General features: G+C 40.0%; 1 protein-coding gene across 2 annotated transcripts; it reads right to left on the reverse strand.

The window, feature by feature from the left end:
- Positions 1-9,847: 9,847 nt before the first annotated feature.
- LOC136679017 (reticulon-4 receptor-like) lies at positions 9,848-109,079 on the reverse strand. Of its 2 annotated transcripts, none has more exons than XM_066657268.1 (2): positions 108,652-109,079; positions 9,848-11,998 (listed from the first exon to the last, which is right to left on the reverse strand). In XM_066657268.1, the coding sequence occupies exons 1-2, from the start codon at positions 108,671-108,673 to the stop codon at positions 10,608-10,610; spliced, it is 1,413 nt and encodes a 470-aa protein (XP_066513365.1). In that variant the 5' UTR covers positions 108,674-109,079; the 3' UTR covers positions 9,848-10,607. The 2 variants fall into 2 exon arrangements, with proteins under 2 accessions (XP_066513365.1, XP_066513364.1); XM_066657267.1 differs by lacking the exon at positions 108,652-109,079 and adding an exon at positions 25,148-25,222.
- Positions 109,080-144,179: the final 35,100 nt, after the last annotated feature.

Here is a 144,179-nt window from a genome sequence, read left to right on the forward strand (position 1 = left end):
ATTGTGGATGAACCTATAGGACCATCTTTGATTGGTCAGAACACTATTATTTGACACTAAAACATGAACAGATTGGTTTATGTTCATCCAAGCAGTACATTGTGCAGCCTTGCTTCAAACAGAGGGTGAAAATCAACTAAAAATTGATTTGTGTAGAAGAATGCACTCATCAGTCGACACTTACTAAGATAAGCTCGGCTTATGTTCATTGCAATAAATATATAAAGATTCATCAATGGGAACAAGCTCAGGAATTTACACTGTTTTCCTTTTTTGGCATGTGTTGATGGTTGATGGCTGATACTGTCACATATGCAGAGTGGGTGGCATCAGCAAACTCATTTTCATAATTTTCTCAAGGCAGCAACAGAGGCCTGGGGCGGTGCTGCAAATCCGGCAGTGACTCAGTTTGTATGAGCCCACAGCACTCCACCAGGACCAAGAGAAGATCAAATCATTACCACTGCACTGTAAACCCCCCACTCTCTTCATCTCACAAAAGCCCAGAACCACGGGACACCATTTATAGCAGTTTAATAGAACGAGATCGTTGCTTCCAGTTAGAATAAAAAAAATAATAATAATAATAATTAGGATGTTACACCTACAAGAGCCCTTTGGCTAGACACCTAATGCTATATAATAGAACTAAAGTGTAAAATGATATCTGCCAAAATGCTATATGAAGTAACCTACTGAGCCAAGGGTTTAGTATGATTTTTAGTACTACAGTTTGACAATGAATGATACATATTTGTAAACAATATTAATAAACACATATCTATTAATTTCTGAAGAATTTTCAATAACTACCATACACCATACATACAGTGCGTGACCATAGGTTTCAAAACTGTAGGTGACTTAGACCTAAGGAATTAATTCACCTTTTAATACTTGGAATTATCATTTCTGATCATATACAATTAATTTGCTGTGAGGTTTAGTAAGTTTTGAGCATATTAATACTGACCGTAAACCGAGTAAGACGTTTAAAGAAAGTTATTAAAGTTGCTAAAGTTAGGGCACATAAAGTTGCTAAAGTTAGGGCACACTTGGGCCAAAAAATATTTTTTTTAGTCCATTTGTTAAGGATTAAAGATCAAACACATTTGGGGTTTTTGGAGAATGGTTGAGTGTAGACCGCTGGAATTTGGAGTGAATGTACTTGGATTAGTTCTGAAAATGGGAGTTGGTTTTGTGGACTGTGTGATAAGAACATGACGTTTTTTAATAATTGTTTTTGATTTTGTGTCACTTCTGTCCCAAGAGATATATCGACAAATGCTTCTAACTGACACTGACGATTATGTCGACTAATTGTTTCAGCTCACAGGTGCATTCATTTGAAGGCCTAGTCTACCAGCATTGAAAATGAAAACAAGACCACCTTTTCAGATTATTGTTCTCTACATAAGTCATTAAACATGGGATAAATGATTAATCCTTATTTTGCTCAGTTTCTGAAGTCAAGCTTTTCACCAACGCTGCACCGCAGAAGTGTTCTAGTTCTGTCTTATTTCAGAACAAACTTCTATACAGCATGTCTGAGCTCTGTTCACAGAGGCTCATGAGAGTGTGGATACCATTCTACAAGCTTCACCTTTCAGTATTTCAGTTAATTTTTAAGACGTATTTTGGATGATTGTTTTGTTGTTGCTATTGAATGCAGTCTCTCTGTTTCACATTTTTTTGGCTGGCTGTGTTGCATGTGCTTCCAGAACTTGGTGATATTTAGTGGAATTCATCCTTCCATCTGCCCCCCAAACAATAATAGAGCCGCCCCCATAATTAACAGATGGCAAGGTGTTCTTTTCATCAAATGCTGCTCTTTTATTTCTTCCAGATATAACTCTGACCAAATGATTCCATAACTCTGAATGCTAGCACAAGGTTTAAGGAGTCAGAAAATGTCTATCATGATTTGGCAGAATTTATTGCTTATCCAATTCAGGGTCACAGTGGGTCCAGAGCCTACCTGGAATTATTGGGTGCAAGGCAGGAATACACCCTGGAGGGGGCGCCAGTCTTCACAGGGCAACACACACACACACACACACTCACGGACACTTTTGAGTCGCCAATCCACCTAACAACGTGTGTTTTTGGACTGTGGGAGGAAACCGGAGCACCTGGAGGAAACCCTCCGCGGACACGGGGAGAACACACCAACTCCTCACAGACAGTCACCCGGAGCGGGAATCGTACCCACAACCTCCAGGTCCCTGGAGCTGTGTGACACTACCTGCTGCACCACCGTGCCGCCCTCATTGAATTCAGAGTCTTTATAAATGAATGAGTGTCCAGACCTTGACATATTCCACAATTGCTATATTTTTTAGTATTTGATTCTATTTATTTCATCTTTTTAAGATAACCCTATTTGTAACGTAGGAGTACCACAGTAGAAAAAGGTCAAACTTAAATGTAAAATTTAAACAGATTATTTCATAAACCATCAATGCCTGAAAACTGGCTGAGGTGCATAAACCATTGCATGCAGAAGACTGGTGAAAGGAGAAAGTGGATGACCTTGTGTTTCACTGGACGCCATGGGGTATGAAAAGCACGGAATGTCAGTGGAGTCGGCCTGGACAGATGACACTGGAGCCAGTGACCTTTACTCTTAAAAAGAGGACTGGAATAAAAACAAACATCAAAAGTGACCATGCAATTCCCCAGATAGTTCTCTCTGTCTCTCTCTCTCTCTCTCTCTCTCTCTCTCTCTCTCTCTCTCTCTCTGTACATGCATCAATACATTTTAAACCATCTCCCACTATACATCACTGACTGGGTTTGACTTTGTCCCTCTGCCATTGTAGTGTGATGCTACGTTTGATGCTGAATTTTGGGCCTGAATCAAAACTGAATTTCAGTACACCAAAACATACACAGAAACAACAACAAACAAGCAAAGCATTCAATATCACATAAAACATACATTCTGTACCTGTTCCTTAAATGTGATGTTCACAATTTTAATCCAATACACTCTTTATAAAATTCAGACTATGCTTCCTCACAATTTGCTCTCTAAGTGTTTTGTCTGGTGTTTGTAAACAGCCCTGGTTTGGTAAATGGGAAGCAAATAAAATCGAGGTCTGGAATGTCTATGACTTTATCTCATTAGATCACTGGCTCAACCTTAGCAAAAAATTTAATAAATATAAAAAAATAAAATAAAATAAAATAAAAAGTCTAGAGTTTTTGGACAATAGAGGGCCCTCCAAACTTAAAAAAAAAACAGGAAATGAGAGGAGGACATCTATTCCTGCTCCATACATGAGTAATATTGACAGATTTTTGCTGTTTCAGATCAAATACAGGAGAGAGCTAACTGCATGAATGTAAAAATATGTCAAAGGTGCTACAAACATTGGATGAAAACCTACAGATTTTAAACTTCAGTCAAGCACAGGGTACAGTTGGTTTCCTATTCACACTACGTTGCCTACGTTGCCTTTAAGAGTTTCAATCTCACACAAGCATGACTAAAACTAAAAAACATGATTTAAAAAAGCAGTGTGTAACCAATTTTAGCAACTTATTTATTTTCTGGTTCGGCATGGTGGAGCAGCAGGTAGTATCGCAGTCACACAGCTCCAGGGACCTGGAGGTTGTGGGTTCAAGTCTGGCTCCGGGTGACTGTCTGTGAGGAGTTGATGTGTTCTCACCGTGTCTGCATGGGTCCCCTCTGGGTGCTCTGGTTTCCTCCCACGGTCCAAAAACACACATTGGTAGGTGGATTGGCAACTCAAAATTGTCCATAGGTGTGAGTGTGTTTGCTGCCTGTGAAGGACTGGCGCTGTTACAGACAATGAATGAATTTACTTTTTGTCCATCTTTATTAGTTATATTTACACTTTGGCTGTCATTTGTAATTCCTTGCCACTGAAAAGATACTGGGTGTGTTCTGCTACTGTTGTGTTTTTATTCATCATACCACGTGATATGTGTTGTTTAAGATAATATCAAATCTGTAGTAGAGATGTGTGTCTCTTGATAATCCACTTAAACATTGATGATAATGTACCTTACAATAACAATAATGTTGTCACAGGTATTAGATATCAGACGATAGCATTTCCAGATCATTTACTCATTCGATTTTAAGGTTTATTTTTACTTATGGGAACATATCTCACATGAGTGTCACTGAAAATTGCATCATCAGTTGTAATAATGAACAGTTAACTCCATTACCAAATCTATGTAATGCAAACTCCTGGTCATAAATTGTAACCTAATATCAATTTTTGATTAGAAGAAGGCCGTTAATTAACTGACAGATACGATTGGTCACATGGAATGATACATAATACTCACGCCATAGCTGCATTCCCTCATGCTTCGTTCCAAGAGGTGGATTTTCGGCATGCTAAACACATCCATTTTACATAGCAATGCTTGGAATTCATAATTCATGAATATGCACGATGCACAGCATACAAATGGAACAGTCGGTGCATAGTGCACACATTCCATTTGAGCATCATTTATGACTGTTTGCATAACAAGGTCCTAACAAAATGTTAACTGTGCATTATATCACACAGTAGACGTTGAGGATGCATTAAAACAGGTCCTAATTAATGACAGCTTAGCACACAGAAAAGAAGCATTTACCCATGGCTTGGTCTAAATGAAGAATAAATAAGGCCTTTAGTGTTCCTTAAAACAGTCACAGCAATTACACAGTACTGAAATGTAATATGTTTCTATTTTCACTATTTTTATATAAAAAAGTTTTAGCTCTAATATCTTTTAATAAATTATAGTACTTGGTTTAAGTTGAAAATTACTTTTTAATTGTTAACATAGTGGTTAATTTCATTGACATCTCAGATAAAAGGGTAATTTTGTCTCACAGAAAATTTGCCCCAACCACCCTTAAAGATCATAGTTGCTCTCCACTGAGAAACGTGTATCTCCAAAAATAGTAACTTTACAGGAGAAGAAAAAAACTTTTAACTTTCAATGGAAGACAATATAAAAAGATTTCACTTAGAAGGACTTCTATTGGTCCATTCTTCATGAAATTTGCTGCTGTGGTCAGATGATGTAGTAAAGTAAATAGGCAAAAAATGGAGATAAACATTTTTCATTGGACAGTGAAGATATGATAGACAAATGGTCTTGCTAACTCGATGTCCTATGTGTATCGTGTCATTTTAAACCTTCCTCAGTCATTAGAATTAGTGGAAATGTATTAATAATGCTATTATTTTCTGTCATTAATGTTGTAGATATGGTGAGGTGAAGAAGTCCTATGGTGATGAAGTCCTGCTGATTGCTGTGTTATGTGCATATTGTCTGTAAGTTTTCCTTCTTGAGTTCTGAAGGCTAGACAACAAATTGCCTGGAGATATAGAACTTAGTATCGCCAGCATGTTTATGTGCATTTGGGAAATGTAATGTTTGCAGAGTACATTTGCATGTTGTGTGTTTCACACATTTCTAAATTAGGATTTATGCATTCCAAGCATTGTTGCCTAAAATGGATGCTTGGAGATCCCTCTCTAGGATGGAAGCATATGGGACTGGAGCTGTTTAAGTGAGCATAATGTAGCATCCCATTTGACAGTTAATTAACAACCTACTGAACATTATGCTAAATAACTGTGGGCAGTATTTTGTATGGAGTATGCAGAATGTTTGACACATGCTAAAATGTAAGGATCGCAGTTGATGTCCTGTATAATCTGCTACTCCTGTGATGGAAAACACAAACTGGCAAAAGTGCATTTTAAAGAACAACAATAATGAGAACTTCTCACTAGAAGAACTGGATGTTCTGTAGGAGGAGGTGAGAATAACTGAAAAAAACTATTCCTTTTTTTATAAACAAGCAGGAAAAAAAATATGCAGTAAGAAGTGCTGTAAGAACTGTTGGTAAAAACCTAAAACCCTTTATTTTCTCCTTGTCTTCTCACAAACGATGCGGTGACTATTGCACCCTTTTTGGTTGTATTAAAATATTTGCTCAGAGTTTAGTAATTCATAAGATTAGTAAATCAATTCAGGCTGAATATGTGTAAGGTCACAGTAAATATTGTTTCCCAGGCTCGGTACTAAGGCCTATCCACTTTTGTTGGATGTAAATATTATTTCACTTTCCTTAACTGTAGCTCTTCTGTTTTTTTTAGTATGCCTTGCCAAAGTGCGTCAAAGTAATCTTACGCTATGTGTCCAGATGTTCATTGCCAGCCCTTGTAAATACAGAATTCAGCTACTTTAAGGGGCACTCTGTGGGAACAGATGCTCAGTTCTGAACACACATCTTGTAAAATCTCCAGAGAAAGCATTATATGAAATGCAGTGTTCTGGACCAGCGAAATATGAGCCTGATATCATCATGCTCCATGCCAAGTTTAGGCAAGAGCTGCGTACAAACACCAGCAATGAGCTGTACATCAGTGGAACCATACTGTTTATCTGAAGTGATGGAGCTCTGTGGGGTAAGCTGGAGTGGTAATAGTGGCTCCAAACTTATCATATAACATCATTACCTGACATCCATTAATTTTCTGAGAAATGTTCCATACTGCAGGAAATTATGCAAAAACTACCTATTAATATGCTTTATGGTTTGAAGTAAGGTTGGATGAGCAGGTGTCTACAAACCCTTGACCCTGAACGTTTAAAGGACATATAGCACTGTATAATTTCTCTTTAATATTTTTGCAGGATTCCACACCTGAAACAGCTCAGTAATGACCTTGTATTCACATGCAAAAAAAGGCTTCTGCACACACGTTAATAGATCAGCTGAGGGGGCACATGCATGATGCATTAGCGCCACACAAATGCATGGCTGGATGTGCCGGAATTACATAAATATATGCAATTCCAAACCTAACGTCTTCTGCCATTTTGAATATTTATTGCATTCTGCTGTTGAGTGAAATGGCGTCCGAGACCCGCCGTTCTTTTCTCTGAGATGAGCTGATGGTGGTGTGTTTAGTAGGCAGCAGGGTTACTGGCCAGGCCTCCACAGGCTCTACTAACCACAGAGAGTGGTTCCGTGTCTGGAGCCAGAGTCCCACAGAGCAGGCCGGGCAGGAATAGCTAAATGTGGAGGACAGGGACTTGAGCAGTGGCCAGATTTGACAAAGCAATGGGTCATCATCCGCAAACAATGAGCCTATCACAGCAAGACATGCCATCTGTTTCTGGAAGAGGAGAGGAGCCTGGCCTATCGCTGTGTGTTTTCAGTATGTACAACGGCTTAGGAGCTTGTTCATGTTGGAGACTACATTTCAGTCCAAATTGGACAAATAGTTTGCAGAGAAGAAAAAAAAAAACACCTAATCTGTTGTGAACACTACCAAATGGCTTCTAATTAAAGCTTGAGTAGGTGATTTTTCTTTTTTCCCATTATAAAACACAATAATATTTTGAGGGGTTTTCTTACATGTAAATGAGATATGAGGTAGGTGAATAGTTTTTAAAAGTGAGGCATTGCTCAGCTCTCTCTGTTTGCTATCAGGCCATGTTTGCATTTGTGTTTTAGGGGAGTGGCTTTGGAACAAACATTGAAAGTAAGGGTTGGGACTTTTAGTTGGATTATTGATTTTTCCAAAAACTTGCTGACAGTTAGTGTTTCCTACAAATTCACCTATTCTAGCTTTGAGAGTCCAAACTTTATTTAACTATTTAGCACCTGACCATCACAGCTATGTGGTGTTGCATTTGTTAGATAGTCCATTCCAAATCCCTGGCCATTTTTAATAGAATTGGTTTCCCTTGGAGGCCAAAAGAGCCTCCACTCCTCTAGGCAGGATTTTACAAGATATATGTGGGAAGAGGTGTCTGTTAAGCCATATGAGCATTCCTGAGGTCAGAAATCCATGTTGAATGAGAAGGCCTGGTTCATAATCAGCATCACAATTCATTCCCATGGTGTTCAGTGAGGTTGAGGTCAGGACTCTGTGCAGACTACTGGAGGTAATCTACTCTAGATTCATAAAATAATGGGCAGCCATGGTCTAAAGGGTAGAGAAGCAGGTCTGAGACCAGAAGGTCACTGATTTAATCCCCTTGACCAGCAGGAAAATGAGCAAGCACCTGAGCAAAGCATCTAAACCACTGGTTCCCAGATGCTGGGATATCTGTCGACACTCAAGTAATCGTGCGTGTGTGTGTGTGTGTGTGTGTGTGTGTGTGTGTGTGCGTGCGTTTTCCCATTTTCTGATGTATAATAAAGTAACCAGAATAAAAATGTTTAGTCATTTTGATTGACCACTGTCAGTGTAGAATGTCTGCCCTTTTTTATTCCAAAAAAAATATAAATCATTTTAAATTCAGTCAAGTTAAAGGTCTGTTGATTTCAATTAATTCCCCTGGCTACCCACTGTAATATTCCATTTGCAATGACAATTTCTGTACAATCATGCTGGGATAATGGCTCAAACATGAAATGCCCTGGAAGAGATGTATGCTGGCAATTATGCTTCTGTTTGTTTGTTTGATTTAAATACAGTGCATTTGCAGAGGCAGTGCACATTGTAAATGCACTTACACAAATGTTGTATGATTATTTAAGGTCTACATTGCCATGAGCCACAATAAATATAGGATGGAAGGAAGACTCTGCTTCTGGCCTGATGGTAGAATCTTCAACAGTGGGGTCTTTGACCATTCTAGTTACTAAGTGTGAGGTAGAATTGTGCTTTTGGGGGTATGATGATGGTACAGATATATAAAACTGAAATAAACTACACTAAAATACCCTACACATTCTCTGTATACCAGGATAGCGTGCTAAGTGTTGTATATATTTTGGTTGAAATGAAGGTAGATAAATAGTAAATTGATTAAGAAACTGAGAAGACTTTCTTGTACAAGGTAATTATTTGAGGGATAAAAGAGGTGGTAAAAACACACAGTCTTGTTTATGAACCTTCCTTACCTTGAACTCCGAACTGAATCTAGACGGGAAACAATGGCAATGTTTAAAAATGTCATTTTTACAATTGTATTTCCTTATTTATTTATTCATTTTTCTTTGAAGTTTAATTATGTTCCAACAAAATTTTCAGGTTTTATAAATATTTTGGGTTTATACCTATCTTTTTTTCTAGAACCTTTCAGATTGTCTAGTCTTTTTGTCTCCCAAGTTTCATAATTCTTCATAATCCACTCACTGAGAACCAGTGTCAAAATATTTCAATGAAGAGAGGAACCAGACATATGAAGCTTCATCATGTTTATCCCCAAAATAATCATATAGGTCTAATTGTTGTTATTTTATGATTACTAAGTTAGCATTTGTCCATTGGTGGTGCCATTTCCAAGTCCTGAATCTCTGAGATCATTAAATATCCTGCTGCATTTCCTGTGACAGATTAAGTGTTACCCGGCATTTGTTCCCCTCCCCTGACACAGGGAGAACATGGCAAAGTCCTCACAGTGACCTGAGGCAAGGATTGAACCTATGACCTCAGAACCCTAAAGCTGTGTTGTCGAGACACTACCTGCAATACCACTGTGCTGCCAGCATTCCTTTATCCCATTTCAAATTTCACTCATTAGCAGATATTTTGAGGTCTGTTAATGGACCGCAGTCTTCCCCTGTTTCCTTGATTGCAAAATGAACCTCTGTTTCGCCCTTGCTTTGATGATTACATGATATGGTGTCCCATTAACTAATTGCATCTTGTCCTCCAAGAGCTGATTCTGAAATGAATCCGTAAGCCCAATTCATTCCTCCACAGTTACCTTTGCTCTAGTTTGCCCGACTTTTGCTAATCTTTCCAGCTAACCATTGAACTGTCTATGACATTGTGCATAATAATAAACCCGCTATACAAAACGAGATATTTTATTTGTAATATATTTATGCTTGTACACCAGTAAAATAAAATGCATATCTATAATTCCATCGCAATCTCAGTGAACAGTTAGACAGCATTCCTTTGACAGACGCCACATGGAAAAAGCGTTGTGACGCCCACAGGACTCTGCAAGTTTTCTGGGGATAATTAAACATTTGTCTTTACTGAAATACTTATAAACATAAAAAAATCATAACAGTTTGAACAAATGTTTCACTCTGAAGAAAAAGCAAAAAATAACAAAAAAGAAAACATAAACATTGGGAGCAGAAATCATGTCTTTGTCTCATACCTGCAACATTCCCGTGTGCTTTCGGCTCTCTGGTTGCTTTATTTCTTTATTTTTTTTTCTTATTTCCTTATTTTTTTTTTTCATATTTGTATTTTTTTGTTATTGTTTTTTTCTTTATTTTTTTTAGTGGGTTTGTCTACAGGAGTCACTTTCTGGTCAGTGTAAGCTTTTGCAGGTAAAGGGGAGGAGGACTCTCTCTGCAGTGTTGCTTAAACACAGCACATTTAAAAGTACATAGAACAAACATTTGGGCACTGAGTTTGTTTTTTTATATACATTAGATCGTATGGGTTCTGTAAAGGCATCCATTTCTTAATGTGTCTTTAGCTTCATAAATTATTGTGTCTTCTTGACCGTGTGGGTCCAAGCTCACAATCCCCCTTCTTACAGTCTCTGCCTGCATGTGTAAGTTACTGTAGGTATTTCTGTGTGTCATTGTCATGAGCAAAATATGATCCAAGAATTTGCTCCAATTCCAACTAAGACATGGTTAAGGACAACCAGAACATGGGGAAAAAGAGAAGGCCAAGTGCTCTAAGCGTAGATCCATGACCCTTCAGACATGACTGGTCTGATTTTGGCTTTTTGGAACACTTTTTTTTCTTTTTTGATGGTGCTGTCGAGGGCTCCAGATCGTCCAACAGTTCAGGGTTGAGTTTGTCCAGAGACTGGTCGAGACTGTTGGAAAGGGTTCCCAGTGGCCCGTCATTGAGACTTACTCCTTGCTTGCCGCGAGTGTCATTCTTTATCCGTTCCACTTCTCGCACCTTCGTCTTGGATATGTTCTCTTTTTCTTTCTGTGGGTTGTTGGTGATCTGCCGGCTGTTGTAAGATGAAGGGTCAGGGATGGACTTGCTGGAGATGATGGACGATTTGTCACTATCTGAAAGACAACACCTTGGAATGCTCTCTCCCAAAGGGTCGTCAAGGGAGTGGAACTTTCCCGAACGTGTCTTGGTCTCCACACATCCTTCCAGGTCACTGCCTTTAAGGCGTTTCAGGTCCTTCCCCACAAGAGTGATTGGGAGGTGACATTCCAGCTCAGAGCTGGAGCCTTTGAAGCGTTTGAACCAGTCCCAGAGCGGCCTGGCCCGGCAATCGCAAATCCATTGGTTCCCATTGAGCCGTAGGTATTGGAGTGACACCAGAGGGTCCATCGACTCCCCACTCAGCATGGTGAGGTTGTTGTAAAAGAGAAACAAGGTGGTTAGCTTGCCAAGGTCGCCAAAGGCCCGCTGCTGCACATGGATGATACGGTTTTGATGCAGGAGCAGGCGGTCCAGGTTGGTCAATCCTCGCAGCATGTGATCCGTCACCACCTTAATCTTGTTGTTGTGCAGAAACAGGTAAGTGAGGTTGGCCAGATCCAAGAAAGTGTCGTCGTGCAGGGCTAGAAGGTTATTGTCCTGTAAGTACAGGTACTGCAGCGAGGACAGTCCGCGGAACACCCCTACGGGGAGCTCAGACAGTCCGCACCTGTGCAGGTGCAAGGTGTGCAGCTTTGTCAGTCCTCGGAATGCTGAAGGACTGATGATGCGAAGGTTGCTGTTGTCGCCAATATCCAGCTCCTCCAGTCTCTCTAGGCCATAGAAAGCCCCGGCCTCGATGTGGCTGATGTTGTTGGAGTACATCCAGAGGACGGTGAGATTATGCACAGAGCTAAAGCTGGTGGAACGGACCACCGTCAGTTTGTTGCTCTGGAGGAATATCCGCTGGCTGCGGACTGGGATTTCAGTGGGAATAGAGAACAGACCCTGCTGCTGACAGGCCACAGTCGGCCTCGGCTCGCTGTAGCACACACATTTGGCCGGGCAGCCATTCAATGCTGGCACCAGGTTCAGCCATAGCACCAGGCAGAAGAGTCGGCCGCCTGGGGAGAGAAGACAGAGAACCATGGGGGTCAGTTTTCAGACTGAGACCATAACTGCTTATCATCTTGTGCTACTGCAGCACATAAAAGAGCTAATTATAGCTTCATTACTGAAGCACAGTTATAAGGAGTGTAGTCATAATTGAATTAGTCGCCTGAATATCTGTCAAACAATTATGCCAGGGTGGGAGGATGATAAGGGTGCTTGATTTCAAGAGCATACCAGTTATTATGAAATGGAGAAGTCAAAAGGAGAAAATGGTCATGAAAATGGAAAGTTTAATGCATTATTCTTGCAAATGTTTCAAGTCACTTGGGTCATTTGTCTCAGAAAAGATAACAACCAATCCTTACGCAACCTCTGAATGTTTCATGTAGAGAAGAGAAAGGCGCAGCTCTTGGATTCACCAACCGCCTTCAAGTATGTTTCAATTATCCGCTTTGCAACCCAGCTCCTCTAAGATGGCCGGCTGCAGTCTGCCTGTGAAGGAAGCACTACTGGCTGATATCTTCGCCTTGGGACCCATTCCCATCTATCAGCCAATGCAAGCATGAGGAGCCAGGCGTTTGGGAGTGCTGATAAATTAAACATAAGAATGTGCCTTGCGCAAAATTAGCTGGCACTAATAGGGAAGGTGGAACTAATCATGCTTCGGCATGGCAAAGGCTTTGACATTTTAGTCTGTCCTAAGGAAGATAAGTGCAGTGGTGGGTCCCTTCGTGCCTTTGTGACTGGAAGTGTGCCCTGTGGGATTTATTTTTTATCAGGGCCTTGGAGAAGGATGTTGGAGCACTGTAGGTGTGGGCATTCTTGAACTGTTTTAGCAAAGCTCTGATACAAGATCCAAGACTGTAATAAGCAATTCCGAGTTATGTAATGGTAACCCAATTAAAGCTAGTTAAGATCCAGGCAAGCACGACTTGCCCACTTTCCTGCTGTGATTTCTTTTTCATTATCAGGTTTTATATTTTTATGTGGAGATGAGAATGTTTGTTGCTAGAAGCAATTTGCAGTGATTTAAATAACATCAGATTACAGAAAGTTGAAAGGGTTGCATATTTAACCCCTTAGACTGCTGTCTTGTCATGCAGTCAATCATTTAAAGTAATTCTGGATCCACTTTGAAGGATTTGCTAATATTCCTGAAGCTCATATGTCCTTTTTACTATTATTACTGCTGTTATTATTATGACTGAATAATCAGTCAATCAAACTGAAAACAATGCATAATCTTATCGTTATTCTCATTGTTTTGCAGCGTGTTTTTTTTTATATATATATATATATATATACATTGCCCTTCCTCTACTTGCCAAGTTCCCTTTTTTTCCTTGGCATACTGTGCAAAAATGAACATACAACATTTGAATGTATTTTCATAAGTTTGTACCCTCCCTTTTTGCACATAAAGCCAGAATAATCTCTATTGTGTTAATATATCTTATTATAGTTTTCATATATAACTATACAATATTCTTAGAAATAATTATAAATAAAATAATCGCCTGCTGTCAGAAATGTAACTCTACACCTACACCTTCACCTTCATTCAGTACAAGCAGGTCCTTGAATATGCAAATGGTCCCTGCCCCTGGAGCTCTGCCTCTACATCATTAATCACACTCATCACTTCTCTTTTATAAACTTTGCAAACAAAATCTCAGCCTTCCTGTCCTGCAGCTTTAAACAGCCTGCTTTAGGCTTGACAGCCACCCTGTGATGCTCTCCTCCCTTGGACACTCCAGCTCCACCATGCCTAGACACTTCTCTTTTAGCACCTTTGCAACTGAAAATGCAACACATATCAACCTTCTGTATAAAATTGCTAAAGTTAGCATGCAATGTCCTCTTTTTTCCTCTGTAGCAGTATGCTAAGTATATGGAAATTGCACTCTCAATAAAAATGGGTCATAGGTTTATGACATAAAAAACCCTAGCTGAATCTGAGCCTGAAGAAGCAGTCAACACAATGGCATAACATTTCTGCTTTGAAGGTTTTCATTAGTTGTCAGTTATAATCATCAAAATAACAGAAATAAACGCTTGAAAATATATCAGTCTGTGTGTAATGAATGAGTATAATATACAAGTTTCACTTTTTGAATGGAATTACTGAAATAAATCAACTTTTTCATGATATTCTTATTTTATGACCAGCACCTGTACATATATATGGTATGCTATTGTGTTGACTACAAGGTGGACATGCTAAAATGGCTAACTACATGTTCTTGGCCTTTACACAACATCATAATATTAAAGGCAATCAAATCAACTAAGGTTCGGTAGAAGGGGCTCATGTGTATATGTTTTCTTACTCAGTACCTGTTACACAATGGTAAATGTCTGTTAAACAATGGTCAGTATATTAGTGTGTGCAGAGAGATGTCAGAGGCTGTTTACTACTGTCTTCCAGTTTCAAAGCTTGGCCATCCTCGGCACATCTTGAAGAGCCCCACCCTGTCCTGCAGCTTGTTAAACTGAGCTTGCTTGAGGCTTGACAGCACCCCTGTGCTGCTCTCTTCCCTTAGATACCACCGCCCCCACCCCCACCCCCACCACCAAAGTCATCCTCCTGTACCAGAAAGCTGTCAGACTCTCCCTCTTTCTGCTTCATAGCACTCCTCTCTCACCCTCTCTCCACCGATAAAAATATTCTATTGCCAGGCTGTTCCGCGTTAGGCTTCATGAATCCATCAGGCCTCCTCTTTTTTATCTTCTAGTCATTAGCAGACTACCCACACACCCACAAAAAGAGTGGCTGAGATCCGCATTCAAAGACGCCTTTTCTCTGCCTTCCCCCGGTCGCGCTAACCTGCTCCTGTGCCTTCCCCCTTGCTTTTCATCTATTTAGCGTCGAATAAAGTTGCTCGAAATGTCATCCACTGTCCTCCAATTATTTCAGAGCACTATCTGCTCCCTGGGATGGTCACATACCCATGGCCTTTATCGTAAGTCACCCTTCAGCATAAAAGGCCATTTGGTTAGCATTGACCATATGCCTCTTTCATATTTTTCTTGTTTCCCCCTTTTTTCTGCTCCCTTTTCATTTTTCCATCAGTTACCCTCCCCTTTTGAGTAATTTTTAGACTCTTCAAGCCATCAAAATATAGGCTGTGTTTGTCCAAATAGTTGAAGAGACTCCTTTATAATTAGCGACTTTAACTATTTGTAAGCACAACTAGAGTTAGACCATCATGAGATACTAGAGAATCAGCCTGCACCTGTCCAGAGAATACAGTCACTTCCAGAAATTTGGTGAGAAACAGCACATGTGGCAGGGTGTTAAGATCATCACCAACTGCAGGACAATATTAATCAGCTGCAACAGTGATGCCTCCTGCCCATATTTTTCCTGATCAACAAATATACATGCTTTAAACCACAGAGCAACATGGTGGTGAGGAAGACTACTCCTAGAAATGACAAGGTGCTTTGTCTGTCTGTGGTTGATGTGAGTAACACTCTGGAAGGCTACCAGACCAGACAGCATCTCTGGCAGTGTGCTCAGGGAATGTGTAGACCAGCTGGCAGATGTCCTCATGGGCATCTTCAACCCTTCCTTCAAATCCATACTTTGCCATTATTGCAATGCCAAATAATTTTTCAGTGTCCTGCCTTAACAGCTACCACCCCACTGCACTCATGCCCATCAACATGAAATACTTCAGCATTTATCACCATCACTTTTCTGCATCTGACTGATTGTCAGGCTAAACCTACTGGGCCTGCACATAGCCCTTTGCAACTGGATCCTAATATTCCTTTCTGGGAGACCTCTGACAATCTGGATCAGGAGTAACACCTCTACCATCACCACACTGAGCACTGTGGTGCCCCAGGGCTATGTGCTTAAAACACTGCTGTTCACTCTCTTGACTCATCTGTGCGACATTGCACAGATTTTGTTTGCAGATGTCACAACTGTGGTGGGCCTCATCAACAAGAGATGCAATGAATAATAGACTGGTACCAAGTCAGCAACATGTTTCTGAACTATGGAGGGGTTCAGTCTGCTCACTCTAATATAACACCAACAGATTTTCTATGGAGATTGCCACAAGTACTTACCAAAGGACCTCACCTGGATACTCAGCACTAGTTCCACAATTAAGATAGCCCAACAGCATCTTTCTGTGGAAGCCCATCCCGTTCCCCCACAACCACCACCATAGAGAGCATTTTGTGCTACTGCCTTTTCACCTGATTTTGGAATTGCACTGATTGCCGTTCACAAAACCCTGCAATGCATAGTGAGGAGAAGATCATCAGGGTCTCTCTCCTCTCCATCACAGATATTTACACCACCATCTGCACCTGCAAAGTCTCCCGCATTGTTGATGACCCCTACACATGCCTTACACACACTCTTCTCCTGCCATCTGGAAAAAAAATAGTGTAGCATTCAGTCCTCCATAGACAGAGAGACTGTGTAACTTTTTCTTCCCTCAAGCCACCAGACTCTTGAATTCAAGAGTAGGAACAAACTGATACTCCACACAGTCATGCACAAAAGCAACCAAATTCCTATATTTTTGCACAATTTAAATGACAAAAAAAGTAAATATTTGTCATTCCTGCACATTACTACATATATTGCATGTATATGTATTCATATTAAATATAGCAAAATATGTTCCATGCAAAATAACAAAATAACTAAATATTGTATTGATTCACGAGTCTCTCACCACAGTCCTGCAGGAGCATTTTGTTTCACTGTGTATAAGTATACAGTTCCAATTAATATGAAAAAAAAAAACACTTGACATTGTACAAGGGGTACCAGTTGTGGAGACAGACATTCAGTTGGGTGCACCCAGCTTGGACACACAAAAAAAGGAATGCTACGTAATATTTTTACCTTAACACTACAGCTTTGTGATGGTTTCCTGAGCTGTAATATGGAGAAAAGAGCCTCAGTTGCTGTTATTCCAGGCTCAGCACTGTAGAAATTGCACTATGTAACTTTTGGAGCAGGGTAGGAAACCCTTGGAATAGGAACCCTTATATTAGAGGGAGCCCCAGGAGCAAAAACCCAAAATCTTATCTAGTGTTCTCTGGAATGTTGGAGCCCAATCCAGTACCTTTTGAGAAGAACAGTCATTCAGTTTAACACTTTTATGTTTGAACCATCGAAAATCTTGAATAAACCCTTCCTAGAAGAGAAGTGGGTCTTAACAGGGGATATAGAGACAACTGTGTAAGGCCTGTTAGATACCCAAAGATGACAGCTTTTAGATAGAGGAAGAGTGACTACATTATTGCTGAAAAAAGAAAGTGGCTGGTATTTTGAGAACAGTGGACTGTCTGCACAAAAGCCCAGACATCAACATCACTGTATGTGTGGGACAACATGGATCATGCAGCCAACCTCCATGACTTCCAAGAGTAACTTTGGAGGTGTGGACAGAGAGCCCTGCTTTGAAGAACTGAAAGCATATGCGCTTGACATTGGAGTCAGGTCAGTTACGTGAGGCAGTGTAACATTGCATCAAGACAGAATAGCACTGGTCTAATTTTTTTCTCTGTATATTCTATATAATGTGTGTGCGAAACTAAATTGGATGACTTGCTTTGCCTTGCCTCCCAGTTATTTCCGTAATTACAGAGTGCATGGCACATAACACTGCTGTCCTCTCTTTATGTTATTTTATTTTATTTTTTTTAAATCCACAGCTTGCTAACGCTGCAAAAGAGGGAAAACTGGATTCTCAAGTGACAAGACTATTAGGAGTGCAATCCTAAGCGCCTCTTAGCATGGAGAGGACTTCTCTGAGTCATTACAGAGAAGCTGAACTCCAAGCACTCAGCTTTGCATGAAATGCACTGATTGCTGCTCTCTCTCTCTCTCTTTTCTCTCTCTCTCTCTCTCTCTCTCTCTCTCTCTCTCTCTCTCTCTCTCTGACAAAGCACTCGTCTTGATAAAAAAGACGACAGCGGGACAGGCAACAAGCACCTGATAAAAAAAATCAAGGCGGCTTCTTCAGCATCTAATTAAATTACTGTTTTCGTGGACAACAAAACAAGAAACAATGCAAAGCAGGCACTTAAGATAAGCGTGAGTGCAGAGAATGAGCGAGAGAGGGAGGGAGCTTGTTGACTCGAAGCAGCCAAGTGTGGCAATCCCTGCCTCCGAGCTCATTTGCATACGTCCCTGCCGAGCACGGGGCGAATTCTGCAATGTTTCCAACTTCATCTTCCTCCTCATGGAGCATGTAGCACTTTCGTCTCACTTTTTACAGCCGCGGTTGTATTGCCTCTGCATGGAAAATGTTTGGGTGAGGGACAATGAAACGTCCAGTGTGATCCCCCCCTGCTATTGATTATGTTGCAAAGGATCTCAGAAGTACACAGATGATTATCGTGGACATGTGCTCAGAATTCAGAGGACTGAGACATGGCTGAGCTCATTAAACTCTACCTTTATACATTACTTCAGCTGGACAAGCCAAGCAATAAACGTTATACTAGCACCTACACACATGGGGAAAAAAAAAATCTCACTATGGTCCACTGCAACTATATACACCAATTACCTATAACATTAAATACATTGTCCATACATCACCTCCACTGGATGTATGGGTGCAATTTGTAGTTCTACAATTATAGACTGTAGATTATCTGTTGTTCTGCATAAACAGTCCATAGTTGTGAGTGTGTGATGCCCAGTGAGAGACGGGCACTCAATCCAGTGTGTGTACCTTAGATGAGTTCAATTATTCTATGTAAGCTCTGGATTCACCGAGACCCTTAATGGGATAAAGCAGTTACAGACAATAAGCAGTTAAATATTACCATCCCACAGCAGTGTTAGCTAGCTGGCTACATTTAATTTTTAGATCCAAAATAAAGGCTGCGAGCTAATATCATTGGAACCCATCATTATTCAACATGATCTTTTTTGTGTAACCCTCTATCTGTGATTAAGTCATTGGAAGTAAAATGGCTCCCTCATTACAGCAGCAAGTCATTTATCACTGCGCCCTGTGCTCTATTAGCTCGCTTTGTCTTTGTTAATTGTTACAGCAAACAAGTGGAACTGTTGATTTTGCTAATCCCCAAAGTAGTGCCACCTTAACTGTGTTGTGTCCCATTAATATTTGTGGATTAGTTACTAAGATACATGACTGTTCTTGGTTGGCCCACTTGAGAGTGCAGCAATAGTCTAGTCATTGTACAGATGACACAATGGTGTGGGAACAATGTTGGCAAAACGTTCATAACATCTGTTTTACTTGGTGTTTAATGAATGCCATTGTTCGATTCTTGCAACTGGCAAAGGAACCTGGGACCTTTCTGAGAAGCCCTTGATCCTGAGACTGTATTCAGAGCTTGTACCATGCTCAATGCCAAACAGCAGCTAGAGGGGTATCAAGACCTGAAGCCTTTGGCAGTGGAGCGGTGGATCTGCATTCTCTGAAGTGGAGATTTGAAGTTGAATGGGTTTAACTTCAGTACCTGATCTCATGATCAGGTAATTTATACAACCTCTTCCCAAAAGTTACATAATGCAGTTTCTGAAGTGCTGTGCCCAGGGTAGAAATGACAGAGACTCTATTCTCCTTACAGCACAATGCTTTAAAGCTGTATATTGTGTGGAATTAGGGTTAGGGTTTAGGGTTATGTTTGGGTTTAGGACAGGTTTAAGGCTGATATTTCATTCTGGGTAGGTGTCAGAACTTCTTGCGTACATCAGTGAAAGGAAAACTATATTTTTACACAAAGATTATACGCTGAATGCTAATGTTTGACTCTTGCAGCTGCTCTAGAGAGTGGTTAATAGTCATTCTTTTCCATCCCATTTTCGCTTTGAAGTTCAGTGAAACACAGAGTCAAGAACAGCCTGCTCAATTTCCTAGTTCTCAGCCAAAACAAGCTAAAACCTTAACAGTGTTGAGAAGTTGTTCAAATTGTAATCTCACATTTTCATCGTAGATACACATAATCATAATTTGCTATAACAATTGAAAACAGCTCCCTGATGAAACTCCTGCTGCAAATTTTTATCATCCATTATCCTCAAGCTACCCCTGATTCCAATTATGTAAATAGAAAAATCTTTATGCGAAGAAATGGATAACGTGGTGCCTCTGTAAAATAGGAGAAATGTTCCCAAGTCCAATGTGAAGACTCATTTCTCCGAGGCACAGAAATGAGTTGGAATTCACTGGCACATTTCACAGGCCTGTACATGTAAATTTAATTTACCAAACTGATTTAATTACCTACAGCCTCATCTGTCTGATGATGAAAAATGGATGCCTGAAAAAAAAAAAATCTGCCTTTGAACAGATGCAGATGTAGACGTAAAGCCTGGACCCAAAAATAAAAAAAGACGCTAAAGGACACAGTGGGAGGATGAAATGCACTGAGGAAACCTGGACAGGTTACAGAGAGGAAATTACATAGTCTAGATGTGGGAACATGGCTGTCAGGATTTGATGGCATTCAGCCAAGAGGACATTTAGTAGGGTCAGATCCTAGGGGTTGAGCTCATGTGCAGCTGCTCTAGAGTGTCCTGTTTCATTTCATGCTTTCCTGTGGAAGTTATATAAGCCGTGTGTGTGTGTGTGTGTGTGTGTGTGTGTGTGTGTGTGTGTGTGTGTGTGTGTGTCTTCAATGTGGGGTTACTGAGAGTTGAGGCTTTATCTGTCGGTGGTCAGGAGTTAGGCTCAGATCAGTCAAGTTGTCTTACACTACCATGGTGCAGTGTGACTCTAACCAGTTAGCTGACATAACTCGACTAGCAGTAGGGTTCTCCTTCAGTCTTGAGCTAGGTAGGATAGCACACATAACCACTGTGTATAAATAACACTGACAAAATTGCAGGGGAGAAATTAATGAATTACAATGTATAGTCCTTACTGATTATCACATTTTAATACACTTACCATACATGCATATGCATAGATGTAACTGAGGAAATCGGTGTGTAAATTAGGTTTCCCTTTTGGAGGCCCAGTTCAGCGTCACGTGACAAACCACAAAAATATCAATATTACAGTATTTGACATATGATGTCCTTCATAGTGTAATCATATCACGGCTCTATTTCATGAAAATATATCGTGTTGCCACCTGTGTCCCCGCCTGTGTCATACAGGACGAGAGATGAAGGAACTGAAATGACCAGTACAGTGAGCACACACAGTGGTGAGCACACAGCGTTTCTGCTAACACCAGAACAGGAACGAGCAGATCAGGGCACGTATGTCCCTCATGATACCAGCCGTCCAGATGGCTCATGAATAACAGAGACACATGGGTCATAAGGGATCAAAAAAAAAAAAGCTAGGAGAAGGAAACACATATGCACATACTGCTGAAATCCTAGTCAGTTAAAAAGGGGAAAAAATAAAAAAAATAATAGATATGTATGATCAAGCTATACATTAAGTTATTCGGCAACTACCGTGTCTGGCTCTGTAACCCATTTTAAAACAAAACCTGGTCATAGTTTATCATAGAATTCACAATGTACTTTTATATAATTATAGGACACTGGTTCAGTGTCAGTGTATCTACAATAAAAGCAGAATAGCACAAATCTCTTAAAGGTTTTTGGTTTGAATGACCAGCTATGTTGGCTTATGCCAGGCATTATATTTTATTCAGTATACCCTATAACACCATAAAAATACATGTATAGACCATTATAAATACAGGATGAATAATATTGCCCTATTTTTAAGGGAATTATAAAACTTGCAATATTTGTGAACCTGAAATTGCAAAAATCAAGCCACATGAATCTAAATGACCCTGACCATACACATGGTCATAGCCTACTGGTTCAGTGTCCGTGTATCTACAATAAAAGCAGAATAGCACAAATCTCTTAAAGGTTCTTGGTTTGAATGACCAGCTATAGAAAATTCCTAAACTTCTTTTAACAGCACCCCACCTCAGTAATCATTCTGGTTGTTTTTCATGGTAGCAATATTAATAGCTTAAGGTCAGTGTTGAGCTGCTAGTGAGCAATGAATGATACAGTGTCCAAAATGGCCCCCTATTCACTATTCCCTATATTATTCACTATATAGTTCACTATAACAGGGAACTGAATTCAGGAGGATAGTAAACAATTTCGAACACAACCTCATGTGGGTTTTTTACCAAACAATGCAGCGGATTATGGGTAATCTGATATCTGCTAGTGTACATGGGTTGTACACTACTCTTTGCAGTGCATTGTGGGATTGTTTAAGTGCACTGAAAATTCTCAACTATGTTCTCAGACACTACTACAAAATGGTGGAAACCCAAAACAATGCACTGAAATTTGTCTTGCATCTCACAATGGCTCTGTTACAAGTACAATATCATACACACCACATTAAACAGTTTAATTACATTTATCACAATAAAAAACACACCATCCCATCATATACCTCATATACACTCACACCCCAATTAAACACCCTCACCATGTGTCCTATCCATCGATTTACACACTTGCTTAAGCAGCATAACTGACTGTGGACAAATTAGTTCCTGAACCTGTTTAACCTTATCCTTGGTACTCTAAATCGTCTCTTTGAAGGTAAAAGCTCAAAATAACCTGTTAGGGACTGTTATGTGGCATATTACTGCTGCAATGGCATGTAAATGAGGTAACAGCCTTGATTACCGTTTACATTGTACTAGTAAACACTGGAACACAGGTTATGCTTTTATTACAACAAGATAGATCCAACAATAGCTTTTCCTTCCAGAGAAATTGCTTTTTATTTTTGTAGCTCTATTCTTCTGTTAAGCATATTTGTATTATTTCTTTTTTTAATAACTTTTAAGTTTTAAAACAGCTTGAACATATTATTTGTAGCCCATACCCACCCCGCCCTATCTCTAACGAATCACCCAAACTAAACATCAGACAGACAAATGGGGAATATTTCCTACATTCATAAGCACTATCAGAAACAGCCTTAGCCAGGAGCTACCAGAGCTTTCACAGAAGACCCTCGCGGATTCAAGCAAAGGCCCTAGTTCAACCAAACAAATGTTTCATTTGAAACTCTAGCTCTGTTGCTGCGGCAATGAGCACAGTCTTAGACAGAGAACAATGTTTCAAAACTTATTTTCATCTACAACTGCTGGCGAATCTATAGAAGCCATGGACCACACACTGTGAGTAAAGCAGATGATAAAGAGATTTCATAGAGTCCTATACACACACACACGCGTGCGCACACACACACACACAAGGTTCAATAACAATAATTAGAGCATTTAGTTATGAACAAATACAGAATCTCTTGGCCAGAACTGAAACTGATAACTGATTAAAGCTGTATAGTACATCACTGTCCATTCTATTAGCTCCACTGACCATATTTGCCCCCTTTCACCCTGTTCTTCAAACGGTCAGGAACCACAGAGGACCACCTCAGAGCAGTTATGATTTGGGTGGTGGATCATTCTCAGTGCTGCAGTGACAGTGTCATGGTGGTGTTGTTTTAGTGTGTGTTGTGCTGTTACAAGTGGATCAAACACAGTGTCACTGCTGTTCTGAGAATAGTCCATCAACCAAAAATATCCGACAGTGTCCTGCGGTCACTGATGAAGAGCTAGAGGATGACCAACACAGTGTGTAGCAACAAATGAGCTACTGTCTCTGACTTTACATCTACAAGGTGGACCAACACAGTAAGTGTGTCTAATAGAGTAGACAGACAATGGACACAGTGAGTTTGAAAACTCCACTACCACTGCTGTGTGCAGCTCTGATCCATTCTTACTGGTATAACACAAACTAACACACCACCACCACATCTGGAGTCAGGGAAAATGTATAAGTATGCGTGTGTATGTGTGTGTTCACTGCCACACATGGGTTACATGTGAGTCAACAGTAAATTGTAGTTCAGTGCAACGATGATTAAACCTGGTTTCAGGGGCTTTTCCTGCTATTGTACAGAAAAGAAAAGGAGGCCTACATCAGCCCCCGTCACCTATACATAATTCATATTATTCCATTACATCCATCATCACTTCGTCTCATTATGCTAGCTGTCATGCTGCGGTGCTAATTGGCTATGTTTCAAAACAAAGCTATCATTCTTATCAGTCTCTACCATATTTAACTTGTGTCTGTCTTACTGAGAATTAGTTCATAGCTTTTAGGTTTAAACCTAATGCTTCAAGTTTGTTGTGAGCAAGTTTAAGATGACCCCATTTTTTTAACCCCTTCTTCTTCCCCATGGAACCCAAAACTCAAACTTAGCTGTCTCAGCTAAGGTCTTCGTGCCACAGCGGATATGTACGAGGACCAGAGTGCAGGGTTGTGTGGCCCTGTTTGGTTGATAAACTGGGTTAAATATTTAAAAAGAGAGGAAACATGCTGAAAGTATCCAATAAACATAAAAAAGTATGCTGGAATTCACTACCTCAGATTGTAATTGGGAAAGTTGTGGGAAATTACAAACAAAATGCCAAACAAAGGATGTTTTTCTAACAGGTAAAAGAACAAAAATTAAGCCGTTCTCTTTTTTTCTTAAGCTCTAAAGTATTTTCTTTTTCTCATCTTTTGCTCTATTTTTTATTTTTATTTTCTGTCCTTTTTGCACTGGTATCTGTTTTCTCTGTTTTTTTTCTCTGTTTTGTTCTCTTTCCTATGCTTTCATTTTCTGACATTTCCTTTTTTTCTGTTCTCTTTTGTCCCAGTTACCAGCTGATCCTCTACAAATGTGCAACATTTTCTCAGGGGGTCTCTGGGTCCAAATAGCCATCCCTACAGCTGAGCATACTTTGGGCAATCACCCCAGAGCATTATGGGATTTGGAGTTTTTCTCCAGAGGAGCGCGGCTGCTGCTCCTTGCTGGTAGCATGCTGCACCGAGCCACCCTTTACACTTCAGGGTAGTTATACATCTGAGGCTGTCTGTTCAGTTATAAATTTACTGGATGCTGAGGCTCCAACAGGAAACTCGAGTTCATCAACTTCCAGTACCTCTTGCTGCAGTAATCTCTGAAAGTGTTTTTCTTGGTTATATAATCCTGTAGATAGCTTGTTTTAATTGGGACTGTGCAGTGGCTTTGGCAGAAACATGCCATCCATTTCCAGTGTTTGCTTGAGTGGTCATATGGAGTAATTCTCTTCAATGCTTCAGTGGGAAGTGTTTGTTTAAGTCCTGTACTTACCTCTGACTGTGTGTGTAAAGCAGAGTCTGAGCACGATGAACTCGGTTGTGATGCCATGCATCGTTAGCCTCTCTGCATGCTCTTCTGGGTACCTTTGTTTAAGGCGGCTAAAGAGATTGTTATTGTTGCCACCTGTGGAATGGACTGTACCTCTGCAAAGCTTGCAGATTCCAGCAGCTTGGATTGAACAGTGTTTGGAAAATCCAAAGCATTTCTATGTCTTCAAAGTGGAATCTTGTTTTTTTTTTAAACAATTTTTCACTGAGCTACCACCACAATTATTATACACTCCTACGGAAATGTCTGTATGGCATTTGAAGCACCACAAAACATATCTTTCATATATTTCAATGTGATTTAAAGTTACAAAAACAAGTTTGGAATTTTTTTGGAATATTTTTTAACTTGTCCAACCATGTATGTCCAATCATCCAGTCATGAAATTTGGACTGACAATGACAATCACAATGTCAGAATGAAAATGAAATGACAATATTGTCTACTATTTCTCACAACATTTTACAGCAGTTTCAGTTTGAATGCCTGTGCTGCTCCTTGTACTAATCTATCCTAAAGTTTGCAGATTTGGTTGCTTTGTATTTTCTGTTGTAATTCCGAGTTTGATCTTAACTAAGCTGATCAACGTTAGTTTGTAAAGTGTCGTAATACTCCTGAAAGCTCCAAGTAAGTTGGTAAGAAACTTAACATAAGCTTTGGGACAAAAGCACAACAACTTCACAACTGTCTCGGTACAAACACGCGTAAGCTGAATGCATGATGGATGAGCAACAAAAGTGCTGTACTGACAGAACAGTGTGCTACAGAGGTGTCAGATTGAGGAGAGAAGTTTCAGGAAAGTGAACAAAAACCCCTCTAACTCTAATGATCTGACTGAGGAAATAAAAACACTGCAAACTTTTAGCGTTATTCCATTTCGCAGTGCTCTGGTAGGAAGGAAATTGAGTAATGAGGCAATAAACAATAATCATTGATTTTTTTCCAAGCTTTGGGTCTTATGGTACAAATTGTTATGGAATATAAATTGTGATTTTATTGCTGCTGGAAATAAAGGAAAACAAACAAACGAAAAATGGAAAACCTGTTTAGCCATTCTGAAGAGGCTTTGTAAAGGAAGCACAAAGGCGAAGAAATGCAAAAGCCCTGTTGTAATATAACAAGCTGTTTGGTCCAGGAAAGAAGCACCAAAAATAAAACAAATTGAAGCAGCCTTTTTAGTGTGCCATTCATTTTCCAAACTACTGACTTTGTAATGAGTGAACTATTTGATGCTTATGCAGAAAATTGTTCTAATCGTCTAGTCTAGACACTTCCACTTGTGTTTCGATTTGACTTGATCTTTCTGCATTATTTAGTTTTTTTATGGCTGTCCAAAAGGTTTCATCAGAGAGAATTGGCTTTTTTTTTGTCCAGAGATGACTGGGGTGTGTGAAAGCCATACAAATCCTGGTAGAAAATAAGCTGGAGGGACTGAGGTGAGGGCCTGAATCTAGGGCAGATTTTTCACCATTTAGCAGGCCACTGAACCAAGACTGAATGCAAAATGGCTACTGTATAAAAACTATCCACCTCTGTGTGTCCTTTGCTCTATATTTTGCTCACCTGATCATTTATTACAGACGCACAGACATTAAAATGACAGCCATATCTAACTAAAAAGAAAGAAGAAGGAAAAAAAACAAGTATCAATCCTCATTCCCTTTCCTGCCGCTAAGAAGGCTTTACACTAGATACTGGAACACTGATATGCAGATTTGACTGTATCAAGGAATATAGACATTACAATCGTCAGACACTGATGTTAGCATTTGAAGACTTCTCCTACCCTTCCCAGGTATTAGGTAGAACTCCACAGCCCAACTTTAGATGCGTTATACCCCTCTAGCCCATTTGGCACTGGTCATGGTAAAACAGGTTCTTCAAAACTTAGTACATAAAATACCTAAAGTAGCAGTCCAGATATCCCTAATATATCTACCTTGTGATTGGTAGTTTACATTTAGCTATCAAGCTCCCATCCACTGGTGGTGCTGTTTCAATAAATCCACACTGTCTGTTATGTAGCTTACCCAAAGAATAATTACAAATACAGTGCTGTAAATTGTGGAGAAAGTTATGCAAGAGAAAATCCTGCCATTTCTAAGCTTATGGATTTTTGAGTTAGATTAAGCTGAGGCTTAGGGTAGTGTTTTGAATTATGGCTAGGGTTATACACAAGACAAGTTTATGCCTATTGTTTATTGTTTGTATGTTTAAGATTATGGTTTTGGTTGTGGTATGGTTTAGGATTAAGTTCAAGGCTGATTTTCATGTGCATCCATTATATATTTTGTCCACATTGGATAGGACTGATCTTTAATATCATATGTATAAATGCACTTTAAGACCTGGCTGCATGGTGTCCTAAAACTCATGTGCAGCTGCTTCAAAGATCCCCAATCTGTTGGCACTGTGCCCAGGCAAACGCTTGTGTCCACAACAGGTGGACCTTAAATAGACATCAGTCAGTAGAAGAGTTGTTGGACGTATGGTACAAGAATGAACATATGGCTTGTTTACCTTGCCAAATTAATAATAAAAAAAAGCCCTTAACTGAACAGGAGCAGAATACTCAGAACCGCAAGCAGCTGTTTTCAAAATATCTACTTCTGCGGACAAACCGAACCCATCAGAACTGTAATGCCTCACTGTGTTTTCTCTTTCCATAAATTAGGCTTCAGCTATGTGCCAAGTGCATCGCTTTCATCCCAGTATAAACAATTCATTTTGTGTTTGAGTTGGGCTAGATGCTGGAAGCTCCCCAACTTCTGTGGAGTGACATCCTGTAGGTGTGTACGGTAATGAGGTTTTGGACGGGCAAGTCAACATGCTAATTCAGTTCAGCGTGGTCGAGTAATTACGCATGCAGTGTGCAGTAGCAGCAGCTGTGATTTTCAGGAGTTACTATATATTTATGAATTATGTCTTCTTCCATATCTTTGGCACACAGCTTTCCAGCCAAAAATGTTTTGAAAATGAACATTTCTTTCATTCAAAATATGATTTTACTAATATAAATAGTGTATTTGTCTAACTAGCTTAGAAAATCAGCCTTGAAACTTCCCTTAAACTTAACTCTAAACCTAACCTTAGAATTACACATAAAGGCAGTTTTTGTTACATACCCATATCCTTCACAGGGCAACACATACACATTCACTCACACCTACGGACACTTTTGAGTCGCCAATTCACTTACCAACGTGTGTTTTTGGACTGTGGGAGGACACACTAACTCCTCACAAACAGTCACCCGGAGTGGGAATCGAATCCGCAACCTCCAGACCCCTGGAGCTGTGTGACTGCGACACTAACCTGTAAAACCCCTGTGCAATCATTTCAGTCAGACCAGACAAAATGATTGGTGGCTTTCCTATCTGTCTGATCTACCTACGTCATCCTGTCCACGTGCAGAGACTGAAAACAGAGGTAGAAATTGCTTCCAACAAAAAACCAGAGTGAACATGGGAGAACACACCAAACTCCTCACAGACAGTCATCCAGAGTGGGGCTCGAACCCACAACCCTAGGGTCCTGAAGCTGTGTGAGTGACACTACCCGTGCCACACCAAGTGAACATGTGATGATTTGGGACCTGAACATGTTTTTATTAGTGCAGTGTTTCTTGTTCAGTAGAACACAAATATTAGAAGGGAATAAATAAATTCTGTTGTGTGCGTGTGTGTTTGTGTGTGTACTGCTTCTACAATCTCTTATGTTTGGAGTGAGATGTCAGCTCAGGGTTTTAAAATACATCAGCATTTGGCTGTGGGGCAGTGGGATGGGGAAACAATGGTTTGGACATGCAGTGTAAATGAATATGATTCTACCCAAAGTGCTATTGAAATCTAGGGGATCCCCAGGGGTGCTGTGGTCTAAGAATTGGACCAAACATTAGGAGATTGCTGGTTGATTCGCCATTTATATATCAGATATCCAAGGCCAGGAGTCCAGGACAGTACAACTGGCTCCGTTTTCTGGGTTTATAGGATGCCTTCCCCCCAACCCTCCCCATTACACAAGCTCAGAGCTGGCCAGTGCAAGCATCTGTTGAATGACATGGCAGATTTGGGCAGTTGGGGTTGAAATGCCCAGCGGTGTTAGCATCGGTTTGAAAAGAAGGGGTAGTTGGCTTCCCATGTCTGAGAGGAAGCAGGTGCTTGGCTTCAAGCTCCCAGGTCGGTAGCATTGTGTGTGAGAGAAGAATGCAATTACATATTTTACAGTCACCCACACAGCCATATTCACACTGGGATATTTATGCAAATATCCACTTAGGTGGCACCAGTATTAATACCAGTCCATTGCAGACTTTTTTGTGCCATTTGTGACATATATGGAAAGAAAACCCTCATACTGCCAGGATCCATTGGTGCCTGCAGACTGTGCCATCAGCCATAAAAGCTGCATTTTGCGGGGACTCTGTCTTCCTGTAGCCAGCACCTGCATATCATATTTCGATGAACTCCAGTGCAAAGTAGCTGAGTGGCACAGTGGAGCTGTCAGCTGTCAATATTTAACTCTTGTGATGAAGTGGCTGAGGAAGAGCCGTGGTGTAGATGCCACTCTCTGTGGTCACGAAGCTGGTTAGATGATACGGCTCAAGTGTGTCATAGCCAAAACACCATACAGGGAAAGTGCTCACTTTATTGCCTGCAGACAGCTGTGATTAGGTATTCAGCTCTGCCTTGGACAGCTCTCTTGTTACCTTAAATGGTTATGGCCTTGTTTTTAGGCTACAGAAAAATTCCCCTTCATATGTATAGCTTTGAAAATACACTTTTCTAAAGATACTACAAAGAGAAACGGCTGCTATCTGATTGTCACGGGTTCCCAGGTGGAGCTCTGGCGCTTTTCTCTATTCAGACCTATCTTGTCTGCCTAATAACTTATTTCTAGACATTTATATGGCTTATTTTAAGTCATTGCACTGTGGAGAGGAATACTAGAAGGGGATAATATGATTTACCATTGCAATAAGATCATTCCACTTCATGGTGTCACTTCATATAAGAATTGTTCTTTTTCAACCCTTTTCAAACTCAAGGTAGGTTTATAATTCTGAATCAACAGCAAACAAGACAAAACCCACACGTATACACTGAGTGATCAACTGGATAAGGAACATCTACCTTGTGTCTACACTCATTGTCCATGTTGTCAGCTCCACTGAAAATACATGACCATTAGTTGCTCTGCATACTTTTTAATCACTAAATTGGACAGTGAGTGTAGATAGGTATTCATAATCCAGTGTTTGTTCAGTGAAATACACACACACACACACTCATATTTCCCCCTACTGGCAACTCTAATGTACAGTACCAGTCAAAAGTTTGGACACATCTCATTAGGCATTGGTGGAGCCGGGCTATTCACTGTAGAGAACTGTGTACCAGCCCCTACCTCTGCACAACCAAAGATATGGTCTCAAACACATTAAGAAGGCAGTTCTACAAATTAACTCTTGACGAGGCCACAGTTGTTCACTAAAAAAAAACATGCCAGGTGACGATCTCATGAAGCTCCCACAAGAAATCCCAAGTATTGTCGCAGTCAAACTCAGCTAATATGGTGAGAAGGTCCCTGGCTTTTGGTCAAGTCAAAAGTGCTACCAGGGTGAGAAAAAAACCCTGGCTTGTGGGCCAATTCAACTCCACACATATGGCGGGAAAAACACTGGTTCAGAGCCGAATGGTCCCCAGCACCATGGTGAAAAAGTCCATAGGTCAGGTCTCAGTAAGTTACTCAAAAGTTCATGGCTTGACCACCGTGATAGAAGATGCCTCATGAAATCTGGCCTAGTCAACTCTACTGCTACCTCAATCCACTCCACTATCGTGGTGAGCTCCCAGCCTGGGTCTTCTCCACTACTCAAGTACTACAATAAGATAGTCACTAGGGCATGGTACTATGGTCAGCTAGTACAGTAGGTCTCAGTATTAAAAGTTATAGAAGGCATTAAAAGTTCAAAACAAAACCAACCACAGATGCATCATAAACAAACCGGATGTAAAGCGGCACAAAAGAGCTCCTAGCATTCTTACACCATACACCCACATCACACACATTGACTTCATCCCCTTCCGATTTACACCACACTCACTCCTACGCCCAGTCCAAATACTGAAACAGCTATTTCCGGATGCTGGCACATATAGAGATTTGATTTTCCACAGTGTTTAGACAGTGTTTAAGATGTGCAATTTTAGACTAGCGTCTTAGTAGAGAGTGGTTTGCATAACCTGCTAATGGCTTGACAATACAATTAGGCCAATAGTCTGTCATCCAGTTCACTCAGTAGCTTACATTAGTTTGTTATATAATCACTTATGTGGTGTAACGTTAAGAATTCTGTTTGTCTCTTTTAAAGGTACAATTTTAATGTGACAACAGATTTCTATTTATAGTCCCCCTTCCCTCTTTCACAGACCTCCCTAGCTGCAGTTCAGCCGCTGGGGAATCAAGATTTCATGATTACCGTAGGCACTTTTCCCCCTCCTTCATAAATTTTTCAGAGCTGATGCTAACCTGTACTTGCTGCTCTCAAATATTATGGGCACAACAGTGAGAATTACCCTGAAATGTGATGAGGGCATCTGTGCCCTTCCGCAGTGATGGGAGGTCACTATGTGGCTCGGCTCTGGCATCATGATGCATTGGAGATTCAGTGCAACAACATGCTCCCTCACTTCAATGCTCAAGCTGTCAGTAATTTAAACACTGAGCTATCACTGGATTAGGATCACTTACCTTGTATCTACATTCACTATTTTATCAGCTCCACTAACCATACAGAAGCACTCTGTAGTGGTAGAGTCCATCTGGTTCTCTGCATCCATTGTTAGCCCCCTTTCACCCTGCCCTTCAGTACCCAGGATCACCACAAGACCAGGTATGAGTTGGGTGCCGGATCATTCTCAGTGCTGCTGTGACACTGATGTGGTGCTAGTATGTCGGGATCAGACACAGCAGTGTTTCCTGAGTTTTTAAAATCCTCAGTGTCACTGCTGGACTGAGAAGAGTCAACAAATGAAAACCATGAGCCAACTGCACCCTGTTGGTGACGTCCCATCGCCGCTGAAGGACTAGGGGATGACTAACACAAACAATGAATTTGCTACTACCATCATGTAAAAGCAGACCACTGCATCATCTTGCGAGTTACCAGGTGGTCCTTAATAATTAGTTCTGGATCAAAAACTCAACTCCAATTCATCCCATACTGAATGGGGTAAGGTCAGTCCTGAGGACACAGCCTCCTGGCTCTTCAGCTCAGTGCTGCTAGGGCTTAATACACTGCACTGTAAACGTGAATAAGTTAGCAGATCCTATTAGAGGCCAAAACATCAAGACATGCCTAAAGCAGCTGTATTTGGTGTGTAGATTAATCAGAATTTGACTAGAATGGGCAGAGGTTAGCATGTCTCACAGACTGTATTTGTTTTTAACATGGTGATGAATGCTTGATTATAGTGTATTACCACATTTCCCTGTTAAGCTGCCTTTCAGAACATGCCAAATGAGACCATGTATGAATAATTATCTTACTGATTTCATCTATGTAACATTCAAAGAGCTGTTAATTACTCCAAGATATGGTATTTGAAAAGCTGAACCTGTAATTAGACTGTAGCAATCTGAATAAGGGCCCTGTGGGGCACAAGCATATATTGAAAGATTAGATAAAGACAAATATTTGAATAGACTATATATCCAGATATTTGCAGACTCTCCATCTAATCAGTGTGTTCTGCTTCTTTAAGGTGCACCCACAAACACACATGTTCAGTTGTGTTCATGCACTTTGTATAATTGTCATAGAAAACACTGACCAATGGAATAGAATAGGCTCTGGAGCAGCTGCACTGAGTGCTCAAGGCCAAGCGAATGCCAGAGAAGTGTAAAGACCCTAAAAAGAAAATCACTCCTGCTATTCCTAAAATCACTTCATAGTTACTTTTATGATCACTAAGTGAATTCCGTTCCACTGGTGGCATTGTCTCAGCAAATACACTGTCAAAATCATCTCTTATCTAAGCGCTAATGCTACACAAGCACACAAACATCAGGTTTATTGTTAGGTTTAGGTGTAAGGTTAAGCACAAAATGCTGCTGTTTTTGACATTGTGAAAGTTACAGTTAAGTTTAGGGTTAGATTAGAGTTATTGCCAGGGTTTGGGTTAAGTGTTAGCAATAGTGCTAATCAAGCACAAATGACATTTTATTTATTTGTTTAATTTATTTATTTATTTATGTATTTAAGCTTAACGATGTACAGCTAGGTTGATGGTTAAGCAAAGACTTAAGCCAGATTTTTCAAGCTGAATAAAAAGATATTCAAAATAACTTCCATGATTTATTTAGTACAGATTTTATGAGTGTCATTTATCTGTAGTACATTTTGTACGAGTCCTGGGAATGGTTTTGTAGTAATATATCATCACAGTCCAATCAAAAACACATATCTCCAAAAAGCTAACTTTTCAGGAACAGGAAAAGACTATATTTCTCTGACTGTAACAGTAAAAATAAACCACAGATAACGCGATTTAGACACATTACATTTTACAGAAATGTAAAAATATTTTTATTGGGACATGTCCGAAAGTTTTATATGTAAAACAGACTTGCATGCGTTGCGGATTTCTTTTAGTGGATTCCAATGAACTACATCCACCTCCGTGTAACCAAAGCATGCACCGTATTCCCTGCTATGAATACATGTTTTAGCAAAAGCAGAGTCTATCATTACTATACTTGATACTTATTGTGATTAAATATAGCCTTGCTGATTTAATATTTCACGCGAGTAAACGTGAGGTCATTTACTTTAGCACGGACACTCCATCAGTCTGGGGGAGGGGGGAGATATGTTTTGATGGACAATTCTAGCAGCCAGTAGAGATAATAAAAGTAACTGTGTGGTTTTTCAATTTTTCATTGATGATTTTGATATTCCATCCATACCTTAAAGAATTGTTCATGTAATGTTAAGCCTTTCGGTAAGACTTACTTTCACTTACTTACTTAATTCCATTTATATACGTCAAGCCTTAGCCCATAAAGCATGTTTTGCTGTTAGTGATTTTTAAACAGCTAACAGAGTCTACATTAAATAAGCAGATCAGTGTAGTCTTGTAAATCCTTGCTTGTTCCTCCAGTATTCACTTTTAATCCAAACTCTCAGAAGATGGAATTCCCGGTTTAATGTGAGGAGGTTGTGCCATTGTTGACATGCTCTTCCCCTATACTGAGAGCATGATGCAAAAGTACAGTAACATATAAAAGACTTCCAAAAATAGATGAGGGAAGCCAAAGGCAGACTGGAGCAATCTGAAAGAAGGGGGATGTAAGGTTTTTTTTTTTTTTTTTTTTTTTTTTTTTTTTTAATAAAAATGTCTCCTGAGTAGAGATACTGCATACTTTAAGCCATGCAGTGGAACACAACTGCTAAATGTTTCATTTAGACCTGCAAAATTAATAGCATATTAATTGTTACTGCGCTCGGGTCTCGGCAGTATGCTAATCAGGAAATCTAATCTTGCTTGCCGCTTTTGATGTGAATAATAGTTGAATGATAATTTGTTGCCGTCATAAACCTTGAGGAAATATCTTAGGAGGCTTGGCATCAAGCCTTACAGAGCCCATATGCTAATATCCTCAATAAAAATGTATCTCATTTGTGTGGAAATACATAATGTGACATGGAAATGTACAGCTAATGTGCTCACCTGCTCATATTTACCAAGTATGATGATTAAATAATGACCCAAAATGTCTATCATGAACAGGTATGTTAACAGGGGGGCAAGGGGTGGGGGGGCAGCCCTAACATTGAGCTGTTTAGCAGAAGAAATGTGATGAGGCTCTATACAGTGCCTTTAGGATGAGTTGGTGTGGGGCTTGCGATACAGAACTAAGCATCCATCATTGGTACTTCACTTCAGTACTACTCTCATGGATGATTGCAATAAAATTCAAAAAGTTCAAACATAGTCTTAAACCTTCAGAAAAAGCCAAGTAAATAGCAGCCAACTGTCTATTCATCCCCTTGATTTCCACTTGATAATGGTTGTATAGTGTGCCTCTGACTGGAAATGCAAAGAGAAGTGTGTCTTTTTGTGGGGAATGTCTGACTGATGTGTTAAATGTGAAAAACGAGTTCTTCTAGTTCTACGATGTTCAGATATTTCAATAGAAGAACATTTTTCGTTGCTATTTAGACCTGTTTTTTTAGAAAGGTGCTGTATTGAACCATATGCATCGTATTATCAATCAATCTAATGAACAATGCAAATTGCTAATAAAAGAAGCATCTTTTCCAAGAGTGTAGAAATGGATCTTGACTTAGGTTTAAGGCTCCAGGAGATGCCTTTTAGAAAAGTGGTAAGGGACCTGTCCATTATGAGCACGGCTCTTTAAATTTTAAAGAGGCTATTCACACTCACACATCTCACCATCTTTACAACCTTATTTTTTATTTTTTTATTTAAAGATTCAGGCATTGACTGCTTCTTCTGTGGCACCACTGCAAAGAGCACTTTTTTTTTTATTTTTTTTTTTTAGCACCTCCAGTTTAAAGAGCACGGGAGATTTTTGCCTGCACTTTAATTTCTCCCTCTGATTGCAGCCGCTCTGTCCTTGACTAAGACAGTGCATGCAATGAAAACCTGGGTCTTTTCTACCCAGAATACCAGCATGACGGCCTTGGAAAGTGCAGAGAATTGTCAGTGCTTCTTTCAAACATGAAATAAGACACTGAACATTCTGGTTATGGCTGAAAACAAAATAATGGAATTTTGATTCTTGTTATTGTTCTGCTCTTGCTTTGTTGGGGGTAAAGGGCTTTGTTGACATGATTTGTCATTTACTGACAGTAAAATCAAAGGATTAACTATGCTTAGCATAAGCTCTTAAAATTGAAAAAGTACATTAAATGTCTATGTAATTCATGCATAATGGCTACTTAATTGCAAATGCATTTGGGTAATCGCATGTGAATGGTGTAGCAGAATAAAATGAATAACTTGCAGCTCCTGAGTATGAATAAGAAAGACTTAGAAATATCTGTAGAGGTGAACAATGTAAGTTTCTTACATTAGCAGAGGTACTCAACGTTGATGGTCATATCCCTCCTGCTGAGCTTTTAAATTTGCAGATCTCAGGCCAATGGCCACTGTAGTAATCAGTGCTATCTCCATATGCTCTGCATCTCCAAGGCCAAAGTAAGCTTAAAGCACAACCATTTGTCCTTTTTTTTTGAGGTCCCCCCTTAATTGTATAGCAAATGAGCCATCATACTGTTATCTGAACCATTAAAAAGATGTTCCTCCCTTTTCCGCTGGATTGACTAACTGTCTCCCCCTCTCTCCCACAGCTTTTATTAGCAATAAAATTCAATTTGGAGTTTGTGAGGTTGCCAGCCTTGAGGCTGGAAAAATGCATTACCCCAGAATAAAAGGGAAATGGGAAGTAATCATTCAGTGCCGTATGATCTGAGAGCCTCTCCATCATTACAGCCGAATTATCTGCCTGATACAGCTAGTGTGTGTGAGCCGTCTTTGTTCTGAAGCCTTTACATCACGTATCATATCTTGTTACAGATTGCCGCTGTCATAACAAAAAACACATATCTCAGAATGGGAGCTTTAAAAGACCCCATCATGGAAAACTAAACCTTCATCTATTTGTTGAAACATTAAAAAGTTTTACTGTTAATGTCCCAAAACATTTGAGTCATTTATTTATTTTTTTATTTTTTTCAAATTGATGTCACCACTTTCCAACCATTCAGTAGTTCAATCTCCACCCAACAACATATACAGTGAAACCTTTACTTACGAGTGAATCAACTTACACATTTTCCAAGATACAAGCCGTCACTGGGTCGATAATTTTTATTTTTTTTTGCTTTATGATGCGAGCCGAGATCTGAGTTATGAGCAAGTGAGCTTATGGTGTCGTATCACTGTTTTTTGTAGCATTGTAGCATTAAGTGTGTAGCGAGTAAGTTAAATGAAAACTCCCCCAACATCCTCCGCCAATCTCCTCCACATCCACCAGCATCCAAGGTAAATACAGAACCAGTGTATTTCTTTACATTCTTTTTTATTATGTATTATTATTATTTATACATTATCTGTTATTTATCTGTAAGTTTTTCTTATTTTAAAACATGTAACAAAAACTTGGTGTGGTTTTTGGGGCTGAAATGGATTAATAACATTTCAATTCATTTTAATGGGGAAATATTATTTGAAATATGAGCAGCTTGGTCACAGAACGAATTAAACTCGTAAGTCAAGGTATTACTGTATCTGTCAACATCAAGGGCAGTGACATGTGGAAGCACGTAGCCATGGAATGTTTGTTATAAGGGCAGCAAAACTAGGGAAAATGGAGGATTTAGTTTTAAAATCTAGTTTTACATAATGTAACCTAACAAGATCTCCAAAAATAATACATACACCCCTGAAAATGAACAGCCCAGAGTTTTGAATAGTGTTGGAGTTAGGGTAAAGACAAATGTTTCAGGGTAGAAGTCAGAAAAAGTACATGTGCACTACATTCAAAAACATATTGTACAAAGTCTGGGAATAGCATTTTAGTCCATTATTTCAACATTACTTCAGTGTTCATTTACATCCACAAAGGCAGACCAACACAAGTGCCCAGAGCTCTTAAGTGGAAAGATCTGCATTAAATATATAATGATTGCAGAAGAAATGTTCTAGCAGGTGTTCATAAACGTTTAACATTAAATATATTATTCCAAGTGCATTCAGTGCATTTGGATTGGTTCTAGTGCTCCATCTGTCACAAAATAAAAGGGAGAGAGAGAGAGAGAGAGAGAGAGAGAGAGAGAGAGAGAGAGAGAGAGAGAGAGAAGGGCATGATAATATTCTGGGGTGGCCCAGAGCCTGAGTTGATGTCTTACCATTCATTCTTTGAGTTACAAGATTGCCCTTAACTTGAGACTTTATTTTGTTTAATTTTTTTTATTAGTTTTGTATCACTAATTGGGTTGAGAGAAGGACTCGAGACATTTGCTGCAGTGACCTGAAGCCATGTACTTTGCCGTCCTCAAAGGGAAAGGCTGCATTTTCTGGCTGAGCTGTTCCTACTGACGCTCATCTTCGTAAGTAAATGTCAGACTGAGTCTTCTAATATTACCACACTGAGCGCCAGGACCCAGCCCTGGTCTTTCCCTGTGTAATTTCCGGCTGAAACACAGTGTGCGGAGTGTAAAATATTTCAAATAGAGCGGCCATATATCATTCGGTCATTCGCTCGTATCGAAATGACATGGTGTCAGAGTGTCAGTATGTCATGACCAGTGCAGTGACACATTGATACCAGTGTAGGGAAGTGAAAGTGTGTTCAGGCTTTCAAGACATAACAAGGCTTAGAACTTAAGTATATATATGTAGTACAGTCATCACTGAGCCACTGTCTTCACACATTCTTTGACATTGCATACGGTTGTAGGTAATACACCATTTAATACCTTTCAACTGAAATATAAAACCAAACATTTCAGACCAGAGGGAAAGTGGAACACCTTCAGGTGTCCCATCTTAAGAGCAGAAGAGTTAGTACAGAGAGGTGTGTGTACACTTAAAGCTAAATCACAGTTGATGTGGGTCTTATGGCGGTGATGTTTTGAATTAGTCGTCCTCGTCTCCCCCAATTCCACAGGCTTGTGCTCTGCTGGAGCACTACGCTGACAAAGCAGACAAGTGGCAAATGTGTGTCATCAACAATCTCTTCAGTGTAAGGGAGACTGGGGTGCAGCCAAAAAAAGGAAACACTAAAAATGAAGCAGGGCGTGTCAGAGTGTTCCTTTTCCTGTTTTTATTTTAAGACTCTGATGCAAAGCCTAAAAATATATATATATATATATATATATATATATATATATATATATATATAGTTGTTTTTATATTTATTTATATAGTTTAAATTAATATAAGATGGTGACCCTTACAGGAATATAGAGTCAGAGATGTCTGACAGCTGTCTGTCAAAACAGACATGAGGTTTTTCATTTCATCACAAAGCAGCAGTGAGATAATTGTTAAAATAAAATTTTTAGTTTAGTATATTTAGTTTTCTTTTTTTTTATTTTCTTCCCCTAAGTGTAGACTATGGATAAAGAATGCTCGTTCTTGGTTTTCCTGTGCTAAAAACAGCACTCTGCTCCTGGAAACCCACCATTCATTCATATTCAGGTATTCGTCATTATAAAAGTCCTTGAATAAATAAAGCCTAAAACAGAATAACACACAAAAACACCCTATTTCCAATGAACAGTGGCAAGTTTGACCACCTCCATGAAGTTCTGGTTATCCCGGTATAGGCTGTGCCTTTAGTGAGCCCTCAGATAAGCACAGCTTCACTCTCTAGCTCTGAGCTGCAGAGCTCTGTGAGGAAAGCAGCCTGGAGATTGGGGTTTAAAGCAGATATAAGAATATAAGTATATTTGAATATTTGTGAATTTTCCTGCTGAAGCCCCAAAGCCCTAGAAATGGTATTCAGAACAGCCCTAGACAGAATACAGCCAAAAGACTAAACTTGTTTGGGTTTAACTGGATTTTGTGAAGTCGAAAATGCAACCAGCCTCTGAGCTCAAATAATGGAGGTATGAAAATATAACCCTGCACATGTCTTTAAAGGACCACTATAGGGGGAGGGGGGCTGGTGTTTTCCTACCCTCCTCCAAATGTTAGTGCAGTTTCTGCAGTGCTGTTCCTGGAGTAAGAACAGCAAAGGCTCTATTCTCCCCATCACAATGGTTTTTAAAACTGTTATTTAAAAAAAAAGTCATAGTGTTTCTTTACAAAGTAAAACAAAAAAAGTCCCTCAAATAATGGAAACTGTAACAAAGGTTAAATGTACACATCAAAGAGTGTTTCCCTAGACAGGGATTAAGCCTATTTCTGGACTACACAGTGGTTTGAATTGTGGTTTTCCATTGAAAGGAGGATATAGTCCAGCAGTAGGCTTAATCCCTGTCTGGGAAACAACCTAAAAAGTCTGGTCTCAATATGAAATTGCATGTGTCTGACTAAAAGGCTGTTCCAATGATTCATACAATGTGTAGAAAATATAGTTCATCATTCATAAATGTACACGTGAACTTCTGATGCCCACCCATCGAAAAAATCAGTTTAAATCTGCTCCTAAGAATAAGTCTTATCCCAAACCTCTTAAGAAACCTCACTACAAGGAGTGGGAACACTCAGGGGCTTTGTACAGCTTTCCTGGCACCATATGTAAATTATGTTCTGTTGGTATTAGTGTTCTACTCCCTAAATAGTGCCCTACTCCTTAAATAGTGCACTTTACAGATTTATAAATATAATGCTACACCACTACATTTTGTACTATAGGGTGAAGGAACATATTTGTGATATAGCCCTTTTATCAGTTTGGACAACAATACACAACTATAAACACACACAATTGTATAGGGAACTTGTGAAGGCTACGATGTAGACTCAGCGTTGAGTCAAAGCAGAAAGCCATATTTCACATAGCACTTTACCACCAGCGAGGAAATGGCATGGTTCCAGTTTGTAAACTAAATTTGAAACCATTCGACATGTTTCTACCGACACAAACAGAGCACAACCTCGTAAAAGATAAACAGTCTAGTGAGGAAATCTTCCTGCCGTGTGTGACGTAAACATCTCTTTTATAGTGGACGGTTGAAGTCAAACCATGGACACAGATTCCAGCATCCGGCATGAGCAGTCAGGAACCCAGGACTGGATCCTAGAATATATGGACAGGACAGGATAGAGACACAACATAGAGAAACATCCATGCCCATAACAAGTGGGGTCTTCAGCACGAACTGTGACGTTATTCATGGGCATGTTGAGATTCAGTAAATCAAAACAGAGCTCAGAGCCTCAATCACAGCATTATTGCCCAGTGGAGCTGGACAGGGTCATTTATAATGTTTCATATAAATAAATAATAGGAAATAAACCAGGAACATGCTCTGTTTTTGTGTGTTTCTGGGGCTGTGTTTGGCTCTGCGTTAGTTACGTTACTCTGCTGTTCACAAGCTCAGCCGGACCACTCAGAACTCTGCAACACTTACACACGTATTATATCTCTCAGAGAGTGGAGGACTGCTGAATTTGTCTTATTTTGTGCAAGTGTGTGTTTTTGCCTGAAAATTTGTAAAGGGAAGTGGTGGGGACTCATTTTGTAGACATTTTAAGAATTGTAATTCTTAAAATCAACAAAATTTCTCCTTTGTTCTTTGGTTGTAGATCATTTAGCATTTATTTTTAAATAAACTGAACAAGAAAAACTCTGATGCCGGTGTTATATATATATATAATGAACAAAACATTGTGCTCCATTTTTAATTTCTGTATTTATTACCTGCCCTCCATATTTTCTGTACAACACAATCACATAATAAAAAAACACACGTAAACAAAGACACTGATATGAAGCACCAAAGCTACTCCAGACCTTCAAATGACAAGGGTATGTATTTTGGGCTTTCCTGTTTTTGAAGTGCCAAAAACACCTCTGTGACAGTGGCTATATGGCTAATGGCAGTCCAGCAAATCTAGGCTTGCCTAGTTTCTCTTTGCTCTTGTTTTTTATCTGAGGCTATATTTTCTGTTCAATATGTTTTCTATACTTTTCGGTGAGACTGAGAAGTTCATGCCCTGTTTTACTCAGTGATACTGAATATACAGTATGTTATTGGATTGGCGTTTGCCATTCATTAAGACTAAATGAAGTCATGCCAAAAGGACACAGTGTTCTGTTTTCATTTCTCTCTATACCAAGCAAAAACATTCCATGCTGGAATACAAACAGTCTGTGAGGTTTTGTCAGGGTGATTCAAATCTGGACCTCATTTTAAAGTGGGCAGTTTTATCTGGACATTGTCTACCCTCTGAAATGCTCTTATAGCCTTTGGCGAACATGTTCCTGGCTGGAGCAGAGCAGTCTTTCGCCTCCAAGACAAAGGTTTCAGCTCTTTTTTGAGACTGTAACTGTGGAAATATAAAGGTTGACGCGTTCTGACATTTGCCTACAATGATGTGTGGTCAGTTCGAACAGGTTTTCAGCTCCTTTGTTGCATGGGTCACTGTGCCTGTATTAGAGCAGAGCCTTACAGCTCCTCAGGTGATCCAAGTTCATATTTCCTTCTGGTTTTCCCACTTTTAAAAAACAAATCATTAGTCACTAATATTTGTTGATCAGCCAAAACATTTAAATAACTTTGTAGTTCAACAGGTACAGTCTGTATACTTTGTTAGACCACATACACTTTTTTATTTGCTCAAGACCCCTACAGGACCACCACAGAGCAGGTATTATTTTGGGTGTGGATCAGACACAGCACTGATGCAGGAGGTATTAAATCGCTCATTGTCACTGCTGGACTGAGAATAGACCACCTACCAAAAATTTCCAGTCTACAGCATCCTGGGGTATTGTTCTGGGGTTTGTATCCTGGAGTCCACTGTTTAGTAAAAACATACTAATGTAGATTTACTTGATGTGAGAACGTTTGAAGTTTTTACAGTCATAAAGAGGTCTACGACAAGTAATCAGTTATTGATTTCAGTGATATACATAATGAGCTGTTGGCTGTGAAGCACTTTATCAGTTGGTGATGTCACCACAGTGAGCAGCAGGAAACATTGGAAACGTGGTTGAAGCTACTCCTGTTATGTGTAACGGAAGCCTTCTAAAGTACATGAGCACTTTACATTGATGTCTTCCAGGAAGGCACTTTAGAAGAGAGATTTACTTGGCATAGGGGTGTGACAGTAGTGCCTGACCACTTGAGAGGAAGGTAGCTTGTGGTAATGAATAACATTTAGTCAGCTATGTTGTTCTTTTACTGTGCTGCTAAAACCATGGGCAAGAACTACTTTGGGGAAACTCCAAAACTATGAACATGGAAATTGATGTGCAAAATGATGCAGAGATCTAGATGTGATGACAGAACAGACCAATGGCTTCAAAGACATTTGAGTTTATTGAAAATGGGAAAATGGGTGCCATGGCTCCATACAGGTCTTAAACTATGACCAAGGGTCTGGACACCTTAAGGTCAATTATAGCTGCTCAATGCCTTCCTATCTTTTCAACAGCAAATATACTAGTTGCTATATGGATATATAGTGTATATAGAGTATTTGTCAGGTAGATAATCTACAAATTGATAGTGTAGTGTGACACCTCTGCCTCTTCCAGTAAATGACACTGGATATTTGTTCACAGAGGAAATGAGGGAGCAAACAAAAAAAAAAAAAAAAAAAACAAGATCAGAGAGCCGAAGGAATATGAAGAAAATGCAGTTTCTACTTCTCGTTTCTCAATTTCTGGGTTCCCACTGAACTGAGCTGCAATTCATTTTCATTTAAAGGAACAGGGAACTGGTCATTGTGAACAGGGCTGTTAAGACCAGGTGTTATATCCTTGTGGTATTTTGACCAAAGCATATCACATATATTAAGACGCCATAAATGTTTTCATTTGTGGAAAATGGGCATTAAATATCTCCTTTAAAATTCATAAGTACCTTATGGACTAAGCCAATGTGATAATGTGTTATATTGGTTACAGATATTCTGTTAAAGATGTTATGGAACATGGCTTAAAAAAATAAAAATAAATTATATACTTCCTTTAGAATGTATTCCACATGTAATTATAATTGTAAATATGAAATTAATATAATTACAAATGCATTTATGAAGCGTAACCTATGCAGAAGCTATAGATAGTGATGTTGATGTTTTTTTAGACCGTAAATCTGGAGGGAACATTTCTGCTAGAACACAAGTACCGCTGTGAATATTTTTTCTACTGATTCAAATTTGGTTTCAACTGGGTCTCAAAGGCAATAGGACATTGTGTACCCTCTGAAATGCTCTTGTACCCCTTGAGGAACATGCTACAATAGGCTGACTTGAATAGAGCATTCTTTCACCACCCAGACAAAGATTGAAGCTCTCTTCTGGACTGTAACTGTGCTAATGTTATGGTAGGCATACTCTGACATTTACCTACAATGATGGACGTGTGTGGAATGATGTGCGGTCAGTGAGAAAATGCTGGATTTTGAGCTTCTATGCCGGGTCACTGTGCATACATTACAGCAGCACCTTCCCAGAGAACAGAACTCTGAACCGCAGCTCTTCCAGTGACCTATGCAAATTTGTCCATTGCCACACCGATGAAAACAAATACACATTTTAATGTGAAATCTGGGCCAGCATGCATGCTTGGCACAGTTTAAACTCTCTGGTGTATCTCAGGCATCACATACTTTGGGAAAACTAAACTAGCAGGCACATGAATGCTGAATATCTGAGCTGAAAACATTCAGACTGAAAATATTTCCAGATATGTGTGCATTCGGGATGCAGTTCAGCTTAGGGTCAGTTGATCTGTTACAAATATAGAGAGACATAAGCAAATGCAAACGCTCAACGGCATTCAAATGTTGTTTGTGAGTAAATACATTGGAATAAATATTAGAAATGCTCAGTTTAGAATATACAGCTATTTTAAAACAACAGATGCCCGTTGCTGGCATTTGGGATCCATAATTAATCATCCAACATCAGTACCTGACCTCAGTGATTATGTGGCTCACTGCGTTCAGATCTTGACAATATTTCACTTTGTTGAAGCTTTTACTGAAACAAAAAGGGACAAGATTATAATGTTGTTAATAATTATGTGATATAATACATATCAGAAAGAACAGTAATTTTGTGTTCTTTTGTGTATGTTCTCCCTTTGTCTGCACAGGTTTCCTCCAGGTGCTCAGATTCCCTATCACAATCCAATAACACATGCTGGTACATTGTCTGTGTGAAATTGCCCACAAGTGTTTGTGTGTGTGTGTGTGTGTGTGTGTGTGTGTGTGTGTGTGTGTGTGTGTGTGTGTGTGAGATTAAGTGTATGTCTGATGCCCTGTGATGGACTTGTGCCCTATCCAGGATGTCTTGCTGCCATACACACAGATTCTGAACAGGCTCTGGAAGCACTGTGACCCTGAACAAAATGAAGTGTTTTCAGAAAATGAATAAAATAATATATTTGATGAAATAAATGAACAAAAGAAGAAGAAAAAAAATCTTTGTGTTTTTAACTTGTTAATGTTGTCTGGAAGTGACTTGTAGCATATTTATTTTTAATAGTGCAACCTTTAACCACTGTGCCAACCGCTTCAGGACACTGTGTGTTTGCTTTAATAGAGGAAACGTGTGTTAAATTTTGTGACTGACCTTTCACTGGACAGTTAAGACAGCGTTGAAACTGACACCATTTCTATTCAGAATACAAACCTTGTGTTATGACAGGTGTTCACGTAAGTAATGTGTTATAACATGTGTAAGTAATGTGTTATAGGCATTGGAACAATGTACACATTTCAGCGTGGTGGTACAGTTTTCTATTGTTTATGCACTCAACCTGATAAAAAGTAACGTACTAATGCAGTCTTAGGAAAATCTTATACACACACATTAAAAAAAAAAAAAAAAAAAAAACACACACAAACACACACTCACATCATGTAGCACTGTTTCTTTTGACTCTGGAAGCCTTCGCATGGCTCGAAGAACCTTGGGTGGGAGGTGTTGAGAATAGTGTCAGCTTTGCCATTATTACGCTAGCTGGTGATAAAATAACTCCTGATCCAGGATCAGTTCCATTCCTGCATTCTCATTTCCAGCTGTTAAAGTGGAGGTTTCGGAAATTGAGCTCGGAGGAGGACGAGGAGGCTTAGACCAGATTCCCAGATTCAGCGAGGAAGCTGGATATAGTGATGATGTTAGCTATCGCATTAGCGCAGATGGCACCCCTATAACCACGCTGCACGAGATTAGACTCCACTTAGTGGCATCCTCATACACTGATCTAGGACCAGCTCCTCACACGCAAGTGCTAATCTTAATCATACGCCAGGAGAGAAGCGGCAAAGCTGGTCCGAGATCTGCGCTGGAAGAGCCATTTCTTTCTTTTTTTTTTTTTCTGCTTTGCTTTGCTAGCGCCCAGATTAGTTCCCCAGAGGAGGAGCTGTGCAGGATTTAGCCGATGCACAGATAACCCACTCAATGCACCAGCTTCAGTTCCTCCCCACCAGCTTCTCTCTCTACTGATCTCCCTCGCTTTACCATGTGTAAACACCCTGGAGGCAAATTGACCTGAAAAAAAAAAAGAGCTAACTCCTTTCATCTCTCCTCAGCTATCTTGCACAGTCTACAGAACGCATTAAGGCCAGAGCGGACTCTCAGACTATTTTCTGCGTCTGCTCTTGACACTGCGAGAGCCTAACTCTCGCACTAGTTGGGAGCTGATATGCCGTGTTTTATTGTACAGTACTTTCAAAAGAGAGAGAGAGGTCAGCTTTCTCATATTTCATTTCCAGTTAAAATGGCTATTCAGTACAAGGATAAAGCCTCAACCTTTAAATGTAATAGCAGTGTCCAGACTCTGCCTTTATGCAGGTTGTTGGCTTTCAGTTTTTCAGTAGACACTACAAGATCTCCATAAGCGAGTGTGTTTTACTTGGAATAAAAGAACACTCCAGAAAGTCTTAATATGTCCATACATTGTAAGTCTTAGACATTTTAAATTCAATGAGCTCCCAGCCACTAGTCAGATCAGTGAACCATGAGAATGCTTTTGAATCTGTAGTTTTGCTCTATTACGTAGTGATCCTTTAAACAACCACAATATGCTGCCATTGCTTTTGGAGCTTTAGGTTTAAGGTAAGGGTTGGGGTTAGCTCTTGCATTTAGCAGTGAACACAAACACTACTGCATTAGGAGTAGTAACTACACACCCACACACACACACAGAGAGATGCAGGTGCCATCCCTTTCCCCGGGGAGCACTTGGGGTTCAGGGACCCAACTACTTTGTTGTTGAAGGGGAATACAGCCTCATTCCTTCACTCCCCCTGCCCCCAGCTGAGGGGATTGAACTGGTGACCATGGGTCCCGAGCTGCATTGTCTACATTTTAGGCCATGGCTGTCTCAAAACACCTTTTCTTGACACACACACCTGTGACTGAACTGAGAGTACAGCTTGATTGCCTCTTCTCAAAGATGAAGGCGATGAATGATGGATAGCTTGTATTCTATGGTTGTTAAGACTGGGAGTCAAAGAATAAACACAGGCTGCTCTCTACATTGCATACGCAGTGCTATATAGAACTAGTGAGGATGAACTGATGTAGTCATACATGGAGCACATGTTCATGTCCAAATGAAGCCGACAGGTAGCGCCATGGCAACACAGGAGATGCATACCCCAATTTAATGGTCATTTTTTGTTTTGCAACTTTTGCAAATATTTCCACCCAACGCCATGGCATAGATTTGCCAAAGTGTTGGCCATCTAGTGCGGAGATTAGGATTTATAGTAACATTCTCTGTTAAATTGCCTCTCTCTCTCTCTCTCTCTCTCTCTCTCTCTCTCTCTCTCTCTCTCTCTGGAGGAGACAGAGAGTGGAAAATGGGTCGAACGAATCAAATGATGCCCTTTCCGCGCTATTACCAGCCAGAGGTGGACGAGAGAGGGACTGAGGAAGCTCGAAAGAGCCAATGGAGAGAGCACATGAGGGAGAGAGAGAGAGAGAAAATAGCAAGAGAGAGAGAGAGAGAGAGAGAGAGAGAGAGAGGGGGAGGAGTAGTGGAAACAGCAAGTCCAACAAGAGGAAAGTGGAAGCAGGGGGGCAGAATAAGGGAAAGTGTAGGAGGAGAGAGGAGTGGTGGGGGGTCTACAGGAAAATGGAGGCAGTAAAAGGAAGCGATGGGTGGTGGGGGCAAGGGCTCAGAAGCAGACCTAAAAGTGGAAAATGGAGGCATGGGGCCAGACTAAGGGAGAAATAGAGAGAGGAAAATAGAGGAAAGGCCAGGAAGGAGCAAATGAAAATGCCCTCACTATCTCAGCCTGGGATTGTGGCAGTGAGGCAGCAGGCACGGCTTTAAGTCCCAACACTTGAATTCAATCAGTCTCAACTCTGAATCCCTTCCAGAAGAGGATGTGAAAGGCACAGCCATCTGTCTCTCTTTTGATGTTTTGCTACTGGTCCGCACTGTAAGCCAGCAATTACATGGCAAAACAGCTCTCTGGACCCGGCCGGAGCTCCAGCAACAGAGCCCCCCTCGCTCTCACGCAGGAGTAGGGGGATTTCAGACTCGCCAAGCTCTGGAAAAGAGGCCCTGTTACACTCATAAGAACAGGATTCATGAGGGATGGCTGTACTCACTAGCAAATGAGGGGTGGGGTTCCAAAACTCTAGAAGCACTTCAGTGTCACTACAGTGCTCAGAATGATCCTCTTTCTAAATAATATCTACTATGTGATGATCCTGTGGGGGTCCTGACCACTGACAAACAAGGTGAAACTTGGCCAAGAAAGAATGTAGAGCCACAGGCGGACAACAGTGTGTAATTGTAGAAATACAAATTGCATCTGTATGGTCAGTAACGCTGAAAACTGGACGACGACTCTAGGCATGTGTGCTCACTGCCCCCTAGTATTCACTAGTGTGTGTGTGTAAATATGTGTTTCACTGCACGGATTGGGTTAAATCTGGAGAATAAATTCAGTGGCCAATAAAGTGATTATATATATAAGGGCTCAGAAGCAGACGTAAAGTGGAAAATGGAGGCATGGGGCCAGACTGAGGAAGAAATAGATTATTTGAATATAGAGGAAAGGCCAGGAAAGAACAAATGAAAATTCCCTCATAATCTCAGCCTGGGATTGTGGCAGTGAGGCCACCTGGCTGCTCTCGTTGCCCTGACGACAGTAAACACAAGGAGCATTTTCCTGTTTATATTTCCTTGTGATACATTGTATTTAGATCAGAAATATCAGGCCATATTTCTTTATATAGAGATCAGTCTGAAGAAGAAAGTATTAAATATTCTGGCAAAGAAATTTGTTGTCATCTAGGGGCTGTGAATATCGAATATCTAAAACGGATAACGTAATTGTCAAGAGAAGTGCTCTGGCAAAGAAAGGGGGAATGAAAAGGCGGGGGGTGAGGAAGGAAGTGGTCCGTGTCTTTAATAAGTGCTCTTGAGAGAGAGGCTTGAGTGAGGGTCAAGTGAATGTACATCTTTTTGCTGAAATGAAGAAAGAAGAAAAGCATCTGCATTATTTACCGCCTCTGTTCCCTCACGCCGGCCTGTGCAGACAAAGCTCTCTCCCTGCTGCAAGGAAATGGATTTAGTGTGGTATAAAGGCTAGTAATGGAGGGATATAGGGGGGGAAAGGTGCAACTGTGACCTCCTCTGGGTCCTCTCATTCTTCATGAATGTCTGTTTGCTTCACCGTCTACCAACTAACTCTCCATTGCTTGGTCCATTACTGAATTCTTCATATGGACACCTCCTTTCAGACCCATGGTATAGTGATTTAGTCTGAATCTTAGTCTTTAGTCTAGATTAGTTTAACCATTTAAATAATGTTACTCTTAGTCTTGCTTAGTCAAGGAAAACTAAAAGCATTTTAGATTAATTTTAGTCCATTAAAGGAACACATAATATTTTACCTTCAAATTACTGTTTTGCTCCAGTGACCTGTAATATGGAGAGCAGAGCCTCTGTCGTTGTATTCCCACCCCACTGATTTCAGCACAGTGCTGTTAAAATGAACTACTTTATGGTGAGCTCCAGGAGAAAAACCCCAACCTTACACAGTGTTCCTTTAAATAACAAAGAAAATAGCCTAACTTCAGTCATTAATAAGCGGTCTGTAACCGCTTATCCAGTTCAGGGTTATGGTGGGTCCGGGGCCTACCCGAAATCATTAGACACAAGGTGGGAACACACCCTGGAGGGGGCGCCAGTCCTTCATGGAATGACACACTCACAATCACACATTCACTCACACTTATGGACACTTTTAAGTTGTGAATCCACCTGCCAATGTGTGTTTGTGAACTGTGGGAGGTAACTGAAGCACCCAGAGGAAACCTACACGGACACAGGGAGAACACACCAAACTTCTCACAGACAGTCACCTGGAGTGGGACTTAAACCCACAACCTTCAAGGCCCTGGAGCAGTGTGAGTGCGACACTACCTGCTGCGCCACGGTGCCGCCCAACTTTAGTTAATCAAAATTATAAAAGAAAGTTGGCCACCTAATCCCTCCCTTTAAATTCATTTTGAATACAAAGTGCTCTGATACCAAGACTGAGTCAGCTCCTAGAGTTTCTTATGAATCATTGGCCAACAGTCAATACAAGTGACTCCAAGACGCAAGAAGAATCGATTCTTAGGCAGTCGATGCCTCTTCACTATTCCACCTGGCTGCTCTCACTGCCCTGAAGACTGTAAACAGAAGGAGCATTTTCCTGTTTATATTTCCTTGTGATACTCTGTATTCAGATCAGAAACAACAGGCCATATGTCTTTCACATATTGGTATAGATTTTATTTGTTCATAAGATGTTAAAAAAATACATTTCATCATAGTACTCTTCCAATGATTATTTTATTTGTTTCTTCAAAATTTCGTTGTGAAAAATAGTTTGTCAACGTATATTTTTCATTACCAAAGTGTTAAAACTCACAGTGGAGAAGCACCAGTGAACTTGGTAAGACTTGAAGATACAAGTACAGTTCATTTTTATTTTACTATACTACTCCTCTCTCTCTCTCTCTCTCTCTCTCTCTCTCTCTCTCTCTCTCTCTCTCTCTCTCTCTCTCTCTCTCTCTCTCTCTCTCACTATTTTTCTTTCTCTTCATGAGTCTGCTTCATTCTCCACATCCACGCTCCTATCTCTCTGTTGGTCTGATAAGCTCTCGTCCTATATCTGCCCTCACTGTGGATCATGGAGCACCCCCTCTATCCCCCTCCCTTTCTCTTAAAGGTCATATCTCAGCACCTCGCCCCAGCTGATCAGCCGGGCTTTTATCTCCCGTGTGACAGCGAAACAGAGATGGAGGCAGATCCACGCTCCGATAAACACAGCCTCGGAGGGATGAGAGGGGTTTAGAGGGGCGCGCATCGCAGCCCCGGCCATCAGATAAAGAGGAAATATTCTCTGGCAGGACATAACCGTGTCAAGGAGAGGGGAGGGGAGGGAAAGGGGGATGATGGAGGGTTTGATTGCCTATCTTGAATGTAATATAAGCTGTTTCCAAAGGTGTTAAGGGCTGAAGTGGAGACTGGGGCCGGGAGACGCAGCCAACAACAAAAGCGGTGCGTAACAGGTGTGAATGTCACCCCTCACTTTGATCTGTCCTTCGCCTCCTTCTGTAAAAGTCAGGCTGATAGACATCAGTGGAAATCTGTCTGTGTCGCCGAACTCCGTACAGTTTGTAAATGTTCAAAAATGGATGTCATGAATGGCTCAAGCCTCTCTTGTATAGGACACCATACACTGGCCATACACTGACCATTCACCGTAACATTATGACCACATCCTTGTTACTACATTCTGCACTCCTTGTCCATTCTCGCAGCTTCACTGACCAGACAGGAACAATTTGTAGCTCTACAATTACAGACTGTATTCCACCTCTTACTCTGCATACATTGTTTTCTCTCTTTCACCCTGTCCTTCAATGGTGAGTACGCCCACAGAGCAGGTGTGATTTGGGTGGTGACTCATTCTCAGTAACACTGATGTGTCGGTGGTGTAGCGTGTGTTGCGCTGATTTGAGTGGATCAGACATAGCAGTGCTGCTTGAGATTTTAAACACAGTACCCACCTCGTAGAAGATCTGTTGCTGCACAGTTTGTGTTGGTTGTCCTCAAGTCTTTTATCAGTGGACACAGGATGCTGTCCGTTGGATATTTTTGGTCGGTGGACTTCTCCAACAGTGACACTGAGGGGTTTGAAAGACTCCAGCAGCACTGCTGTGTCTGATCCACAGCGCTGAGAATGCTCCACCACCCAAATCATACCTGCTCTGTGGTGGTCCTGATCGCTGAAGAGCAGGGTGAAAGAAGGCTAACAATGTATGCAGAGCAGTAGATGACTACAGTCTGTAATTGTAGAACTAGAGCTACTCTGTGGTTAGCTGAGAGAATGGACCGTGAGTGTAGAAACAAGCATGTGGTCATAAAGTTATGGTTGATCCACCACAATATCAGTATCACTGCAGTTCTGAGAATGATCCACCATCTAAACACTTGCTCTGTGGTGGTCCTGCGTGAGTCCTGACTCCTGACTATCAAAGAACAGAGTGACAGGAGGCTCGATAGGCTCATATGTATCTGTGATTGTAGATCTACAAATTGTATCTGTATGGTTAATGGAGCTGTTAAATGAACAAGGACTATAGAAACACCTAGTCATTTTAATCTTATGGTTTAGTTAAAATGAATAGTTCCTACTCATCCAAAAATTACACAGTGCAGTTTCTGCAGTGCTGTTGTAGGCCTGTTCTCCCTATTACAGGTCAGTTACAGGTCAGGGAAGCCTCACAGTGATTTTGAAGGTGTAAATGAAAGGTTAAAAAACTACTTAGTGTTTCTTTATAGCACTCTATTAGATTTTCATTCATACATTCATTCCCTGTGACTGTCCATCTTTAGGGTTACTGCACCTCAGCAACACACCAGTCACTGCACACTCACCCAGTCACACACACACACTCACACCTGTGGACAGATTCACACAGCCAATCCTCCTACCAACAGGTGTTTTCCATCCTGGGGGGAACCAGTACAGTCACTGAGAGAACACAACAAACTCCTCGAAGACAGTGACCAGAGGCAATAACTGAACCCAGGACCCTGGAGCATGTGTGACAATGCCACTACATATAGTGCCAACTTGCTGTCCCTTTTGATTTTACAGATGCTAAATCTGTTCAGAAATGTGTGTTCTCCTTAGAAAAGCACTGGCAATAGAATAAGGCATCATTAGAGCAGCCCTACCCAGCCCTAAGCATCATGCCAGGTGTCAGTTGGAGAGGTGTAAATCTCCCTGGCACTGATGATTGAAGGAATGCAATGAATCAGGTTCATTGGAGTGGGGTGAAGCACCATTGATCAGTTTTGGGTTACATTCAGAAGGCTGCGTGTGATCTCGACTTAATCAACATCACAGCTCACTTCACTAATGCTCTTGTGGCCGAATGGGGTCAGATCCCAGCAGCTGAGGAGGATTTAAAGTGTCTTCTAAGTCCCTTCATTTTGGAAGAAGTAGAAGTACTGCATGAGCAGGTGTCTGGATACTTTAGGACAAGGCTGGATAGCCAGCTATGGATAAAGCCTAGTTAGGGGCCAAATTGCAGTGCCAATGGTAAATCGACGCTGGGAATTCGTTTTGGTCTAGGTCTTAGGCTTAATCTGGGTCTGGGAAAGTGGCCCGCAGTGTATCAAATCTCTAGGTCTTCTCTCACTAGCTGAGAGGCTCTGAATCTGGCACTTTTCGCAGCAGTTACACTTCCCTGCATGTTAAAGTGTGAAGAATCAGTTCGACAGCTCGGCTGTCCAATGCGATTCGGAATCTAAAGACCGGCCAGTGGCCCCATTTCGCTCCACACATTTGGCCAGATCCTCTGAAAAGAAACCCAGCCAGGATCCTCTCGGAATCTCAAGTGGGGCCTGCTGGATGCTTTTTACCACCACGGATCCGCGGCTCTATCTTATGTTCTTCTTCAGAGCACTTTGCAAAATCGCAGCTATTACAGGCAGGCAGCGCTTACCTATCTGAGCTGTTAGCCCATCGGCGCTAATGACTGAGAGAGCACAAAGATGATGAGCCCTTCTCATAGTATTTGGATTGGGGCTGTGTCTCTTTTCACACTCTATCAGTCTCCCGTGTACATCCACAATATGTGCACTTGTAATGACCCAACTGACTGGAGCTTCCGCCTTGGTGTCTTGCTAATGACTGCTTCAGCCCATTAGAGAAACAATCTGCCGTCTTTAAAACAGCACTTCTCAGCTCCACGGTCTTTGGGGGAAAGGTGTGAGGCAAAGGGCTGTGGAATGCAGTCGTTTTTTGCCTGCTAATGCTAACGAAACCTGCCACACCACTGACTTAAACATAGAGGTAAACCAGGGAGAGCAGGCATGGCCTCTTGTTAATGCTGCTAATTATAACCTGAGGCTCTGCTAAGAGGCATTACATTTGGGGATACCTGCTCATTCAAGACATTTCCTGTAATCAGAATTGAAAGGGAGTTTGACCAGTTTTTGCTCGAGTAACAGTCTCTACACTTCTGAGAAGGCTGGAACACTGCAATGAGGATTTGATTGAGTGAGCCGTGTAAACAGTTCTGAGGTGAGGTGCTAATGTTGGATGTTAAGTTTTGGATTCGACATACCATATCATGAGAGGCATTGGATCCAGATGCTAAGGGCCTTACATATCGTTTGCTTGTTACTGATCATGGTGAATATGTGAAGATTAAGTAAACACTCGACACAATTTCCAAAAATGTGCGCATGTGTTACTGAAAAAAGAACTACACATATTCACAACGTCTGTATGTGTTGATCCGTTTAATATACAGTTACATTACAGTCAGTAAGTGACCTCCTGTCCACTGGTGGCACTGTTTCACTAAGTACACTCAAGCTCTCTGATATGTACCCAAGGAAGAGCTACAGAAGTGTGCTTTTCTGTTAGCGATAAACATTACACAAGCACAATGCACTGCTGTTTTAACCTCAGTTAGGGATTTATCATTTGTTTTCCTGTTAAAGAATCTCTAGCGCTGTGTCTGAAACTGTGCCCTATTCACTATATTGTGCACTACTTTGGGGTTCTGCCATTTTGTACTAGTGCCCAAAACCATAGTGGACAATTTTCAGTGCACTCAAACAATCCCACAATGCACTACATAAAGTAGTGTACAACCATGTACACTAACAAATATCAGATTACCCATAATCCACTGCATTCTTTGGTAAAAACCCACATAAGATAGTGTACAAAATCATTCACTATCCTCCTGAATTCAGTTCCCTATAATAGTAAAATATATAGTGAGTAATACAGGGAATACTCAATAGGAAGTCATTTCGGACACAGGGTAGGTAATTTAGTTACAGATTTTAAATATTTGTGATGCTTCTCTGAGCTCTAATAGAGAGAATAGAGACCTCTGTTGTAGGTAGTCTGGGCTCAGCACTACAGAAACTGTGCTTACTGTTCCTTTAAGGCTTAGACTTAGGCTTAGGTTTACAGTTTTCAAGCTTGTTTTTTACACAGGGTTGCCAGAGATTCATAGGAATATCCACATGTATAAATAATATACATTTACAAGTGCTAATTATATTTAGTACACATTGTGCAAATCTCTGGAATAGTCTTGTAGTTAGATATTTATGAATTCTACTTGAGACCAGTCTGAAACACTGCTGACAGCAGCAGGTACACTTAAAACATTTTTTATACTTTAGAAGGAGGGGCCTCAAAAGTCTGGACATGTATCTCTGCTGCCAGATTGGCACAGAGGCATCATTAGGCCAGAGAACTCCACACAGAATGTGTTTTTTTCTGACAATCTTTCACCATTGGACCCAGCTTATTCTTTTTGTTTATTTTTATTTTTTCACCTGGTTATCCACATATTATCGATTTTTCTCCTTCTCTCGCCTCGCCAGCTCTCCCTGCTCAAATCAATATTATTTTTTTCCCCTCTCTCACCTTTTGTCAAGTGTTGGTGCTTGATGCAGATCCAAAGCCTATTGTATTTCCTCACCCCCCTTTCCCCTCCTCGCTTTCCTGTAGCAAGCTGCAGTGGCGAGGGAGCGACAAAGTGTGTGGCAGTTGTATTCATACGCAAAGACAGAGACGCTGGCTTTCTGCTTACAAAGCCTCTCTGGCTGTGATCACCTTCGCCAGCAGCACCTGACAAAAGAGATTTCCCCGAACTGCTGAATCGCCAAACCTGCGCTTAGAATCGTCAGGGAGCGTCCGGCTAATTTGAGACCGTCTTGCCGTGTGTCAGCGGAGACACTGGCTGTTAATAGACCTCTCCAAAGTTTCTCAAGGCCTGTTTTTTTTTTTTTTCTTTTTTTCTTTTTTAAAACTGAGACTACAAGCGGTTTCTCCAGCAACGATCTGCAAATTGGACATTCTAGGAACCCTGAAAGCAGTGCATGTTCGATGCTTGCCATCAGCCATTTCTATTTGTAATGGGCCTCCTGCATCTGATTTAAAGGTCAGTACCTTATCAAACGAGCGGGGATACTTGGAATCATTGGGCGCAAGGCAGGGATACACCCTCGAGGGGGCGCTGGTCCTTCACAGGGCAACACACACACTCACACACAGTCACACCTATGGACACTTCTGAGTCGCAAATCCACCTACCAACATGTGTTTTTGGATTGTGGGAGGTAACCGGAGCACCCGGAGGAAACCCACACGGACACTGGGAGAACACACCAACTCCTCAAGCAGGACTCGAACCCACAACCTCCAGGTCCCTGGAGCTGTGTGACTGCGACACTCCCTGCCACCGTGCCGCCCAGGATTAGTACATGGTATACATCATTGACACTTATAAAATCTAAAATGTGTGCAAAATATATTTGTGTATGTTCTGGTGAAAGCCTGGCTGCAAAATCAGTCTTTAAACTTCCCCTAACCTTAACCCTGAACCTGAACCTAACAGTAAACCCTTACACACACCCCAGCCCCCAACACACTCCAACAAGCATGTCATTTGCTTCCGCATGTAACGAGAATTCATTTTAATCATTGTAATTAATACAAAACTGCTGTGATTTATTGGACAAAAAAGTGAGAAATCACATTTAGAATGGAATTATTGCAAGTGAAATACATTATGTACATCATTCATTTACAATAATCCCATTCTGAATGGGGTTTGTCTTTTTTTGTCCAATATGTCATGGCTGTTTTAATGTATTTAATGAAACAGTGCCCCTTGTGGAATGGAGCTCACTTAGTGAATGTACAACAACTATGGTTTATTAGACTAATACTTATTCAGTTACAATGCCCATTGGGCCTGAAGATCTCTTCACTGCTGAATTGAATTGTGTGTAAAGTGCACTCTTTGTGGATGAATGTTGAATTGCAGAGCGTTCATAGCCTAATGCCCATAGGAGAGTGTGAAATGAATGAATTAATTCATTCATTCATTGTCTGTAACCACTTATCCAGTTCAGGGTCGTGGTGAGCCTACCTGGAATCATTGGGTGCAAGGCAGGAACACACCCTGGAGGGGGCGCCAGTCCTTCACAAAGTGAAACTCACACACACACACAAACACACTTTTGAATGTCCCCCGGGATTAAACCTTGGAGTAGTGGGGTTGCATTCTCAGGAGTGATGGAGCACCATCCCGTACAATGAGGATGAGTTGGAACTGAATTTATGATCTTGAACTTAGCACCCTACATTAGCATGATCAAGGTTCTTGCCACTGGATACCAGCAAACCCTCACACATGTTCCAGCACCTAGCATAAAGAATAAAAGCTGGAACTGCAGCATAGGGGAATGCAGTGAAGCTCTGTGTGGGCATGGGTCCCCAAACCTATAGACTACAGAATGCACAGTAAGACTATTGACTCATTGTGATTATTAAGCCACTCCCAGCTGTGTCTACAGTTGGTGGAAAATGACCTCGAACTGTACATTCAGCTGGTTCTTGTTTGGACCTTTTCGTGTTTTAGAAAAACCCTCCAAGTGTTAGATTTGTACGTTTGCTTTGATCAGAGCTGTGCTTGTGCCACGGCTGAAAACAATGTTCTGGGTGTGAGTCATTAAATGTAGCTCGTGTCATTCCTCCGCCCCTGGTATTAGCTCTTCCGCACACGGCTTGTTTAATGGCCCTGCTGGTGATTGTTCTCCAGTGTGTTTTTAATTATGTTTGGGTGCTTTTAAAGTTCTTTGCTTATATAGTTAGCCTCTCTCGGGGTGGCCCACTTTCTAAGCCTCCGCTCAAGTGCCACTGTCACAACACACATGAAATTAGCTTTTTTCAAAGTAAAGTTCCATATGCTGCGAGCATCTCTTCTATAGCTGAGTGCTGTAGAAGACATAAGAGCTGTCATAAAATGAACAAGGAGGTATCTAACATCTGCAAATGAGTTTGAAATGGCTCAGTGTGTGCGACACTTAAAGAAACAGCGTGGATTATAAATCAGTCTGGTTCAGCTTTGCAGATCCACATACATCGTTTCCAAACTTTTTTGGACTGTCCTAATTGGTGAATATAACCACTTTAGGGTGCACACTTTGCTTGTAGACTCTTCATAGTGAATTACAGATACAATGGCAGGCTTTGGAGCATAGATAATGTACTAAGCATTCTCAGGATTCATAATACATATGGAATGTGTACTAAATATAATTTGAATTAAATAATAATAATGGCGCAGCAGGTAGTGTCACAGTCACACAGCTCCAGGGACCTGGAGGTTGTGGGTTCGATTCCTGCTCTGGGTAATTGTCGGTGAGGAGTTGGTGTGTTCTTCCAGTGTCCGCGTGGGTTTCCTCCAGGTGCTCCAGTTTCCTCCCACAGTCCAAAAACACACGCTGGTAGGTGGATTGGTGACTCAAAAGTGTCCGTAGGTGTGAGTGAATGTGTGTGTGTCTGTGTTGCCCTGTGGCGCCCCCTCCAGGGTGTATTCCCGCCTTGCGCCCAATGATTCCAGGTAGGCTCTGGACCCCCCGCGACCCTGAACTGGATAAGCGGTTACAGATAATGGATGGATGGGTAATATTTGTCTTATTTCAATTTACAAGTTCTCAGAACGGTCAGAATACACACAAAAAATTGATGGTTCTTCAAATGTATTTTTTTTTCTATAATAGAACCCTAAACAACAAGCGTGTGCATGATTAAATGGTTCTTTGTATCTGGAAGGGGTTCAAGGCACCTAACCCCACAACTGCTCCCCGGGCACCATTGCTAGGGCTGCCCAATGCTCCAGGCATGTGTGCTCACTGCCCCCTAGTGTTCACTAGTGTGTGTGTAAATGTGTGTTTCACTGCACGGACTGGGTTAAATGCGGAAAACAAACCCCTCTGTGTGCAAGCACAGTGGCCAATAAAGCGATTCTAATTCTTTATATTGATGGAGAATATGGTATAGATTGTTTTATATAGCACATTATAGTGAAGTGTTCTTATACAGCAAAAAATTAAAATAAAATGGTTCTTTTAAGATGACTTAAATTGATTCAACTGCTGACTTCAAACCTATACGCCCCAAAAAAGTTAGGAATGACAGTGTTTTGTGTTTGAAACGTCCAAACACCCAAAACACAAACACTAATCATAACCCTAAACCTAACTCCAAAAGGTTACAAATTACAGTGCTTTGTTCTTGTTTAATGCTATCACTAACCAAAAACATCAGCTATTTCTAGTCATCCTTCAAGTATATAACAGAGAGTATGTACTGTATGTGTTTAGTGAAACAGTGCCACCTGTGGACAGGTAATAATTATGAGTTTTGGTGACGCAAACATAAAAATGCTACAGATTTCTGCTGTGTTTTTTTAGTAAATTATGTACTACATCAAAATATGTACTACATCACTCTTTTTGCTGAAGCAGCTGTACATATGCCTTAAGTCAACATGTCCAGTGTAGAGCATTCCATGGAGCTTTAACTCAGTGAACATAAGAAATGTTGGAGCTCTGTCCATTACCATTGGGATAGAGTGGTAATCCTCCGGCATAGTACCTGACCTCACTAATGTTCATGTGGCCAAATGCCATCAAATCATCAAAATAACAATACACCATCTAGACCAAAGCCTTCCCCATAGTGTGGAGGTTGTTGCTACATCAAGGAGGGGACAAACCGAGTGTTAAAGCCCTTCATGTTGGGCACAGTGTTGGACTGGCAGCTGTGTACCAACTTCAGTCAGTTTAAACCAGAGCTACAAGAGAGGGAAAGTACAAGTGAAATTCCAGAGAATGGAACCAAGTACCATTGGCTTCAACAACAGATCACAGTGGCACGAATACAACAGGAGATATACATGGGCTAAAAGAATAAAATGTGCCAGCCCCTTTGGATGTGATCAAAACCCTGAGCCTGGAGCCTGCTCAGTCTGCTGCAAAGGGAAGCAGCCATTGTGAATAAATGGCCAGTCCTCCACCATGACTTTGGCTGCATTTTAAATGGAGCAGAAGGACAATGGAGGATAAACAACAATTTGCTCAGCCACAGGCCTAAAACTTGTGGTTTGATGGCACTGCACCTGTCCAGTCATCAGAATTACATGGAATAGGAATGTAAAACATGAACCTGCAATGAACCTGAAAAAGGGTCTAGAAGAAAAGGAAAAATACAAAGAGTGGTGGAAAATGTAGGAATTCTCACAAATAAAAATAACAAAAAATGGTGTATATTATTGGTGTCAGTGGTGGGACCCTCAGTGGTATGTCCATGTACCTTAGTGAACATAATAGTGCCATATGTGAAATTTGCGCTAACTGCAAAAATCCATTTGAACTTCCTGTTTATTTTTATTTATTATTTAATTCATTATCTGTAACTGCTTATCCATTCCAGGGGGTCCAGAGAGTACTTGGAACCACAGGGCGCAAGGCATTAATACACCCTGGAGGGGGCGCCAGTCCTTCACAGGGCGACACACACTCACACCTACGGACACTTTTGAGTCACCAATCCACTTACCAGGGTGTGATTTTGGACTGTGGGAGCAAACCGGAGCCCCCAGAGAAAACCCACACCGACACGGGGAGAACACAACAACTCCTCACAAACAGTCACCCAGAGCGGGACTCAAACCCACAACCTACAGGTCCCTGGAGCAGTGTGACTGCGACACTACCTACTGCACCACCGTGCCACCATTTATTCATTTATTTATTTATTTATTATTATTATTATTAGTAGTAGTAGTAGTAGTAGTAGTAGTATTATAAAAAAACTATTATCCTTTAAAATAGGCAAAGGGTTCTTTGAGTGTTCAGGGTTCAATATAGAACCATGTTCTTAACTAAAGATCCCTTGTATTTAATCCTAGGTACACGACTGGGTGTTAAGAGCCCTGCTAAGTATTTTCAGGGACATTTACTTGGCACCTTTTCCTCTTTCTGGCCATAGAAGGACCACCATTCCTATTGGATTCAAAGAGCTGATCTTGGAGCCGTTACTTTTATAACATATTTAAACGTAGCAAGAATGTGTGGACGAGGCTTGTGAATGAAGAGAACACAGAAGCGAACGAGGACAAGTGGAAAGGCTTGAAGGAACTAAGGCCCGAGCTGAGAAGAAAAGCAGAGAGCCGGAGCAGAGGAGGCACGGAGACGCTTCTCCGACTCTGTCTCCGTCTCATCTGGCTTCTTTTTCTGCTGAGGTGTCGAAACACAGAAGCTCAAGCTTGCCCCCTAGTGTTCCCCTCGCAATTCCCTGAGGACTTTAGATCAAATATAGATGACCCCCTTCCTCCAGCACTGCAATATTATGCAGATAACACTCTCTGTGGTTGATCATATGATTTTGTGGTGCTGAATTATGCAAGAGCCATCAGTTGGTGTGTTAGCCGTGGTTTAACCTACGGTGGCTCTCTCACTCCGCATTGGCCTTATTGAGAATCAAAGACCTGCTCAATCCCGTCATCTCTTCCAGAAAGAAAGCTGCCTATTTTTGCAGACTTCTGCACACCTTCATACGGAGCAGGACCAGGCCGGGCTTCACATCCGCTGGCCCACTGTCTAATGCTGGATTCAGAAGGGCTCCAAGAGCTGATGCAGACGTTTATGAAGCACGCCATCTGTGTATGTGTATGTGTGTGTGTGTGTGTGTGTGTGTGTGCGGCTGGCTGCTGAGGATACGCTCTGTGTCTGCTGCAGCAGGATGGACCACAGCTCATTAGGAAGGCAGAGAAAGAAAAACACCAAATCACCCATCTCTCTCTCTCTCTCTCTCTCTCTCTCTCTCTCTCTCTCTCTCTCTCTTTCCTGAAAAATGTAGGATTTACATCCACAAACACGAATCCAAATCCTACCAGGAGCCTTTTTGTTACCACTTTAATCTCTCTCTCTCTCTCTCTCTCTCATCTCTCTCTCTCTCTCTCTCTCTCTCTCTCTCTCTCTCTCTCTCTCTCTCTCTCTCTCTCTGTCCCTCTCACTTTCATTCTGTTTCTTATTTAAAGTTCTTTCATCTTTAAACTTTTTAAAAATATGTTCCACATTTTCTTGTTACGTTCTTTTCTGAATCTGTCTCCATTCTCTCTCTCTCTCTCTCTCTCTCTCTCTCTCTCTCTCTCTCTGAACGTTAGAGTAAAGTGGAATCATGGTTATCGGAGATTTAATACACACTCTGATAAAGCTTTACACAGAGCTGTGCCTTCGGGCCGGTCCTCGCTGCATATTTACAGCCTGCCTCTGTCTCACTTTTAATGGCGAGACTATACAGAGTGAGAGCGCCAGACAAAATGGCTGAAAGCTGAGCCTTTTCTTCCCCTGTCTTCATAATACCATATAACTGAGATAATCCATTACAGAACGCCAGGCTGCCAGTAAGAATAAACCATGTTCCTCATTCACTTTAAAAGAGCTGTGCGTGATCCAGGTCCACACACACGCACATATGAATAGCACTTAAGTGTATCTAGCAGATAGCCTATTTATCTGAGAGCTTAATATCACAAGCTCTTCCTCTGGGTGAGCTGATGTAAAGGAGCCCTCCTCTTCCTGTTCTGACAGTGGTGATATTTGATATCATGGGCAGTGATGGAATGCATTAGTTTGAAAGCTTCCGTGCCCCTTTCCTCATGTCCCCAGCCCATAAAATGGTCAGTTTTACATATTTTAATATAATGACTGACACAGAGACAGGGTCTTTATTTAATATTCCATTGTCTCAATAACTAACTGCTACTGTGTGTTGTAGAAATAGTACAATGTTACATTATAGACTTAATGAAATTAATGAATTAATTTTATAAAAAGTTATTATTTTAATGTTTTTCATTTGTATGATTTGTTGAATTCATTGCAACTATTATAAGTCTTCCCACAGTTGATACATATTTTTAATTATTGGCTAAATAATAAACCTCTTGTATAAATAGTAGAATGATAAATATATTATATAAGGAATAAATTATTTATTTGTTGTTTCAATATAATAGATAATTACTCAATCTGCAGTTTCTAAAGGCATGCATTAATTATCGGCACATTTGTGGTTATTACATTGTTATAGCATTTTATAACAGAACATAAACCTTCTTGGATATGAAAATGCTATTAATAATCTAAATACTGGACTTTTAATAAAGCATCCATTAAACATGTAAGATATTTATGGGTGAAATGTGTTTTCAATATTTGTTATAGCTATGAAATGTGTTCACAATACAGTAGTTATTACTTTGTTATAACTTATTAAAAGTAGGAAAAAAACTGTGTATTTTCCAGGGTGTCATTATTAATCCTATTATTTGCACTTTAATTAGATTTTCGATTAGACCATTAGAAATTTGAAGACTCTCTTCTTAGCAATTTTTTATAGTTATGAATTAAGTTTTAAATGTATTATATTGTTTTAAGAAATCAATCACTAAATCACAAAATTGCTTGGAAGTCAAAATCATAATTAATCCTAAACTTAATACTTGGTAATTTAATTAGATATTCTATTAGATCATATGATTCTGATGAAGACTGAATAGTTATGAGTTGTTTAGCATACTATAGATTTTACATTACTACAGATTTACATGTTATAGTGCAGTGTGACTGAGTAATAATTTTTACAGAGTTACTCTCTAGATGTTTCATGCTGGTTGGTGGTATAATGGCCTCAGTGAGTGTGAACTCACATGAACCCACAGTTTGGTGTGTGTGATATCCTGACTGATGATTGGTGTCATTGTGCGCAGGGAGGGTGACACCAGCTGCATCCGCCACTCTCCCTCAGTTCTTCCTCCTCTCATTCATCATCATCCTCACTGGGTCTGGAGCTGATTTGTCCTGTTCAGCCCTCTAAAGCCAAAGTGACCATGGTGGGATATTGGCAGTGATGTAGAGGTGATATACTTCACGCTTTATTTATTGAAGTGAAGCCACGCGTCAAGCTCAGCTTATGGGTCAGTGACTCCCGAGAGAAAGAGCCAGAGAGGGAGAAAGAGCCATTTGTCTGTGTTTAAAGACCTTAATTCCACCTGCCAATGGCCAAGCTCGTAAACGACATTCATCAGCATTAAAGAGGCTTTCCCTCACTTGATAAGAGCATGTCAAGGAACGCCGAAGTGATCAATAAACTGGGTCACAGAGCAGAGCAGTCGATTATCAAATTCGTCAATAGCTTTGATAGCAAATCCAAAGGGCATAATTTAAGCTGTAAACGTGGCGCGTGTTTAACACCTAAATAGGAGCCCTTTTTGTAGATGATACAAGGCATAGTATAATTGGTTTAAAAAGGTGTTTACAATAATAATATCAACATTATTAAAGTACAGTATGAGACACAACAATTGCGAACAATCATCCAAGAAATGTAATCAAAAATAAACTTTTGTTCTTAATCACATTTTCCTTTCCACCATAAATGATGTAACAGTAGCATTCTGGCACCTATAGCTATAGGATTTTATTCTAATATACCATTCCACCTTAAACCTGACTGAATTTGTTTACTTATGCATCCATGCATATCCCAATGAGCATGTTTTCCTCATACATAAACAAGTACAATACTGCAATGTAACCTAGCTCTAAAACTAATAATGTAACACTCCACTGGCACTTTACTGCTGTGGCCACTTCCTCATCCATGTGTTTGTACACACTGCACATCTGGACTGCTATATTGTGTATTTATAGTCTATTTTACCATCCTTACATTTTTTTTTTTAGTTTATCTTGTTTCAAACATTGTGAAATACTAACACTGTCTGAATTTTCATATTAGTATAAATACTAGATGTAAACACAAACACACAAACACACGCCTACACAGTAAAGTGGAATATTCTCTCACATTGGTTCCAAGGCTATGGTAGTTTCATCTCCAGGCGAGATCCTCTGAAGGTCAAGATTAGAGCATATCCTGGGTTCATATAAAGCCTTGTGATTTTTTATTCAGTATTTGAAACCCTAGCTGCCCTCTATTACCAGGGCTACTCAAATATGAATCTTAGAGGTCCACTTTTCCACCAAATATTCATGAGGCTAAATGTACAAAGAGGTCAAATAAGGAAAAAGTATATATTTTTTTCACTTTATTCATCCATAAACAAGCTGTTTTCTCACTCAATGTTTCTTTGTACTGAGAGATGTGGAAAATACAATTTACTTTTTGTACATGGCATTAGCTGACTTTAGTCTATTGGCTGAACAGTTTTTGACCAGCACTGATCAATTTCCTATTTCAGTGCATGGACATTTTATTGGGCATTTGGAATGTGTACCAAACCACGTGCTCTGAAACTGTACAACCCTTGTGTTATTGTGTGGGCCTCCTCATCTCAGTCTGTCCATTCACAACCCACATTTAAACAATGAGCACTGAGAAATAAGTTGAAAATCAACCCAGAACAGAAGGAGAATCAGGTACAGTACCAGTCAAAATTTGGACACATCTTTGCGTTGGTGGATTAGGGTTATTCACTGTACAGAACTGTGTACCAGCCCCTACCTCTGCACAACCCGAGTTATGGTCTCAAACACATTAAGAAGGAGAGCAGTTCTATAAATTAACTCTTGACGAGGCCACAGCTGTTCACTGAAAACCATTCCAGGTGACGACCTCATGAAGCTGATTGAGAGAACACCAAGCGTGTTTAAAGCTGTCATCAAAGCGAAAGGTGGCTACTTTGAAGAATCTAAAGTATAAAACATATTCTGGTTTGTTTAACTCTTTTTTGTCTATTATATAAAAAAAAGAGAGAAACCATTGAATGTGAAGATGTCCAAACTTTTGACTGGTACTGTACATTCACAATATGTGGGAAATGGCCCAAAACAATGGGAACCCTCCCTGAGTGAGTGTATGCAAATATTTGACTGGTACCATATATAAATGCATATACATTTATAATAAATACAATATAAATGTCATCATGCTATCATGCTTTGTTTGAGACTGCCACAGGCTGAATTGTTTTCTGCATAGATTTAACTACTTCTTCAGCTTGTTTACCACTTGAGTTTGCACTCACTTTTGCAAAACTGAATATCAATGAGGGAAACATCCTATAAATTTGTGGGGAACACTTCAAAAACCATCACTGCCGTTGTTTGCAAACATGTCAAACCCATGATTTGACATTCTCAGCGTTCCGGTGCTTTCCATAAAAGGGACTGTTCAGAATCTTCCACATTAGTCTGAGTGAGGGGCTTGATCACTGGTGATTAATGAAAGCTCAGGCTGCATCCTCCCCTCTCTTAAGCGTGTCGTCCTTTGCATTGTCTCCTCATTATGATTCAATAAGGCATAGCAAACAATGCCTGAGATCCTCCTGCGATACCCAAAGCTATTATCTCAGCATTTCTAGCTTCTGCGCTGTGACGAATTGGTTTGGGCTTAACCGCAATGGGGAAAATAAAAAATGAGTAGAGCCAGTAAGCACAAAGGGAAACATCCCGGACAGAAAGTTGAGTCTTATGAGAAATGACCTAGAAGTTACAGTGTGCATTGGAAACTATGAATACAAAATTCCTGTAAAATGTGTGGAAACTTGTCAAAACATGTGGAGAGCTACTTGTCTATATAAAGTATTATAATCTGCTGCATTGTACAGTGATTCAACTGTAATTCTAAAGTGTTATAATCAAAATAAGTGCCACAGAGCCTTCTAGCAACAACTGGATGTCAATCCCATTTCACCACTTAGCTTTACCACTTAGTCCTATCTGTATGGCCTATGGTGTCTCAATTCTTGTTGGAAAAGAAGGGAAGGGCCAAGAGGTAGGGACCCTTAAAATGGAGATTTTTCAGATGCACACTTCAAACGAAGGGCTGCGAATGGCATGAAATTCAATGGCAAAGCCACAAATGTCAGTATTTTATCCTTTAAAACTTATGATGGCCATTGTTTAATGCAGTGGTTCTCATCTTTTTCTTTTTCCTAAATTTAGCTGCATGAAAGTCCGGAGGCATTCTCTGATATCACTGTGGACCATCAGCAGAGCACCACTCAAGCACTGTTCTTATGTGAGTTCTGATGATGTTTTGGACTCTTGAAAGCTCATTGGGGAAGATTTTAAACACAGCAAATTGTAACTCATTTCCAAGGGGCAAGATAACACTTGAGAACAAGCAGAAGATGTAAAAATTAAGAAATGTGATTCACACTGAGGCTCACCCAAGCAACTATAACACAACTTCAGAATTGACGCCATAGCTCCATTCACAACAAGCAATTGATTCACTGACTCCACCTCCTATACACACCATCAGAGACACATTACTGTACTCCGCTCTATAGATACTGTTTATATAGCTGCACAGTGTATATACACCACCATAGACACTAATCTACTAACTATAGTTTCATGTTTTACATGTGTTTGGGGAGGGAGTTCCAAAGCTATGGAAATGGCTCTGTTGCCCCAGGTCTGGTGCTTAACCCTACAATGTATGGACAGGAATTTGGCATCAGAGGAGCGAAGGTTTCAGGAAGGAGTTTGATGTTGAGGCAGGTCAGTGAGATAAGGACAGAGCCTGGTTATGGAAGGCTTTGAGAGTGAAGAGAAGAATATTGAACTGAATCCTATGTGATGGTGAGAATGGAAGTGAGTGAGGAGGCGTGCAGCTGAATTCTGAATATACTGGGGTTTATTTAGGATTTTGATGATGTGCCGTAGAGAATGCTGTTGCAATAATCAATTCTGGATGTGAGGAAGGCATGGATCAAAGATTCAGCAGTCAGAGAAATAGAGTGATGGAATCACCTTTTACATATAGACCAACAGAGGCACACTTATATCTGTTTCACTCTGTAAATTCTGTACCTGTAGCTCCACCCACGTCAACAATCAACTGATTCCCGCACCAGCAGCACCAGTGTTTTTGCTTTACTCAGGAGTGTATATCCCTTCAGATACATAGTGTTAAGTTGCCACGCATGAATGCCTAAATTGGGAGGGGCATGCACCACCTTTCAGAGACCAACGAGCCATTATTGAACCCCATAATGAATCTCTTCCTTTAAAGGCCGCCCAAAATGGACACTGCGGCAGCCGCGTGCCGACATTGATCTGAAAAAAGCCGGAGCGGAGTCCGCTCTGACAGCAGCCTTTAATTAGTCTCAAACACGAAGGTCAAAGCCATCTGCACACCAGGCCTGCTGCCTGTTTGAACAGGGATCAAAATCCGCTAAAAAAAAAAAACAAATAACATGATTGCCTGCCCTTTTCACAGAACTTCAGCAAGCTGAGTAGGCCATTAGGGTGTGTTGCTGTCCACGTCAGACCACTGCTGATCTGCTGTTTAGCAAACGGGACCATCAGGAATACTGGGATATATCCCAGTAATCCCCACAAATTCCACATTTTCATCCCAGTCCAGTACAGAGATCAAAGGAGAAGCTTTTCTTTGTTTTATTCAGCTGCTGTTGCATGTCTGACCAGGGATTTGGAGCTTTTAGTATGGTTCCGTTCCAATAAGACAGGAGGGGGGACCACAGAGAGAGTCTTATTTATATATCATCACCTGGTTCTCCCTATTCCTCATATCTGTCCTTTTGGCTCATAAAATCATAATTAATTCTGATTTAGCCTCCGACTCTGTAAAACAATTAATTATATGAACCCAGCTCTCTTTCTTTGCCCTTGTTGCACTGTTAACAGATAGCATGGTCGGTGACCACTGGGGGAGATTACTGGTAGTGGCTAGCTTCAGTTCACCTCTATGAATGGTCCACAGCGGCAAGCCAAAATGTATTAACAAATGTGTTAATGTGTTTCATATAAGAACACAGTTAAAACGTCACCCAGTAGCTGGACAGATACTCACTAGAGGCATGTGCTAAGTAGGGGGTTGGACTTTTTTGGATGGCTTGTGCTTACGCATCCTGGTTCCTTGTTTTACATCTCATCTGTTCAACCTAAGAAAAAAAACCCTATTGTTATAATGGCCGCCCCATGATTACACAGGGGACCCACTCTCTGGAGTATAAAGTGTTTCATACAGAAACTACAAAGCAATTTAAGTGGGACTTCATAGAAAATAAGATGTAAAATTAATAACGAATTACATTCATAATTACTGTTTGCTGTTTTCCTGTGGTGAAAATTATTTTTTGCTCTTTTGACTAAGCCAAGGTTTACTCTAGTTCATAGCAATCGAAATCAAAGGAGGGCTGGAAACATTGCTTCAGCTGGGAACAAGCCGTTTAAGAGGGTGTATTCAACTGAAAAATAGCACTTTGAATGAACAAATCAAAAGCAAAAGTCAATATTTTACATCCATTTAAACCTCAGAAAGCACTTCAAACCAACTTCTACCTTATCTCAGGTTTATAGAGTGTATTAATGTTAGGGCTTACATCATACAAAAAACTGTTTAAAAACTTGGATTGATGAACATTGACTTTCTTTCATGATCTACCATTCATTCCTGCACTCCTACACGTCCTGGACTCTCAATATTAACCTCTGAAGTATTCATTATGTGTAATACCTTGCCATTTATCTTGGCTTATATTTGCGTGTTATTCTTCTGTAGAAAAGATCAGAGACCATCCCACCCACACCCACATATATATAATTTAATTCATTCATTGCCTGTGACCACTTATCCAGTTCAGGGTCACCGTGAGTCCGAAGCCTACTGAGAATCACTGGGCGCAAGGCAGGAACACACCCTGGAGGGGGCGCCAGTCCTTCACAGAGCGACACACTCACAACTATGGACTTTTCTGAGTCGCCAATCCACCTACCAACAAGTGTTTTTGGACTGTGGGAGGAAACCGGAGCACAGATTTGGCAGCTCCTCATTCTTTCAGACCAATACAGCTTAACTGCCTTCTCACAGCGGAAGGTTAGATGTAAATACTTGTGTATGTTCTTCAGATATAGTGCATGAAGCTTGATGTAGGAGGCCTTGCATGATTGTAAGGAGGATAGTTCATTCATTCATTCATTATCTGTAACCGCTTATCCAATTCAGGGTCGCGGGGGTCCAGAGCCTACCTGGAATCATTGGGCGCAAGGCGGGAATACACCCTGGAGGGGACGCCAGTCCTTCACAGGGCAACACACACACACCTTCACTCACACACTCACACCTACGGACACTTTTGAGTCGCCAATCCACCTACCACGTGTGTTTTTGGACTGTGGGAGGAAACCGGAGCACCCGGAGGAAACCCACGCGGACACGGGGAGAACACACCAACTCCTCACAGAAGGAGGATAGAGTTTCTATTTATTTATATTTTTGTATTGGTATTCATTCCAGGTTGGAAAGCCATATCCAGTCCATTACAGTTAATTGATCTGTAAATATCTTCCTGAGGAAGAAGTCACTGTTTTTGACAAGAACAGAAATGCATGAAGGGTGGCTGTAACCTGGTATTGTTTGTCTTTCTGTTGTTGCAGTTCTTGGACAAGGACAAGCCTCTGCGCAGCCTGAGACACTATCAGGAGTTAAGCCTGCTTATCTTCACCAGGTTAAGTGGGCAAATCGGCCTTGAGGAGATTAAAGGTGGCGGGTTGTGTGTCAATCTATGTGCTTAGCCACCTGGAAGAAGAAGAGTGGACAAAATATCTGAAACCTGATAGCATCTACACTCACACTGAACACACAGTCACTAGCACAAACACAGACACAAACACTGGCCTGCTCGATTTTACTCTATCTCTTGTTCTCTCACCCACCCACACAGACACACACATACACACACACAGACACACACATCTTCCCTTGGGAGTGCACAGAGACGAGACACCAGAGGCTTCAGACAGACTAGGAGTGTAAGCTGAGATAACACACAAACTGAAGTCGTGCACGGATTTGCTACTGACAGTTGATTGACAGCCCTGACAGCCAATGGCAGAAGAGGACACCTGACACTGCTAGCCATTTCCTGGTAACATGAATATTCTCCTTGATTGGCTAATGGTACCTGTAGGTCATTGTACATGAGGCTATATAAACGGTGCATTTTGTAATTCTACAATTACAGTCCTTCATACAGCGTCCTATCTGCAGTGTCTTGTGACGCACCTTGTAGATGTGAAGTCAGAGATGGTAGCTCATCTTTTGCTGCAGAGCCTTTCATCAGTGGTCACAGGTCACCGCCCACAGGACCCTGCTAGCTGGATATTTTTGTTCAGAGGACTATTCTCAGTCCAAGGGTTTAAAAACTCGAACAGCACTGCTGTGTCTGATCCACTTGTACCAGCACAATACACACATGATCCACCACCCAAACCCTACTCTGCACTGGTCCTGCAGGGATTCTAACATTTGTAAAAACAAGGCGATAGAAGGCTACTAAAGTGTGCAGAGCAATAGATGGACTACAATCTGTAATTGTAGAACAGTGTGGTCACTGGAGCTGGCAAAATGGACAATGAGTGTCAAAATAAGGAAGCTATATTAATGTTATGGCTAATAGGTGTATGTGGCATATATGATTTTACAGTGTCTGAAATATGCATGTGTAGGACAGTAAGCCTTATCACAGCTTATAAATATATTTCTAAAACGTTATAAATACAGGATTCACACTTTTACCAAGCAGCTTTATGACAACGGAGACTAGACAGATGCTAATGTGGCTTCTGTCACTTGTAATGAATGGCTTATTGAATGTAGGGGGTCGTGTAGCATTATGAATGATGACCTAGAGGAAAGAGAAGGTGTAGTAATCTATCGTGGAAACACGGAATGTGTCTGACATTAGAAATGAGAAAGATATCCAACCTTAACCAGGCTCCACTTCCCAGGATGAAAGAAATATCACCTGAATCCGCTGTTAAAAAAAAAAAAAAAGTCCTCTGCCAGAACACCACTGTGAGGCGTGTCTCTTTTAAAATACACCCAGCAGATGTACTCTACTATCTAACCCATCGCTTCTTCCACGAATCCATCACCCTCTTATTATCTGCAGCATTACACTTACTGTGTAATAAAAAGATAGTGTGTGTTGCCAAATATTTCAATGCTACTCATTTCAGTGCACAGTCAAACTACATCAACGCAGACAGTAAAGGACATTATGTACTGTCAACATTTCAACAAGGGTAGATGTATATTTACTCTAGAATGTCTCTTGGTTTACACCACCAAACATATTACAACACTCTTTTCATGTCCATTTCCCAACTTTTCTACCACTTCCAATCCATCAGTGTGTGTGTGTGTGTGTGTGTGTGTGTGTGTGTGTGTGTGTGTGAGGTATGCAAACAACCAGTTTGGCTGTCAAGTACTCTGTCTTTAAAAAAAAAAAAAAAAAGATCAAGATTTGATTTTTTCAGGACTCGTTTCAGGATTTCCATTAGGGGTGCACCGATCTGACATTTTCAGTTCAGATACCCCATTATTATCCAATATCATTGTTGAATTAATAAACTATGTTCCTCACTTTTTGGGAGAGACGTAAGGCATAAGGATTGGCTTGAAGATTTACTAACAAATATATTAACAAAATATAACAAATTAACACACACACACACACACAAACATATATATATATATATATATATATATATATATATATATATATATATATTGTGTCACTAAAATGAATAGTTGTGCAGGACCTTGGCACAGCACTAAAATTCAAAATGAAAAAGTCAAACTTCTAAATATATATTAAAATGAATAAAATTTATCAGCCAAAAATGAAAATAAGCAGCTTCACTTTGTCAAACACACAAAGAGTAATCTTAGTTTTAAATATTTAGTGTAAACAGAAATCCAAAATAAAATCTAGCAGCTGAACCTGAGAATAAACCAATATCTTGGTCAAATGCAATCAGTAATCAAACACTGCAAACATGCCACTGAAAACTTAAAAAAAAAAGCTTAAAAAAACTTGAAAGTGAATGGATCGGTCCCATGGATTGGCTTATTCATCTAATACACGATCCAGCTAATTTTGTTAAGATCAAGACCAATATCCAATCCTAACACTGGATCGGGTCATCCCTAGTTCCCTAGATAGATCTGCAAAGATGTGTAGTTGTCAAGATGCTGTTACTCAGAAAAGAAATAGGAAACAGGCACAGACCACTTCTGAATGTCCAGTCAGCCAATCCTTCCATACTTGTGGGCAATAGGTCACCGGACCCCCTTTGGTGTCATCTGTAGATCATAAAGCCTACACCTAATAAAAAGGTAGTGCTGTAAAAAGTTGTTTTACTGCATTTTTTTAAAGGGATAATTAAAAGAAAAACACATCTGTAAATATTCAGCACAGATGCCAGCACTGAAGGCAGGAGACGTGAGGTGAACAATGCTGAAGCATGTGTTGGGGAGAGGCAGACAGACTGTGAAATGTTGGGAGACTACAGCAGAGTGTGCCTTCCATCACTGCATCAGGTGCACGTTCAGCATTGAACTCAGTGATCTGCAAATTGCAGTTTACTTTGTGGAACTTTTTGGAATTATCATTATTATCATTTTAATATATATTTAATTTTCAGATAAAACAAGGGCTGTCTCTACATAGAACTAACCAAACTAGTTTGACTAAGTGCAATCAACTTCTTAATAGTTCAAGTGAAGGCATGTTTCTCAGTAAGACGGAAAGAAATATGAAAACCACATTGAATAATATGATACTGACTCTGAGAAATGAATAGCTCAGAGAGCTCAAGAGGAAATGGGCATTTTGACTGGTCTCTAAATTATAGACAGCGTTGTAAATGAGCTCATAGTTGTGGCATCACCAGCACAGTCTTTTGGAAATTAGCTTGTTTTTAATCAACTCTGCCTCTATTTTGCAGCAGAGTGTGTTCAGTATATTAGCAATCGCAGTATAATCAAAGACTTCCAGGTTTGTTTTCCATGATGTGATCCTGTTATCAGAGCTCAGATTGGCTGATGCGGTAGGACAGAGCTGATAAAGCCTGAGAAGCCTAATGGAAAATTAGGAGCACATGATAAGTGATAACACATGCACTGCTGGCACTGTCCACACTGAGCCAGGGAGTTGCCAGCACATTTTTGCATGTGTGTGTGTGTTTGTGTGTGAGTCTGTCTGTGTGTACTTCTAGAGATTCACTGCATCAGCTGAAGTTGAGAAAACCTGCCGGCAGCTGCAGGCACAGGCCACACAAGCACTGGCTTGTATTCTATCAGCTCAAATTTCAGGCCTTTTCACTTCAGGAGGTAGGAATCTAAAGGCTGGGTGATTTCCCCTGAGCACATGAAGCTAGAGTTGTGTTTATGTTATTTTTTAATATAACTGTAGTGAGTTAAAAAGAGCAAAATCTCTAAAAAGTAGTATTTCTACAACTTAAATGAACCTGAAATTTCTCTGTTATGCACTATGAAACACTACAGAAACACACACACACACACACACACACACACACACACATATATATATATATAGTTCTAAATTAATAATAAACAAAGCAAGTATTTATTGGTTATATATAAAAATACTTGCTTTGTTTATGACTACTTTATAACTACACTGTAATTACATACATATGTGACAATATCCCCTCCAAGTCTTATCTCAGGGCTCTTAATAAACTCCTCAGACACAGTGAGCAATAGGCGCTACTTATACAGCTCCATACAGTGCTGTGTGCCAAAGTATAGGCCCCTGCTCTAGATGCAGATGACGGGATTGCGGCTGAGGAGCGTGGAGCTCGGAGCTGGGTCTCTGGTGGCATTTTAGATGGAGGTTGAGGATGGATGGAGCGGATGGCTGCGGAGTTGGCTGTGTAGCTGCTTCTGAGAAGCGAGGAAGTAAAAGGTAGTGTCTTTGAGAGAGGGAGAGAGCCGGAGATAAAAGCAAAAGCCCTGAATGCAGGAGAGGTGCATCAATATTCAATGTGCTCATCGCTTTGGAAAAAACTCTTCTGAGACCTTCTCTTTTGGACCTGCACCATGTGTGTGTGTGTGTGTGTGTGTATGTGTGTGAGCACGTATACACTTCCAAACACACCCCATCTTGCTCCCTCTTCTCCCTTTCTTTGCCTTCTTCTTTGTTGGCTTCATTTGATCCACTGCTTTGTGTAGTTTTTGTTGGAGGGAGATGAGTGGCAGTATTATGGCCGTAAGGGAGGGCGTTGTACACAACTCTGTAACCAATTCAAACACTCATGCATGGCCACCTTCTCGGGTTAGGAGAGCTGTGGAAACAGTGCACACAGTGCTGCACTGTTTGTTTGAAAGTTTGAAGACGCTGATTATGGAGACAGATGTTCATTTGTGTGCACAGCTTGTATGTACAATCTCAACAGAATAGCATGTAATGAAAAGGGATGTTCTGGAGCAGCTGTACATGAGTTTAAGGCCATATGCTCATGCTAAATAACAGATAGAGAGGTATAATCCAGCCTGCATTGAGCCGTGGAGCAGTTTCCGTTGTGATGGGGCACCATCCAGTTGGTACTTTGGCAAAAAATGGCTGTAAACTAATCATCCATTATTCAGCATGCCATCAAATCCTCACAGAAATGCTCCAACACAATCCTAAGCCTCCCTTATTGCTACTATTCATTTCAGAAGTGCTGTTGGATGAGATAGCCACAAATGTATGTCCTACTGTAACCTGAGATGATTTGACGTGTGAAGATAAGCTTTTCAGAAAGTGGATGTAAATAAAAAAAAGAAAGTAGAGACAATAAAAATGGCTCTAAAACTCAGTGGCAAGGGAAATTTAAAGGCGAGGCCGCAGGTTATGAAATATGGATGACGTGGTTGAGAGGAGGTACTTGCAGGAATGCATTTCTGGAGATGATGTTGCATGAGGTTCATGTGGACTTCACCAAAATAGAAAAATAAATCTGTCCTCTGATGGAGCAGGCAATAAAATAAATAAGTAAATAAGTCGAGTCTTTCGCCAGGGCTCAAAAGAAGCTCTTTGCGTCAGGAGGCTTCGTTTTTCCAAGCTCTTTAGGCCCTCCTCCCCTCTGTTTCGGACCGCCGCACAGCATTATCTCTCTTCTGACTCAGAGCAAACACTTCCTTCTTCACACTGAACTCCGAGCAGCTCCTCCTACTCACATCCACGCTCCAGCTGTGGCGTCAGCAGCGACACATCTGGCCCCGGGTCAGCGCCAGAGAGGCGGCCGTTAGTGACAGCCTCTTTTTCCCGGGGCGCAGCAAAGAGTGAGTCACTCACATGCCTCATTAATGACCATGATCCTGCTGTAGTAGCCGGATGTATGTCCAGCCAAAGGCGGAATGCAGCCAAGAGCCAATCCCACCTGCAGTTTTATTTGTCCATAATTATCCATGGAATAAAAGTGGGCAACATTTATAAGCCCTCTTTTTAATTCCTCTGTGTTTGCTTCTGTCTCTTCTCTGTTTAGTTTCTCTATATTCACTGATGGTCAGTTCCATGTTTTCTGGCATCACTGCTTGTGAGTGTTGTATTCGTAGGGCTTTAAAATTACATTCACAAGGTCTTTTATGTCATTCATAATGATAACTACAGCTAGGACTTCCCCAATAACATGATGAGCTGAGAGGGTGAATGCTTGTGTACAGATGAACCCAGGCATCACTTCTTTTCAAACAGCTGCTACAACAGTCATTGGAGCTTAACATGCTTGGAGGAGAATGCTAACTCCACAATTATGTTATGTTAGTAATAAGATGCACGTGTTGGCTTGCATCATCTTGGGCAGGGTGGTGGAAGAGAGTGGGGGCCACCCTACTCATTTAGAGAGAGAGATAGAGAGAGAGAGAGAGAGAGAGAGATAGAGAGAAAGAGAGGCCAGTTATGCTGGACTCCTAACCACAAATGGCCTTCACTGCAGTTCCAACTCACCGCTTACTTCACTCAGGGGGCCCTCAAAAGATCACTAATTCTGTGAGAAAATAAAGCAGATTATAGAATACTTGAAATAATAAGTACATAGTGTTTGGTTACATAACACAGTTTGAATTACAATTATGAATTAGCCTTATGAATATAGCATTGATTAGTACCTTCCATTTCCAAAATGGGCTGAACCTGGTTAGACAATGGTTCATTTACAGTGAGTGCTGTACTGTACATGGGATTTCTAAAAGCCCTCGAGTGATGTTCATTTTCTCTCCAATTTGTCCATCCATTGTATATTGGAAAGTGAATCCCACAGAGGAAATGACAATGACAGGTCTGTTACACAACACTCAGTCTGCCCCAACAATGTGACCTTTCATGTGCACAGAAATAAATATATAATCTGAAATGAACCTCCCTCTAAAACTCTTTGTTTTGCATGGTAGTCACATTTAACTGAATTGCCATTGTTATTTGTCAGTATTTTTTTTTTAATTATTATTATTTTTTTAATGGCCATGTTCATGATTTTAATCCAGAATACGTTCATAAAATTCAGGGAATGTTTCCTCATCATTTGCTAGCTCTCAGGTCTGGAAAAAGGTACGGTGTTTGTATGCAGCCAATAAATAGAAACAAACTAAGTGGCTTGTTTCGACGGCAGAGACATTGCATCTAAAGGTGTTTGGACAGTATAGAGACGTTTTAAAAGTGAAAAACGTGAAAAGAGATGAGGATGTTGCACTATTCCTGCTCTTAGGTGGGTAAAATTGACTTCAATTTCCTGTTTCAGTAAGGAACCGACTCCAAATTCTGGAGAGCCAAACTGCATGAAAATAAACGCAGACCTAAAGTGCTACAAAACTCAAGTTACAAATGAGGTTCAAACACTTAATAAAAACTTAAAGACAAGTTCAACTTCAACCATGCACAAGCAACGGTCGGCCCCTTACTCAAACATACCATTCCACCTTAAAAATGTGGAGCTTCTTAGTGAGCACAAATGAGCAGGAAGGGTTAGTTTTGCTGTGAGAACTGTAGGTCTTATAGAATCCATAGTTACACAGTTCGATGCTCACTGTTTTTCAACATATTTGTCTACCTCATAATATTTGAGTTTGTGTAGCAATTGCACTGATATTCCATATAAGCTTTTTTTAATATACCCTCAGAAAGTGTCACTCCCTAGAACCATTAGAACATTACCTGGAGGATTAGTAGATTATATACATATCAAAAACGTACTGAACGCCCCACATTTTCTGAAGTAACTAACCACTAACATGTAAGGGCCCTTACTGGAAGAATTAGTTCAGTTTAGTAGAAGATATTGAATGTGTAACTTGTTCATTTTCCATGAATGATGTGATGGAAAAGAAGCCAATAGGACTTAATTAGGCCCATGTGTGTTCATGTTTAGTCTCATCCTCGATCACGCATGACATGAAATGTCACTCACTGTCCCTCAGACAGTGGCAGAGAAGGACATTTTGTGCTGTCAGACCACAGCACTTTCCGGTTCCCTAATAGACACAGTCATTTCTGCTTGAGCGGGTGGTATAGTCCAGCTATTTCTGACTTAGTACGTAATCTTTCGGGAGGGCCACCAAAGTTGGTGCCTTTAGTTTAAAAACAGAGGCCATTTTTGTTGTTTGCTTTGCACCACTGACATATTCTCTGCTCTTTTTGTAGCCAAGACTCCTCCTGTCGGTCTCTAGGACCAGATGGTGCTTACTGAGTCTGCCATGGACTGGAGCTACTATCTTTATAGAGCCAGATAGCATCCTATTATATAATGCAATTATGTTGGATGTCAGATGTGTTTTGGTTTAGTCAGTCTTCCTGAAATTAACTCTATGTATTAATGCAGTATGTGGGAGTGAGTTTAAAATAGTGGTTTTCAAACCAGTGCGTAGAAGGAAACCTTAAGAACCCTGCACTACAGCCAATGCAGGCAAGGCCAACATAAAATGGTCAGTCAAAAATATAGTTGGACAATAACTCAATATTAATATATATTGCAATATGAATCGTTTCAATAACAACGATGTGACTTTTCAATATTTCAATATACATTATTTACAGCATCAGTCGCTAATTGACATTTATTACAGGGCACTGCCATCAATTTTAAAGTTAGTTTAAAAATATTAATATCGACAAAGCCAATAGGTTTAGGTTTGTCTATAATGTCATGTGAGGTTTAGTGGTGCAGCAGGTAATGTAGCATTCACACAGCTCCAGGGACCTGGAGGTTGTGGGTTCAAGTCCTGCTCTGGGTGACTGTCGGTGAGGAGTTGGTGTGTTCGCCCTGTGTCCGTGTGGGTTTGCTCCAGGTTCTCCGGTTTCCTCCCACAATCCAAAAACACATGTTGGTAGGTGGATTGGCGACTCAAAAGTGTTTATATCAATATCTTAATTATATATAATAGATGCATAATGGGTTAGTCCACTCTGGAAACATTAGAACAGTGGTCACACAAATCCATGGGGCTGAACTGGACCCTACAGGACCATTTCTAACCAATTATCTCCCCAGTAGCTAAAATCTCCCCATGCACATGATGATATCATTCTGCGAGGGTAAAGGCAGCATAGGCATCTTCTGAGATATGTAAACCCCAACCCCCACTTCTTTTCAGAGTGCTGCCACTGGCAATTTCTCAATAAAAGGGCCAAAGCTTAAAGTTGTGCCACTTATGGGACCCCACTAAGGATCAGATTGGCAACTACATATTGGAAGATATTTGGCATGGGGAAAGCTCTCTGGGGGGGTCTCTTTGCAGAGAGTTTTTGTATCTTGTACCTATATCTTGTAACACTATCCCTACACTTCCTAACCTTATAGCATCTGAAGAACTGATTGAACTGGATATGTTGGGGCAGATTTTGGTAAGCATTTGAAGAATTTCACAGAATTGTATGGACTTCAGTCTGTTTGGTGGTGTGTGTATTTGTTATTAGTGTTATAGTGTTCTTGAAGTCCTAAAAATTAAGGTTCTTTCTGAGTAATACTACAGAACATTGGTTACAAACCCTCATCCTGTAGATCTACATTCCTGCACTCTTCAGTTTTGTCCCAACCTGCATAAAACATGCTTCCTCAGCTAATAAACATTTCTCTGTTTGCGATTATTGCGAAATGAAATGGCATACATGGAATATGTTAATAGGCTTGAGTGGGTGTGGCAGATTGTGGATGGAATTACTCTTGGCAGGGACACAGATCCCCATGAGCAGGGTTGGTGACCACTGCCATTCTTTACGAATGATTAAATGGCACCAAAATTCTGTAGCCTCCTTCTGCTGCCCCCACACCCCCACCCCCACCCCCAATGGCCAATGCACCCACAGAATGAAAACCAACTCTAAATATGTAGACGTTTGAACCATATGCCAGACACACCCTTTGTAAGCAGACTATTATGAATGACCAGAAAATGTCATATAAATGACATTTTTTGTTGCACAAAGCTCAGCATGTTTTTTTTTTAGTTCTTTCACTTGATCCTTTTTTTGAAATCTCATAATTGTTGCAGAGATTTATGGTCTGTGCTGCTCCAGCAAGTCCTGGCCATTCTCTGGACTCTGGTCAGTGGGGGACAGCAGAAGAAGGTCATCTATTTCCAGCAGAAATCGTGTTCTTTGATTACAGCTCTTGGTTCCATCCTGTGGTAAAGTCCTCCACATTCACTGCCCTTTTCTTACGATAGGTTATGCAGAAACAAATATAAATATATTATGTGTTTTACTGTTATTGTTATTTTTAATTTGTGGCAATTTTACCCAATATATTCTACTTCTTATTAATGCATTCATATTAGTGTAACATTAATACACACTTCATATGAAACTGAAACTTTTATAGAGAAGTTTTATAGAAAATATTACAGAAAATTAAAAATATATATAATTGTGTTATAAAGCATTTGTAAGTACATAGTGTGGAATTCTGGGATAGATTCATATTTTATTAAAAACATCCCCATACCATATGCATTAAATATTACTGGCATTTGTAAAACACGTACGGAAAATGAGAATGTGAATTTCTAGCATCCCAGCCTTAAGACTCCCCTGACAACTTCCCTAACCCTAACCCCAGTCATTAAATTAACTCTAAACTTATCATTGAGTCTAAGTTTAACAATGAACCTAACAGTAAGTTCTAAAAGGTTGGTGTTGGTGGTTTGTGAATCTTCACAAGGAGATTATAGCTCTGTTTTGTAGCTGTTCTTCTGGTACATAACAGAGAGTTTGATCACAGTTAGTGAAACAATGCCACCAGTGGATGGAAGCTCACTTTATGAACATACAAATGAATCATAATATACAAAGGTACAGTATTTATATCAGTTAATTCTTGTTACATGTGAATTCACAGCAGTCGGTCTCCGTGCTTTGTTTGCATTTAAGCCCCTGACAGTAATTGAGAACTCTAATGGGATTCGATCATCCTTTAAAGACTATTGTAATTTCTTAAGCATTTTGTTTACAAGATTTCCTGGAGGGTTTAGGTTTGGATGTAGTTTCTGGGTCACTGCTATTGTCCCAAAACTGGCTCACTTTAAATTGCATCTAAATAAATAGAGTGTCAATGGTTCGGGGGTGGGTTTGAGCCTTTTATTTGGGTTCTGAGCATACATTCATATAGGCCTAGCGCTAGTTTTTCACAGTACAGAAGGTGCATGTTGGATTCTCTTGGATTTTGCCCTTTCTCCTCGTCTCCCTCTCCTCCTTCCCCTCCAAGTGTATTTTTAGCCATGTTTTATTCTCGCTGAATTTTAATTCTGCCTGGCATCCTTGAAATTAATGTGGAGATAAAAGGGATCCAGTGCTATGTTAATGTCTCTTTGAAGATGGAGTCAAATTGGCCATAGAATCCTGCCTCTTCACTCCTCCTCCTGTGTGGAATACGCGATGAGGTGGTCCTGCTTCGTCAGCGCCGTAAAGACTCGCCGTGGGCAACAAAGCCAGAGCTCTCTCCTCTCCTTCTTTCCTCTTCTCTTCTCTTCTCTTCTCTTCTGTTTTTGTTTCTTTCTGTCTGTTTTTAGACTTCTCTGGTAATGTGTCTGTCTTAGAATCTCTCTATCTCTCTCTCTCCCTCTGTGTCTCTGTCTGTTTGGCTGTAAGTCTGAATCTTCACTTCTTCAATGTCTCTGCCTGTCTGTTTATTTGTCCGTCTGTATTACTCTGTCTGGCTGTGTTTTTATTCCTATCAGTCTGTCTGATTTTGGCTGGATTCTCTGTATGATGCTGTGGGGATGTATATGTAGATTTGAGCAGACAGTGTGAACCCGTTTACTTTTCCAGGGATGTGATGCGCATCTCAATGTAATGTTTAAGAGAGATGAGGATACAAAATAAGAGCAAGGCCAAATCTCCCCAGCAAACAGACCTGTGTCAACACACACACACACACACACACACACACACACACCACACACACAATGTGTGCGTTAACAAGACATGATGTCTGCAGCATGAATATTCAAACAGCTAGCCCTTTGATCAAACTCTCTGACATTCACATCTTCCCACCTCTCTCTCTCTCTCTCTCTCTCTCTCTCTCTCTCTCTCTCCTTTTTATTAATCCCTCCTTTAATCAGATCTTCTGGCTGAAGATGGGTTGCGAGGGCTATGCTGAGTCTTATCGGCCTCTTCATAAACAGCTTGACAGCGAGGCATCACACTGGAGTGGAGGACATCAGATAGAAATCCAGATATGAAAACAAGTTGTGTTGCTGTGGCAACTGGAAACTCCCCTCCATCAATCATCAGTGTCATCTCAGAGGAAAAAATACACAGCCGTCCTAGAAAAGGCCCGAAACAACTGCGCTCTGTCCTAGAAAGGCCCGGAACACTACACACCACTCAAGCTAGAAATATTTCTAAAAGTGTTAACACTTTGTTTTAACAGCTCCCTACTTTAAGACTTTATTACATGTGTATAAGCACTGAACAGTGCAGTGTTTGTTTACAGCTGAACCTTGTAATCATAAGATGGCATAAAGAGGAAGTACATGGTATTGCATTACCATGTGCTTAATCTTAAGTGACAACCATTATCTCTTATTTAAACACTGTTATACAGCGTTGTTACTCAGTAATAACTAGTTAACACAGGACAAAACATTTTTTTGTCAAGCATTATTACCAGTTAAAATTTAGCTATTACTGATCAATGATCATTTTAGTCCTGTTTATAACATCGCTATAAAGCATTTTTTTGGTAATAGTTACTTTATATTTTGTAATAATAACTCACAATCAAAACAACTGGTAATTATAGCATTGATTCAATTGAAGCATTCATTCCAGTTGTAAATTAGCTATTATTGATACATTATATGTTATAACACTGTTACAAAGAATTAATAATCAGTATTAGCTAAGTGAGAAGTGGTAATACAACCTCATGACTTTCATTAGTGCAAAACTCTGGAGCACAATAGCCAACAGCTGTGGCTCTTTTGTAATTAGTGGGCTCAGTTATCTGCAAGGCTTTTAGCTCCACTGCTAGCAATAAAGAAGGGGTGGGCTTAACATGCATCTTTAAAGACCATCCATCACTAAAATGCAAGGGCAGCAAATGGTGTATAACACACACACACACACACACACACACACACACACACACACACACACACACACACACACACAGACAGACACAGACCAAACAAGAAAAACACACCGTATCAGAGCTGAACACACACATCCACTTCTTATCCCTCTCCCCCCACAACCCCCAATGCCCTTGTTTTCTTCTAAAGCGCTCTTAAACTATTAAACTCTCCTTTCCGAGGGTTTAATCGGCAGTTAATTATTCCGCTCTTGACCTGCGAGAGACACCACATGCCTCGGAGCCGCTATCTGTGTAAAGCGCATTAGTTCGAGCCTTCTGTGATTGCTTCAATTAGTCATAAAGAGAAGACTGATCTGCTGCCCTGTGCTGTTTGAATGGACCGCCAGACGGTCAGATAACAAGCCTTGACTGAAAAGGCAGGAAATTGTAGTACGGGTGTTTGTACTCAAATGGTGGGGATTTAGAGTTCCATTAGCACTCAGCAAAAGTCAGAGACCACTCTTTTCTTTATAACAGATTTTCAGCTGATTTTCAGTCCATATGTGCTTTAAGTTACAAATACCAACAACTGCCACCGCTGAAACAATGTCTTGAATCTCCATGTATATTTCCATTGGTTAGCATAAGGCTAGTATGTGTCATGGTTAATATCGATGGTACTATTGATGCCGTACATGCACTTTTGCTCCACTCCCTAACGTGCATTTTTCAAACACTCAAGAGTGATGAACCCACTCAAATCGAGGGTTTACGTACACTTTAAAAGTGCATTAGTCAGTAGCTGAGTAGGTGAACTGCAATAACACAGACAGGCTCTCCATTACTGAGCACAGTTTTCCAAACAGGTGTTTTTCAGGCACAGAATAATAATTACTATGTATTTTCTTTATATTTAGTGCATAATTTGTAGCATTAAAGCACTTTTAAATTGACTCCCCACTCCAAATAATTTTTGCTTGTTTGTTTTTCCCCTGTATGTGGGCTTTATATAATCTGACTGTGAAGCTTTTAAAATAATTAACCTTCATAATTCTGTTTATGGCACACACTTGGCACTGGGCATGGAGACTTTAAGGACATATGCTTCTAGTGATTTTGGATTTGTCCTTTGCCACAGATGTGTATAAAACTCATCATCTTTTCCTTTGCTCTGTGAAGTGTAACCTCGTAGTGGATGAAGAAACATATTGCTTTGCTTTTTCTGAATGCTCCATAGACCTTGTAAGTCCCCTAATAGGTATAGTACACAATCGCTGATATATCCAGCCACTAGGGGTCAATTTTATGGCTTTTCCAGAAAGTGAAGTGTAATTATGTAAAAAAACATTGCTTAAAAATAAATAAATAAATAAATAAATATGTATTTTTTAACTGAAGACAAATGAACGTTACATATTTCATATGAAACTATAACCATTATGAACTTGTGAGTGGTGACTGATGAGTCTATGTTGCTCTGTGATGGACCGATACTCCTCCATGTTGTGTTTCTACCTTGCGCATAAAGACTCTAGCCCCACCGAGACCTGAACAGAATCAAGTGTTTAGAGAATATAACCCGAGATGACACATTCCTTTATGTGCAAACGTTCTCTTTTGAGATACAAAGTCTAATTACAACTACAGCAAAACACATTATGAGCTATGATCAGCGTTCAACACTAAAACACATGTGTGCATCAGTGAATGAATCAGACACACAGAACCTACTGAAAGCTTAAGAGCTTTTCAATGATAGGCTTTGAAAGGCATGTAGGCAGCAGTGGACACACCGCGCTGTTAGTGGAGCTTGATTGTCTACTGTCCGGCAACAAGGAAAGCTTTAAGATTCGTTTGTTTCATAGGGACATTTCAGATGGTCTAGGAGGAGTAGGGTTTAAAGGTCTCTCGTTTTCTTTGTTTATGGCATATAACACTTTTTTTTTCCAGAGACACTTGCCTTTTTTAATCTTGGTTCAGATATAAATTAAAACCATGGGTTTTTTACTTGTAATTATTTGGGTTAAAAAAAAAAGTTCTTTAGTTAAAGAACATAATTGTACCTTACTGTATTATAACTGTGTTGATTTCTTACGCCCCAATTCATCACCAAGACCTATAATGTTGAACTTTAACACCACTGTTTGTACATTTACATTGTTTATACCTTTAGTGACAATAATGTCCCTTTAGGAAATGTTAGCAGTATATTTTATACAAGGTTCAAACAGTCAACAGTGATAACGACAGTAATGACCAACAGCAGGAATAACCTCCCCATGTTGCCACTTGAAAATAAGCAACAGTGCAAAAGAATAAAATGACAGTGTCGAAAACAAACAGACAGACGAGGAATGTTCCTGTGAGGATATGCTGCATGTTTATGTATGAAGATGTGATGGGGTTTCCGTAGCGATGAAATGGCGTGCAGATAGAACGAGAAGAAAGAGAAAGAAGAGATGGGAAAGCCGAGAAGCGAGGAGCAGTGATGAGTAAGAGAGTCCCACAGACGCAAACGCGGTGGGTGTTCCTGTTTGCATATATGTTATTACTTTCTTCTTCATCCTCTCTTTCTCTCTCTTTCTCTCACTCTCTTTTGCACTCACTTTGCATTTTCTTCCATCCGTATGTTACCTCTGCTTCTATTCCCAGTTTCCCTGCCAAACGCCCTTCCGCTTGCTCTCATTTTCATTCTTCTCACTGTCTTAGACTTGACACACTTGTATCTACATAATGTCAGACTGTACCCATATATATATATATATATATATATATTTATATATATTCATTCAGTCATTATCTGTAACCACTTATCCAGTTCAGGGTCGCGGTGGGTCCAGAGCCTACCTGGAATCATTGGGCGCAAGGTGGGAATACACCCTGGAGGGGGCGCCAGTCCTTCACAGGGCAACACACACACACACACATTCACTCACACACTCACACCTACGGACACTTTTGAGTCACCAATCCACCTACCAACGTGTGTTTTTGGACTGTGGGAGGAAACCGGAGCACCCGGAGGAAACCCACGCGGACACGGGGAGAACACACCAACTCCTCACAAACAGTCACCCGGAGCGGGAATCGAACCCACAACCTCCAGGTCCCTGGAGCTGTGTGACTGCGACACTACCTGCTGGGCAGTCACACAAGTATATATATATATATATATATATATATATATATATATATATATATATACCAAGTTAAATGAACTAATAGAAAGGGACCCAAACTCTTGCTATATTAACATCCATTGAAAGTTAAGAATATTTATATTTTCTTCTTTAAATATAGTAGCCAGACCTTGTATAATCTCCATAGAAACATGACAGAAAATCTGACTCTCTGAAGCAACTGCACATGGCATCATCATGCTCACTGCTAGATGTCAGCTAGAGGAGTATAAACAACTGAGGGAGACTGGGGCATCTATTTAAAACTATTTGCATGAGCCGGTGTGGGACAAGAAGATAACAATGTGTTACTGCAGCGAAGAAGGACAATGTACCTATTAATACACTTAGATTTAGAAGAAATGTCAGGTGAGATTTGAATGATGGCCAATTGCACACACACCCACACACACACACAGTCTGTAGTGTGTTTATGTTTTTCATAGAATAGGCAGGTAAGGGTTATGATAATTGGCAGGCATGAGCTGTGTTCCTGTGTGTATGTATGTTTGAGAAGAGTGTATGTCTATGTATGACTGTGTTAGTGTGTGTCTGTGTGTGTGTGTGGACCAGGTGCTCATTTGGCTCCTGTTTCAGAGCTGCTCATTCACACAATGCGATGCCACTTTAAAAATGTTGTGGGAAGCAGCTCAGCTGTTGCAAATCCAATCCACTGCAATGGCACGGGGAGCACATGGGAGCATGGCGAGAGAGAGTGAGGAGACATGACCTGTCACTTCAATGCGCCGCTGCTGATCTCGTTTTTGTTTCTGGTTCCTGTGCAAATCTCAGCCATTTGAGCCTGTGCTGGAGGCAGGTGATTGGCTGCCACTGCCCCGGCTTTCAACACATCTTTACAAGGCAGTGATAGCTGCTGAGGCTGAGTTTTAACTTTGATGTGACTGACACATAACAAGGAGCACTGACAGATCCACCCAGACCAAGCAACTGGGGTTTCTACATGTACAATGTGTGTCCAAACATTTGCAGACACCTTTTATAACTAGTGGATTCAGCTTCTTTAAAATGCGTCTTCTGTGGACATAGACATTTAATGTTTATAGAAATGTGTCTCTAATATAAGTAATTACATATGAACAACGTAATTACAGCTAATTAGCTGAAATACAGCAACGGACGCAGTGGAGATCACCATGCACAAATCCAAGTACTGGCTAGAGTGATATAAATATGACCAGCATTGTTCTGGTTTCAGTGGAGTGATGGAAATACATCCAATAATGCTTGGATAAGCTAGAGTTGCTTTTGTGGTCCAACACTAATCATCCAACATCAAACCACTTCATTCTGATTTTGGTGATGATGCATCCAGAGGCTGCCTGGAATCACTGGGCACAAGGCAGGAACACACCCTGGACAGAGCATCGCACACACTCATACTTTTGTGGCAGAATACCATCAATATAATATGTAATCTGAAGACTGCAGCAAAGAAGGCAAACTAAATACTAACTTTGTGAGCTGGTGTCTAGATTTTGACACTGTAATGTTTTGACAGCTGCTGGTGGTAATTCAGTTTCTCATTGGCTTAAATTGGATTTCAGCCATTGTTCTGTAAATCTAGTCCAACACTGTATCAGTTATGAATACAGAGGAGATCAGTTGTCAGAGGAAGGGGAAAAAAAAGGTCGTATCCTTCCGCATTGTCACCTGAAGAGACCTGTGAAGCTGAACTGTATTGGTTAGCTGAGTTTTTTCCATTCTTTCTCTCCTTCCTCTCCCTGGCTGAAGTGGATTGTGTTTGCCGACATTCGGAAAAAGCGAGAGCTGGCAGGGGGCATGACTACACCTCGGTGAGGCTGATTGTGGAAATAATTGCATTTTCTGTCGACCAGAACAGACAAGTAAACACAAATTGAAACTTTGAGGCGACAGCGATTTTTTTTTTTTTTCGTCACTCCAGTTCTGAAATTAATGGCCTCGTCATAAAACATGAAAAGGCTGTCATCGTGTGTCCACAGCACATAAAAAACACCATGTTCGACTTACACTGCAAGTAATCGCACTGGGTCCCTGGCCTTTTATTCAATCAGTAACTTTTGTAGAGGTGTGAAACCAGCCTTTTGCCTTACAGAGCGTGAGGCTGTGATTTGCCTTTTTAGCCCCTCTAAAGAGTCTGTGTAATGACTTCTTTTCTTCAAATAATAGCTGACCTGCCTGTTTCAGGAGTCAGTACAAAACTTCAAATGCATCAGGCAACACCACGAGGTGAGTGAGGGTTCTGTGGTCTAATAAATTAATGAGAATAATAATGTTTAGGAATAATAATGTTTATGGACTAGCTGTGTTTACGGCACAGCTGATCCAGTTAATATAGCAATCGTTTCACTCAACTGAGCCAATCATATGGATTATTTACACTACATTAGAAACAGCAAGTCTTGTTCCAAAGTATGGAACTTGATGGAAGGAAATGCGGCATAAATCAAAAGCAGCAGTATGTATTGCCACTATGACACAAATCACAAATCTTGAGGCTTGGACCTTCACTGGGATAGAATTTTAGCAGCTACACCTGAAATGCACCTCACTGACACACACAAATCCTGTACAATCCCCATAGAAATGCATTGAATGCATAGAAATGAACCTAAGGTCACCATGACTAATCCCAAGTGTTGGCAAGAGCATACAAAGCCCCTCAGTACAGGTCAGTGGAGCAGTGAATTGCTGTACCTACTGCAGAATTCTTTAAATCCGGATCTTGGGTCCAGGATCCAGGCCAGGATTTCAAAATGGCTAGCTGGTATGACAGCACCTGATCTCACCACATTTGGTGGCTAACACAAGACTGGGGATCCAGCAAACGCACAACCAAAATAACCTGAAATACTTTATACCACACTGGAAAAACTATGCTTAGATTATTTATTTATTTATTTAGTTTAATATTAAATATTTGCATGTGTCACGCCTTCGTCTTGTCACCTCTGTTTTTCCGGCCATGTGCTGAGAGAGAGCACATGGCTATGTTTGTTTATGTTCGAGTCTCCGCCTTTGTTCCGCCTCCTCGTCCATGTCATGTGTTAACCCGTCCTCCTTGTTATCTGTCCAGGTGTGTCTCGTTTGTGTCAGTATTTAAGCCCTCTTGTTTCACGTCCTGTTTGTTGTTCATTTCTCTTTTCACCTTGTCGTGTTGTTTCTCATTTCTCCGTTGTCTTCAGTCCATTAGGTCATGTTATCTGTCTGTCTCCTTAGTTTTCCCTGTCGTCGTTTCGCTTGGTTGTCCGTCTTTCCCCGTTTACCCTGTTTATTTCTTAGTGTCTAGTTTAGCCTGTTCTCCTTATGTTTAAAGTCTCTGTTTTGTTATTTTCAGTTAATAAAAGTATTTTGTGTTAGCAAGTGTGTCCGCCTCTGTCAGTCCGCCCCGTGATCCGTGACAGCATGGAATTAATACAACATCCAAATATAAAATTTGAGAGTAGCTGGGTTTCCATCCAAAATATTCACAAATGTTATGCACAATAAAGAAATATTAGCATTTGGTAAATATACTCCAGATGGCATCGGATCTGTGATCGGTGGCAGCATCAAAAAGAGGGAGACATCTGAGTGGATTTTTCTTTGATAACAATACTTTTTAAAAGTTGTTTTGGGCCTTTTCCATTCAGTTTTTTTGTTGGATGGAAAACCTGCTAATGAGTTACACTATGTTTCCAAAAGTTTTCTCTCACCCATCCAAATCATTCTTAAATTCAGGTGTTCCACTCACTTCCATGGCCACAGGTGTATACAACCAAACACCAAGGCATGCCGACTGCTTTTACAAACATTTGTAAAAGAATGGTTCGCTCTCAGGAGCTCAGTGAATTACAGCGTGGTACCATGATAGGATTCCACCTGTGCAAAGTCGTGAAATTTCCTTGCCACTAAATATTCCACAGTGAACTGTCAAACATGACAAAGTGGATGTGACTAGGAACGACAGCAACTCAGCTTCGAAGTGGTAGGCCATGTAAAATGACAGTGTGGCTTCAGCGTATACTGAGGTGCATAGTGCGCAGAGGTCACCAACTTTCTGCAGAGTCAATCACTACAGACCTCAAACTTCATGTGACCTTCAGATTAGCTTAAGAACAGTGTGAACAGAGAGCTTCAAGGAATTTGTTTCCATGGCTGAGCAGCTGTATCAAAGCCTTACATCACCAAGAGTGATGGAAAGTGTCTTTGCTGTGGTGTAAAGCACAACACCACTGGACTCTAGAGCAGTAGATACGTATTCTCTGGAGTGACAAATCACACTTCTCCGTTGGGCTGTCCGATGTATGAGTCTGGGTTTGGCGGTTGCCAGGAGAATGGTACTTGTCTGAGTGCATTATGCCAAGTGTAAAGTTTGGTGGAGGGTGGATTATGTTGCAGGGTGGTTAACAGTAGACTGCCCCCTTAGTTCCAGAATCAGGAATTCTTAATGCTTCAGCATAGCAAGAGATTGTGGACAAATTTGTGGGAACAGTTAAGGGGTGGCCCCTTCCTGTTCTAAAATGACACACAGGGCACAAAGCAAGGTCCAGAAAGACATGGGTGACTGAGTTTGGTGTGGAAGGCCTCATCCAACATCAGTGTCTGACCTCACAAATGCGCTTCTGGAAAGTTCCCATAAACACACTCCTAAACCTTGTGGAAAGCCTTCCCAGAAGAGTTAAAGCTGTTATAGCTGCAAAGGGTGAGCTCACATCATATTAAAGCCCATGGATTAAGAATGGGATGTCACTCAATTGTGACTCAAATGTGTGCAAAGGCAGACAAGCAAATTCTTTTGGAAACATAGTGTATAACTCACACAATATCTCTGGACGTAGATGATTTAATTTAGTGAAACATTTGACATGAAAAAAGCCAAATTCACAGTGTCATATTTTTCAGTGAAATCCACCACAGTAATAAACAACATCAGAAAACACCAGACTGACTCCTGTAGAGCTAAGAGAGAGGGCAGCAGTGCATCATGGAAGCTGTGATAACACCCACTGCACTCTCTCTCATCTTGTCTCACAAACACCTGGCTCAGTGCATGTTGCTCAATATCCATGCTGAGGCATGCCACAATATTGATGGATAAAAATAATGGTCAGTTGCAGAGATCACAGTGAAGTTAGGAAGACTAGTATCAGTGGGAGGACTGGGTTGAGTTTGTGTGGTTGTTTTCATTTCGTGCTGAGAGTCTTTCCCTGTGTTTCCGCACCATGTGGACAAAGTATGTCATCCGGCGTTGGAAAATCCATAACACTGCAGTAATGCCAGCTTTTCAGAGTCTGATCTATATTCCAACCTGACCTCTTCTGTCCTTAAACACACACACACACAGACACACACTCGCTCAACCTCACCCCTCCTTGCTCATAGCAACTTGGGAGATTACAGATTTCATTATAATGGATATTCTGGCAAGGGGACACTGTGGTCACATTTAATTTGGCATGTCGTGATATCTATACAAGATAATCAGCACCTACACTGACCACCGCTGTCAGTCGGACACACACACACGCACACACACCTGGGGAATGCTGGTGGACGGTGTCTGGTGTTACTCACAGCTACTGAATTATAATGACGCTCAAAGTAATGTCTCCTTGTGTATAATAGCCCATACCAAACCCCTATTCAGAGAAAAATGTCCCATTATTGACTCTACTGTCCACTTAATATAAATATCTGCACAATCATAAGTTAATAACTCTGCATTGACTTGATACTTATCTATATGCCATGTGCAGTGCTTAAGAATACGATATATTACAGCCACACCATTATTGCCAAAAGTGTATTTATATTTACATCTCTCACTACAATATACTGTAAATATCATGGATTTATGCCTCATCAGACTCTGCATATTTGTTTTGTTTCTATTATACTGTATTACAATGTTTTATCTGTCACTAGCTGCAGTACTTAATACTCTTCATCACTGGTTAATAATTTTGTACTTGTTTGGTCAGTTTAGTAGGTCACATCTTGTAAATGAGTGTTTTAATTCATAATATACAACTGATTCTGATTCTGAAAATGCACTATGATCCAGCCAATTATTCTGTTTCTAGGCATTCTTCTGCTCTGAGAACAGATTCTGATTGATTATAGATCTGATTCTGATTCAGTCTTCAAAAGTGATTCTGTTTTTAGAACTGATTCCAGTTCAGTCTGATTCTATTTCTAGAAGTGATTCTGATTCTAATATATATATATATATATATATATATATATATATATATATATATATATATATATATATATATATATATATATATATATATTTCCTTTCTAGAACTGACTTTGATTCAATTGTCAAGTCTGATTCTGTTTCTAAAACTGATTCAGCCTTTGAGACTGATTTTTTTTCTCTGCATCTGATTCAGATTCATCAGAATGATCCTGTAATTAAGCTGATGTTTGAACTGATTCTGATGTTTGAACTGATATTAATTTTGGAGTTGATTCTGATTCTGCAACCTATTCTGACCGTGGAGTTGATTCTGTTTCCAATTATGGAACTGACTCTGATTCTGATTCTGGATCTGGATTGATTGTGGAAAGTTGCCCACAGGTGTGAGTGACTGGGTGAGTGTTTGATGCGATGTGATGGACTGGTACCATGTCCAGGGTGTATTCCTGCTCAGTAACTTTGAGTGGGCTCTGCACTCACCAGATGAAGTGGTTACAGAAGATGAACGTATGAATAAAATGCCAAAGCTCCAAATAGAGAGATGTAAACCCTCACAAGAGATCAACTAACAGAATAAATCTAAATGAAAGCCAGAGTAGGACAGGGTAGGTTTAATTTGAAAATCCGAAGGAGAAGTAAGGGTCAAATGTGTGCTTAAATATGTCCTGACTCTGTAATGGAGTTTGATGGTACATTTTATGCAGTGTGTTTGGACCCTGTTTGTGTGTGGACAGTTCTCTTCCTGTCCCTGCTGCTGCAGTTGTAAATATAATATTTTAATTGGTGAGAAATTATGTCATGTTTTCCTATACAGTAATTATTAAGCAGTGTGTGTGTGTGTGTGTGTGTGTTTGTGTGTGTGTGTGTTCAGCAGGCGGATGTAAAACATGCAATCTAGCATTCAGCGTATGTTTTCATGTCACATCCTTGGCTTACACTGTAATTTGGTTTCTTTTGATCTAATCATACCTCTCTCTCTCTCTCTCTCTCTCTCTCTCTCTCTCTCTCTGAATGTGTGTGTGTGTGTGTGTGTGTGTGTGTGTGTGTGTCTGTCTATTTCTGTGCACCTGAAATACTTGTAAAAGCTTTTCCAGACTGTTCCTGTTAATGTCATTATTTACAGATTTAAAATCATATTTATTTATTATTCATAACACACACTCACACCTATGGATACGTTGAGTCACCAATCCACCTACCAACATGTGTTTTTTGTCTGTGGGAGGAAACCGTAGCACCTGGAGGAAACCCACGCGGACACGGGGAGAGCACACCAAACTCCTCACAGGTCCTTGGAGCTGTGCGACCGCGACACTATCTGCTGCGCCACCATGCCACCCATCATTTAATTTACCTTTTCTAAATAAAGAATGATGATGACTCTCATGATGATGTATTTTGAAGGTGGGAAGAGCTAGGAACTATAAATAATTACTCCAATAATCATCAGGACCAGGTTGTGTTTAGAATTCACATGTGGGTGTCTTACAGCTTGTGTGCTTTCTATGAAAAGTCTATATCTTCACCAGTTTTTAGTAAATGACCTACATGTAAATGAAACCTGTTGTGATTGGCTCCCCTGTTTTGTCCCTTCTTAAAAAAAAATTCTAGACTGAACACCTAATAACTTCCTTAACTTATATATGCTCAATAGAGAAATAAATATGTTGTGTTGGGGTGGCATAGTGGCGAAGCATGCTATGTTGCTCTAATGCTGCTTCAGGGTCGTAGGGTCCTGTGTTCAGTCACTGTCTTGGGTGACTGTCTGAGATAAGTTTGGTGTGTTCACCCTGTGTCTGCATCAGTGTCCTCTGGGTGCTCCAGTCACACCACCCCCACCCCCACCCACAGTCTAAAAACATGGTGGTAGAAGGACTAGCTGTGTAAAATTGTCTGTACTTGTGAGTGTTTGTGAGAGTGACTGGATGAATGTGTGAAATAAGTGTCCATAAGTGTGAGTGAATGTGTGAGTGTTGGACTGGCACCAGGCTGTGTTCATGCCTTGGGCCCAGTGATTCTGTACCCACCACAACCCTGAACAGGATGAAGATGTTACAGATTTGTAATGAATGACTTTTATGTGTTGACTATTGTGACATCACAAAGAGTCTATTTATTTATTTAAATTTAATTTTAAATTAGACTTGAAAGTGCATATTAATGCCTGGCTCACACCTTTATAGCTGCTTAGTAATAGGTGTCAAAACTCATGATCTTATAACTGGTCCATCAAATCCTAACAAACATGCTCCAACATCTAGATTAAGAGATTTCCAGAAGGAAAACTAGCGTGTTACTACCAGCTCCCTATGAAAACCCTCAGATCTGCACGTCCAGAGTCTTTTGGCCATAGAGTGTATATTAAGTTGTTACAGCTACTCATGAATCATGAGTGTAAAATTACATAAGCATTGATATACGAGGCCATTAAAGACAAGGAACCTAGTTGCCATACAACACACACACACACACACACCACACACTACTGGCTACTGTATCCATGCGCAGTAAATGAAATATCATCCACACACCAGATCTCATTGAGCTCCTTCATGAATGTTATTGCTGTAATAATTCATCACTTGCTGTCGCCAAGAGAGAGCCAGTCTCTCAGACCCTGTCAAATAATATACAATGTGTTTACCACCTTCAGAATGACCCTCCCTCTATACGCCATATCAATTCTTTCCAGACCACCCACTGAGGCTGTAAATGGCCTTTTCTCTATCAGGCCTTTACTGCTCAATCCAATTCAACCCAAGGCTTACAGGGGGCTATATTTATGTCACCTGGATATGACACGCACCTCTCGCAAGTCCAGTTATTGCATTCTTTCCCTCTTCATATCAAAAGGAATAGCCATTTCTTTCTCCTTCCAGAAAAAATCCACCGGCAAATCAATCAGCCATGTGTTTGTATTTCTTTCTTTCACATAGGGACCAAACAATAAGTCTGTAGTTCAGGTAATGTTAAACGTGCTTAGACAACCTGAAGGGTGTATTACACATATTTGCCTATGGACCAGTGTGTCTTTGCCTTGTGTTTTTGAGCCTAGAAAATGTGATATGAACATTCTGCTACTATGACTATCCATAGGGTTATAGTTAGGATTTGAGCAAACGTTAATGTAGCATAACTGGAAAAGTCATTTTAACAACAGATACATAAGTTTGCACCTTTACAAGGATATTACTAGTTTGTATTCGTATCTGTATTTGTTCAAAACATAAGCCATTTTGTAAATTTTCCTTAATAAGATATTTTTATGTAATCTCTATCAAGAGTCTTAAGTAAACCCTCACAACACACAATAGTCTTGTAGAATGCACTCTGTTTGTAACAATAATGTTAAGTAATTAAACTGGCAGTCTGCTGATGTATTTGTTAATGATAAATTTACTCTCTACAGATACTGTCTTACTGCTAGTCAACCGATGCACTGTTAACATGTTATTGAAAATATGGAGGACCATCAAAATGAAGTGTTACCAACATCTCAGACTGAACTCTTGCTGAAAGTAATCATAGTGAAGTACTTTTTTAGAAGCTTCTGTCTTTCCAACCTTTGTGATCTTGTAGAAATAAAACCCAGAGGCTTAACATGTCCTTTGAAAATGAATGTATCAAGTTATCACTGTTGTTAACAAACTGGAGACTACTAGCAGACCTTCCCTTTGGATCAACATCAAGGGTGGGAAATACCGTGTAAACATAAGATCGTATAAGATACTTGAACTATTTTCTTCATACACTATATGTACTATAATATTCATGTACACTCCAGGGTACATTGCTAAACATTATTCATTGGCAGGTGAAGGTTCCTAAATGTAGTTGACACATCTAATACTTCATATTGATAAAACGTTGTAAGAATATCACAGGATAACTTAGCATCAGTTCAATATCAAGATGTTCATATAAGTGAAGGTATATGCTAAATGAATGACATATCTGCATACCTATTTCAGTCGGTTATAACTATCTAGGAATGGACTGTATAATGTTAAATTGTAATACAGCCATGTAATGTAATACGAAGGAATAATGTTATTTTTCTTCAATTATTAATATGTATATTATCCATATTGGCATTTTGTCACTGTCCAGAGAAAATCATGTATCTCTGTTTTTGTTGATTTTAAGTTTAAATCATTTGAACACAGCAGCTGTCCTTCAAATTTTGCGAAAATGTCATGGTGAATGGACCAATAGACATGCTCCAGAATGACTTGGAATGAAATCTTTTTACAATGACTGCCATTGAAAGTTAAAGCAGATTTTTCCATCTCCTGTAAAGTTACTATTTTGGCGATAAATGTTTTTCGTTGGACAGTGATGATATGTTGCATGCTTTCATTTGTTAGTGAATCTACAAGAAAACAGATGTCATTTGGGGTATCATTGGACTCTGAAGGACTCCTGAAACTCAGAACTGGAAAGATTCTTTGAAATCAAAGCAGATGCACAGTGCATTCAAGCTCTTTTGTTCTGTGGTGTTTTATCTGCATTTGGTTTTAACACCCACTGGAAATTTCAGTAATAATTCAGCAATCAGTGTTAATCAGATATTGTGTTTGACTGTGACTATTGTTTCCCACATGCTCCTAATCAATAGTCGGAGTTTATTATCGCCACTGGGTCAACTTCCCCACAGCCTTTAGCTTCAATGAGTCAAAAGTTACCTTCAAAACAAGCACAGCCAAATACCATCAAGTCACAGGTCACTAGTTTCCTATACAGCCTCTGTGTGGTGGCCCAGTGGACAAAAGGCTATGTTCTGGCCTGCTGCTTGGCTTAACTTAATCAGGTGCTGCCTTTGTATCATTGTAGAGGCTGTGTTCATTTGAATAAACAACAAGATGTGTCATTTGACCAGGGGTATTCAAACAATTGCAGTTTCCTCATTTTACAGAATGAAAATAAAGATTCCAGCTGCAAGAAGCAAAGCTTTTCATCTAGGGATCAACCTAACCCTAACCTTAAACCTTAACCATATCCAAACTAAAACCCTAAATCTGACCCTAAACCTTACCTCAATCCTATCCATAATACGTACCTGACACCTAACCCTATACCCTTAACTTTACCCTTACCCTAATCCTAAACCTAAGCAAAATCCTAAGCATAACACAAACTACTAACCTTAACCCCATCCCATATGTCCCAAAAAGCCATAAGCTCTTACACAGGAGTCTAAAGGCCAGTTTGCAGGGATGCAGCAAAACAGCACCACACATGAACGCTCATTCACATACTAACAGTAATATAATCATCTACATAATCATCTAAATAATCATCTTCATACATTACATATATATGTAGTTCTGCTTTGAGACAAAGGACACAGAACAACTTTTTTATTTCAGAAACTAAAGGGAAAATAACATTTATGACATTTATGAATGTAATGGGTGATGGGCCTATCTTTTAGGCTATGTCTGGAATATGGCTACCATCTTGAAAGCCACCATATTGGATCAAGGTGGTCATGTATCAGAGAAGACCAGAATTGTCTCAGAAATCGATTGCTGCAATCAGTAGTTCAAAAGCTGTCAATACAGAAATTGAAAACATATATAGTATTATATTACATGGTAATTACATACATTTTAAATACACCATGCCTTAAAACTTAGTCTATTGTTAGAAATGACGTTTGTCATAAATCATCATTATACCTTGTTTTTTACCAGGACTCAAATATTCAATTTTATTCTTCTTTAATAAAAATAACTTTTATTTCTTGTTCTCGATTTCAACATTTCATATCTGTGCACTGCTTTTTTGGTTCAGGCTCCATTTGGAAATTTGGATTTTAATGTTGTGCAACTACAGTGCTTTAATAAAATAATGTGTAATCAAATAAGATAAAATAAAATAAAGAGACTTCAACATCTCAAGCACGGCACTCGACTTCAGACCTGCTGCTTTTTAAACATTAATAGAGCTCATTTCTCTAAGTAATGGTTGGAAAAGAAGCACTAATGGTTCAGTGGTATTACTATTGGAAACATCATGTGAAAGAACAAGAGCGCAACCACATGGGAGATGAGGAGAAAGAAGGAGAGACAGATTGAGAGCGAAAGATAAATGACGACATGAAGAGGGAGCAGTGGAGACAGAGGGAAGAAAATACACGAGGAACAGACACTGACTTATTGTGCCGAAAAAGGCTCCAGTCATGCACCTAATTTAAGGTCCTCCTCTGCACTGTCTAATTAACTATTTACCATGTGATCTATCATCTGCCCTATTCAGACCTGATCAGCCTTCCTGATTCACTGTGGTCCTCTACACAACCCTCATTTCAGCCTCTAAGTATCTAGAGTATAGCTACACTTTCTGGAGTATAGTTGTGCTATTCATATGTAATTACATATTTAATTACACAGTAGTTATTATAACTTGCATTATATTGCAATATTCTGCACTGACAGCATTACGTCTAGAGGTATGACTATGTACTCTTTGATTTGTTAAGAGATGACAAAACAATTGGGCAAAATAAATCCCTTAAAATAGCAGCTATAGAGTTTCCAGCAGATTACCATTGAATTAGGCAAGCAACAGGGTCTATTCATATGATAAAAGCTTGTTGGAAAATATGAAGCATATCAATATACAGCAGGTATATATATATATATATATATATATATATATATATATATATATATATATATATATATATATATATAAATGGTTTCTGGTTGTTGAATGGTTTTTATTTTAAATTGATGAAAGTTTTTTTTTTTTTTTTCATGGTTCAATACAGCACCAAAAAGGTTCATTTAGTGTTATATTCCATATAACAATAGAAGCCCCTATTTGGGTTACTGAGGTTCTTCTAATGGTCAAATGATAAAAGTTTCATAACAGAGGGCAGCCCACTGTTTGGATCCAAAATGCTTGTTAGCTGTAGCATTCATGTCCACTTGCCGTGACCAAAGAGGGAGGGAGTCTAAACCAACACCAATTAACTTCTGAGGGACAAGGCCTGGTCATTGGAGCCTGAATGAATGAGGAGGATCCAGCAATTAACTGAAAGATTTATGTGAAGTGGATTCTGAAAGGTAGGTCTTTCCAGGAACACCAATTGTGAATTTTATAAATGAAGCAGGACAATACCTTTCTAGCAGTGGGAATGGGGTAGATCATTTGGGGATAGCATGGATGAAGCAAAACCATAACAACATCAGATAAATTTGATTTGGGAAGACCAGGATTGGGCAGAACCAGAAAGTTCTACAACAGTGTGAATGGAATATGACCATTCTAGAAAATGCATTTCTTAGTAAAACAGAAACAGAAACAGCTGTAAAAGTAAAGTAAGTGGATGGATTGATTTTCCATCTTGATATTCACTTCATTGATGGTATACTTAGACACTTTTTTTTCATATTCTCCTTACATTTGCCAGAGTAGCAGCTGCTAGAAGACACTGCTTGTGTTTATTCACACTTTGGTCCCAAAATCAAAGATTTGTGCCCTTTTTAAAAACATATTTTTGAAAGATAAGAGTATATTAAAAAAGGAAATAGCTGCTGTGTAGCTTTGCCAAATTTTAACACTCATTATTTTGAGGTCAAGTCCATTTCCTAGCTTTTTTTTTTAATCAGGATTATTAGCATTACTGTTCAGAGTCTTTAAAGAGTTGAAAGTGTTTGCTGTACGAGTGCGAGGTCAGATGAGCATGTTGGAGATTGACCATAAAGAGTCACTGTAGGGTGTCCTGTCCTCAGCTCATCTGTGAAATTCTGTAAACATGCGTTTCTCTGGTGAATGACTTGGCCTCTGCTCGCCTTTAACGGATTAGCGGCCAGTTTGGGATGGGCCGGGTGTTTTTAAAGGATGCTGCTAAATCCTTTGATGTTGCGTAAGACTTTTAACAACACTTTTGTATCTATTGATGCTTTGGCGTTAAGATGTGGACAAGTTTTTACTCTCTCTCTCTCTCTCTCTCTCTCTCTCTCTCTCTCTCTCTCTCTCTCTCTCACTTTCTCTCTCTCTTTTAAAGGGGGTTAAAGCGTTTAATTTTCCTACACAGTATTTATTGTGTCATCCTTCCATGCAGCGAAATGTCATCTGATGAAAAGGTTTATGTAACACTACATGCATGTGTGATATTCTGCTATATTTACCTGATGTAAACAAATGCTGTTTAGTTCCAAATGATGCTCATTTTTTCCTTTAAACAGCAAGCATGCTCTGGCTTATGGATTACTTATGAACAAAGATACATTCTATTTCAGCTTCTATATAAATCTTCTATTTAAAAGAATAGAAAGAACCTACTATAAAATACCTCATGTCCCTTAGAGGAGCAATGTATTAGAGATTCAGTTCAACACGGTTGCCCACATACTGTGGATTACTCTAAATTGAGCCCGAACTGGTTCATTGAGGGACTGTAAACCAATTTGTTTCTTCATACTGTTTAACCTGTACTTTATAAATAATAAATAATCCCATTAATGATTAATGCATGCTATGTTTTGATAGTAAAAGCATTTTAAGTCATTTCAAATTGAAATGCTGCACTCCTCATACTACAGGGTTAGGTGGCATACTCGGCCGATGTGAAGAAATCTGTTGAAATCTGTTGTTTTTCAAGGCTGTTTTGAAGCATTATCTTTGGAAACATCTTAATGTCATCTTGATACATGGTCCTGCTTTGCTGTTCGCAGCCTTCAAAACCATATCTGCATCTATCTTCCCTTCGTCTTGTCTGTCGGCAGCCTCAGAGGAAGCTCTGGCTGATACCAGAAGAAGAACACACACCCTCTGCTGTGTTCACTACATTATTTCCCAGATAACAAGCCTGTGCTTTCTTTCTCTGAGCAGCCATTTTGTTTCTTAATCTCCACTGTCTCAGAGTCAACACTTCCCTGTCAGCCCCCTGCTATCTATCAGCACACTTTCAACAGATCATCTTTTCTCAGAATTGAGGCCTGTAATTAGAATCTCACACAGAACCTGTTAAAGCATCAAAACGTACTCTGAGTCTGTTTCCTCACCACCAAAATTAATCAGAACTGCAATGGCATTTACATCTTTCTCTATATTGTTTGGCCAGATGTTTTCAACCCCTGCACATATAATAGTTCTTAAGGGTACTAGTAAGTAGTTTGTCCTGCTTTGCAACTTTTACTCATCTAGAAAGCCTTTAGATTCTTTAGATGCTGGAAGATTGCAGTGGGGAATCTGTCAACAGTGTGTGCACCCTAAAGTAACTTCATTCCCACAATATAAGGAATGACCAGAAACATTTGACACTGTGGCAATACAGAGAAAAATAACCTCACAGATATAACTCCGCTACTCTCACAGCTTATTCTGCCCATCACATTCATAATTATGTGTTCTGTAGATATGAATCAAACTATAAATCAAATCAATTCCACTTTGTGTTAAAACTCAATAGTAATTATATTGGCTACTTCCATTTCTAGATAAACACAATGAGTAGAGTGTACACTGTGGTGTGTGTGTGTGTGTGTGTGTGTGTGTGTGTGTGTGTGTGTGTGCGCGTGTGTGTGTGTGTGTGTGTGAGATTATATTCTTCCCTTTGAGTAATTATAATTAGAGACTAAGACATTTCTCAGAGCTGATGAACACATGGCAATATTTTCAGAAGGCCTACACATGTTGGAAAATGTGCTGACTGTGTAACTACATGCAAGGTCATGGACTCTATAAGTATAATTTGGATACAACAATTACTACCATAAAACCAATATCTAATATAACAACAACAACAACAACAATGATCATAAGAATACTACTACTACTACTACTACTACTAATATATTTCCTGAAGAACAACAAATGCCTAATGTTCAAGGTACATGTTGTTGTGGTGGGGAGTCATTCACTATTATTTCACAGTGATCATTTATACACTTATAATTATTATAATATATATATATATATATATATATATACACATACTTCTTGATCAGAATAGCCTACCACTGGGAAAGCCTATTAGTAATGGTGGATAAATGCCTATTTGATGTACTTAAGGCTGATTACTTCAGACAAGATACTTATCTAGCGCTATATGTATTGTGGCTTGGCTGTGTTCATTCTGATGCAATAATATCAGATGTGTTTTACTTTACACTGAATCTGAAGATGCATATGAAGTCAGATTTGTATTGTTTGATATTCTGTGAACAAAATGAGCAAACTCTAGCATCATCCAATTCACACCTGCAGTAACAGATGAGACCTTCTCCCCAATGACTCATTCCTCATTCTCTCTCTCTCTCTCTCTCTCTCTCTCTCTCTCTCTCTCTCTCTCTCTCTCTCTCTCTCTCTCTCTCACACACACACACACACAAAAATAAGGTTATTAACGATTCAGTGTGAGCTCTCTCTCTCTCTCTCTCTCTCTCTCTCTCTCTGAGACATGCAGTCATATTATCCCCATAATTTGAATAGTAAATAATGATAAATGTATCCCTGTGTTCCCCTACAGCAGTGACTCATGCTTTTTAGTGGTTGCCCCAGTACTAATTGGCATGGGGATGAATTGTCAGTTGTGAACATCAGTGGGTGGGTGGTCGGAGCAGAAAAGGGATTATTTAGAAATGTGTAAGAGAGGAATGAAGATTATTAACATTTAACCCGTTAACTCTTAGAATTGTAGTACAGGTTTTTATTACAATGGTCTTCAAAAGCCTATAATTTGTCATAGAGAGATCTCTCTCTGAAATATATCAAGTTCCTTAAATGTACAAGGGCTCCTCAGTAAAGGCAAGGGTCCTTCAGAATGATGAAAACATACTCTAAATTGTTCTATGTAGAATTTCTTTTTTGAAAATGGTTCTATATATAGCACAAAAACAGTTCTTATACTCTAACTCTAACAGGCAACATCTTAATATTGCAACACATTTCTACAAAAAACAATCTACAATATTTATCTTTCTATCAGTCTGAAGTATGCTTTTATGAAGGAAAGTATTTTGTAAGCATGCAAAATTGTCCTTTAAGTGTGTTTGGTTCTGTATAGATCTGCTGTCTCTACTGAAGAGCCCTTAAAAAACTAGCCTTTTAAAGAGTGTATGAATAAGCTGTAAACAATTACAGTAAGAGCAACAATGTTTATATTGCCCCCAATAAGCTACATAAAACATGCCTAAGAGACAATATCAACACTTATTTATTGCTAACTGGAACCAGGAAATATACAAGCAGCTGGGCTCAGCCTTCACTGTTACAGATGGTTCAAAGGGTCAACATGAGAAATAAGGGGTGTTAATTATGTAGTTCATTAACTCATTATTGGTTATTAATTGACCATTAGACATTCAAAAAACTCCAAAATGTAAAGCTGCAAGATTACTTTACAGAATTTAATGGGAATTATGGGAAATATATGCCAATAACCATATATATTGTTTTTTTTATGTTTATATATGTTTTTTTCTGTATATAAATATATATTAAAAATAAAAAAATGGGATTATATTTATGTGGATAGCTTTAAAGAATCGTAATAATTTTATGGGTTAAAGAGTAAGACAAATAATTGTTCATAGACTAAACATTTTTAGCCTAACATCACTGAATAATTATCTGCCATTCTGGTGTATAACGAATACAGAAGTTGTTTTAAGCAAGTATTCGCTCAAGCTAACCTTATTCATATATCACATCCACTACAAATGGCACTCTTAAAAATCTATGACCAGTGCATTTGTAAGGTAAGACACTGATGTTGGTTGAAGAGGCCTGACTTGCAGTCTCAATTCTGATTCATTCCAAAGGTGTTCTATCAGGTTGAAGCTAGAACTCAGGCCAGTCAAGTTCTTCCATGCCAAACTCACTCATCCATGTCTTTATGGACCTTGCTTTGTGCACTGGTGCACAGTCATGTTAGAACAGAAAGGGGGCAACTGTTCCCACAAAGTTGGAAGCATGAAATTGTCCAAAATCTATTGGTCTGCAAAAGCATTAAGAGTTCTTTTTACTGGAACTAAGGGGCCATGTGAAGTTTGGAGGTCTGTAGCGATTGACTGGCACTCTTAAAAATAAAGGTGCTACAAAGCATTTTTGAGCAATGCCACAGAATAATCACTATTGGTTTCATAAAGAACCATGCTTGTTAAAGAGATGTGTGAGTGTGAAAAACACTTTAAAGGTTTAAAGAAATTTTACTTGATGCAAATGTTTTTTATCAATTTAAAATGTATTAGCAAAAAGGGTTCTTTAAGGAACCAAATGTGATTCTTCTGTTGCATCACTCAAATAACCCTTTGTAGCGCCTTTAATTTTCAAGAAAGTGCAAATTAAAATAAATGTCTTACATATGTAGAAACATGTCATTTCCAGTATGAATTTTTCATCAAAATAAACTTGAAAAAAAAAAAAAAAACAGAACAACAGCTGATGAGTGAATCTCAATCTCAAAAGTAAAACATATAATTTCTTCTTCAAAATGACAGTGAGAATAAAATCTCAAATTGGGGGGAATATATAATTAATGACAGATAAGAATGTCTATCATATGTGGATCTTCAATAACATGAAGATTCCCGTATTAAATTTTCATCAAAGTAACATTGGAATTGCTCAGTGGTGGCTAACATTCCAGTCTCACAATAAGAAAGCCCATTTGGACTGAAAAAACATAGGTACTGTCAGTGGATCTTCAATATCTTAGAAATAAATACAATTCCAGTATGAATTCCTAATCAAAATAACACTGGAAAATACTCAATGGACCAACATTTCAATCTCAAACAGGAATGACTATGATTAATGATATTTAAACAGGTCCGTTGTCAGTGGGTCAGACTGAAAGAGGCTCTTTATGAGAAACTCTAAGATTAAAGTGATTAAAAGATTCAACTCAGAGTAGCTCTCTCTCTCTCTCTCTCTCTCTCTCTCTCTCTCTCTCTCTCTCTCTCTCTCTCAGCTCTCCAATCACACAACGAAAGATCAGATATAAACATTGCTGTCTTGTAGAAAGGACTGAAGGATTTTATCGTTTTTCATTCCTGTCTTTCACTTTTTCTTTTTTTTTCTCTTTCTCTCTCACTTCTCAGTTAATTGTTATTTCCAGTTAAATACATTTGGGTCCAACTCTGTGAAAAGCATTAGATGCCCCCACATTTACTAGGGGTCAGGAGTGTTTTTTATTTATTTCTTTTTTTTTCCACTCTGCCACTTCTGCCAGAGTCTATCCGCTTTTTTTGTGGCGCGGTTTTTTTTATTTTGTTTATTTATTTATTTTTTTTCTGCATCTCAGAAGCTGGTCGGTGGGAGCTGATGGCGAATGTGCCATCTGCATGAATCCCCTCAGCTCCCCCTGGGGTTTCGCTCATGTACTGACCAGCTCAGCTTCACCAAATAAAGGCTTTTGCTTGTGTGAAGGAGTGTGTAGCAGGCCATGTGCAAAATTCCAGGAATGGGAATTGAGGGCTGTAACCTTTTTCCTAATAAGGAGACTAAGCCTGGGGCTGGGGCTGAGGCTGCTGCAGCTGCTGCATTAAACAAGCTCTGGGTGGAGTACTGTAGCTTCTTTCCCTCTTGAGTGCAAGTAACATAGAAACTGGCAAGTTGTGATTGCAGAGCTGAGCCCAAAGCCTGCAGTCCAGGTTAACATCACCTAAATATTGTTATCTATTCAGTGGAATACACTGGAGGACTGCTCTATAAGAATGTATGAAAAATTAACAAAAGCTTCGGGTAAATAAACAGAGATATAAGTGCATTCTGATGGCAGAGAATTTTTGCCTCAAAAGTATCATGTCTTCATGTAAAAACGAACACCAACACAGGAGGAGGCTCCCCCTTCAGCTGCCTCTATATGTTGTTGACTGAATATTGTCCTATACTTATTACAAGCTCACAGTTTCTAACAATCAGAGACATACTGATAGATTCTGATTGGAGAGCTAAGAAAAAAGGCAACAGAAACAATGCAACCCAGTAATGTTATCCATTCACCACCCACCATTTTTATTAGACTGAATAATTTTATTAAATTAAAGCTGTAAATACTACTACAAATAATAACATTAATACTAGTAATAATAAAATCTGATTGCAGAGCTGAGCAAGAAATATGCAACAGAATCACTGCACACTAGGTTAACAACACCCTGATAATGTTATCTCTTCACTTGGCAACAATGGAGGTCTACTCCCCCTCTACCATTTCCTCTTCTTTGTCTTATTATTAATTTTGAATCATTCACTAAGCATTTCACAAGATCTAAGCTTCAAGCAAACAAACAGAGGGATGAGTGCAATTTTCGATTGCAGATCTGAGCAAGAAACATGCAACAGAAACTGCAATCCAGGTTAACATCGCCCCGATAGTGTTATCTACACACTTGAAAACACTGGAGAGGTGCTCTACCTCCCCCTTTTCCTTTTTTTTTTTTTTTTTTTTTTTGACTGAATGCTCTCTTAAGCTTTTCCTAAGCTCAAAGACTCAAGCAGACAAACAGAGACATTAGAAGCATTCGATTTCAGAGCTGAGAAAGTGCAGCAATCCAGCTTAACACACCCTTAATGCTGTTGTATATCATCTTTAGAGCAGTATTGAAGGGAATGGCTCACACTGCATTGAATACCATGCTGAAGATGAGGGGTAGGTGCTGAGCCAAGTGTTTTATCTCTGGTAAAATGGAAGAAGAATGACCCACTATTTTTCTTTCCTGGACAGAGCTTCAGTTGACAGAGAGATGAAAATGGACGAGGTGCCAAGTTTCACATCTCACTCCGCCTGTTGGAACTTGATGTGAAATGAGTAAGTGTCCACTTTTTTTATTTATTTATTTTATTAATTTATTTTTTTTAAGCCTGGCAATCTGGACGCTTATGAAAGGCATTTCAGATGCTCTGAGGGACATCGGTTCCTTAACCCTATACTGACCAACTGCTTCTTCTTATGGGAGTGTCTTATTTACGAGACTAACGATGTCCAGAATAGAGATGTCCAGATAGAGGCTCGGCCACTCACTTGTCCCTCATCCAGACTTCTCCATCTGTTCCCGGATCCTCAGCTATAGTCATGGTCAACATCCCACTGTTACGTTCATGACCTCATGGCCCATGATGGAGTGTAAAGAGGAATTTAGTTCTTTTTTTTTTTTTTTCTTTGTTTAATCCAGGACTAGAACTAAGAGACATGAGCTTGCCAGCTTCTGTAGTGCTGAGCCAAAGCAGAAGGTGAGAAGGTGTTATTTATTTATTTATTTATTTACTTCGTTATTTATTTATATATTTGTTTAACGCCCCCCATCCCCCAAAACACACACACACACACACACCTGAGGTGACTAAGCCACGGAGCTACAAAGCTCCCCGACCCTGCTAAACCCAGTAAGAGTTAAAGAACAATGAGGAGGAACAGCTGCAAGCGTCACCTCAGAGCCATGATTCTCAGCTCATAGACTGGGTTACAATCAATCAACGAAACTGATCAACTCACAATGTTCAAGACATTATTTAGTGTGCTGCCGTATCTGAATGCAGTCCATCAGTCAGTCAGTAACTCGTTCAGCAAAACACCTAAACCATCCAGTCATGCAATAAGTCAACAACGACTCGGGCATCTAACCAGCCACATCCCAAATCATGAACTTTTTTTAGATAAAAGATCTGACATTGTTACTTACCCTCCACAATAAAAGTCTTCATGATTTATCAATAAATCCCTTTAAAGAGTAAAATCCGGTGTGCAGCGCTCCTCCGCGCCTGAGCAGACGGCAGATCTCCCGCTTGCTCTTGGCGCTGAATTAATAATTGCAAAGAGATAAAATAATAAAGAAAATCCTTAAGCGCGCGCCATCCTGTCCAGCCTTCCTTCCGTCCTTCCGTGCGTCCGTGCGTCCGTCCCAGCTTCACGCCGAACAGGCGCGGGACGGAAAAGAGCCGCGCGTCCCGCAAAGCTCCAGCCTAACACTCATCTGTACACACCATACACGAGCGGAGAGAGAGAGAGAGAGAGAGAGAGAGAGAGAGAGAGAGTGAGGGGCGCTGGAGTCCGATGGGATGCGAACGGGGAGAAAAGCACAGCGCGAGACGGTGGAGGCAGAGGATTCCAAAGAGAGATAGAAAGAGAGAGAGAGAGAGAGAGAGAGATCCGACAACAGTACTCCAGCAACACGAGCGGTGATGTGGATGGAGTGAGGGCGCACCGAGAGAGAAAAAAATTGAGAGAGAGAGAGAGAGAGAGAGAGAGAGAGAAATTGAGAGAGAGAAATTGAGAGAGAGGGTTAAAGAGAGAGAGAGAGAGAGAGAGAGAGAGAGAGAGGGTTAAAGAGAGAGAGAGAGAGAGAGTTAAAGAGACAGAGTGGAGAGAGATTGAGCAAGTGCAAGAGAAGAAAAGATAAAGAAAGTAAAACGAGAGATAGCCCCAGGTTGAATGTGTTCTGGGAACACTCAAGCTACAACAGATATTGCGCAAATGTTTTATTGCGTGAAAATTAATTAGCACAGTGCAGATTTATTTCCGGGAAAATGGTCACTTCGTTAACTGATGTTAGCTGAATAATGTCTCAAAACTTTTGCACGGTGTCATAGTTTATTTTTTTAACTCACTCGTTTTAAACAATAATCCCCTAAAACGTGTGAAAGTAAAAACCAATAGCGCCCAAAGTTTTGCACACTACCCCCTCCCCCCACCATTCAGTTGCCCCGTCGCTTGATCAGAAATCGAGTGTTAGGGTGGAGCTCAGACAGTGCAGAGTCGAGTCCCGTGCAGACTTTTTTTCGCATTCCACCTTAAACAGCACATCATATAGATCATATTTAAGGTGGGTCTTATATGAGTCTTAGAATCAGCCTCGTCAGAAAGATCTTTACGAAAGAATATACGGCAACGAAAAAGAGACGGAAACAAACACGCGCGCGCACTGTGGAAGTGATTCTTGAGTACAACACGCCCCCCAGCGACTAGAGAGAGAGTGAGAGAGAGAGAGAGAGAGAGAGGGAGAGAGAGAGAGAGAGAGGGAGAGAGAGAGAGAGAGAGAGAGAGAGAGAGAGAAGGAAAAGGAGAGAATATGAGAAAATGAGATAGGAGAGAGATTGAAAAAGAGAATGAGAGGTAGAGTGAGAGAAATAATCAAAAAGAGAGAGAGAGAGAGAGAGAGAGAGAGAGAGAGAGAGAGAGAGAGAGAGAGAGAGAGAGAGACCAGGACAGAACTGAAAAAGAGAGAGAGTGAAAGGGAGATAATGAAAGAGAGAGAGAGAAAGAGAGAGTTAGAGAGAGAGATAGAGAGAGAGAGCGAGAGAGAGAAAGAGAGAAAATGAGACAGGAGAGAGAATGAAAAAGAGAAAATGAGAGAGAGAGAGAGAAGGAAAAAGAGAGAGAGAGTTAGAGAGAGAGAGAGAGAGAGAGAGAGAGAGAGAGAGAGAGAGAGGTACTCTGATTGATGCTGAAACGCTGAAGACATTGATAAGGGAATGATTAAGTCCCCAGAACACAAATGAAAATCAACTAGTCTCTTCCCACTAATCCTACTTTACCATCCATTCATTCATTCATCCATTCATTCATTTATTCACAGCATACATCTTTCGTTTATTCATGACATATCGACCCACAACATATGGCGTCCAGTGGGTATTAACACTTTAAGTTCTCTTCAATTAACAGCAGCAGTATGATAACAGTGGACCCCATGCCGACCAAGCAGTGAAGTCTGTAAAGTCACTGCCCACTCATTCTTCTAACATTTACATTTACATTTATGACGTTTACCAGATGCTCTTATCCAGAGTGGCTGACACTCTAAGCGGACATGTTTGTGTGTGTTGTGAAGAATATGCTCTGAATGAGGACTGAGAATATGATGCAGGATATTGGTGTTTAGTAGACAGGACAAACTTAAGCTGAAGTGATGCCAGGTCCGCCACAGATCCAGCCAGAGTTAGCGATATGTTGGCATCACTCCTTTCAATACTTCAATAATATTTAATATAGAAGAAAATGGTCTAATGTTTCAATATCACTACAGCAAATTTCCCAGTTTTGCAGATCTAAAATATTTGCACAGTAATCGATGCTGCATGTCTGTCAAATGGCCATTTCTCCAAACTTTCCCAACTCACCCAGCTTTCTGAGAACAGGCGGAAGACTAGCAGCTGTCAAACTAATACATCAGCTGCTGTGGTTGGTGTAGTCTTGTTGAAAATGTTGCCCTGCTGCAAAATCTGTTCATGCATGGTATACCCACCTAGTCATTTTGTATTTAACAGACTCTGATGAGTGTGTTGTATTTCAGTATTAACACCTTTCAAAGACGTTATGTAATGATAAAAATATTAATTAAAATGGACTCAAACCTTTGAAATCAATGTGAAAACCACAAATAAGTCAGAGGCGTCACAGTTGAACAACAGAGCCCTTTGTGTCTTTGGAGCTCCTCCAGAGAAGAAGCAAAGCTAGAATCCACTCTACTTCAGACAGTCAAGGTTTAGACTCAATAGATTACATGCATCATGTCTCCTCTCGGGCTGTTTGCAGTTTATGGAACTGCTGGTACCTCCTCACTGCAGCTGGGGGTTTGAGAGGACAATGTGTTCCACCTTTCTCCCTCAGAGTTTTTTAGCAACACTTCCTTTTGCCGTTTTGTTGCTTCGTTTTGGCTTTAATCATAAAAGTTAACTGTGCAGCTTCAATGAATCATAAACCGTGACTCAGTTAAAAACCATTATGTAATGAGTTGATAAACACTTAGGAACATGAAACTGTATAAAGCCCAACTATTTCAAAGCTTTACAGCTTTAATGTGCTTTGTTCTGTTGTACGTTGGCTATGCTTTTATGTTATTTTAATGGCTCAGATGTTGGTGTTGGGTTTCTAAACAGCATAATTTGCTCTGGGAACTTTTGGTTGGAGTACCTACATGTTTCACATAATTGTGTTGTCTTCTGTTACCACACACATTGAACAACAAGGGACATGCTTGTATAATGTGGCCCTACACATGGAAATTGAGGTAATATATAGGAAATGGGCATATACAGTACCAGTCAAAAGTTTGGACACATCTTCTCATTAGTCATTGGTGAACTAGGGCTATTCACTGGAGAGAACTGTGTACCAGCCCCTACCTCTGCACAACCCGAGTTATGGTCTCCAACACATTAAGAAGGAGAGCAGTTCTACAAATTAACTCTCGACAAGGCCACAGCTGTTCACTGAAAACCATTCCCGGTGACGACCTCATGAAGCTGACTGAGAAAACACAGAGAGTGTGTAAAGCTGTCATCAACGCGTAAGCTGGCTACTTTGAAGAATATAAAGTTCAAAACATATTCTGGTTTGTTTAATACTTTGTTTACTACATAATTCCTTATGGGTTCTTTCATAGGTTTAATGTCTTCCATATTCATTTACAATGTAGAAAATAATAAAAAACAAAGAAAAACCAATGAAGCAGAAGATGTCCAAACTTTTGACTGGTGCTGTACATTCACAATGTGTGGAAAAGGGCCCAAAACAAAGGAAACCCTTCCTGAGTGGGTGTGTCCAAACATTTGACTGGTACCATATATAGTATATAGTATATAGTATATATCTATATATATCTTATATATACCTATATCGTATATAGTATTTCTCAGTTTTAATATTTGAAATGTGTTCTTTGTACCATTTTCAGTTATATTTATAGGGCTTAAGTAATTTGAACATCACATATTGTTATAGACTATGAATGGCATTATGGGTGGCACGGTGGCACTACAGGTAGCATCACTGCCACACAGCCCGTTTTCTTTTTAACAATTTCAACATTTAGATCATCACAGTTGTTTAATGTGCTGTGGTGGTTTGAGGAGAGTAAAGTCTCCCAGAACTGGGCAAATAGTGCCATGGAACTGTGTTCTCTGAATTGAAGGAGTACCGTGTAATACCTTTGGAATGAGGTGGAGTTCAGTTTGAGATCCAGAACTAATCATCCGGCATCGGAACCTGACCTTGTTTAAATTCCTCGGTTGCGTCATCAGATCTTCACAGAAATGTTCCAGCATCTAGACTAAAGCCTTCCCCGAAGTGTAAAAGCTGTTCCCACAGACACAGCTTCTACTGGATAAAGACAGCGATGTGATTGTTCTGGCTGTTTTATGATTGGCTTTGGCCTGTGTTTTATAAAATCCAGTCGCTGGAGAGGAAATTGTAAGGCAAAGTACCAGTCTTTTACCATTAATAGTATTATACACAGAGCAATTGACACCCCTGGTTACTTTCACCGTCACTGTGGAGTCACTGAATTATACATTTTGAATAACTGGAATTCCAATTTAAACTGAATATGAGGTTTTGTTATGACAGCAGTCATAATGTATGGAGGTATGAATGTGAAATGACTCAAATGTTGCCCTAGTTCTTTTTTTAATGCCTTAGACTTTATCAGTCAATAGCTTTCAAGAAGAACATGGGAAAATGTAAGTGTAATTCTTCCCAAGCTTAATTCCTCCCCAGGTGACCAGCGTCCGGCTCATAAGGTGCCTCCTGCCCATCTCCCTGTCCAGAGTGAGACAAGACCCAGTAGTACCCAGCAGACATGAGCTTCTTTAATTGGTGTAATGAAATGGAGCGGGCTGGTGGATTTCAAAGCCGTAGGGCTTCTGGAGAAATAATCCTTTCATGGGGAAAGCGCAGGGATCAACTGTGGTGCGTCAATGCTGTCCTTTATTCCTGATCTCAGAGCAGTTCCAGGATTCTGAAGAACAGCAAAGAAAGCAAGTCTAAATAAAAAAAAGAGATGACGTTTACTGAAATATTACACATTTAATTTATTGACTGAGTAAAAATGTGTGATTTTCTGTTAAATGTTCTGTTTTCTGCATTTTTCCTGTGACAAAAAGAGGACCAGGAGACAGTAATCTGAGCACATGCTTTTAATATAAAATGCAGAGACACAACACTCAAACTAAAGAGCAACACACAGTTCAAAACCAGAAAAATCCAAAAATCACAATGCAGAAGACAGTTATCCAAAACAAGGAGAAAAATCATGTCTACGCTTCAGTCTCTGGTTTAAATAACCAAAGCCAACTGAAACAACCTGAAACAGGTGTAAGAGTAAATCTAAAACCCAGGAGAGACCTCTGAAGACATGAAGGGGCATGGCTGAGGTACAAAACACCATATGTAATCATCATTGGAATGTCTGTGATTGGTAAGGTGGTGAGAAAAGGCCATAATGAAAAAAAAGTGCTACCAATTTCTACCAAAAATTGAAAGCATGTTTTGCAAAAAACAACCAAAGCATCTGGCAATTGCATCTAGCAGGCAATGTGTAAAAACATTAACTCTTTAAATATTAAAAATTATATTTTGGTTGCAGAGAGATCTATGTCATTTTCTGCTACAGGATACTTCCACATTTCCTTTCCTCATTTACAGTAAAATTATTTTGTAAAGAGCTGTCACATGCTGCAAAACATTCCAGTACATTTTAATACATTTGTAAGCACTAACCCGCTATTGTTTAAATAAATATTTTCAACTGATTGTATCTTATAATGTATACCCAACAGTTATTAATAATTTGCTTAATTACCATCATGCTGAGCATTGCAGAAAAATATTTTGCTAAGATTCATTAAGCATTCAAATTTTTATAGGTCGTTCATTTCAGTGTACATTCCAAATATGCATTCATTCATTCATTATCTGTAACCACTTATCCAGTTCAGGGTCGCGGTGGGTCCAGAGTCTTCCTGGAATCATTGGGCGCAAGGCAGGAATACACCCTGGAGGGGGCGCCAGTCCTTCACAGGGCAACACAGACACACACACACAATCAATCACACCTACGGACACTTTTGAGTCGCCAATCCACCTACCAACATGTGTTTTTGGACTGTGGGAGGAAACCGGAGCACCCGGAGGAAACCCACGTGGACACAGGGAGAACACACCTACTCCTCACAGACAGTCACCCGGAGCAGGAATCGAACCCACAACCTCCTGGAGCTGTGTGACTGCAACACTACCTGCTGCGCCACCGTGCCGCCCTCCATTCTAAATATGAATAAGAAAATTAGATTATTATTCCTATAAATAACATTGTTTTTGAGACATTATAACTGACATTTAACGCCATGACTTTGTGAACACTGCTTTACAAATGTATTCACTAGGCATTATGTGGAGGCACTGAACCCCCAAATGCTCCCCAGGCGCCCAGAATGGCTGCCCACCGCTGTGGCTGTGTGTGTGTTCACTGCCCCAGATGGGTTAGATGCAGAAGACGCATTTTATTGTACAATAACAAGTAATTGCACATTTCATTTCTTTTCTTTACTTTTCTTTTCTTTTCTTTTCTTTTCTTTTCTTTTCTTTTCTTTTCATTACGTACAGCCTAATACAGTCCTACAAACAACCTAAGTGTCCGTATCAATTTGTTTTACATTTAAGTAAGAGGGGCTCATGAGTCACTGCATTGTTACCATCTCATCTATGACGAAAAGAAGAGAGCCATTAACCAGGCATCACAAGAGGGTGGATAACCATCCTTCTCGCCATGAACTTGAAGTGCCTTTGACTTCAGAAATTATATGTTGACCTCCGTCTCCTGCTGCTGATGAGCCATCTCCAACATCTCACACTACCCCCATCCAGTCTGTAACACTTTATTCCTCACCACTCAAAGCCAGTCCAGCATTTATTACCATGCAGTGCTGTGTGTCTGTGCCATCTTCGAATCCAGACCTTTGATTCTCCTGCACTCCAGAGCTTTTCTGGAATACTTTTCTGTACCCAAAAGCCTTTCTGGAATATTCACCTGTACTCCAGACCTTTCCAGAATATTCTCCTCTACACTAAAGCATGTCTGGAATATTCTGCTTTGTTCCAGAGCCATTCCAGAATATTCTCCTGTACTCCAGAGCTTTTCTGAAATATTTTCCTGTACTCAAAATATATTCCAGAATGTTTCCCTGTATTCCAGAGCCTTTCTGGAACATTTTACTGTAAGTCAAATCCTTTCTACCATAAACAATATTAATGAAATCCCTAGGTTTTGGTCTGTTTTGTGCTGGTGTGAAGGAAGTGGGATGAATGTTCCTGTTGGAGATCATTTATAGATAGAAGCCTCTAACCAGAATTAAAAAGGGGGGGTGTCTGCCCTCAGCAGCCGGCATATGAGTCAAAGATGAATGTTTCTTTATTTTTTTTTCGATGAAAAGAGGGATGTTTTCAAGGCCGTCCCTGTGTAAAGCGCATTCAGACAAGTGACAAACTTTTGACATGTTGCGAAGCACCGTGCTGAGATTGTAAGGTTACAGACCTTGAGGCAGGCTCACCCCTGAGCTTTTAGAGCCCGACTAAAAGAGCAGCCGTAAACATTGTCTGTAGCTATTGCAGTGGCTTTAATGAGACAGAACTCCACCGGGGACACAATGACAAAGTGGGTGTGCAATGTGGCGCCCTGGTGCTTCATTTCAGATTGTGCTATTTGTTAGTTATTTCAGCAGGAAAGAGTTCATCCAAGAAATATGTCACATATTGGAAGCCTTTTAGTTGCACTGCGCATAAAAGCCCCTTTTAGAGTCGCGAATCCTTATCCAACATGATGCGTTAAGGAAAAAAAAAAAACCTTTGAAGAAGGACATTAAGTCCCCTCATCAAAGCTTGTTTGAGTTAGCATCCTTTAAGTCTGTAATGCTAAGGTGAAAACTCTTAGACTCTCTTTATTAGACGCTCTTGCTTTGAACTTAGGAGCTCCACCTGTATTGTATGGTACTGTTCACCTTTCATGTTTTCTGTTCAGTTCCAGTTAAAAATGGCTGTTAATTTTAAACATGAGAGAATTAAGAGAGAACAAAAATGAGGCGATTACAGAAAGCAATGGAAGCTGTAAAACAAGCAAACTGTGATTACTTTGAAAAATATGAAAATATATCTCCATTTTGGTGGATTTTTAGTTACATCATTTGAACACAGCAGCTGTCCTTCACATTTCTGGAAAAATGGACCAATAGAAATGCCAGCAAAATTATTTGAAATATCTATTTATTTATTTATTTATTTATATGTTTATCTATATATTTACTTATATACAGTGCCTTGCGAAAGTATTCGTCCCCCTTGAACTTTTCAACCTTTTGCCACATTTCAGGCTTCAAACATAAAGATATAAAATGTTAATTTTTTTGTGAAAAATCAACAAGTGGAACACAATCGTGAAGTGGAATGAAATTTATTGGATGTGTCATACATTTTTAACAAATAAAAAACTGAAAAGTGGGGCGTGCAGTGTTATTCTGCCTATTATTCTGTTATTCTGTGTTATTCTCACTCCAGGAGTTCAGTGAGGATCTCTGAATGATCCAGTGGTGTCCCAAATGACTAATGAAGATAAATATAATCCACCTGTGTGTAATCAAGTCTCTGTATAAATGCACCTACTCTGTGATAGTCTCAGGGTTCTGTTCAAAGTGAAGAGAGCATCATGAAGACCAAGGAACAAAACAGGCAGGTCCGAGATACTGTTGTGGAGACGTTTAAAGCCGGATTTGGATACAAAAATATTTGCCAAGCTTTAAACATCCCAAGGAGTACTGTGCAAAAAATCATATTGAAATAGAAGGAGTATCAGATCACTGCAAATCTACCAAGACCCGGCCGTCCCTCTAAACTTTCATCTCGAATAAGGAGAAGACTGATCAGAGATGCAGTCAAGAGGCCCATGATCACTCTGGATGAACTACAGAGATCTACAGCTGAGGTGGGAGAGTCTGTCCATAGGACAACAATCAGTCATACACTACACAAATCTGGCAAGAAGAAAGCCATTTCTCAAAGATATCCATAAAAAGTTTCATTTAAAGTTTGCCACAAGCCACTGGGAGACACACCAAACATGTGGAAGAGGGTGCTCTGGTCAGATGAAACCAAAATTGAACTGTCCACAATGCAAAATGATATGTTTGGCGTAAAAGCAACACAACTCATCACCCTGAACACACCATCCCCACTGTCAAATATGGTGGTGGTAGCATCATGGTTTGGGCCTGCTTTTCATCAGCAGAGACAGGGAAGATGGTCAAAATTGATTGGAAGATGGATGGGGCCAAATACAGGACAATTCTGGAAGAAAACCTGTTGGAGTCTGCAAGAGACCTGAGACTGGGACGAAGATTTATCTCCCAACAATGATCCAAAACATAAAGCCAAATCTACAATGGAATGGTTTACAAATAAACGTATCCAGGTGTGGGAATGGCCAAGTCAAAGTCCAGACCTGAATCCAATCGAGAATCTGTGGAAAGAGCTGAAGACTGCTGTTCACAAACGCTCTCCATCCACCCTCACTGAGCTCGAGCTGTTTTACAAGGAAGAATGGGCAAGAATTTCAGTCTCTCGATGTGCAAACCTGATAGAGACATACCCCAAACGACTTGCAGCTGTAATTGCAGCAAAAGGTGGCGCTACAAAGTATTAACGCAAGGTGACCGAATAATATTGCACACCCCACTTTTCAGTTTTTTATTTGTTAAAAAGGTTTAACACATCCAATAAATTTCATTCCACTTCACGATTGTGTCTCACTTGTTGTTGATTCTTCACAAAAAATTTTAATTTTATATCTTTATGTTTGAAGCCTGAAATGTGGTAAAAGGTTGAAATGTTCAAGGGGCAGAATACTTTCGCAAGGCACCGTAGCTCCTTTCTAGACACTGAAGGTGGCTTTTCAGCTAAGAGAACAGAACACCTTTCCTTTCAACACTCAACACACACAAACACTGGCGAGAAGCGACAGCCAAACACACAGCATTGTCTCAACCAGGAACGACCCTACACCTGGAGGACTGCATCAAGCACTAGGGGCTTCACTCAGGAGAGAGTGCCAATCCATATCTGGGCATACACCCATAAACACACTCATTCCCTCACACCAGGACAGCTTTTAGAGTGGCCTATTCATCTAACCTCCATGATTTTGGACTGTGGGAGACTGGACATGTTTGGTTTTGGGCAGTAACAATATTTTATTAATTATTTAGGTGTGTTTTGTAATTTTCTGGTTGATTATACATAGCTGTAGTCTTTAACTCTTGTAATGGAATAAACAGAGGGAAGCATCACTCACTTTACGCATATTACTGTATTCATTCATTCACCTTTTGTAACCGCTTCATCCTGATCAGGGTTTTGGTCGGTTTAGAACATACATACAATCAGAACCTGCATAGAACTGTGATTCCATCAAAGTGCATTGCATACACACACTCACAGCCACCCAGAGGAAACCCACTCAGACAGAGGGAGAACACACCAACTGGAAGATTAAATGCAGCATTTTCATATTAGTACACAAGGAGTATTTGGTACTGAATACCTGTCAGAATATTATCAGCAGAACACTGCTGTTGTAGTTGTTATTTTCTCAGTGGATTTTGTAAAGTGTTACATGTCATGACACTGTAAAAGCTCTGACCTCTGTTGGTTTTTCTCATTTGTCCGAGGAGATTTAAAGCTGTGTGTCCAGGGAGAAATGTCTCTGGTGTTGAGTACAGTCCTCTTCCATTTTTCCATTAGTTGTGGGATCAGATCTACTTTCCTGAGTTGTGACGCTGCTGCCATTAAGAGCCAGTGGCAGTTCATTCTCCACCAAGACTCAGCCGACCGTTTCCCAGACCGTTTTCCTGATGGAGTTGTCCCCAGCCTCTTTCCAAAACTCATTAACTCATTGAAATAAAGACAATGTGGGGCTTGTTCACATTAACTTGTAATTACACATATCTGATCTCTCTCTCTCTCTCTCTCTCTCTCTCTCTCTCTCTCTCCCACACACACACACACACTGTTTCCCTCTCTCTGGTTCTCTGCTATATTGCTTTCTCATTCTTTTCTCTCTCCCTCTTTCTGATTTATTCTTCTCATTATTTCTGTTTCCTCTCACTTTCTTCTCTCTCTCTTTCTCCCTCTCTCTCTCTCTCTCTCTCTCTCTCTCACTCTCTCTCTCATCATCTGTCTTTATTTTTTACTCCTTTGTCTTGCTGCTAGTCTCTCTACTGTCATTTTTAAATTTCTCTTCTTCACTCTTTCATTTTTCTCTCAGTAAACATTATAATAAACATATTGTTTATTGTCCTCTCTCTCTCTCTCTCTCTCTCACATTCTCTCTCTCTCTCTCTCTCTCTCTCTCTCTCTCTCTCTCTCTCACATTCTCTCTCTCTCTCTCTCTCTCTCTCTCTCTCACACATTCTCTCTCTCTCTCTCTCTCTCTCTCTCTCTCTCTCTCTCTCTCTCAACTGTCCCACCTCCATATTTAAGTTTTTAATTACGATCTTTATTTAAATAATAAAAATACAGTAAAAATTAAAATACACTAAAAAGGAAAGGCCTTGTAGCTCATAAAGACCATCTTAAGAAACATATCTATATTAAATTAAGAGTAGAATCTGCCATTTCCTTTCTTTCAAATGAAGCCTTGGTGGTTCTGGAGCTAGTGGGGTTTTTCAGGAGTCTAATGATGTGTAACTGGTTAAAGAATCGATTTGCAGCAGCATGCTCTCCTGGACTGTGGAGACGGCTGCTGATGCATGTGTCTCAAGTCTTTTGTCACAGCTCTTAAAGGTGCAGTCAGTCAAAAGAATTTTCACTTATGAGTCTTCACAGTATGAAGCGCTCATTATACTGACTTCTGATGGCCTGGGTTTATTAGCTTTTCAGTACAAAGCCTTTTATAAATGGAACAGTAGCTTTGGTACTGGTTTCCAACCCTCTTTCAAATCTTACATAGTGCCGTTTCTGAAGTGCAGAGCCTGGAACAGCAAAGTCAGAGGCTCTGTTCTTCTTATTACAGGTTATGAAACTGTGATATTCAGGTAAAAACACTACCTAGTGCTCCTTCAACATGGTTTCCCCATGTGAGTGACTCACTCTGTGGAGAATAAACTGCTTTATTCTTTATGGAGGAAAACAAACTGTTGCCAAGTAGATTAAAATGTATTTGATATTTTGAATAGTGGAAGTTGAGGGAAGTTTGACCAGATCGGTCAAAGGCTAGAGGGAGGGGCTAGAATTAACTGCAATCAGGAAGAAAAAAGAGACAACTTCAACCAACTAAAACAACCAATGAAAACGGCTTGGAGCTGGGCCCGGATCCAAGCCAGGATCCAAGTGAATTGAGGTGTGGTCTGAGGTCACATGACTCCTCCCACTCAGTTTGGTTCCCAGGTAACCTTTCGGCATAGTCCTAATATTATGTGAAGTACGACCTGATATGTATCAAAGAGGGTCCAGAGAATGTGAACTGAGGAAGAGGGGGAAACTAGGACTTACTTATTTTTTATTAATTTTTCAGTTTTGTTTCAGTTGAAGTCTGGGTCTTAATGAAACATCTGTGACAAGCTTTGGTCAAAATACCATAAGGAACATGCCATACAGCTCCTTCCTCACCCTGTCTAAACAGAACTGTTCAGCTACTGTTCTTTTAAGCTCTGATTTTTTTGCTTGACTTTGGCAGATCTTCACATTCTTAAATGAATGTGACCTGTATCTGTCTGTAATGTGAATAAATTTGCCCCAGAAAGAGCATACATGCGCACACTGAAGGGGGTTATGCTGCTCTGTTCCAAATGTGCCCCACAGGCCTGTGTAGTGCATAGTGTAGGTCCTTAAACAGCAGGTCTTTCCACATTTGAAAGTGACTCAAATCTGATTTGAAACAATTGTATTGTATCTTCACACAGCCCTGAAAAATCATCTGTGTCACATTAAGGCAAAATATCAGATTCGAGTCACTTCAGCCTGGTAATGTGAACATAGTCTTAACATAGTCTCACGCACAGTGCAAAGCAGCTGCATCAATTGAGGCACACAGAAGCTGCATTTCAGTTTGGTGGCATTCCTTCTCCTCTGGTTTTCTCTGGTTTTGCTGGTTTTCCCTCACCTCCAGTTGTGTTTTGGCTCTATTTTCTCAAGCCTCTGTCCCAGTTTAACTCTATGGTGCTGTGGTTGGAGATGCATGGGCACGGGTTGGAAAATGCAACATGGGAATTGGAACAGCTTTGTTTGCATTATTTGCTTAAAACTCACTGATAACGACTCTGGCACTGGTCTGGCCATGGTTACATCATAGGTTTATATTGGGATGAGGATGGAGTGAGGACATGATCCCAAGTGCCTGTGTGACATTCTTTTATTTCCATAAGCCCCCTCTCAACCCCCTTCCTCCGTTTCACTCCTTCCCTCTCTCTTTTTCAGATTATTTGAATTTGTAATATTCCCTTCACAGAAGATTATTACGATTAGTCCCTGTCTCAGAATGGAATTAGTTCATTTAGAAACCTTCTGCCTTCGCTGTTAATCTCTGCCGGCACTTTGCAAATGGTGAGAACTTTCCCAAGGTACTGCCGCTTGCCTCCTTCACTATCGCAGCTTTGTGGCGATTTTTCCTCGGCTCTAAATTTCAACACTCCGAGAAAGATTGTGTTCGGGGCAGCTGGGAAATTACAGCCCTGTGAACGAGAGACTATCAGGGAACATCCAAATGATGGGTATTACATGCCATCTGGAGATATTGGAGAGCACACTTACAGACACACTGCACAAAGGCAAACAAAGGTTCAGTGCCAGCATTCCATCCACTCAGGCATCAGCACAGAACTGTATTTAATTCAATGATAGTTGTTTGGTTAAAAAAGGAAGAAAGGAGAATTAAAATAGAAAGAAAAATGATGCAAAACATGCATTATCAAGCCTGGGAGAAATGATGGGCATGCAATGGGTGACTGTTACTGTCCTGTGTAAAGTTAACTCAAGCTAGTGACTATTTTTTTTTTAAATATTCATTCATTTATTCATCCATTTGTGGGTCCGGTGGCAGAAATACGCACTTACTGGACAGAGTGCCAGTCCATCACAGGGACCCATACACTCACACTGTCATTGATAGAGCTATGAAGCCCATGTGTAGACTTATAGTGTTTATAGTGATTTATGTGTAGATGTGTTAATATCTGCATGGTTATATTTGCATCTGTAGCTCAAAAACATGCATTCATATTTCTCCATTTTGCATCTCAATATGGAATATATGTTGGGAAACATTTTACAATAAGGTATGTTAATCAACAGTAATTAAAACAGTAATAAACATTAATAAATGGTTAAATAAAGCCTTGATTGATTACTAATTGACTCTAGCTTTTATGTTATTAAGCATTAATAAAAGTTTAATGAATGTTTATTTAAACATCTCAGCAAACCTTTCAGTGATGATAGAAATTAAGCTAATCTATTGTTGATCATATTATTAATTTATGTAATATAATGCCTTCAATTATTTTATGAATTATTAGAGCTAATGTGTGTGTATTAGAACAGGGAAACCTAAGATGTGCAGAGCAGGTGTTTACTTCTCCATCCTCCTGTAGATGAACTGTGCTGATCTGTGGTCAGTCTCCACAGTCTTCATGTAGAGGCTTGCTTTTTTGTTTATGTTTGTTTCCTGATGTGTTATGTTTAATACTATAATGAGCCATTAATACATACTCTATGAATGTATTATTGCATACATATTCCATATGGTTGAAGTGTTTGGATATGAAATGGGTAGTCTCTGTGCTACTGGAACAAGGCTTTACACAATACTTTGGACCATTCCTGTGAAGATCTAATGGCATGGTGCCTCATCATACCAATGTCCAGCTGGATGATGCTCCTTTACATAAAACACAATAGCACTGCTCCATACCTGTCACTGAGTATGCTGACTTTAGACTCATGCACAACTGCTCCAGGGTGTCCCGCCTTACACCGTTTGGAGCTTTCCACTGGAGATTATGCATATTTATGGGCACATGCACCATAGATGGACTGATTTCTTGTGGACATTGTGTAGGTGCTGACAGGAAGTCCTCCATATATTAAACCACAGCCTGTACATTTGTTGAATATGTGTCATGAAGCCATGGGATGTGTTTGGGAAAGATCACTGCTATGCTAGGAACCTATTTATAGAACAGTGTTCTATTTCAGCACTTAATTCTGACAGATCTCAGGCATGATGTGGAATCGGTAGTGTAATAGTTGTGTAACACATTTCATTTCCTTGACGCTCTCTCTCTTTCTCTCGTTCTGTAATCTAAAGTCTCTTAGTGATTTGTCTTAAGACAAATCACATATCGCTGCATATTTGGGAATCATAAGCCGCTCTGAGTGTTTGCCATTGGTTTGTAAAACACAATGATGCTCTGTTTACATGTGACCCTGTCTGAATACATGTCAATCTTGAAGAGGATTATCGAGTGGCCAGAGAAAGGCAAGGCTTTTGGAATGGCTTTGGAATTTGATGATTGTATCTAAGAAAAGCAATGGGAGAAAATGAAAATGTCCTGCTGTGTTTTTGATTTGCACCAAATGTGTGCACATGAAATTACATCTCAAATGTTGATCTATATATGGCACGTCTGTGGATTTATACATTTGGCCCTTTGTAATTATAAGTATTAGTGTACTGCTCTTTAATAAAACAATGCCAATTGGGCAGTGTCTTGTGATAGTGTTGTACAGATACGTCTGTAGACCAGCTTAGACCAGCTTTAGGGGGCTATACTTCCCTCACTAAAAGTTCTTTAGACACACCCCCCACCCCCACCAAAAAAGATATGGAAATTGTCCCACATTTGAGACTAAACTCTGTATACCAGGTGTGAAATGTGTATGGTGTTCCTTAATTTCTCCACCCTCACCCTGCCCCATTCACCATCTCAAAAGCAAAAATGGTTTGCCTCCTGCATTGCAAATCTGTCACATAATATCTGTGTTGTTGACAAAGTTCTTAGAGGTAGAGACCCAGGTCAAAAATATATATATATATAAAGATAGGGGTTTGCGGGGGCTGAAGTGGGCGGGGCCATTTCCCTCAGAAATGAGGTGAGCTTGAACTGGCCCAAAAAGTAAATATGCTGTATTAATGATTAACAATAATAATAAGCTCTGTATCTGCTGTCATAACCCAACTAATTTAGCTTCAACCCAGCAACTAACTCATAAAATCCTAAATTTCAGTCCCTTAGGAAGAAAGGGCAGACAGCACCTCAGAGAAGGTGGTTTATAGTTGTTTCAGCTCCCCCTAAAAAATGTTGAACAGTTCACTAAAATGACATTGAATATATTTATATAAAAGATCATGTAAGTTGCATTGTAATACCAATATTAAGAGGTAATATGAGTTGTCTATACATGCACGCTCCCACTGTAAGTGTTAACCCCCTTAGCCGCACTATTCATAAATATCTAGCAAGGTCTTTATTCATGTGCTTCCTAAAAGCCACAACACATTTCGGTAGCTGCACATCAGCAATGCATTAATTACAAAATGGAAATGTATAGAAGAGAATGGGAAGCCAGATTAAGTCCAGACTGAAAAGGCTTTCCAGCCATTTAATCAAAGCCTTGGTCTAATCTGTGCCTGGAAAGACAGACAAAACACATTACTTATTACACATGGGTGTCGGCCATTCATGGCACTCTACACCAGCTCTCTTAAACCAAACATATTTTTTTTGTCACCCTATGCACTGTTTGCTCCCTTAAAAACAAGTGCATCATTAAATAATTAGTTCCCCTTAGATACTCAGTATTGGATATAGCTCCATTACTTCATAGAATGCAGTTTCACAGATCCACAGTCCAGTACTGTGGGGGGTTTAAGCTGCTCTAACCCACACTTGGCATTAAGCATGGGGACAATAACCTTATCCTTATGCACAGCTGCTCCAAAGTGACCCAGTTTAACACATACATCTTAAAGAAGCTGTAGAAAAAGTGTCTAAATCCATTTGGACATGTTGTGGATCACTGTATCAGTGTTTACTTATTTATTCATGTATTTATTTATACACTTGAATCAGCAGTAAATGGAATGTCAGGGAGGTCAATACTGTCAGTGTTTTAATACATAATCCATGGATTAAAATGTTACCTATGGATTTATTTGTATGGAGTGAAATGATTGGATCGACGGCCTGCCTCTCTGACTACCTTCCTCATGACCTGAACACAGGCATGTGCTCCAGCAAGCTGCATGTGTTCTTCACATGGCTCTACACACACACATACACTGCTAAATGCTAGAAAGCTAGCTGTATAAAAGCAAAATGATAGAGTAGAGCTTTAAGAGCGTTATGTTTAGCTCTACTTAGCTCTATTGACAATTGGTATGGAACTAGGAGATTATTCTTTTGATGAAGCTGTCTTACAGTGTAGCACCTGCTTATAAACATTGAGAATGCAGTATCCTTAAAGTCTTGCTTACCTCCCCTTAAACAGAGCTCTCAAGCTTCTTGAAATCACCAGTTGCTTGGGAAATCTTTGGCTTCCTGCAGAATGGGGCTTTATTATGTACAGTGCAGCGGAGGGCAGGACAGGCCCAGTGGACAATAGCCTCCTTAAAGTGTCCATTAAGATGCCTCCATTTGTCTCTAAGCAGGCAGTGAGTGATGTTTTGGGGGAGGGTATGACAGCAGTGCCCTTCATTTTGGCCGGCGCCATAAATATCCGTCTCAGTCCAGCACTGCAACACTGAGCTACATGGCAGATTGAGAAATGCTGCTTGTCAGTGTTCACTCAGGGGGTCAGAGAGAAGACTGCACCAAGAAGTCCATACGGTCAGACTGTTTAGTCCACTCTCGGCATGTCAATGAGCTTGGTTTGAAAATTTAACTTGAAGTGATCAAGGAATTCACACAATAATCAAAGTCTGGCAAAATCATGACGTACAAATGTCATGGTATAAGATGATTCCTAGTTTTGCAGGGTGTACTAATTTTTGGAGACATTGTTGAAACATTATACAGAATTAGTATATTTCACAGAACACGGCTATAATGAAATATTCAGAAAATGGGAAGGTCAGCTGCTGTGTGAAAATTTCATGATGATTGGAACAATAGAAATGCTCCAAAATTACTTAAAAAGAAAAGGTTTTCATTGACTTCCATTGAAAGTTAAGGTTTTTTTTCCCCCAACTATTTTGTTTTGTCAAAGCCCTTTTAACAAGCCCTTGAAGTTCCCCAAATGTTTAATGGACTTTCTCATCCAATGTTTATTTTCTGAATTAAATTTCCGTCTGTTCTGGATATTAAGAGCCAATAGAACCCTTCCCAAAAGTATTGAACACATATTTATTGCTCGTAGCTGATAGCGAATGCTTAGCTTTGGGTGATTTTAGGCTCATTTGCAGCTGTTTGAGAGCATCACATGCAGCTGGTGGAATTGGCTGAGGATTGGAAATTATAAGAAGAATAACACACAACCAGTCCACTTACCAACATGTGGTTTTGGACCCTGCAGAAAACCAGAACACCAAGAGAAAACCCATGCTGACACAGGGAGAACACATCAAACTTCTCACAGACAGTGAGTTGTGTGCTTTTAATGTAAATGTTGATGTCTGACTTTGAAAATTTGAGTTATAGCCCTTAACCTGAGTAGAATCCAGTCGCACATTTAAACTAACACTAACATCAGCTATACTTATCTACATCAGAGGGCTAGGGAAACCCCCAAATAGAGAATAGTAACCAGTAAGGAATGAGTAAGTGCTTTGCTCTTAGATGGATTCAGCTTTATTCCAGAGTAAAGAAAAATTTTGGAGAAATTTGGAGCAGCAACAAATGAAGTTGTGGGACGTGCAGTTACCTTGGGTCAGTTCATATCTATTCATTTTCATACATTAGAAGTGATGTCGCTCACACCCTATGAGTGTTGTTTGTTACTACAGTGTTGACTGTGCTGAGTTTCTGTGTGCTCTTGACTCTCTCACCCTCTCGTCTCTCTCTCTCTCTCTCTCTCTCTGTTTCTCGCACTTGCTCTCGCTCGCTCGTTCTCTCTGTGTTTAATTGCCTGGAGAGGGAGGCTGGGTGGACATTGGAGAGGCCTGAGCTCCGTACAGTCCTCCAAAGGTCAGCTTGTGCCCAACGTGCTCATAAGGAGAGTCCAATTAAGAGAAGCCCAGTGGATCCACATTATTTATTTAGTAAGGAGGAGGAGGAGAGTGAAGGAGATCAATGGAGTGCTGGAACTTAATCACCGTTCGCTCGACAGGCCGCTTTTTACTGGGGCGTAATCCCTCTCCGCACACTATAGGGGTTTAGAAACCATTAAATGTCACCACCACCAGGACTGTGTGGAGTGAGCAATAATTAGAGCACCTTTATAGCACGGTCCTTAGAAGCATCATGCACGCTCTAATGAACAAATGCAGCACCTGTTATTGGAAATCCCTTACACCCCTCTATCATCGCATGATACACTCTCAGACGTCACTGCACTCTCCAACTCTCACTGGGGTGGCTCCCTCATGGTACATCTTCAGTTCTTTTAGGTTGAGAACCTTAATGTAAAGTCTCATTGCTGTGGATTGTGTTGGAACACTGCTGTCAGCAACTCATAGCATTCGGCTGGAGAGGGCAGGTACTAATGAAACCCAGATGAACGATGCTCTATCAATACAGTTTCACTACTTAAAGCACAACACCATGGAAGCAACAAACCCCTCTGGCTGACACTTTACATTGGGCATGGTGACCTTAGGCCTTTGTGTGGCTGTCTGCTTTGGTAATGATAGTTTTAATGACAAGCATCAGGTGAGCATGGGTTGTTTTCATTCCCTTATTTTACAATCTTCTGCTTACCCTCCTTGTCCCTACACTCTTAAAAATAAAGGTGCTACAAAGTGTTCTCAGTGCCATAAGAGCCACTTTTGGTTCCATAGAAAACCATGTTTTTTTAAGAGTTGTGTGTGTGTGTGTGTGTGTGTGTGAGAGAGAGAGAGAGAGAGAGAGAGAGAGAGAGAGAGAGAGAGGAACATTTAAAAGATTTAACAATTCATCTCTCAATCTTTAGGTTCTTTACCCATTTAAATATATTCTTTATGGAACCAAAAGTGGTTCTTAGCATCCCTCAAATAACCTTTATTTTAAAAGTGTAGATGGGGCTGTTCACTGTCTCTATGTGGAGTTATTTCCAGTCTGGGGTATATCTAGTGCGCTAAGGGTGCATTAATTTGTAGCAGTTGGACTATAAAAGAAGCACATGTGATTGGTCAATAGTTTAATGAATAGGGTGATAATATATTAATTTAACCCCTATTAATAATTATTTTTTGTGCTTTAAGCCCTTTGAACTGGGATAGACACTGTGCATGTGTATGAAATGGTTAAAATGCTTGAGAGTCAGTTTGTCATTTTTTGTCACCACTGCCAGGAAAGGGTTGGTGCTCTTTGTTGTTGTTGTATCTTCACTTAAGGCTAATGGGTTTGGACTGAGTGTATTATTTTGGCTCATGCTATAGCTCCTCTAGAGATGATATAGTTCTTTGGACACACGCTTGCCACTTTAAGTACTGGCTGTAAATCTTCTGAAATAGTTAAATATAACTAAATACATCCAATGTCACAACAAAACCTTGCATTTTCATTCTTTAAGTACTTCTCATTCCACTCATTTCTTTTAAAGTTTAGTAAGTATTTTTAGTGGGAAAGAAATCCATTGTATAGATTTTATATCCATGTTGTCATTTTGATATGAAAGTATAATTTACAGAGCCCTGGAAGGGACATGAAGGGGAAAATCGAAGGCTGAAAGTTTTTGAGATCTCATCAAGTGTTCATTTAGGTCAATGTACTCCTGGGCTTGTTCAGCAACCAACTTCAGCACCCTGGACAGCTCCAAGAAAGATGCTAGAGACATGGCGGAGGAAGTATTCGTCAGAGAACATTTTGTTAACGCAAAGAGAATGGTGGGCAAAACAGAACAATTCTAGTTTTGCCGGACTATCATTGGCTGTTTGTTTTCAGGCATCTTACAATGGAAAGTTAGGGTCCAAAACACTTTCCCTCTTTATTAGAGATCCTGGAAAACTTTAGTGCCTCATATCAATGGATTTGTTAACAAGTGCTTTTTTTATTTTACTTGTATTTTTCATGTTGATATTGTACTACAGCAAAATGTAGAGCAGAGCTAATTAATGTAGAAATGAGAAATAGTATCAGAGTTATAGCTATAAAACGTTTGTGTGATTGCTACCACCGTACATCTTTATACTAATTTCTTTTACAATATTTCAAGCAAGGACATGGCTTGATTTTGCCCAAACTGGGCTTTAACTTAAGTACCGTTTTGGCCATTTAATGTGAAACTCGTTCATTCTGACATCAAAAAAATTAAAAATAAATAAAAAGCTTCATCTTCTTTCCCACAACAATTCTCAATACAGGAGCTGTCTGATTAATTTAGCGGAGTTTGAATATGGTCGTAGGCTGTGTTCAAACTGAATTAGGTCAACATAAAGCCAGTCCTTCAATAGAGTTTGTCCATGCTAAGGTTTTTTTTTAAGGTAGCACCAAGCTAGCAGAGCTCTGTTTAATGAATCTTGGACACAGCTTTGAGTAGTTTTGAGTCTGTCTTTATATCTGGACATTTAAGCTGTTTTGAGGATGTTCATGTACTTTTTCGTCATCTCCTCACTCAGTTTATCCACTCAAGTAACAACAAATATGCAGCTGTTAAAAGTCATGGACTGTTAAAAGTCATATAAGGTACACACTTAGAAACATTATACTTTTAAGGGCGCATTTGCCTTTGTTACCTTCATGTACTTTTATGGAGCACTTTTCTTCTGACAGCGTAAAGGGGTTTGAAGTGATGGTATCGTAAAGGGATCAGATAGGCTCCTCAGTGTGCTTACAAATAACAATGCAAGAAGTCAAATTACAGCAAAACCATAAATACTAGGAACATGATGATCATCAAACATGAATTCGCTTTGGCAGTAATACCTCTATGGTATTAAATACAGAGGGCCATTATAGTTTAATAGCCTCCGACTTTAAAGCCTTAGAGTTCCACAGGTAATGCAGGTTATAAACAGCTACGTCAGAGCAGCATTAATATTCATACCATTACGAGCTTCGTCTTCTGTTATTGCTTCTGCTTAAATCTTATATGACATCTCAATGATGACATTTTTGTAAAATATTTCAGCCCTCTGAAGTCTGTGGGAAAAGTTTAGAGAAGTTTAGAGCTATGCCTTTAAGACTGGCTTGATGCTGTGACTAGTTTCATGTTCATTGCTTTGTGATATGACTGAATCACACATACAAAAGCTTCACTAAGTACATGATTTAGCATGTCTTATGATTTCTAAAGGAAATGGCTCATTGTGTATCGAGCACTGGGACTTGGAGCCGTGGAACTGTGTTCTCTGGAGCTATATTCACTATCACTAATGAGCTGGTGTGGTTTTTGTGATCCAGAACTAATCGTTCAATACCGGTACCTGACCTCATTAATGCTCCTGTGGCTGAATGCCATCAAATCCTCTGCGAAATGTAAGCCTTCTCATTAGTGTAGAAGCCGTTGCTATATCAAAACTGTTTGGTTATACAGTGTAGCTTGGTGAGATCAAAGCATTTGTATTTATTTAACATTAGGCTGAAATGTATCTGAGTCCAGCTTCTGAAATTGTAAATGGGATCAGATTTGAATCTGTTTAACATGCATCTGGAGTTCTAGCTTAAGTTGCTTGAAAGTTTCACTGTGTAAATCCAGTCCTGAGTCACTGCAGCCCCAGGCAAGGGCTCACTCATTAGTGTCTTGAGGTCGGCTGAGCCACAGGCTATAGACGTGGACCCTTATTACCATCATCATAAAGGCTGAATGTCAACAGGGAAGATTAACCGTCCAAAAGGTGATGAGAAAAATCCAGAAAAGCTCATAATGAGATTCAGTCCTGTTTTACAGAATGGGGCAGCACACTGGCGCTACAGTGAGTGTCACCGCCACACGGGTCTCAGGGTCCTGGGTTCCATTCTTGCCTCAGGTCAGTGCCTGTGAGGAGTTTAGTGTGTTATCCATGTGTCTGTGTGGGTTTCCTCTAGGTGCCCTGGTTTCCCCACACATTTCAAGAAAACATGCTGCAGGAGGATGGTCTGTGAGAAATCCACACATGTGAATTTGTAAAAAAGGCACATAGATGACATATTAATTATATTTTATTTGTTTATTTTTAATATTTTAATATATTAATTTCTTATAAACGTACAGTGATGTAAGAGCTGCTGTCTGCAACAGTTTACAAAGTTTAAGGGCATTTTACGCTAGGAACATTTAAATAAGTGTTTGAAAATTCCATCGCTTTTCAAAGAAAACATGTATCTCTTTTTTTTGTGGATTGTTTTGTTTACTACATCATTTAAACACAAAAGCTGTCCTTCACATTGTGTGAGAATTTCATTAAGTACAGACCAATAGAAATGCCCCAATATTCATTGGATTAAAGTCTGTTTACATTGACTTCTACTGAAAGTCAAGAAGTTTTGTTTTTTTTCTTGGAGACACATATTTTTCTTTGGACAGTGATGATATAATAATATACAGTATAATCTTGCAAAAGCAATATGGTCTAGGAAAATAAATGCGAGGAGAGCTTAGCGTTTGCCACTTTGCCAAAAGTGCACTGTTTATAATCCAACAGTATAAGTGCACTAAGTGGTTGCAGGGATTTTAGTTATTTCCCCTTCAGCACATAATATCACCAATAGATTTAGAGAATCTAAAGATGCTTGTGAATGGAAAGGACATGGATCAGGATTATAAAAAGGCCCCGTATGATGTACAGCTGAAGAATTGTTTAGCGGAACAATTAAAAAGATGATTATCATTATAATGAGTTGATGGAATGGAAGGTGATTTAACACACTGGGTACCGTGAAGCACGATTTACAAAAATGAGTTCATATCACAAGGAACAGAGTAGAATATTGTATCATATGCACGTTTGCATATATGGTTCATTATGATTCAGTTATTTTACAACCCCAATTCCAATGAAATTGGGACATTGTGTAAAATATAAATAAAATACGATGATTTGGAAATCCTTTTCAATCTATTTTCAACTGAATACACTACAAAGACCAGGTATTTAATGTTCAACAGATAAACTTTACTGTTTTTTTGCAAATATTCACTCACTTTGAACTTGATGCCTGCAACACGTTCCAAAAGAGTTGGGAGAGGGGCAACAAAAGACTGGTAAATTTGAGGAATGCCACCTTCATTGGGGTTGTATAATCACTAAGCGAGCTCCCATCCCCCATCCCCTGGTTACTCTAATCCCAAACAAAGTGTACCTGTAGTAGGCTGATTTTTTATGCTTCATTGGTGTCAGAAGTGTATGTACATGCCCATGAAGGATCAAATATTGCATGTGCATTGTATGAATCCTGGGAATGGTATTTTGGTCATATGTCTATGAATTCATGTTGACACTCTCAGAGTTTTTTTTTTTTTTAAAAAACAATTTAAATTTAAAAGGAAAAAAAAATGCTGTATTTTTTAAATGAAATCAAATAAAATTATCAACACTTTTTCTCACATTGGCTTCATATTTTAAACATTTTGGCACTGGGATTTGTGCTACAGTGGATTATATGTTGCTGTAGAATCATGCATTAGCTTCTTATGTAATGCTGCTGAGAGTGAATGGTTTTGATTGAGCTGAAGGGCAGCAGGTTGATCAGATTTGTCAGATTTGACACACTTCAATGAACAATTATCTGCTTGTTGAATATTTAATTCGGAAGCTCATTGCAAATCAGTGCAAATTGAGCGTCAGGATGTTTGATTGGCCTTCTTGACCAGCTGTCCATCTGTGTGTGTTTAGCTGCTTCAGAGGACCAAATGTCCCCAGGATAGTAGTGATTAACCATGCTTGCTTGTGTGAGATGTGTGGACTGAGTGCAGTTAGTTGTTAAAGTTCATTAATGTGTTACAGAACATCTGAAAATGTAGCTGTTGCATCATTTACACTGAAAATTCAAATGAGAAGCGGGGCTGTAACTGCTGTGTGAATGAAGATGGGATGAAAAAGTCTGTGGGTGCTTATTTTTACTTGTCTGCTCAATTGGCAACACCATAAAAAGTCCATTATCTTACTAAAACAGATACTCCAGATGTTCTAAATATTTCTATACCATGATATACATTATAATTCATAGTTATTTTACCTTCAAAATGCAAGCGCCCATCCACTGCCATTGCTCATTCACTAAATAAACATAAGCTCTCTGTTACACACCCAAAGAAAAGCAAAACACAGCTCTATCTAGGAGTTAGTCTTAGTGTTAGTTTTGGGTTATCTTTAGATTCAGAGTTAGATTTAAGAAATTCTTGTCAACCAGCACAAAATGTTTGGCTACAATGGCAGCTTCAAGGCCAAACTGAATGCTTGAGTTGATGACAATAAGGTCAGTTAGGGTTATGGTTGATCACAGCAGCTAACATATGGAAACATCCCAAAATGTCAGGAATACAAGCTGGTGTGTGAAAGCATGAGGTTATTAGCGGATGTTAGAAGATAGCCCTGACCATCTGGGTGAGATCGAGAGTATTACTGAGAGTATTACAGAGAGTTTTACAGTATTATGTCCTGATTTGATCTCGGGTGGGTAGCAGCCATGGCTCTATTTAGGTGCCCTCATCAACAGACTGTAATTTAGATTTAAAAGTATGATTGCATTTGCAGCCTCTCTGATATTTCAAACTGTGACCAGTGGTTAGTGACCAGTGTTAGTGCTTCGTGTGATCCCTTTGATGGGTGGTCGAGGGGGTCATTCAGCGCTGACTGACCTTGTCATGAAGACAAACACTGTGCTTGTTATTTATAAAGAGTTTTAGGGAATTCTGAGTTGATATAATTGGGTTTTGCTCATGGTGAAATGAGCACTAATACATTCAATAAGCCTCGCTGTCAGTTTTGGTTACACAGCTTTGAAGCTATGACCGGAGTCTGGTTCTGAGATGCATGTGTGTGTGTGTGTGTGTGTGTGTGTGTGTGTGTGTGTGTGTGTGTGTGGGTGGGTGGGTGGGTGTCTGCTTGCGAATGCCATTCTATGTGCCTGGTCGTAGCCTTGCAGAAAATAGCATGTATGCATAGATGGAAAGATAGATGTTTCCCCCAGATACTGCAGAATATTCTTATGGTTTAGGCCCTCAAAAAGCCCTCGGGCCATTACATGGTCATGAGACTGTGTACAGTTTTAATGATCGCCATCCATCATATTAAGGCGGTGCTGGATAAGTAGTAGGAGGTAATATATTTCTATGCACTGACCTTAAAAGGGATCCTAATACACAGGGCCTCTACAGCTGGGCTAATTTACATGAAAGGACTCATGTGGCATCTGGCCTAAAAATAGACTCTGATAAGCAGATAAGTCCGACCTTCAGCTGTCAGATGTTTCATTTGGCTGGATGCTCATTGAAACAGAGTCTAGTAGTCTTTCCGTAACATTCTGCATGTCACATTTGTAGCCGCTGATGCTATGGACTTACTGGGTTTCACCTACAACAAAAATAAATAAAAAATAAACTCATGCTCTACTTTGGGAACTTTTTTTAGTATCTCCAAACTTCTAGGGTCTATTCTGTCTTATACAACATGTATTAGATATAAATATATTGTATATTGTGTGGGAAAAGTACCAAATGTAAAAAAGATACTGGGGGCGGAATATGCAGAATATACTGTGGGCTGCATAAATAAATTTTCTAAGAGGAATAACTGGTCTGCTTGTACTACCACAAATCCAGCACCCTGGAAACTCCAACCCAGAAGAGGTCGGCCTTGTCTATAAGTGAGAGGCATGTTTTTCAATGCTTATGCATGTGGTATAGATCAAATATATATATGGCTTGTGCATAATACAGTCATGACAACCACAAATTACGTCCCACAAACCCTTCTGGGAGTAGCTCACTGATTTGTAAACCACAGCATGTGTTTGAGGATATACAATAGTGAGCAAACATCTTCTTATGCAACAGTTCTTATCAAATAAAGTATATTAATAGATGCTGGAGCATAGCTGTGAGGATTAGATGGCATTCAGCCTTGAGAATACTTCTAAGATCAGGTACTGATGTTGGTTACGTCTCAAGCCAACTCGTCCCACTCTGCCTCATTTGGGCAACCAACCTAGGCACCAGCAAGTTTTGTCCATGTATTAAATGTATGCCTCACGTATGGCTGCCCTCCCAGTTCAGTAATGAGACCAGTATGGATTAAACCTATAGAGCCAATATGGGCAGCCAGTATGAAAACACATCCCTCTAAACTAAAACAGCCCTCTATGAGACCATGTGGCCCTGTATAGAGAAAGTAACTGGTTGCTTATATTTTTCCAGATAGGCAACTGACTTGGGTCCAATAGCCCATGTATAAACACAGAAATAGCTCTTGAACCCATGTTGTACTCATGTGGGCCCCACTGAAGTGTGCTGGTGGGGTACACTGTTGATACAATGTTTTTTTAACTAGGTTTCTAACTTATAAATTCAAATACCTTTTATTACTGCGTTATAACATAGTTATAAATTGAGCAAATGTCCTTCAAGGCTGATTTGACAATACATAAGATGTAATAAATATTGTATTGCACGTTTACAATATGTTTCAGGTCGTTTAGTTATTCAAATCTTAAATTTGTGTTATGATGTCCCTGGGCTTACATACTTCTGTACACAGAGTCCAGTGTGGCATCGTGTTCTAGTATCGACATGCAGATATTCCTAAATATATTCCAGTGTAAATGTATCCTGGCTTGTGCATAATACAGTTATGACAACCACAAATTACGTCCCACAAACCCTTCTGGGAGTAGCTCACTGATTTGTAAACCACAGCATGTGTTTGAGGATATACAATAGTGAGCAAACATCTTCTTATGCAACAGTTCTTATCAAAGAAAGTATATTAATAGATTCTGGAGCATAGCTGTGAGGATTAGATGGCATTCAGCCTTGAGAATACTTCTAAGATCAGGTACTGATATTGGTTACGTCTCAAGCCAACTTGTCCCAAATATTTTGGATGGTGCTACTTTACTCCAGAGAACAGTCTTATAGCTCACTGCTGGGGGGCTTTACACCTCTTAAGCTCCTGTGCAGCCCAATTTAACATATACATATATGCTGAATCAGAATTATAATAAATATTTTCTAAACATTTATTCAGCACCTTCATTGTTCAGTGTTGCTGCAACAGTAGAGAATGTAAATGCAGATAATGGCAGTGACAGAACCAGGGGAGAAATGTGAGTCTGCGAGAGGTTGACCTTGGTGCTTGCCACATGATTATTCATAATTCCAGCATGATGTTTCAATCCTCTATTTGCTTATTTTTCAAAGGAAATAACGAGAGGCAGCAGGGATGTCCTGAGTGTACACTATGTCCAGAAAATAATAATAAGGATGTGTCCTCAGAGCATCATCCAGAGCCCTGCCTGGTGAATGCAATCCAAATCCATGTGTTCTGTCCCATCCTGTACTTTCAACATAAATTTCCTCTCTGACTGTCTCACTATATAACAGCTTGCTTACTTAGGGGACAGTAAGTTTAGATGGATACAATATGATCTGCAGCCAGAAGGTACAATTACTACTGCTATCACATATTGCCAGATGTTTACCAACATGTACAGCATCAGTGATCATTTGATCATATCACTGCTGTCGGAGCAAAATATCATATCTTCTTTTCCGGTAAAGCATCGGAGCGATAGTCAGCGGTGTAAAAAAGCAGCACCTGTGCTAATAGTTCTTCCTGGATACAGATGCATTTACATCACATACACAGCTGTTCCTTTAGCTGATACTGATCTACATAGAATTTCACAATGAGCAGAGAGTGGAGACAGTAGGGCTGATGACACATGATTAAAGGGATGTTTTTTGTAATTTTTTGTAATCTACAATAGACTGACATCATGGGATAAAATGATTTTGTGCTGAGACTTTACAAATGCCCCACCTCCTCATCTGCATCTCTCCAGTCACAGCAATGTGTGAATTAAAAAAAAAAAATATGTTAATGAAACAAGCACAAGTAGTTCTGAGAAACATGGCTGAAGAGTAGAGTTTCTGGTCCTCACCATCCCCAGTGGCCGGGGAGCAGTTGGAGGTTCCAAGCCTTTCTCGTAATTTGTACATATAGTAGGGAAGTCAGATGTTATACCATGATATATGATACATACTGGCTTTTAAATAAGCAGTGCATAGAGGGTTAAATTCATTCTGATGGCAAAACAATGCAGTATAAAGGGGCAGGACAGAGTCAGTCAAGCCAAAGTTTGTTGACACTTCAGAGATTTCCTGGCCCATTGATGACTTTAAACTCTGCATACAAAGAAGATAAGAATTTTAAATAGAAAGGAATGCTCTGGAGCAGCGTGTTGGAGTTGGAATGGTGTGACTAATGTTTATGTGGCTGAATACAACCAGACCATCACTGAAATGTTGAATCTAAATTCCTCCCAGAAGAATAATACAAACTTTGTTAGTATAGTCTAAGTAGTTGAGTCTATATAGGTCAGTATGTAACAGAATACTGTGGTAAAATGTTGTCGTCAAGCAGAAGTGAAAACAACTGAGTGGGAGTAAAAGTGAGACAGGTCACCATTTTGATTCAGGCAATACGCTCTCTTATCATGGAGAATTGTCAGTGTCTGAACTGAACTCTGCTGAACGCTCTTTGTTCTGCCAGCTGTGGAGGAGTCAGAGTTGCAGCTGCTGTGCTGTAGTAATAAAGCTTGACACAAATGTTGGCAAAAACGTCCTCTGAATCCTGTTTCTTTAAAAATAAAATATAAAACATATACCTTCCCATGAACAGTATAAGACATCTGTCTAATATTTTACATTCATTGTCCATATTCTCAGTCATATATGCCGTATATTTCATTCCAGTCCATCACAAGGCATCATTCACTCACCCATTCACTCGACCACTAACACCTGGAGTACCAGAGAAAACCCACACACACACAGGGAGAACACACCAAAGGCCTCGCAGACAGTGGCCTGAGGCTAACATTGAACACCAGGCCCTACTCTGCTACCTTGTGCCATATAATAATTTATAAATTCATTTGCAACATCTAATCAATACAGAAATCACTAAAAGCGTTATAAGGTCAAATATTTGCTGTGCTTCTGGTACAGATATGGGTACCCTACAAAATGTCTAGAAGTCTGGTATAAACATTAATAGCAGTGGCATCTTACAATGCATCCTTAGTGTTTCAGGTTCTGAGGATCAGTGCTTCTTTTTTTGTGTGTCTAGAAAATCCAGGTCTGTATGCTTTGTAGATATATCCAGCCTTTTCCCCCCACAGCCAAGTCCTGAAGAAAGCCTGGGCCTGAGTACTATGTGCAAAGTGATTTTAGAGATTTTCCGAGGTATTTTCAGAGCAAGGTGGGAATAGTGTTTGCTGAAGGGGGTCAGTCTTCATTCTGAGCTGTGAAAAGAAATGGACACAGACTTTCTGAAGGGTTTGTACATACAACCACACCTCTGCCTTATAGAATAAGTTACTGAGACATTATTAGGACTCCATCAAGAAATACAAAACACAGGCCAATGGGGAAAGGTGATTCGCTGATTTACACACAGGACAACACTGGCAATAAACCAACTGCAGTGACAGATGCCTGGAAGTGGGACGTCTCAGAGGGGCTATTTCAGATAGCTTGAAGAATAGAGAAGAGGATAACAACTCAATCTAAAGCAGTGCATCTGTGTGAGTGTGTGTGTGTGCGCGTGTACATGTTTGTTTTTGTACATTTTCAGGAAGGAAATCTCTGGACAGAGCAGAGAGAAACAAGCCTTGAGTTGCCATAATTAGTTTTTAGGGTCAAACTGACTACAATAGCCTTAAAATCAATTATAAAAGACACTTGTCTGAATAAGCCATTAGTGATGTTTATGTAGGATTATGTAATGTGTCATTATAGGCTGGTGGTGCTTTATGAACAGTGACCTGCAGTATAGTTTTCAAAAAGATATTCAAATACGAGTACATATTCTACTAAAACTGCGCTCCAATTCAAATACAATTAAACTCTGTTATGTAACTCGCAAAGAGCTAAAAAACAGCACTGTTGTCTGCCAGCAATAGCAGCACACAAGCAAAAGATGCAGCCATTTCTAATCTTCTTACACTCAGGTTTACAGCTGAGTTCAGGGTTAGGTTTAAAGGAAAACTAGGCTATAGCCTTACTATAAAATTACAGCTTCAGAATGATGAGGGTGACCTGTAATAGGGAGAATAGAGCTTCTGTCATTCCTGTTTCAGACTTACTACTGCAGAAACTGCACTATGTATACACAAACGAAGTCCCATACACAACGAAGTCTCCCGATAAGTTACAAAAACCGACTCATGCGTGTATGTGTTCTTCATGTGTTGTTCCTATGGAACGCAGCCTGGTGCGTGACCCCTAAGGCAGGTCTATAGATTTAAAGCATGAGCCAGGATCTTGAACGGTGAGCTCTAGGATCGACCGTGGGGGGGAGAGAGCGGTCAATACACCCCAGACCCAATTAAGGCAAGCCGTGTGCACAGTCAATGGTGTAAATGCAAGATCCTTTCCACAGTCATTTGATATAGTTAACCTAACACGTGTGTGAGGCAGTCTGCACACGTCTGTGCCACCTTCAGCACGACTGGGCCAGAGAAAAGTGAGGGGTCAGGAGGTGTAATATATATCCTCTTGGATTCATATAAAAGCTGTATATGTGCTAATTAAACTCTGAGACAATGAGCACGACTTCAATTCCATGAAGATATTTTATACGTCTTAAAGACTTAATCCTAGACTTAATTCTAAAGTCCTGAAGTCAAATATGGCAGTGTTTTGTGCTTTTTTAATGAAATCACTAACACCTAACACTGACCCTAACCCACATAACTGAAAACAGAACTGTTTTTTTTAATACGTCACTGGGTACATATACTTCAAAAGAAAATTAAATGTATTTTATTTAGTTAAACCATTATATACATATGAATATGTCAGTTAAATTGAACATACAATCTCCATTGAGCCTCTAGTCTTCTAAGGGTTAAAAAGTAATCAGCCCAGGTGCTGAATGAACACATGAAAAGATTGTGTCTGCGCCAGAAGCAGCTGCATTGAACAGCATTGAAAAGTCTTGTTCTTATTTATTCCTGAGAGAATAGCCTCGATTCACAGCAATTAAATCTCTCCCTCTCCTCCCTCTCTCTCTCTCTCTCTCTCTCTCTCTCTCTCCCTCTCCTCTCTCTCTCTCTCTCTCTCTCTCTCTCTCTCTCTCTCTCTCTCTCTCTCTCTCTCTCTCTTGCTTGCTCACTCGCTCTCACACTTTCTCACACTCACTCTTACTCACCATGTCTCTATAAGGCAGGGATTGTTTTCAAGGTGCGGAGAAGTTTGGAGAGTTTTCCTCACCCCCTCCACACTTTCTCTCTCTGTTTCCGCATCTCTCTCTTTCTCTCTCGCTCTCTCTCTTTTGCTGCCACTTGCACCTCACGTCTCTCTCTTTCTCTCGCTCTCCAGTGTCTCATTTGTCTGTATCGCTCGTCTCTCCTTACCTTGAACAAGGAAAAGGTCACCTCTCGGCTCGGCGCTGGATGAGAGCTCCAGTGGCGGGAAATTAATGGATGGGGCCTGCAATTGCAGCCTCTCCTCCCCGGCACAATGTTTTTGGTTTATTTAAAGGACACATTTATGGAGAGCATATAAATATGGATGGCTGACAAGTGCTTAGTCTGATGTATTTGTGGATCAGGGCCTTATTTCTGGCTCCTCTCCAAGGGAGGTGTAGGATAGAGGAGGAAGATAAAGCGTTACACTCAGTTGGAGAAGATCAGGACTCTGAACTGACTGATGGGTTGTCTTCCAGCATGAGGCTGAGGCTTTACATGTGGCAGTCAGTGTGCTTCACCAGCACTTTATTTGAAGGCAACCTTCATAGGGAATTTATAACATGTTTATAAGCAGTGATTAATGTTTATAAGACAGTACTTAAGTCTATGAGCAGATTAATAACAAGAGTGTCCATTGGCAAGTAGTATATATGTGTGTGTGTGTGTGTGTGTGTGTGTGTGTGTGTGTAAGTAGTTCTTCTCAGAGTGGATGGGTGGAATACTTATCCCACTAGCTGGTGATTGGCATTGAGGATTGAGACTTCAGGCTCGTGTGCAGCTGCTCCACAGCATCTCAAATTGATTTTAATTGAGATTGTAGCTGTGTGTGTGTTCAGTTAAACTGTGTCCATGTACAAGCAGTGAAATTAGCTCATTAGAAGTGGTGTGTGTAGATTTGTAGACTTGCAGCATATTTCAAGAGAGACTAATAATAATGATCCAAAATAACTTTGAAAGAGAAAAGAAAAAAAATAAAGTTGTCATATTAAACGTTAAGAACAGCTTATTTTCCTCTTATACATTTACCTTATAACAAAGATCTCATGGAACTGACTTGTCATATCCACTCACTCACTCACTCACTCACTCACTCGTGTTTAATAGCATGCTTCATAAGAGTCCGTTTCTGTGTTGTTTGTGTCAGTGACACTTTTCTTGCTGAAGATACTTGGATGTCATCCCAATACAATGTTCCTTCCCATTATTTGGTCTGGGAGTGTGGTTTTCAGAGTGTCATGCTATCAACACCCACCAACCAATATTTCAGCAGTGAGAGAGTTTGTGTTTTCATTTCTCCTCTTGCTTTGTTTGTGAAGGATGGCTGCTGGAACTGTCTGGGTCAAAGGAATGGAAAGAAAATAATTACCGTTACTCGACATATGGATTCCCGACCCACTGACTTGAGGAGGTTCTTTAGCGTTCTGCTGGGTCAGTGAAGGCTTTTGTTAGTTTAATCTGAACTGGGAGAAGTAGAGTAGCACTGATAATTCAGTTCCAGTGGTCATTACCAAAACAGAAAGTATTTCATTGTTGCACCATGTAGCATTCATGCTTGATTTGAAAGTAAGTATATAATTATGGTCATTACTAACATGATATGGGGTGAACATCTCTTAGCACACAGTGGACTACAAGGAGTGAGCTTTTCAAGATAGCAGTTGAACACACCTTACTCTTGTTGTACAATAGAAGCTAGTTCTGTTTATCTATAAATAACCTCCAGCTCTGAAAGACATGTTAAAGCCCATCTATGTGTCAAAACAACATCAAAGATGTGTCCTCTCTGTGGACAACAGACTTTCAACAAGAGTTTGGTCAATGTTTGTTCCATTTAGCTGTCTTTGATCCATTTTGTGTTCATACATTAATTCACATTTGGGATTGGAGCAAAACTGATCTCCAGTTCTGCTTGTTTTGTCCACACTAGTGTCACTGGCCACTTCCCTATTACCCTAATTAAGACTAAGCCTTCACTATAAATTATTTCCATGGGGATTCATCATTAATGCCTTTGTCCTTGCTCTTTTTGGTGGGTTGGATAGCAATAAAACAACAGGTGCTCTCCACCAAGTGTGTTGCACTCTGCAGTGATGCTGCATTGACAGCAGTTTGAATCCAGTTTGAAGCTGCTCAGAAATGGTCCCAAAACAGAAAAAAACTACTTACTTAATTGTCATAAAGATTTTCATGATATTGCTACTTTTTTTTTTTTTTGCAGATGCATTATAAGTCACCAATTAAACAGTTTAACTTACTGCAAGTTATTACAAACCCTGGCCCTGTGCAATTACTGTTACCCATGTGTAATTATTAGCTGTTAAAAATAGTACACAGCAAATTCACCATTGTTAAATCAACATTATTAATGTTAAATTAACACTGTGAGTGTAATATTAACACATCAGTTCAGTTAACACTAATAGTGTTGATTTAACACTGGAGAATTGGCTGTGTATGATATCCATATGTATTACATGAGTGCAACCTGACTTAGATACACATATAATTACACAAGCTGTACCATTGTATTCCACCTGTAACTGATTAGAGCCCAATGTAATTACATGGTAATTAGAGACACTAAATAAAGTGGCAATTCTTTATTTTTTTTCATAGGTCTAATACTTTATATTGCAGGATGTGTGTATTTATTTTTAATGTTTAATGTAGTTTCCCCATAGTATATTATCAAATCATATATATATGTTAATCTGGCTCAGTCATTCTTTATAGTCTCCTTTGTACCTAAAAGCAGATATGTGGTGAGTGTGTTGATGCGTATCAGCATCCCATTGGATGCAATAAAATGGGGGTTAAAGTTACTTCCTAATGTTCCAAAAAATATAAAGTACTTTGAGTGTCTAGAAAAACACAATATAAGTGTGAAAATGTATTCATTCATTACAGATTATATTTACCA

Source organism: Hoplias malabaricus, chromosome Y (genome assembly GCF_029633855.1).
Source record: "Hoplias malabaricus isolate fHopMal1 chromosome Y, fHopMal1.hap1, whole genome shotgun sequence".
In the NCBI taxonomy this organism is placed as follows: domain Eukaryota; kingdom Metazoa; phylum Chordata; class Actinopteri; order Characiformes; family Erythrinidae; genus Hoplias; species Hoplias malabaricus.

Excerpts from the sequence above, each read along its gene's own strand:
- LOC136679017 (XM_066657267.1), bottom strand. The coding sequence starts at position 25,208 with ATGCATGGCATCACAACCGAGTTCATCGTGCTCAGACTCTGCTTTACA. Across the intron at positions 11,999-25,147 it reads CTTTACACACACAGTCAGAG|GCGGCCGACTCTTCTGCCTG; the intron begins GTAAGTACAGGA and ends TTCTCTCCCCAG.